Source organism: Hydra vulgaris, chromosome 09 (assembly GCF_038396675.1).
Source record: "Hydra vulgaris chromosome 09, alternate assembly HydraT2T_AEP".
Classification (NCBI taxonomy): Eukaryota; Metazoa; Cnidaria; class Hydrozoa; order Anthoathecata; family Hydridae; genus Hydra; species Hydra vulgaris.
The window spans coordinates 11,624,207-11,768,385 of record NC_088928.1 but is presented as its reverse complement, the minus strand read 5'-3'; the positions used below and the strand labels follow the sequence as shown (position 1 = coordinate 11,768,385).

At 28.3% G+C, this 144,179-nt stretch overlaps 5 protein-coding genes and 1 long non-coding RNA gene across 6 annotated transcripts in view; 1 reads left to right on the top strand and 5 right to left on the bottom strand.

Moving 5' to 3' along the window:
• LOC136084562 (uncharacterized) overlaps window positions 1-39,142 on the top strand; it is a 45,806-nt gene extending 6,664 nt beyond the window's left edge. The window contains exons 2-3 of the long non-coding RNA XR_010640639.1: window positions 12,049-12,108; window positions 37,956-39,142. This is a non-coding gene — a long non-coding RNA (uncharacterized LOC136084562). The remainder of the gene's footprint in view (window positions 1-12,048; window positions 12,109-37,955) is intronic.
• A 28,328-nt stretch (window positions 39,143-67,470) lies between these two features.
• LOC136085272 (zinc finger MYM-type protein 1-like) lies at window positions 67,471-71,409 on the bottom strand. Its single transcript, XM_065806562.1, has 5 exons — window positions 71,307-71,409; window positions 70,121-70,270; window positions 69,758-69,968; window positions 69,474-69,665; window positions 67,471-69,171 (listed from the first exon to the last, which is right to left on the bottom strand). The coding sequence occupies exons 1-5, from the start codon at window positions 71,407-71,409 to the stop codon at window positions 67,593-67,595; spliced, it is 2,235 nt and encodes a 744-aa protein (XP_065662634.1). The 3' UTR covers window positions 67,471-67,592.
• A 1,374-nt stretch (window positions 71,410-72,783) lies between these two features.
• LOC136085271 (uncharacterized) lies at window positions 72,784-82,158 on the bottom strand. Its single transcript, XM_065806561.1, has 6 exons — window positions 81,895-82,158; window positions 81,328-81,774; window positions 80,988-81,220; window positions 77,305-77,473; window positions 75,259-77,202; window positions 72,784-73,274 (listed from the first exon to the last, which is right to left on the bottom strand). The coding sequence occupies exons 1-6, from the start codon at window positions 82,136-82,138 to the stop codon at window positions 72,784-72,786; spliced, it is 3,528 nt and encodes a 1,175-aa protein (XP_065662633.1). The 5' UTR covers window positions 82,139-82,158.
• Window positions 82,159-107,382: 25,224 nt separating this feature from the next.
• Window positions 107,383-107,913, bottom strand: LOC136085269 (uncharacterized). The gene has a single exon (XM_065806560.1). It carries the CDS (start codon window positions 107,911-107,913, stop codon window positions 107,383-107,385), a length of 531 nt encoding a protein of 176 aa, XP_065662632.1.
• A 5,465-nt stretch (window positions 107,914-113,378) lies between these two features.
• Window positions 113,379-141,348, bottom strand: LOC105848543 (3-galactosyl-N-acetylglucosaminide 4-alpha-L-fucosyltransferase FUT3). The gene is made up of 2 exons (XM_065804729.1): window positions 141,156-141,348; window positions 113,379-114,505 (listed from the first exon to the last, which is right to left on the bottom strand). The coding sequence occupies exons 1-2, from the start codon at window positions 141,322-141,324 to the stop codon at window positions 113,511-113,513; spliced, it is 1,164 nt and encodes a 387-aa protein (XP_065660801.1). The 5' UTR covers window positions 141,325-141,348; the 3' UTR covers window positions 113,379-113,510.
• On the bottom strand, window positions 121,683-124,768 carry LOC136084943 (uncharacterized). The gene is made up of 3 exons (XM_065806344.1): window positions 124,636-124,768; window positions 123,488-124,042; window positions 121,683-123,369 (listed from the first exon to the last, which is right to left on the bottom strand). The coding sequence occupies exons 1-3, from the start codon at window positions 124,766-124,768 to the stop codon at window positions 123,215-123,217; spliced, it is 843 nt and encodes a 280-aa protein (XP_065662416.1). The 3' UTR covers window positions 121,683-123,214.
• Window positions 141,349-144,179: the final 2,831 nt, after the last annotated feature.

Genomic DNA, 144,179 nt, shown 5'->3' with positions numbered 1-144,179 from the left:
ATATAAGTATGGTTAATATTATAGTTATTATATTAAGAGTTTTTTGTAGGTATGTTATTTTATTATCTAAGCTACCTATGTTAAATGTATATTTTTTTTATATATAAATATAAAGTAATGAAAGTATTATTATAATTTTGTTAACTTATAAGCCTGACTATATTTATATTTTATGAACTTAAAGTCTGATTGAATAGTTATGAATTCAAAACAAGTGTTGATATTTTTTGTTATATTATACCAGATGTTATACTTAATTAATAAAGAAAAATTTAAATATTATTGTGTATTCACGAAATTACCTAACCACTATCACGAAATTAAATATCATATCACAAAATTACCTAACTTTTCTCAATGACTTTTGAGCTTTTATAAAAACTTATCAAAGGACTTAAAATCCCAAAACTGCATAGATTCTAGTAACTTTACTCTATGTACATCAAACAATTAAAGTAATTAAGTAAAATTACTGAAATTGACTTTGTAATTACAAATCTAGTTAATTTATCACGAACATACCTTCCTTTACCCTACTTATGAACTTGTCTTCATACTCGTATTGGAGCAATATTTTAAATAGTTTTCGATCAACAAGCAAATTTTTTCAGTCAGAAAAAATAGATATCAAAATATTCGCTTGGATGCCTCCATTATTAAAAAGTATAGTTGGAAAAAAGGAAGACATTTTTAATGAACTTTAAAACAAAGCAAACCTAATCTTGTCAGAAATTGATTATGCAAATGTTACAACGTGAACTCGTCTATATAGGAGTACTCCTCCTAATGGGAATGCCCTGCAAGTGATATTACGTGCTTGAGATTTTTTTTAATAATTCACTCTCAACAAGACTGCAAGCAACCAATATTATTCTGGGAGTTACTAAAATATAGAGAAGTTTTAAAGAGCAAGGTAACGGTTGACTTAAAGAGTTGTAGGTTGTATAAGTTAAAGAGTTAAGGTGGTTATCAGGTAAAAAAAATATTTTTTGATTGCCAACTTAATCATGTACCAAAATTAGTTTAAAAGAAACATACTTATTAATATAGTTAAAATCGCTTAAAATTTTTTTTTTTTTGCTGAATTAGCATTAAATGCAAAAAAATCAATGAAAAAGGAAACAACATTTTCTCAGCTTCTTTATGACATTATAAGCTAAAAATTACAACACTGCTAAATTATAGTGTAATAAACAAAAGTTTACTAGAAAAACTAAAAATATTAATTATTTTTAAAATGGCAGCTTTTTCAACATTAAACAAAATTATTGATACAAAAACCCCAGGTAAAATATTAATATATTCAAATGGAAACAAGTTTAAGATTAGTTCTAGTAAGCAATTGTAGTTCTATCTATAAAGAAACAACCCTGAAAATTTGAACTCAATTGCATATCTGGTTAAAAAGATATGAATGATTTGCTCTTCGCAGTCAGGCAATAAAATACAATTGAGAAATCAAGCTTCAAAGTTTAAAAACAATTTATTAATTAAAAATTCCCCGAAACATAAGAGTCAACTCCCTCTTTTTCTTTTTCCTTATCAATATAGCCTTTCCTGATACATCTCCTTTTCCTTCTAGTCATTTTTTGTTTAGGAGTTGAATTTTTAATCGTGTTCTTTACTCTTGATACGTCCTTCTTCCACGATCCTTGGATCATAAAACTTCCAGGGGCAAGCTGCAAATGTTTAAAAATTCTTGTGAAACCTCTTAAACCATCATTGTAATTTATTACAGCTGAACAACACCCATATCTAGTACCTTTTTTGTAACAAAAATGTTTTTTGGGCACTTTTTCCAGATTATCTGGTTGAACGCTTCATTTGGATTTTGTGTTGCACCATCCAGGCATCTTGATAACAAATCATCCGATCGTAGTGCCAAGAATGTGTCTTTAAGAATACTTTTAATAGCAAGAGGCAAATTAATTGATGACTTGTAATTTTTGTCGTTCTGCCAATACTTGCACCAGCTTTCTTTTGTACGCGGACAAAATTGGTGTCTCTCTTCGCTGTTGCTTATATTAGAGCAATGCCACAATACAGCCAAAACAGATTTTTTCATATTGTACAAGACTATAGTACTGTCTCCACTCCATGCTTCTAAGGTATTTTGCCTAATGCTCATGCCATAAAAGTTTTGCATTTTATTAATGATCTTATCTGTCAACCTTCCTTTCCCTAATATCATTTTGTTGTCTTCTAACTTTTTACCCTTTAAGTCACACCGCATTTGACGTAACCGGGTGCCAAGGCGTTTTTGGACATGACCAACACACTCTATCTTTACTGTGATAAGATCATCTCCGTATGGCTTTGCCTTTACAACATTCCTATAGGATTCAGTATCTCCATCTCCTATATAATGAGAATAGCGTTCGTTGTACTTTGCCAATGATTCTGTAAAAAATGATAAAGCACCTGCTGATTCCATGGAACCTGATGATTGTAAGTGGTTAAGGTCACAAACATGTGTCTTCAAAAATTTTAAATAACCACTTTTATTACTCTTACTTTGCCACAAAGCACAGCCACGGCAAAACTTTGAAAATACTTGGTATTCAACAACTTTACGGTTAGCTTTTGCAACAGCAGTGCATACACCATTTAGAGATGAATGACCGCGTTTCTGCCATGAACCGTCAATTCCAATTTGTATATCACAATATCATTTTCAGCAACATTTGGAAAGTCTTTTTTTTTAATCTCTGTCACAGCATCCTTCATGCTATCACAAGAAGCAGCTTCATAAAATTTTAATAGGTCAGAGTTTATTTCATTATACGAGAACAAACTCATTGGTGGGGGCAAATTCAAAATAGATGCAAATGTTTTCATTGCCTCGTGACCTTGCCCAATTTCTCTAAAGGCCATAACAGTTCTCACATTAATTTCTTGAGATTTTACTCCTTTAGTATCTCTATCAGGCATACTAAATGCTCGTGATGAATTAAAGAAGAACGTCCATTCACAAGCCGCACATTTAATACAACATTGTATTGAAAATCCCTTTGCTTTTTCATCAAGATATTCAAGAGCAATACCCTTTGAATTGCATCCACCACAGGATCCAATGCTACAAATTAAATCTTTAAACATAGGAAAATGAAAAAAAAAGAAAAAGTCGTCGTGTTTCGTTAAAGGTTGATCAGCTTTATCTAGAGAAATGTTCAACTTTGTTGAATTAGCACTTGGCAATGTATTTATTCCATCTTTGTTTGTATATTTTGCAGGCTGTTGCAAAAAATCCTCAATTGCTTTCTTAGTATATCTATTACCTTGAAAAACTCGTTTAACTTTGCTAAGTTTAAAACTTTTATTCTTTGCCATAATAAAACCTTTTTTAACAACTTCAAACTTTTTCCTCTCTGCTTAAAAAATAACATCAAAACATACTACTTTGCTTTATAACTCTAGTTCAAAAGTTTAGTTAATTATACAGACCCAAGAAAATAAATAATTATTTAAATCTAGTTCTAAGGATAATATATCTATAAAAAAAAATTGGTTGCTATGAGGTTGCTAAGTAAAGTTTTTTTACTCTTACCAACTAAAGCAATTTTTTACTTTTTTTTTATTAATAAACCTATATCATGTTATATATGGTTGAAAAGCCAATTAAATTTTACACAAAGTTGGCTTATAAACTAAAAAACACTTTTTTCCACAAAAATCGCTATTTTTTTACCTGATAACCGTAAAGAGTTGTAGGTTGTATAAGTTAAAGAGTTAAAGAGTTGTAGGTTGTATAAGTTAAGAAAACAAAGATAAGAAAAAATGAAGTAAGGAGAGAGTTCCAAAGCATTAATATTCGAGAAAAAAAACTTGATGAATGAATGCTTTTAGAGCATGAATGGACAGGTAGAGTAAAAGGCTGCAAATTTGTACGAGTGAAGCAAGAATAACGAGTCAAACAAGAATGACGAGTCTAGTGAGAATGAGTATTGGTTGATAGAAATAAAGATGACAGCTAGTTCGAACAAAGACCATGATACGTGATCAAAAAAGTTAACTTTTTGTTTAGACATGAGAAAAAAGTTGAGTTGTCAGCAGTCCTCAGCATTAGTGCTACTTTAGATATAAGATTTTCAGGAAGATCATTAATATAGATAAGAAATAACAAAGGACCAGGGATAAAACCTTGTGGGACCCAAAAAGTTACTGAAAATCATGACTATTAACAAAGATTTTCTAATTTAATTAAATTTTATTTTCAACATTGGTTTTGATGATATCATAAATAATTTTATCAAAAAAAGACATAGGAAAACATTTTTAAGGGCATATTGAATAACAATATTGATTTCTTAAATTGATATCCTTTATAAGTTTTTGTAACTGTCATAACTACAGATGTAAAAATATATAAAATATTCATAAATAATTACAATACACAACCCAGCTAACACACCAGCGTTGGGCCAACGTTGGCCCAATGCTTCTGGTAACGTTGGCATCCAGCGTTGGGCCGATTCCTTGATGGCCGCCGGGCATACATTGGCCCGATTACATTGGCCCAATGCAGTTTAGCCAGCATTTATCCGACGATATATTTTATTAGGTTCAGTGAATTATAAACGCTACTTGTAACTAGCACGCAGTTAGTTAGGTCATTGTTAACATAAAATTTCTTAAATTTGTTTATTTTTAATGTATTAAAAAGATTGCAATTGCAATCGACGTATGATTAAAGCTATTTAAATTGTTTTAATCAAATGCAAGCTGAAATGTGTTTGTTATTTCATTCAAGCTAAATTTATTTTCAAGGTGAAAAACAAAACATATTCAATAAAATGAAATGTATATCAGATAATATTAAAACTGTTATACAATAATCTAGACATTATCTTCGCCATTTGCATCACTGCCTTTGTCCCAAAGTTCCGAGTGGCATGCATAATCAATCCTCGCACCATCAGACTTTTTTCGGTCGTACAATTTACGAACCCACGACTTCATTTGATCGTTTACTTCCGCTTTTGAAACATCTTTTGCACCTTGTCGTAAAAAAAATACATTTAAATATTATTAAATAACTTTGTGTTAAAACATTTCAAAAACTTTAGTAGCACTAAAAAATAGATTAACTACAGTTTAAAAGAAATTTGTTGGGCAATCATTAAAAAGACAACAAATGAAACCAATTACATTCTATTTACATTTAAACCAAATTTTATCTATTTTTCGTAAAGCCAACTTGGGTTTCCTAAAAGTTAAAACCTTAAATAGGGTTACATTCAGTTATAACTTAAGTATAACTTAAAACTTACATGTGTATAAGTAAATTGTTTTATGTTATAACTGAATGGCCCTATACAACATAACTATTATCATGTTTAATATTTATTGATCACTAACCATAAACAATAGATTCATGTTTTTCATCCCTTGCTTTGTCCTCCTTGACCTTCACTGTTTACTTTGTTGATCCACTTCTGTAGCCATCAATTAACAGAAAATGTTGCTCACTGTTTCTTCAACAACTCGTCCATCAATCAAAACAAGATAAATAATCTGAAAAGTTTAAAAATAAACCCATAAAATCAGATAAAATATTTTATTAAAAGTACACTGAAGCTCTTTCAAGTAGAACCTGCTAAAGATGTTATAAAAATGGTATGCAATGGCAAAAATATATTGTCAGTTAATACCACAGCAACATCTGAGGAGCGCAGCGGTGGATTAATACTTTTATAGCCCTGGATCTAGTATTTTATGGAGGCTTTTTTATACTCTACAGTGTAATAATGACTACTAAAAAATATGTAATATTTAAAATTTAAAAGCAAAAAATACATTATTTACGTCGAGACATATTAATGTTGATAAACCAGGTGACATTCTTCGCATAGGCAAATTGCTATTCTGTTGTTCACTCACATTACTAACTAAAAGTAAATATAACAAACATTAAAAACTTTGAATGAGTCTTGTTTTGCAGTGACGATATATATATATATATATATATATATATATATATATATATATATATATATATATATATATATATATATATATATATATATATACTATATATATATATATATATATATATATATATATATATATATATACGCAAGTCTATATATGTAAATATTAAAGATAGTATATTTATATTATCATGTATAATTATGTATACTTTAAAGAGTGCTCAATACATAAACTAGAGCTATATAGTATATATTACTTTTACCCGCAGTATCAGGAATTAGCTAAATGCTAATAGTTATAATATTATTTGCTATATATATATAATATTATTTGGCAAATAATATTATATAAAAAATATAAATAGCAAATAATAAATATAAATATTAGCATTTAGCAAATTCATGATACTGCGGGTAACAGTAATATATACTATATAGCTCTAGTTTATGTATTGAGCACTCTTTAAAGTATACATAATTATACATGATAATATAAATATACTATCTTTAATATTTACATATATAGACTTGCGTATATATATATATATATATATATATATATATATATATATATATATATATATATATGTATATATATATATATATATATATATATATATATATATATATATATATATCTGTATCTATCTATATATTATATATATATATATATATATATATATATATATATATACATATATATTATAGTATATATTATACCTACATAATAATATATACTATATAATCTACATATATACCTATGTGTATATATATATATATATATATATATATATATATATATATATATATATATATATATATATATATATTTATTACAACAATTATAAATGTATTCTATAAAATATATATATATATATATTACATATATACCTATATAGATGCATATATATATATATATATATATATATATATATATATATATATATACATATATATATATATATATATATATATATATATATATATATATATATATATATATATATATATATTTAAATATAATATACTAAAACTTAATCTAAATAGATCATAATATTATCTAAAATTAACAATAAATTTTTTGATAAAAACAACAGAAATCTTGGTTTAAGATTTAAGATTTATGACGAAACTAACAATATTATAGATATTGTATTGAATCTTATGTAAGTGTAGCTGCACAATTCCTTGCACGCAACGCTCTAATATCTTTGCAGAACACTCAAAAATTACTTTGCTTTTTCTATTAATTTACAACGATGCCATTATAAAAAGCAAACTATTTTAAAATGGAGATTGTAATGCTATATATAAATGCTTCGCGTGAATAGCTCGATAAGCCGCAAGCGTAGGTTTTTCAAAGTAAGTTGGCCCAACGTAGAGCCAATGTGATGAAAATCTACGTCGATTTACATTGCGTTGGCACTACGTTGGGCCAACGTTAGTCATCCAATCCAACGTTAACCCAACGTTGGGCCAATTAAGCATGTGTTAGCTGGGAATATACTTCAAAACAAAAATTACCAGATTTGTCTCATTTTTAAATTAATTGAGTTAAATAAATTAAAAGAAAATATTGAAAAATATATATACACAAGCTTGTAGCAACCGGGGGGTCAGCAGGGGTATTTGCCCCTCCCCAAATAATTTTTCAAATAAATTTGAAATTAGTTAATATAAAAAAGCAAAAGATTACAAATTAAGATATAAAATAATAAAAAAAGGATAGAAAAGACCTAACTTGTTATCCGTATTTTCGGGTAAAGTTCCTTTGAGAAAAATTTATGACCTACTACAATTTGACCTAACCGGAAGTATTGCCCCCCCTTCCACCCCAAATATAATTTTTGTTCCTACGGGTCTGATAAAATATACTCAAAGAAATAATAAATACCAAATTTTATGCAACCGTCATGTAACGCTAGAGTTCTGACTTCAAAACTGAATATCCGTGGTTCAAGGCAGGGTCTACCCATATAAGCACCATTGGTTAGTAAGGAGGCGTAAACTTCTTGGTTAAATGTTAATCCGTGGTTCTATATGATAAGAGCGTAAGGACTTATCACAGATCACCTAAATAACTAATAAAATATTTATCTCATAATTTTTTATTGTGATCAAGAAAATGTGCATTGGTGAATATTTAGATTATATGTGAATATGTATATAGTAATAGTAACATATTTAAATAAGTCCTCGTAGATAAAATGACAAATAATTAAAAAACAAACAAACAAAACCAACAAATTATACAAAAACTTATGGTTTGTGAAATATAAACTTTAAGTAAAAAAAGTAATTGATATTTCATAGCAAGTAAGTTGATATCAATATTGGGAAAAAGGGAAAAAAGATTGCTTTCATTTAATTAAAGTTTACATCAATGACAAATAGTATCTAAAAAGCCAATATTTGTAGCTGCTAAAGCACGAATTAATTAATAAACGTGCAGCTCATCTTCAGTAAAAGATGTAGTGTTTGCAGCTGTAGAAAAAAAATACTTGTCAATTCTATTCTTAAATGCGTTAACTGACGCAACCATTTTGCATGCTGACGGCAAGTTATTCCAATCATTGACAATACAATTTGTAAAAAAATTGTGACGAGCATTATTATATGTGAATTCATGCATTAGGACGTTGGAAGATGATCTGCGAATTGGTGAATTAAGCCAATTGATACTTAATTGATACTTGTGTTGAATTTTTTCGATTTCTTTGATGTCACCTTTTAAGTAAGGACACCATACCGGAATAGCGAATTCCAAATGCGGCCTGTATAACGTACGTACATTAAGTTATACGTAGTGTATAATTTACTCCAAAGCTTCCTATCTCTTAATCTAAATGTTTTTTTAATAGGCCAAGTATCAAGAGTAAGTGGTGTATTTCCATCATTCATTACATATTCATGATTACTATTTCCATAACCAAGGTGCATAACTTTATATTTTGGAACATTTAACTCCATTAGCCATTCCTTTGACCATTCTGTGACAATGTTTAAATCATTTTGGAGGATCAGGCAATCAGCATCGTGAAACTCAGGTCTTATTTCTTGTAACAGTTTAGTGTCGTCAGCATAGATTTAATAACTGATTTTAACTTATCCGTTAAGTCGTTTATATAAATGATAAATAATGTTGGATCAACTACAGACCCTTGAGGAACTCCGCTTAGAACATCGGTCCAGTCGCTAGGGTGTTCACCTAAAACAGTTCGCTGTTTTCTATCAATAAAAAATGACTCAATCCATTTTAAAACATTGCCAATAATCCCATATGCTTTCAATTTATGGAATAGTCTAGGGTGAGAAACTTTATCAAACGCTTTCGCGAAGTTCAAAAATGCAATATCGACAAAATTTCTTTTACCTAACGCTTTCGTGATGTAGTCGACACTCTCCAATAAGTTAGACGTGCATCCTTTTTTGGATATAAATCCATGTTGAATATGTGAGATGCAGCTCGTTTTTTCAAGATATTTAGTTATCTGTTCCCTGATAATCTTTTCCATTACTTTACATGGAGCTGATGTGATAGACACTGGTCTGTAATTAGCGGCATCAAGACGTCTTCCTTTTTTAAACAACGGTGTGACGTGTGACTGTTTCCAAGCTGTATGTGTTGAGCCTTCGGACAGTGCTTTATTGTAAAGTAAAGTAAGAGGGTAAGTCATTTGAGCTGCGCATTCTTTAAGTACCTTTGAACTAATGTTATCAGCACTAATAGATTTATAAGGGTTCAAACCTTTCAAATACGCTAGCGTCGCTTCAAAATTAATAACTACATCGCCTAAGTCTTTTTGATAATGCCTTCTCTCAAAAATAGGTAACTGACTACTTTTACTATCATCTACAAAAACTGATTTGAAGTGTTCATTAAGTCTGTTTGCGATATGTATTCCCTCTGTTAATGTTTCACCTTTTGCATCAGATATAGCACTAATAGATACATGAACATTCTTTATGCACATTAGCATAAGCGTACACCCTTTTACGATTACTTTTATCAGATGCTAGTTGTGCTTCAAATACTCGAACACGACGTTTGCATGCTTTCTGCACTTGGCTTCTTAGTTTCCTATATTCACGAATCGTGAATATAGGAAACTAAGAAACTGCGACTAACTGTCGCTGATCGCCAGTTAGTCGCAGATAAGTAATTGCCCAGTTGTTTTTTTTGCTTTATCATAGCCAGTACCTCCTTATTCATCCACGGCGCATTACGGGTGGTATGGAATTTTTTTGACGGAACAAATTGCTTGCTGAGTTTATTATATTTATTGCAGAAAAGTTCATAGCACTCATTAGTGTTTTTATTTTCAAATAATTGCTTCCAGTTAGTTTCCATAATGTTTTTACCAAAATTTATATAGTCACTTTTATTAAATTCATATTTTTTGTTTGAGAAAGTAGTCTCATTTTTAGAAAAGACGACATAATCCCAACTCAATATGCGATGACCTTGCGACGAATTACCTAACGGCAGAGAGCTAGATAAGTTGATTACTCTTGTTGATAAGTCTGTAATAATTAAATCCAAAATGTTTTTTGCTTAACCATTAGATGCTTCGAATGTTGCAAAATCAACTAATTGTTCTAGGTTATGATTAGCCAAAGTCAAGAAAAACACTTGCCGCACTATTTTTACCACTTAGTAACTCGATCCTGTCATCATCGTGCCATTTAATATCCGAAAAGTTGAAATCACCTGCTAGTAACATACAACTATACACTTTTCTATCAACAGCTTGCATGACCAATATAATTGTTTTATTTATATCATTTATATGCGATAAAGGTGGTCTAGACACAACCAATAGGAAAAATTTCGTTACCGATTTTAATTTCAAACCATATTTGCTCGGAGTTGCTGTTGTTTAAGATCTCTCTTAGATGACGATCAGATACCTCATTCACGACTAGATCACGCTTGATGTAGATAGCAACACCTCCACCGTGACTAATTCGATTTTTCTTTACTAGTGAGTAATTGTTCAATTGAGAAGCAGATATTTCAGTAAACCATGTCTCAGAAATAAAGATTAAATCATACATGTTTATGTCACAAAGTGCAGATAATTCGTTCATTTTATCCGGATTAAGGGAAATTGCGTTAGTATAAAAACATTTTAAAAATGCATTTTTAGGGATTTTATTTTTGTATTTAATGCATTTAAATAAATATTCGCTGGTAAACATTTTGATTCATTGTGTTTTTGCAATTCTGGCTGCTTGTGCATCTCTCCATTTGGATGCTTTTTACGTCCATTGATTATATTTTATATATATATAAAATATATTTATATATTAAGTATATATATATATATAAAGTATATATATATAAGTATATAATATATATAAAGTATATAATATATATAAAGTATATAATATATATAAAGTATATATATATATATATACATATATATATATATATATATATATATATATATATATATATATATATATATATATATATATATATATATATATATATATATATATATATATATATATATATATATATATATATATATATATATATATATTTATATAAAGTATATTGCCGTAAACTGGAACCTCCAAGGGACCAAGGAAAACGGTTCGACTAAACAAATGTTAAAAATAAGCAATGTAAAAAAATTATTCTTGCTTTCAAGGGACTATAAAAAATATTTCGAAATAACAAAAGTTCGAGTTAACAGGTGTTAGACTTACCGGAAATTAACCGTATCTTTTACGTATTTATAACTACTTTAGCTATGTAAAATAGGTTTTTAAAACTAAATTGAACTTTTTTTAACAGATTAGAAAAAAAAACCTGTTTAGTTTTGCATGTTAGTCGATTAGTTTCTTCCATAAATTAGAGTTTCAAAGAGAGCGCTAATATACCAGACCAGAAAAAATTTAAAAACTTGAATAAAGTTTTTGTTTTTTTTTTTAGTATAGATTGCCTGCCCAAACCAAACTGAGACTTTTTTTTCCATAAAAGTCTCTTTCGACTACGAAAATCTTTGTTCTGAGTTAACGATTAATGTTCAATACTATATAAATTCTTATTGTAAAATTGTAAACTTCTATAAAAAAAGAAACGATAACAGACTTTTTTTTTTTTCAGATCATCCGAAGCTTGTTAGGAACTTTGCACTGTGGAAAATAGTTAATGATTGGAGTAAAGGTTAGTTTTAATCTAACTAAAATTAGTCGAATAACTTTTCAGTCTAACTAAATTAGTCGGCTAAATTTTTATTCTAACTAAAATTAGTTGACTAACTTTTTAGTCTAACTAAAGTTAGTCGGCTAACTTTTTAGTCCGACTACAATTTGACGACTAAATATTTAGCTTGCTAATGTTATTAGACTAATATTTTAGTGTAACTAAAGTTAGTCTACTAAAACAAGATGAAGTGATAAAAAAGTAAAAGAATAATATATAAAACTTTCACACTCGAGGCCGTTTAATCAAGGCGTTTGAATATTATTTTGGTACTATCCTAATAACGATTCTGATGGCCCAGTTAAATTATCATAGTAACGCATTAAACTAAATTTGATTATTTAATTTGTCGCTGTCTCAAAGACAGCTGTTTTTGCGGTTGTTGCCACTCTTTATAAGCAGTATACAAATCAGCTGTTATCCTATTAAGTTTTGCATATAAGTTGAATGCGTCAGAAAAAAGGCGGTCACTTGGTGCACTAGTAGCATAAAAAGATTGTTGAAATACAATACAATACAATATCAGATACACATGTTGATTTTTATGCCAAACTCTAAAACATTTTGTTCGTGCGCTAAAAATTTTATATATTTACTGATTTCTTTTTTTAAATCTAAACTTACCTTTTTTTCACTATCGCTTCCAAAATCGTCTTCTTCATCATCAAATGACAACCTTAATTTTTTTTTATTTGTTTGTCAGCTTTTTAATTGGAATCATTTTAAAAACCTTTATTGCCAGATAAGCATTCGCCAAAAATTCCTTAACGCTTTTTAAATTTTTTTTTTTTCTCGTACTTTTCAAAGAATTGAAAACTTTTATAACTTGGATCCAAAAAAGTTGTACACAATAAAAACGAGTTATTCTCTATTTCATGTGAATCTTTGTAAGTTTGTGAACAAATGTAACTTTAATAGCACAATTAAAGGAGGGGTTTAATTTTTTTTCTTATTCAGTTGTTTCTCCAGCTACTTTATATTAGGAATAACTAATGTTGCATATGTATCACGGATAGTAAAACACTCACTTGATTAAAGCTTACTAATGCATTAACCGTTTCTTTTAATTTAACAATTCCATCTTCATCAAGTAAATGGTTTCTCATATCATTTTATTGTTGTTTCAAATTAAAGATTTCCTTTACGTAGGAGTGAAGTTTAAGCATTCGTTTTGCCATGGAAACGTGGAGTTCAATTGAAGAAAACGTATTTTTGTTAGACATTATTTAAAATTACACTTATATCAAATAAATTTTCAATTATTGCTTACATTAACTATTTATCTAGTATAAGGACCAGCGAAGTCAACTTTTAAAGACCTAAATTTAACTGAAAGACGAATTTAGATCATATATATATACCAAATTTAACTGGAAAACGAATTTAGGCTATATTTGTACCCTAAATTTAACTGAAAGACAAATTTGTACCTTTTAACCGAATTTAACTGAGAGCCAAATTTGGATTTTAAAAGCACATTTAATTAAAAAACAAATGTGGACTTTTATGTTGAACTTTGACTAACTTTTTATAATTTTGTTGTAGTTATTAAGGTGCTCCAGAAGTCCTCACGGTTTTACCACAGAGCACCGCGGAGGAGCATTAACGAAGAAGTTTACTCCTTCTTTCTTATCATTGTCGATAGTTAGTAGAGCCGGCCTCGAACCTGGGACCTCTGGGATCTGAGCCAGAACTCTAAACACTGAGACACGGCTGAGTTATCATACGTTATCATGGATTATTTTAACTTATCATACATTAGCCAAATTAACATAATTTAAATTACTATGCTTTTGTTAATATTTAAAGAATTCTAATAGATTGAGTTTTAGCAAATGGCAGAAAATAATACGAATTAAAGCGCCAAACTTTATCTAACAGTTTATTATTTATTTTGCACTTTAGGATAGTTCTGTGTAATGTAGACAAACCTTTCTACACTATTGTTGTTAAGATTTGTTTGGGTCCAAGTAGCAACTTGCCCATCTGCAGAAAAGAAGAAGCTGATGAACCTGGAATGGGATTAATTTTTCTGACAACAGATGCCAGCTTTAAATATTGTGGTGCCATACTCTTCCACCACTGAAAAATTTTAGTTTCTTTTGCTACTAATGGTGAGGAAAGATATTTTTCTAGTAATTCTTGAATGTCAGAAGAGTTTTTGGATTTCGATTTGAAACTAAGATCATCCTGAGTTAGTGTAGCCAGAGTTTGTCCTAGCAGCAGGTGTCCACGGGGCGCCAAATAAAGAGAAGGTACTTAAAAAAAAAGTCTCTTAACTATAATATAGGAAAATTTATGATAAATAAGAGCGCCGATCACAGTTGCTGTCCCAGGCAGCGTGACGGCTCGCGGTAGCTCTGAGTTCATGAAAAATTAAATTCGAAGTTAAACAAAATGTGATAATTGAAATTTTAAATAATTACCTGTGTGTTTGTTCATTTGGATACAGATTGAGAGTGTCAATCAAGGCATCCAACTAAATGGCAATTGCTTTCCCAGTGTGTCTTTTATCCCTTAATGGTTTCATTCCATCAAGGAATGATTTAAGTTCAAATTCTTGTGAAACGTAATGGCAAGTTAATGCACTGAAAGCACCATTATTTCTGCTTGTCCACATACCAGTAGTGAATGATACACCAGTTAGTGTTGAAATATCTATAGCTATATGTATATATATATATATATGTATATAGCGATATGTATAAATATCTATTAACTTTTTCATAAAGTTCTGCCAGATAGAAATTTCTGTAATAGTTGGTTGCGTCTTTAACGGTAAGCCTAGAGTCAATCAAGTTGATGGAGACAATATTGAATGGAGTGTTGATTCTGCAAAGCATAGCTTTCAGGTTGTAGTCAAATTTGACTTGTTGTGTATCATTGTCCGCATAAGCTTTCTTTTGTACTATGAATTTTGTAATTTATGGATGAATGGAAAGACAAACACCACTTTTGGATGTTTTTGTTGTACTAGCAAGCTCTTCTGCAGCAACTCTCTTTTTTTCTCCTTAAACTGTTTGTTAATGTCATTGTGCTTACTTTTCCTGTGAACGTCGAGACATGTTGTTAAGTTTTGAGGTGTGACTAGTATATTTCCGCAAATCTTACAAGTTGATTTAAAGTTTACTGATGTGTTTCTTGATGTATTGCTCCCAGATTTAACTTTCTGGAGGCATGATTTCCGAAATTTAATTTAATTTTTTTCAAGTGTAACTGAAATATAAAATTAATCACAAATGTTGCTTTTTAAGGATGGATAAAGAAGCGGCCGTAAACACTCAGCTAAATGAAAATTTAATTAATGCTCCTTCTGATCACTTACTTTTATCGGGTATTTAACACATCACTAAATTAAAAAAAATTCTAGAAAATTTTATTTAAAAAAAAAAGGTAATTTTTGTTAAATTATCAAAATTTTGATTGATAATATCCACATTATATAAACACTAGTTATGTATACAACAGGCCTGGACACATTATATAAGCATTATTTAAGTTTGCAATCAAACTATCAATCAAAATTTTTATAAATTAACAAAAATTGAGAATTTCAAAATTCAATTTTGTTAAGAAAAAAAGATCGTGAAGAATATTGTGCTAAATATTTACCTTTTTGTTACTTTGAGGATTTTTTGAAAGCGATAAGTAAGATTTAATAAGTGATGAATAGTGATTATTATTTTTCTGAAAAAAAAAAAAGACTTAAAAAAATAACTAATATTAAAATTCAAAAAAAATTTAAAAATAACTTTCGATTTTGCCTAAAAGTTAAATGAAATTTTGCAATTGTTACCGAGTATAACTGAAAGCCGAATTTCTATTTCAAATTTCGAACATTCGCCGGTCCTTAATCTACTAGGCCGGTGAATAAAAATGAGCAATTGCTTTACTCAGTAATTAGTCACAGGTTCGAAACGAGCTCTGGACATATTTTCGCGTCACGGTAAGGAAGGAGGCGTGAACTTCCTGGTTAAATGCACTTCCGCGGTGCTTTGTGACAAGACCGTTAGGACTTCTTGGGGCACCTACAAAAAAAAAAAAAGTAAAGTCACCTTTACGTGAACAAAAACTATTTTCTTTAAAGGATTTATTCACGTAAAGCTGACCAATTACTAAGTAAAACCAATTGCTCATTTTTTATTCATGCGGCCTAGTTTATCGAAGGAAACCATTATTTTTTATTTAGAAATTAATTTAACTTAGTATAAATATGTGACAATAAAATGAATTAGGAAAAATATTTCGTTTATTTTGTCTAATATTGCTCCAAATTTTATTTTACTAAATTAAATAACAATTAGTTTGTTAATAATTAGCAGAATAACTCGGTTAAAACCAATTAAAAATTTAAATTAAATATCTGTGCTTTTAATCCGAAACAAATTCTTCATAAAACATTCCTTTAAATAATATGGCATAGCCGATTTCTAAAAAAATTGATTTCAAATAAAATGCTTTGTAATTTGTTAATCACTTTTGCTATAAATTGAAAAAACGTTAAAAGATTCTAAACCGTGTTTCGTTGAAACTTAAAATAATAAATTAATGACAGTGACATAAGTTCAGAAAATGTTTATATTTCCAAATAATTTCTAATTAAGATGGTTAATATTTTTGTTTCATAATAATTTTTATATAGTTCTTACTCAGTACAAATAATATATGCGAATTTAACACGAATGATTTATATTATATTATAATAAGTATATATTTAATAATTCAATTTTTTCAAATTAGAACGAAATTATTTTCGTTCCACATGGAACAAAAATTATGTAATAACTTTCGATTCTGTTTTCATTCCGATCGAAAAATATAAATTATTGCTTTTATTCAGTTTTTGTTAAATTTAATTCTTTTCTTTAACCTCGTTAACGAAAGTTAACAAAAGGCTATAATTTTCGTTCTCGTTTTTTTTTGTTCAGGAAACTATTACTGATTAATGACATAGGAAGACGAGAATCGGAGTATTATTAATAACTGGTTTTTGGTAATAATAATAATTATTATTATTATAAAATTGCCACTCTATAATTTGCGACTAATTTTAGCTAGACTAAAAAGTTAGTCGACTAATTTTTAATACGGTTTTTTTAGTTAAGTTAGTAACAACTTTTAGTTTTGGTCACAACACTAAAATTAGTACAAAAACCATAAATGTTTTTACTCAAATTTCAATTTCACTACTGAAATTATATTTTGATTTTTTTTAAACAATTTTAGAACAAACTCATATTTTTAATGATATGGCTTTGTTTAATTAATAATTTTACAACAAAATGAGCTAGAAAATAAAAAATGTTAAAGTTCACCGTATTTTATGGGAGTCACCCACGCTTCCCCACGATTCATTTTTATAATTGATTTGTTGCTTAGGTGTCTATAAAAATGATTTGTTAAAAATCAAATTATTTTCGTAGTTTTTTTTATTAGAATAACTATATTAATATAATAAATGCATAAATAAAGTAATAAACATGTAATTATATAATATAAAAAAATGTATTAAAAAAATTAAATTTTGGTGAAAAATACCAAATATTTTCTTAAAAAGACAACTTTTATCAGTGTAAACATTAAAAATAATACTTTTCAATGCTTGTATTTGTCATAAAAATAATTTTTTTAGATTTATATTTACAGAACTTATATGTTATAACAGTAGTAAAAGATTTTGTAGGTATTCTTTGTGTACAAAACATCTTTTTTATATGTTCAGTATTTCTCATCAACTGACCATTAACCGAAGGACAATCTTTTGTTTTGTAATAAAAAAAGTTATAACTTTTTTTATTACAAAAAGTAGCAAAATATTTATGATGCATGCTATTTACATACATTTAGCATGAGATTTACATAGTCAAATGTTCAGAGAAATAGTTTATCTGATACCTAATAGTAAAGGTTAGTAGCAAAAAAAATATCGAAAACTGTCTGTTTTTGATACATAAAAACTAATGATTACACTTACGTTAAATTGTTTTTAAAAGTCTGAGCGAAAAAAACATTGTTAATTAAAATAATATATTTGAAAATGAATAAAGCCAATAAAGTTAATTTAAAGCAATAGTAGCGTAAGAAAGTTGATAAATAAAAAATGGAAAATAGGGTTTTGGAACACATGTCAAATTAACGTGTAAATAACTGCATAAAATTACGCTTAAATGAATATTTAATGTTTTTTTAACAAGATATTTTCTCTAAAGAACATGTCTTCACCATTATGACAAATTTTCACAGTGCAATGCCGAAATATATTTTTTGATATTTTGGCACACTCTGTCCCACTGTGCTGCGGTTTCCAGAATTATAGATGAAAAAGTGGTCAAAGTCAGAAAACAGAAAACCACTTTTTATCGTGGTTTCAGGCTATTTCTATTTATAACAATAGTTATGCGTATGTTATTTGTCAATTTTTTATTTAGAATTTTTGATTGACAAGAATTCTATTATTTTTGCACTTTGTAGAGACTTGATTATCAGCAATTTTTGAAGACTGCATCATTTAAAAATATATAAAGAGTTAAAAAATTTATATCACTGCAACAAATTTACAGTAGAAATTAAATACTTCGGTTGCTTTTTAAAATGACAACTCTACGTGTTTAAAACGTAACTGTTACTTTCCTTTATTGATGGAGGAAGGTCAATTAAAACACTATCAATAATTTTAAAAGAAAATTACCAAGTTTCTCAGGAAAGCTTGTGTTTCATCGTTAGTGATACTCCGTCGTTTAATAAACAATGAGCCAAGACATCACAGAAAATGGAATCTTTTTTATCTGGCAACAGTAATTGGTTAGATTTTAACAGTTTTTTTACCGAAACCGGAAAATACAATAACAGACCCCACGCTATCTAAATCATTTAAAAAACGTGGAAGACGATGCATGTCTTATGGAGATTTGTTAGAGAACAGTAAAAAAGAAAAATTCCACATTAGTTAAAGAAATTAGATCTTGAGTTTTATGGAAAACACAAACGTTTTGCTGATGGATGACAGCGTGTTTATTGATTTAGATTTAACTAAATCACAATATTTATACTTGTCGAAGTTGACAGACAAAAAAAACTGTTCCTTATTCCCACCATATTACAAATTGAAAGATTTTAAACAGACCTGCTCTCCACCATCTTTTGCAATAGAATTTACGAACACACATGCAAAACTTATATTGCAATATCTTTTTTATTTGATGTATAAACGGAACTAAACAAGTTTTTACGTGTGAATTTTTTATAGGCACCGATTCAATCCCCATAAGTTTCCAGCCATTTATATGTAAATATATAAATTTTTGCGTGTAGAGAAATTGTGCTATTGGGGTAAAGTGGGACAAATGTAATTAGAAGTGGGATAAATAAATTTAAAACAACGTTTTAACACAAATTATTAAAAAGAAGCTGATAAAATCATAAAATCACGTTATTGACATAAAAATGTTAAAGAGCTTTCACCAATCGAAATAATCAAATGGCGGCGGGAAGAAGTGGGACATAAACATTTTTTTTGGTTCCACTTCACCTCAATGTAAACAATTTGTTAAAGCACATTTCAAAATTAGCGCTTCTAGCGCGCAGGGAAACAAAACAATTTCTGCTAAATAGTGGGGAAGAAATTTAATTGTTTACATTAAGTAACAGTATTTAGGCACCGCCTCTGATTAGAAATTTCAGGCTGTCCCACTTCTCCCCACTCTCCCCTGTGTAAATGGGGTTGTGATAGCTCCTCTGGCCTAAAAAGTAAAAGCAGAAACTTCTAAAGAAATCTGAACTTATTTCTGATGCGAAGTTATTAATAGGTTCTTTGTTACAGATCAGATTACATGGTAACTGGCGCAGTTGTTTGGCAAAATCTGGCTCCTTTGTCTGCGCGTTTTTATCAACCTATATGCATAGAATTTTGCAAAGAGACTTCTGAGAAGGTTGTTGAAGATGAAATAAAAAGCCGAATATACTCTTTACGGCCATCTATAACTAACAAAAGTCGTAAAGGAATACAAGTGTAACATTAACTTTTTTAACAATGGTAGATGGAAAAGTGGCTCAAGTATTAACGGTCACGCCTTCTGCGCCTACACGTGCAATATTTGGAGCTACTCCATGGCAAATAAACAATATGAATAAAATGTCTGCTAGGCCTAAAACTGAAAGTTCGTATCAAGACGGACTGTTGACATTACATGCCTGGAATCGGTGTATGGAAATTATATTACATATTTCCTACAATCTGTCTTTCTAAACATGGTCAGCTAACGGTGAAGAAAAAAACAACAAAAGAAAGAGAGGTCGACTTTAGTACAGAAACGTTTTTGTAAACAGCTAGGATTAATTGTCGGCAAACTAAAACAAGTAAGTGGTAATACCAATGATGGTAATTTAAGTAAGAAAACATTGGATTGTGGAAGTTTTTTTTACACTTTTTATGTTTATGCGTATTGCGTTATTCTCATTAGGTTGCATTTTTAAAACACTGCAAAGTATTTACATTTAAATCTTTTAAAATACCTTTCATGTAAAAGCTGCTATCAGAGTTTAGGAGAGAGGGGGCTCAGGTATATGTGATTATTTTTGACGGGTGGGAAGGGGTTAAGAATTGACAAATATAGGAAGACGCTCTTTATGGATGCCCCCCCCCCTCCTCCTTATTGCATTTACAAACGATTTGTTTTACTAAAACAAAAATAAAAAAAGTTCTATCTGATTTTTTTATATTAGGAGAATGGCAAACAAATCTTTTTTTTAACAAATTTTAAATATGTCAACAAAAATAAGATTCTTTTAAATAAATATGTCAACATAAACAAATAAAAAGCAGTACAAATAATTTTAAATACTATAAAAATTTTTTTTTTTTTCTAAATTCTTGAGTTAGAACCTTGTCAAACCAACGCGACGAAATAAGAATTACTTAATGGCGTAATAAAATTTATTTTGTTAACGAAAAAGAAGTATATATATATATATAACCAATAGGTTTTAGTGATATATATATATATATATATATATATATATATATTATATATATATATATATATATATATATATATATATATATATATATATATATAAATATATATATATGTATATATATATATATATATAGATATATATATAAATATATATATATATATATAAATATATATGTATATATACATATATATGTATATATATATATATATATATATATATAAATATATATATATATATATATATATATACATATATATATATATATATATATATATATATATATATATATATATATATATATATATATATATATATATATATATATATATATATATATATATATATATATATATATATATATATATATATATATATATATATATATATATATATATATATATATATATATATATATATATATATATAAAGCACTCCACTGCGAGTAAGGCTATTTGTCAGTCGATGAATGTACTGAAGCCCCTGGGAGCAAGCTATTTAAGTATGACGTCACACTGCTTACCTAAATCAGCAGTATAAGATATATTTTTAACAAATAGAAACAAATCTAAAAATGGAGTTTTATTTTAAATTATTTATAAAATTAAACTTTATTGAAGATGTCAACATTATACATAAATATATATATATATATATATATATATATATATATATATATATATATATACATATATATATATATATATTTTTATATATATATATATATATATATAAATATATATATATATATATATAATATATATATATATATATATATATATATATATATATATATATATATATATATATATATATATATATATATATATATAAATATATATATTATATATATATAATGCCAACTCCGACTTAAAACACCCCCTGCCTTGGGGCTCTTGATTGAGTAAAGGCTAGAGATGCTTTCTCAATAAAAAATAATCATCTTCGGTAGATGTTAAAGGCCGGCTGCAAGCCAGGTTTCCCGAACTCTGTGGTAGCTCTCAGAGAGACTGATTCTATCAATAGCTAAAAAATATCAAAGTATTAACAGTGCCATGTTGTGCATGGATGGTGTCCCTGTTTTCACTTTTGGTGTGCATTGTCAAGGTCACATTTGGAACACATTGCTACGGCTTAGGTTTTATTAATAGTAATGAGGCAATTGCTTGGGCTATTAAACAGTATACTGAGTACTATCCATACTGAGTACTATACATACATGCGAGTCAAGTTCTTTAACAAATTTAAAAATGAATAAAGTACCAAAATTTATAAAACACAAGAATCATCGTCATCACCAAATTCTTTAAACCTATCATTCACTTATCTTTGCGGTATTCGAAATAACTTTTCTTTTGTTGAGTCTTATCTCTTGCAAAGTTTAAAAACCTACTTGCACTTTGTGAGACTTATATCTTGATTCTGATCCTAGTCACTGCTCAGTTTTTCCACATTCACCGTTTGGTGCTTCTGATCACAGTTTGATTTCTCTGAAACTATTATCTTATTCTTCTTTATCATCTGGATCCGCCTATCTACCTCTTACAACTACCTTAAGGCTGACTGGGAATCTTTGTGATGGCCCTTGATTAAAAATCCTTCGTCTTCCTGTTGACAAATTTGCTTCTTACATAACTTCGTGGATTCAGGCTGGAATGGAATCTTTTATTCCCTCTCGACGATTCCAGGTCAAGTCTAAGTCTTCTCCATGGTTTTCCTCACAATGTGCTGCTGCAATTGCCAATCTAAACTGTTACATCGACATCTATCAGGAAACAATTCTCCAAAAAACAGACGTCTGTTTATTACTGCTGGAAACTGTTGTAAAAAAGTTTTGTCGAACGCCAAAACCCGCTATTCTCAGGTCATGAAATCTCGTATTTTATCACAAAAATTAGGTTCTCGTGACGTCTGGAGAATCTTTAGCAGTATTGACAATAAGGGTAATTTGTAATTCCATCTCTCTAGTATGGTTCAATCTTAGTCACCTCACCTAAAAACAAAGCTGAATTATTTGCTAAGAGCTTTTCATCAATATCAACTTTTAATTACTCTAGTTGCGTTCTACCTGATACAGCTGCCAAACAGGTCATGATCCATTGCTTGATATTCGTATCACTCCAGCGTCTGTATTTAAAGTGATTTCCTGCTTAAATACTTCTACAGCTTGTAGCCCTGAAAACATACCTGTTATAGTCTTGCAGAAGTGTTCTTCGGAACTGTCGTCTTTACTTTCAAAACTATTCAACAACTGCTTATCAGAATCTTTTTTTCCAGCCTGCTGGAAAGTGGCGTCTGTTATCCCTATTTTCAAAAATTCTGGAGAGCAATCTGATTCGTCTAACTACCGTCATATTAGTCTTCTTCCTACCATAAGCAAGGTTTTTGAATCTTTAATTAACAAACACTTAGTCTCTCATCTTGAATTTAATATTTTACTTTCTGATCAACAATATAGACTTTGATCTTGTCATTCTACAGGTGATTTGCTAACAGTAATAATCAATAGGTTTTAACGAGCATTAAATAAAGGTAGAGAGGTTAAGGCCATTGCTTTTCACAGTTCTAAAAGTTTTGATGAAATTTGGCATAGTGATCTTTCCATCAGCTTTCTTCTTACGGTGTATCTGGTAAAATCTTTAAGATTATTAAATCCTTCCTTTCCAAAATTGTCCTCGATAGACAGTACTCTTCTTCTTATTCGGTAACTTCAGGGGTTCTTCAAGGTTAAATTCTTCACTCTATGCTCTTTTTCATTTACATTAACAATCTTTCAAATATTCTCAAATCTAAGGTGGCATTGTTTGCTAATAATACTACCATTTACTATTGTCATGATAAAAAGGCAACACTCTCTGATTGCTTAAAGGGGGCATTTGAGCTTGAAAAAATCTTACTTTTGCTACAGTATGGCGCTCACATTGACTGGTGAACTTTAATTCAGATAAAACCTAATTTTTTTTAGCCAATTGTTCTCGCAATAATTTAGATCTTCCTATATTTATGAATGGTAATGTACTCGATGAGTCATTTACCCTTCATTTTCTTGAATTAACTCTTACTCCGATCTTTTTTTGAAACCATATATCAAATCCAATCCAAATTTAGCACCTGCTAAGATTGCGTTTCTTTATCGAGCTCGACACTTTCTTACTTCGGATTTTATTCTCTATCTCTATAAATCTCAAATCCGGCCTTGTATGGAACACTGTTGCCTTATCTGGGGCGGGTCTTCGAATGATGCGCTTTCTCTTTTAGAAAAGTTGCAAAAAAGCATTGTAAACATAGTTGGATCCACTCTCGCAGCCAACCTCCAACCATTATCACATTGTTGTAATATTGCTTCTCTTTTTTTCTTCAAGAAATACTATAATGGGCACTGCTCTAAAGAGCTAGCGTCTCTTGCATCATTTACTAGAATTCATTCTCGTGTTACTCGTCATTCAATTAGGTCTCATCATTTTTCTGTAGGTGTTCCTAAGTACTCCCAAAACTCTTATTCCTCTAGTTTTTTTCTTCAAATATCAGTTCTTTGGAATTTGTTTCCTTCGTCTTACTTTCCTGATTCATATAATTTGCAATCTTTTAAGTTGTTTGTCAGTTGTTATCTTGCTCTTCAATCTTCATCTTTTCTCTTTCAGTTACTTCCAACTCTTATAGTGGTTGCTTGCAGTCTGGTTGGAAGCAAAGGTGTTAAAAATTTTTTACATATATATATATATATATATATATATATATATATATATATATATATATATATATAATATATATATGTATATATATATATATATATATATATATATATATATGCAGTACTCAAAGTAGAGAAAAAAAAGTAACAAGGTGGTACTTTGTAAATTAAAAATGCCATTCCGTCTTATCATTTTTATATAGAGAGATTTATAAAAATTATATAAAAAAGAATATAAAAAGATGACTAGATGGTTTACACTTTATAAAAAAAAGACAAGATGGCTACGTGCCCTACTTTAAGCATTATATATGTATGTGTGTATATATATATATATATATATATATATATATATATATATATATATATATATATATATATATATATATATATATATATATTTATATTAGGGTGATGACTTTTATACAACCTCGTTTCCCTGTATCATAATTTGATGAGCTTTCATTTAAGGTTAAATAAAATATTACATTTGATAAAAAAACTCAAGCACAAAATGATTATAGGAATTTTATTTGTTAGCTTTTTGGCCATATTTTTGAAGTCAATGTAAGCAGATGCAAAATTAAACACATGTTTTAGAGTCACATGCATACAACATTATATAGGATCATCTAACGCACAAGGAAGTCAAATATTCACGATAATGTCATTAGAGAGGATGAATCTTAGTGGGAGGTTGTCCTTGTTGCGACAGGAGTCGTGCAATTCTTGCATAACTTTGATGGCACGTTCGCAGCACTGGTTGTTTTGGGCATTGTTGACAGGAGAGTCACCTGTTTTCCAGTGGGTTTTCAAGCAATTAAGAGCTTTTCGCTATTCATTCAGAGCTTCAGTTAGTTCTTCAAAATCTTCAACGCGGAACAATTGATTGCTGAAATAATGGTCAGCCCATGAGTACAATGATGTTTGGGATCTGTTTGAAATTCACGAAGGGGATCTCATTCCTCTCAGTCAAGTGATGAAAGACAAAAGTGAGATGGTAGAGAAATACTGGCTGACGGTGCACAGCGTTGTACGATGTTCTGAAAAATTCTATACATTTCTATATATTGTTAATACAATTACAAAAAATGCTAAAATGCCTACATAAATAACATTTCAAAGTGGTTTGTGAGTGACCTTTTTCAATATTTTGATAGAATAAGCGTCATTTTAGTCATTAATAGGCAAATGTTCATTCATTCATGCTACGATAATAATCTTTGAGAAAAAAAATTAAAAAGTCATCACCCTAATATATATACATATATACATATATATATAAATATATATATATATATGTATATATATATATATATATATATATATATATATATATATATATATATATATATATATATATATAAATATATATATATATATATACATATATATATATATGTATATATATATATATATATATATATATATATATATATATATATATATATATATATATATTTATAAGTTTTATATATGTATATATATGTTATATATACATGTTACATATTTGTGTGTGGGTGGGGGTGGGGGAAGAGGGTTGTGTTTGTTTATTATTGTATGTTTATATGTATGTGTGTCTGTGTGGGTATATGTATATCAGTATGTTTATATGTTTATGTGCATTTGCTCAACTGTAAAGGTTATATATAGGTAAAAGTAAGTAAAGTTACATATAGGTAAAGGTTAGATATTGTCTACAAATGGTCTCAAACTTGGCTACTTTTATTTAACATACCAAAATGTGTAGTTATGCATTATGGTTATAATAACAAAAAATATTTATATAATTTAAACAGTATTCAACTGAAAGAGTCAGATACAGAAAGAGATCTTGGAGTGCTTTTTAATGCAAATTTAAAATGGAAAAATCAAGTGATGAATGCTTCTAACAAAGCAAATCAAATGCTTGGTCGTATCAAAAAGTCATTTGCCTGTTTCGATTATAAATTACTTCGTTTGCTTTATGTTACTTTTATTCGCCCATTACTAGAGTTTGCAGTTCCGGTATGGTCTCCATTTTATAAATCTGATTGTGACTATATCGAAAAAATCCAGCACAAAGCTACTAAACTAGTATCATCAATCAGAAATCTTTCCTATACAAAAAGACTTGAAAAATTAAACCTAACTACTCTAGTGGAAAGGAGACAAAGAGGAGATCTAATACAAATGTATAAAATTATGAATAATATTGACATATTAGAAAAATGCAATCGTTTTCCAATAGTTAATAATCATACGAGAGGTCACTGCTTTAAATATTTCAAGGAAATGACAAAACATAAGCACAGAGAAAACTTCTTTTTTAATCGAGTAGCGAATGTATGGAACTCTCTGCCAGAAGAAGTTGTTAAATCGCCTTCAGTCAACAGCTTTAAAGCAGCAATTGATTGCTGGATGAGCAGCAATCGATCAATTCGGCTGTCAAAGTGTGCCTGATAACACACTCACTGGCTCTGCCAGTTACAGCGTTTCCTACTAACTAACTAACTAACATATATATAAGCAGTGCAAACAAAAGTTAAGTACTAATGTAAAGCTGATTCGACGATTCAAAAAAAAGTAGCAACTCTTTGTTTTTAAAAATTTGGAGCTGATGAGTAATAACATTTTATTAGATAATTTTTATAAAATTAACTTAATTTTATAAAAATTATTGATTAATGAGACTAGGCAAGAGTTTTTTTAAAGAAAGAGGAGAAAATAATATAAAAGAAGGAAGAAGAAATGAATACAAGAGTGGAGATGAAAAAGAAAATGAAAATACAGTGAAAAAATTGTTTTGGATGATAAAAAATCTCTGACATTAGTTAGGAATAATGTAAATATACATATATATATATATATATATATATATATATATATATATATATATATATATATATATATATATATATATATATATATATATGTATAAATATATATATATATATATATATATATATATGTTTATATATATACAAATATATTTATATACATACATACATGTATAGCTATATATACATACATATAAATATATATATAAAAATATATATATAAACATCTGTATATATATATATATATATATATATATATATATATATATATATATATATACTATATATATATATATATATATATATATATATATATATATATATATATATATATATATATATATATATATATATATATATATATATATATATATGTATATATATATATATATATATGTATATATATATATATATGTATATATATATATATATATGTATATATATATATATATGTATATATATATATATATATATATATATATATATATATATATATATATATATATATATATATATATGTACATATATATTTAACATCTTTGCTTCCAACAAGGCTGCATGCAACCACTATAAGAGTTGGAAGTTACTGGAAGAAAAAAATGTGAAGTTTGTGGAGAAAGATAACATTTGACAGACACACTTAAAAGATTGCAAATTGTATGAATTAGGAAAGCAAGATAAAGGAAGCGATTTTCAAAAAACTAATGTTTGAGGAAAAAAACCAGGCAATTAAGAGTTATCGGAGAACTTAGGAATAGTCACAAAAAAAGGATAAGACTTAATTAAATGACGAGTAACACTAGAATATACTTCACAAGAAAGGCTAGCTCTTTAGAGCAGTGCCCGTTATAGTAATTGTAGAACAGAGAAGAGAAGCAAAATGACGACAATGTGATAATGGTTGGAGGTTGACTGCAAGAGCAGGCTCAACTATGTTTACAATGCGTTTTTGCATCTTATCTAAAAGAAAAAGACATCATAGGAAGGTCCGCTCCAGATATAGCAATAGTAATCCATATAAGGACGGATTTGAAATTCATCGGTATAAATAATGGAATCCAAAATAAGAAATATTCAAGCATGATAAAGAGATGTAACCTAAACAGATGCTAATTTTGCAATGGATATGATATATAGTTTCCAAAAAAGATTGGAAGTAAGAGTAAATCCTAGAAGATGAAGAGTACATGACTCGTTGAGTACATTGCTATTCGTAAATATAGGATGATTTTATTATTTTGAAATATTTACGATAACGATTGGCTTAAAAAAAATTGAGTTTTATCTGAATTAAAGTTCACCAGTCACTGTGAGCCCAATGCTGTAGCAGAAGTAAGATTCTTTTTAAGCTCAAATGCCCCCTCCAAGCAATCAGAGAGTGTTGCCTTTTTATCATGACAAGAGTAAATGGTAGTATCATCAGCGAACAATACCTCCTTAGGTGTGAGAATATCTGGAAGGTTGTTAATGTATATTAAAAAGAGTAAAGGACCAAGGATTGAACCTTGAGGAACCCCTGAAGTTACAAAATATGAAGAAGTGCGCTGTCGGTTAAAGACAAATTTTATAATACGATTGAAAAGAAAGAATTGAATAATCTTAAAGATGTTACCTGATACACTGTGAGAAAAAAGCTGATGAAGGAGACCATTATGTTAAACTTTATCAAAAGCTTTAAAATTCTCAAGAGCAATACCTTTAACCTCTTCACCTCTATCTAATGCACGTTAAAACCTATCGGTTATTACTGTTAGCAAATCAGCTGCAGAATGAGAAGAATGAAATCCTTATTGATGTTCAGAAAGTTATTAGATTCAAGATGAGAGATTAAGTGTTTGTTAATTAAAGATTTAAAAACCTTGCTTATGAAAGAAAGAAAGCTAATGGGACGGTAGTTAAACGAGTCATATTGCTCTTCAGAAAATTTTGACAATAGGAATATTAGACGCCGCTTTGCAGAAACAAGACTCCGATAAGCACTTGTTGAATATTTTTGAAAGTTTAGACGACAGCTCCGGAGAATACCTCTGCAAGACTATAACAGGTATATTGTCCGGGCCACAAGTGTTTAAGCAGGAAATCACTTTAGATACAGGCGCTGGAGTCATACGAATGTCAAGCACTACATCAACGCAATATCTGGTAGAACACAACTAGTGGAATTGAAAGGTGATTTGATGAGAAGTTCTTAGAAAACAATTCAGCTTTGTCTTTAGGTGAGGTGATAAATTCTGAACCGTACAAAAGTGGTGAAATAATAGATTTGCCCTTATTATTGATACTGATAAAGATTCTCCAAAAATCACGTGAGCCTTATTTTTGAGATAAAATACAATATTTCATGACTTGAGAATAGCGGGCATTGGCGTTAGACAAAACCTTTTTACAATAGTTTCTAGCAATAGTGAAAGATATAAAAGTAATGGTTTCGATTGGAAATTGCAGCAGCACAATGTAAGGTAAACCATGGAGAAGAGTGAGGCTTGACATGCAATTGTCGGCAGGGAATAAAAGATTCCATGTTAGCCTGAATCCAAGAAAATATGTAGAAAACACATTTATCAGCAGGAAGACAAAAGATTTCAAAACATTTTTAATTTCAAGAGGTAATTTAAGTCGAAATTTGCTTTTCCTAGCCTTTGCCTAAAAAAGCGTATCATTCTACAAGGCAGAAGGACATGAAGCAGGTTGTACTGGGTTACATGTTATCAGTAGCAGGATAACCTGATCTGACGCATAAATATATATATATATATATATATATATATATATATATATATATATATATATATATATATATATATATATATATACATATATATATCATAATAACGGAAACACTAATAACATGAATATATCTTGTGGAGTACCACAAGGATCAATATTAGGACTGCTCTTATTTCTAGTATATATCAATGATATAAGCAAATCTTGTTATGTATTTGACACAATCTTGTTTGCAGATGATACTAATCTATTTTATGCTCACAGTGATATAAAATTGTTATTTAAAACTGTAAACACAGAACTGCAATACTTTGCTGAATGGTTTACAGCAAACAAATTATCTCTAAATTTAACTAAAACAAAGTACACTTTTTTCCATCGCTATCATGAACGGGACAAAGTTCCATTAAAACTTCCAAATCTTTGTATTAACAAAAGCGAAATAAAAAGAGAAGTATCATTAAAATTTCTAGGAGTACTCCTTGACGAAAGTATAACACGGAGAGATCTTATAAAATATATTGAAGGTAAAATATCAAGAAGCATTGGCCTACTTTATAGGGCAAAACCTTTTTTAAATTCAAGTTGTTTAAAACTCTTATATTTTTCTTTTATTCATTCCTTTTTTAATTACGCTAATAATGCATGGTGTATTACCAATAAAAATAGATCAAAAAATCTCTAATTTTATGTTCAAAATTAATAAAAGTATTATTCCAAAAACTTTTAATCTTTTATTCAAAACAAATCAGAACAAATACTCAAGTTATTTTTCGGCAACTGAGTTTTCAATTTCAATTAGAGGACCAAAGGTGTGGAATAAAATACTCACGACTGAACTTAAAACTCTTACAATCTTAAATGAGTTCAAAGCTAAACTTAGACAGTTTTCACTAAAAATTAATCAACCACAACACTATTTCTAAAAATGTAAAATATCCTTACGATTGATCTATCAATTAAATGAAAAGTATATTAATTTTAGAAACGCTTAAATTTAATGCACTTGATAACTTTTCAAATTTATTTATATATAAGACATATTAGTCTTCTCCTCGTCCCTGCTACATATATATCTTTTTATTAACATACGGTTTGTATATATTTAAACGAAAAAAAATATATATATATATGTATATAAATTTCAGTTATATGTAGATATAAATATATCAATTATCAGATATATATAAAATATATATCTGATAATATCTCATAAAAAAAATTTAAAACTAGAGTCTAAAAAGTTCTCACCAAATATTGACAAAAACCTATCTTGACTTCCTCATATAAATTATATTGAATCAAAAATAAGCAAACCTATCAGTCCGGTCTTAATGCATCAGCAAGGTAGGCTGCAGCCTAGGTCCCCTGACTTTTAGAGGCCCTTAAATGTGTCTTCTTGTGTAACTTTTATTTTTCATATTTAGGTCCTCAATAATGATGCTTATTTTGCTTTTTTTAATAAAATAGTTTTTAAAAAGTTATTACCTTTTTTAAAAATATTTTGTTCAAAAAAAATACTTAAGTTCTTGCTTACCTTCAGGTCGTCGATAGCAACAGCTTAATATAACGTTTTTTGATTGATTGTTTATTATTTTAGCAGTCAAAATTTTTTTATCGCCATCAGAAACACTCAAATCATTCCTAACGTGATAAATAATATTTTCATTCGCATATATAAATATCCTCCGCCGCGTATATTTGCTTGTCTTTTAAGCGAAATTAATTTCAAAATGAGGATTAAAAAAGGTCGAAGTAAATTAAAGATCTAATACAGTCCGATTGTTTTAGACCATACATAAACAACCAAAGTCTAAAACTTATCTAAATCAGCTTAATTCATTGCTTAACTTAAAAAAAATATTTAGCATGCAAAAACATGCTAGCTGAAACATATACAGAAAAAATTTTCGATCATGCAAACCGCAAATAGGGACATGAAAATGATGAATGTACAGGAGATAAAAATATTTCAATAGATTATATTATTATTTAAAGAATCTTACACCAAAAAATTTTGAAAACAAATTTAAAAAAAATTTGAACGATAACTATCAGGCCCGTCTTTAAGTTATTCTGGCCCCTAGTGAAATAAAGGTTGTGGCCTCTTAACCCTTTCCCCTCAAATCCACCCCTCTCCTCCTGAAAAAAAAATCTTCATTGTCATTATGAACCACCTTTTTCATTTCTTTTTTTTTTTTTATAATTTTTATTTTTGGTATCAAAAAGATCATTTTAATAGAAGTTGGCGCCTCCTTCCTTACCGATTTTATTCAATTTGACCACAGGTGGCGTTTAACCATGGTGTGCGTATTCACCAAGCTTTCGTAATACTTGCGCAGTTGAACTTAGGTTACGGAAACCTTATGTTCAGCGTTGTTTTTGTAACTTTTGAGACCTATTTGGTATTTACCAACATTTCGAAGCATTTCCGTAAAATTAGGATTGCGCACGACTTGCGCTGAACTTACGCAAAAAACTTATGCAAAAAAAAACAACAACCAAGTTGATTTTTTTAATGAACTAAGTTTTCGTAATTTTATAAAACAAACTTTCTATAATTTATATATTTTCTAAAAAATTTAAATTAGGGATAGTTAGTAATTAATTGTTAGTTAGTAATATTTGATTTAAATATTGAATTAAAATTGATAGTTAGTAATATTTTATAGCTTAATAAAATGACATAATATTTTTTTTAAACTATAAAGCTAAATTTTATAAAGCTATAAAAACTAAATATTTTTTATTCAATATTTATTTAGTAAAAAACATAATAAAAATTAGGGAAAATAATTTTAAGTAGAAAAAAGGAAGAGAGGGGTTCAGAATTGAATAATCTACAAAATGGTTATGAAGGGCAGATCAATTTTGACAATTGTTTAACATATAATTCATAAAAACCATAAAAACTTTCATTGTTTTCAATCATAAATATCACGTAAATAGTGTTTTTTTTAAATACAAATAATTAATAATTTGTACACTAATTTGACATAAGCATGAACATACTTAAGTTTGGAATTTGCATAGTGCCTAAACAAGTCATATATAGAACATGAAAAAAATCCTTGTAACATTCGCCCATGTAACATTCTACAATATATTATCGCCTTCGATTTAGAAACAAAGAGTTTTAATTAGTGTTCTTTGTACCATGCCAAGTCAAATTGGTTGACTTGTGTTAATTCAACCTGAACATCGTGTATATCATCTTCATCATTGTACTCAAAATTCATGTCATCTGGAATTTCTAACCCTAAGCGAAGGTTTTCCATTAAATTGCACGTAACATATATTTTGCAGTATATTGTTCATAAGAGCAATTGTTAGGAGTAATGGTTTTTAAGATGATCAAGGATTGCTTCACTTTACCATCAACCAGAAGATGACCTTTACAAAAATATATTTTTCCTGGTGTAGTTGGCTGATTATATGGTGCAATCATGACTGTTATCAAGTAAAAAGGAAACCTGTATTAGGATTATATTCCGATGACTTTTTAAATTTAGGATTAGAAAAAATAAAAATCTTTATCCAGGATTCTTTTTGACAACATCTCTGAAAAAGTAAAAAGCTATTTTTAAGTAAGTAGTTGATAAATCTTTTAAACTTCATTTGTAACAGTCCAATAATAACAAGATATTTAACATGTTTAACAACAAATGATCAAAAGGTTATTCTTTTTTTGTTGTTAATTTTTTTTGAATAGACTAGTCATTTTTACCAATTACTCTTTAAAAACTCCCAGTTACTTTAATAAAAGCCTCATTGATATTGGCATTATTTTTTCTGAAGAAATTGGGTTGCTTATCAACGTGATCGGTGACAAATCATTGTTAATGAGTTGATCATATCTTCTATTTATTTTTATACAAATTTTTGAACACATTCTGGCACTGTTTCAATTGCCTACCCCTATGATTTTATGATTAATTATGATAGAATATTTTAAACTGATTAAGAATCGTATAAAAAAATTAACCTGAAAATATGAGGAAAGTCTAACTTGATGTTTAAGTTTTAAAAACTCTAATTTGATGTTTAAGTTTTAAAAATTATATTAAAAGTGCTAATATCGCCATCTTTTTAAAAATTACTATTTAGTCGGTTTTTATTTAGAAATCAGTCGTTTAGAAAATATTTTTTTTAGTTATGCAATCCGGTTTTTAATTAAGTTCAGTTGAATATTTTAATAAGTACATTTTTTTGAATAAAAAATCTTTGAGACAGCTTTTTGGATGTACATACATGATGAATTAATATTTGTCAGTCGATGTATGATACATCGACTGACAAATAGGAATTGGTGCAATAAATGAACATACTACGTCTGAAAATTAGGGATATGCGTAAACAAACTACATGGTCAGGATCATGGTTAGGGTTTAGGTCAAAATCAAATAGAAATTAATGGATTTTGTTTTATATAGTTTTGCTTTAAAGTGTCAATAAAAACCGGGCTGTATTTAAGTTAATTAAGAAAAAGAAAATAATCATATTTGAGTACGAAGAAAATGGCGAATATTAGCTTTTTTTGTGTTAATTTTTTAAAAATCAACATCAAATTAGAGTGTTCTCCTCAAATTATCTGGTCAATGTTTTTATACGAATCTAAATCAGCATGAAATTTTCTATCAAAATCAATCATAAAATGATAAGGGTAGCCAACAGAAACAGTGCCACTTTTTTTGCTTAAATTAGGCTGAGTTTTTAAAAAATTTGGTGAATACCATTTCAGCTTGGTGAATACCAATTCTTTGTAGCTGAACTTACGAAAAAGCTTACGTAAATCTTGTTAAACGCAACTGCGCAAGTTTCGTTAATACGAATTTCCCAGTTTTGAATTCCGCCAAACTTCCGCCAAACTAACGCTAATAAAAAGTTTGCTGAATACGCTCCCGGATTTCTAGTTTCTGAGGCACGAGCGCTAACCACTGCGCCACGGCCGCTCAATTTTACTTGTTGTCATTCACAATAATTTTGTTTTATCATTTTGCTTAACATTTACATATACATACATTTACAATTATTTTGATTTGTTGTTGATTGATTAGTTGTTGGTATCTACAATCATTTACTTGTTGGTTTTTGATCTTATGTACTTGCATTTGTAAAGTCATTGAAAGAAAATTGTGCCGAAGTAAGATAATTCAATGAATACGCAAGGAATTGTCAGATCTTTGTACTTTACCAGTTTACATTGTTAATTAAACCGGAGAAAGGTCCTTTTTAACTTGAAAAGTTTACAAGTTAAAAAGGACTTTTCTCCGGGTCCAATTTGTCATAGCAGCAAAGAGAAACATTCTTACAACAAGACTTAAATTTTAGATTTTTAAAAAATTTTAAGCGTTCGATGTGATTACTGTTGTTATCACATTGCGCGCCCAAGAACTTTCAAAAATTTATCCACATAATGCCGGCATCACGGACATTTACTTTCCAAATCAAAATCCGTGTTAAAGTACGAATATTTTTATCCATATCTAGAAGACGAAGTAGGAATCCGAAACGAGAATTTAGTAGAGCATAAGTTTGTATTTGCCTTTCAATCATAGCCTAAAGTTGATAAACAATGACAAAACCTGAACAATAAATTTCCTACTCCCAGTAAAATCTCATGCCTCAATAGACGTCAATTTGTCATGTTGACTTTTGCGCGCTCTTAAAATACAAATATACAAACAATATATTAAAAATTGATTCTGATTAATATACCTTGTAATTAGAATAATTTAAAAAAAGTAGAACATGGTACAGACCATCTAGTCTGCGAGAAACTATTTGTAGCCTTTACTCCTAATTCAAGTTTTGATTTCACGACTTTCCGGTGATGCGCTAAACCAGAAATAAAGTTACAAAGTTGTTGAAGATAGCTAAAGATAACTGTTGCAAAAGGTTCAGCTGCTTCAATAATATCCAGATTCTAAAAATGGCCGGTTCGTGGAACATATTCAGGTAGTGTATTTAACTTCTTAATACGGTTGAAACCTTAAAAACTTGAAACCCAGTGTAGAACCCCAACATGTTGGAGGCATTGTTGCACGACAGCCCGCCGCAATCAATAATGTTAATGTTGTGCATCTCTAATGTCTTTTTGAAAAGATTAAACATATCATCTGTCCACTTGTTTTTCATCAGGTATTACATACCGAACAACAAAAGTGAGTTGATCAACGCCAAGTAGCTCACTTATTTCAACGCAAATGTAAGCTGATAGTTAGAAAGCAATTCTTTTTTATATACAAAAAGTAAATTGTGACTAAATATAAAAATATTTAACTTTCATAATTCGCTTAAAAAAAAAAAATTTCTGATTAATTAAAACAAAATTCGATCTAGCTAGCTGGCCTCTCTAAACGCCCTAGCCTCGCAGCGGCTGCCTAGGCTAGACATGGGTAAAGACATGGTTAAAGATTGATAACTATTTATTAGGAGTTAATGAATTATTCACTTAATAAGTTACACTTTAAATTCCCACGAAAATTAACAAAATATAAAAAATACAGTATGTATTGAGGGTCAATGTATTGTATTATACGTACCAACGTATTGAGGACCAATGAAATGGAACAGTTTAAAAAACAACAATTTTATTAAGGTGAAATTAGTCAAATCATTTAGGTTTCTATTAAAAATTTTTAAAAAATTTTACCAAACTATTAATTAGACAAAATGACACAATTTTAGATTTAACTCAACATTAACTCAAAGTTAAGTTTTATAAATCATGAAAATAAAAAACACTTAATTTTGCTACTAAAGAAGAAGTAACAACACATTTTATTTACTTTTTGAGCGATAGAAATTTGCGATAAAAATTTGCGATAAAAATTGCATTGAAAATTAGCTATTGAATTTTTATCTTTTTTTTTGTGTTATGTTCTGTTTTTAGACATTTAAGTAAACTGTTAAGTTAATATAACAGAAATCGTTTTAGAATAAGAAATAAGTTTAAAATTTACAAAGAATCACCAGGTTTTGCCATCAAGAATAATTTGTTTATTCTAAGTTATTAATTATTTTCCTAAAGTACATATATTAGCTATACATGTAATAGTATATCAAAGATCATATTCAAATCTTTCATCAACTATGAATTAAAAAATCCTCATTTGGCTTTTTTTACCAATTTATAAGAGGCTTTTTATCTTGCCTAAAGATTTGCAAATTAATTAGAAATAAAATTCATTTTGTGTATTAGTTTTTCTCTTTGTAGAATACCGTAAAACGATTTGGTAACAAAATTAATAGTTTCGCATAATTAACTAGTTATTATTCAATTAATACGAAAAATATGAAATCAATTAAAATCGCAACAATTTTAAACTATTTTAAAACATCAAAACTTTATTAATATATAATATATAATTTTAATAGTAATATATAATAAAGTATATAATTACAATATCATAAATATATAACTATAATATTAATATATAATAAAGGAATTAAACATGGCTATTCTACCTAGCTTGAACAAACACAAAAAGAGTCTTCATCTTGCTCTACTCTTTTCTAGGGAATATATTTTAGATTTTTGAATGTTTAGTTTATTTCAATTTTGCTTGTTTAAATTTTTTTGGTTTGTTATAAAGGTTTATTAAGCCGAAAACTTCTTGAACTGACATACGCAACTTTTTTTGGCGATCCGTTTCCTATCTGCCCTCCAGTTGAATGCGGTTTCAACACTTCTAGCTTCCAAGTAACAAATAATAAGGAACAATTTAACAGTAGTGATGTGGTAAAGTTTCACTCACGCAACATTCCATCCATCCGAGAGTTGATACACCTTAACAACTTGAGAGGAAAAAACTAGCTATGGATTTATTTTACAATGGAAATTATGTACAATAGTCTAGATGTTAATGATATAGACAAGTACTTTAATGCTTCCGCAACATATGGAGTCGATAGACCGTTTCCTTACAGATATTATTAAAAACGCTTACAAATTGATAAAAGCTATAACAAAGATCGTTTTTTAAATAAAACAAGAATGGTTGCTCTGAGTAATTGTAACGGTGATGCTAAAAACAAGCTTGCATTAAAGTTAATATTATATGGTGTCGATATAGAGGTTACAGGAGGGTGTACGGGAAGATTTCCGAAACGTTTTTCATCAAAATGTCAAGGAAGACCGTGTTATGAAGACCTACACAATCTTAAGTTTTATTTTTCTGCTGAAAATTTTTTATGTCACGAAAATATCACAGAAAAAAGTTTTTATGTCACTTTATATCACAGAAAAGTACTGGAGTACTGGACTTGATTACGCCGTAATACCTATAGTTCTAGGAGGGTTTAAGTACTCTGATCCAAGATTGACTATATATCGATGCTATGAGTTTTGATTATCCTAAAAACTTGGCTAATTATATTTTAGATGTTAGTTCAAATTCTACAAAATACAACTCATTTTTTAAGTGGAAAAAATATTGGCAGTTAGATAGCTCAAGTTTTTTTTTTAATGCTTTGTGATAAATTAAGAATTGGACAAAACTCTAGTTTAAGCTAACATAGTTTAGTAAACAAGTCAGTTGACAAGAATTTAAATGTGTAATTTAATTGTGTATCTAGTTTTGAGTAAGCTTTTTTAGTTATCGTTGTGATGTGAACTTTCCATTTCAGATTTTTACTTAAGTTGGTGTCCTTCCTGCGTTGTTTCATTTCACTTGATGATTGTTCCATCGTGGATTGTATATACAATTATTTAAATATACATGATGTATAAATTATATTATAATGTATACATGATGCATACGTATAGAGAGCCTATTTTCAAAACGCGGTATAAGCAAATTTGATTTTAAATGCCGCTTTGTATATTATTTAATTAAAAAATAGTTAACGCATAACACTTTGTAAAAATTTTTTAGTTTATTTATAATTAATTAGTTGTGTATTTTTTACATAAATATTTGTTAATATTAGCTATATCATATATACACTATATATATATATATATATATATATATATATATATATATATATATATATATATATATATATATATATATATATATATATATATATATATGTATATATATATATATATATATATATATATATATATATATATATATATATATATATATATATATATATATACATATATATATATATATATATATATATATATATATATATATATATATATATATATATATATATATATATATATATATATATATATAGATTGGCTGCTTGTTATAAGCCATCAAAAAGTGATGACCTTTTGTTGAGATTATTGAGATTATTGTCAGATCAGGTTATCCTGCTACTGGTAACATGTAACCCGGTACAATCTGCTTCATGTCCTGCTGCCTTGTAGGATACGCCTTTTTAGGCTAAGGCTAGGAGATGCCAACTCCGATTTAAAACACCCCCTGCCTTGGGGCTCTTGGTTGAGTAAAGGCTAGAGATGGTGTCTCGATAAAAATACTCATCTTGGGCAGATGTTAAATGCACCCAGCTACTGTCTTGTAGAAGGCCTCCTAGGCAAAGACTTAAGGGGTAAACAGATTCTATCTGTTGACCAGCCTCGCACCCCTTCTTCATCTATTAGGCTGGCGCAGATGTATTTTTAATACATTGTTTCCAGTTTAGGATGTTGAATGCTGGATCTTCTTGACTCAATGCATGGGTTTGCTTGTGTTACTGTTTTTGTGACTAAGCAACTCATTCTATTATCTCCTTATGAGGGTACAGCTCTAAAACTCAGTTTTATGGTTCTGAGGCCGGCTGGTAGTCAGGTTTCCCGAACTCTGTGGTAGCTCTCAGAGAGGCTGATTCCATCAACAGCTGAAAAATATCAAAGTACTAACAGTGCCATGTTGCGCATGGATGGTGTCCCTGTTTGTACTTTTGGTGTGCATTGCGGAGGCCACATTTGGAGCCCTTTGTTACGGCTTAGGGTTTATTAGTAGTAATGAGGCAACTGCTTGGGCTATTAAACAGTGTTCTGAGTACTATCTATGCTTTGAGTCAAGTTCTTCAATCTAATTTAAAATTGAATAAAGTACCAAAAACTATAAAACACAAAAAACCATGATCATCACCAAGTTCTCTAAACCTATCATTCACTATTATTCGTGGTCTTCGAAGTAACTTTTCTTCTGTTGAGTCTTATCTCTTGCAAAGTTCACCAGACCTACTTGCTCTTTGTGAGACTAATTTGAGTTCAGCTGTCTCATCTTGTGATCTTAGTGTTGATGGTTATCTTCCTCTAATTCGTAAATATTCCAATAGTCACATGCTTGGCCTGGGCATTTACATTCGTAAGAATTCACCTGTTTGTTGTGAAACTAGGTTTGAATCCACAGAATATTCTTTCATGTGCTTTCGTTTAGCACCACTTCACTCTATTGCCTTTCTCTTTGTTCTATATCGCTCTCCTTCATCTCAAGACTGCACTCTTTTTGATGTTATTTCTGATCATATTGACCAAGCCCTCTCTTTTTATCCATCAGCTAATAAAGTTGTTGTCGGTGACTTTAATGCTCACCACTCTGAATGGCTTGGCTCTAGTGTCAGTGACTCTGCAGGCATTAAAGCCCACAACTTTTGCCTTTCTCAATCCCTAACTCAAATAGTCAACTTTCCAACTCGCTTTCCTGACAACCCTAATCATTTACCTTCTCTACTCGACTTATGTCTTGTTTCTGATCCTAGTCAGTGCTCAGTTTCTCCGCATTCACCCTTAGGTTCTTCTGATCACAGTTTGATCTCTCTAAAACTAATATCTCATTCTTCTTCATCACCTGAATCCCCCTATTACCGAACCTCTTTCAACTACAGTAAAGCTGACTGGGATTCTTTCCGTGACTTTCTTCGTGATGGCCCTTGGGTAGAAATCTTTCAACTTCCTGTCGACAAATGTGCTTCTTACATAACTTCGTGGATTCAGGCTGGCATGGAATCTTTTATTCCCTCTCGACGATTCCAGGTCAAGCCTCACTCTCCTCCATGGTTTTCTTCACACTGTGCTGCTGCGATTGCCAATCGAAACCGTTACTTCCATATTTATCAGCAAAACAATTCTCCAGAAAACAGACGTCTGTTTATTACTGCTAGAAACAACTGTAAAAAGGTTTTGTCTAACGCCAAAACCCGCTATTCTCAGGTTATGAAATCTCGTATCTCATCTCAAAAATTAGCCTCTCGTGACTTCTGGAGAATCTTTAATAATATCAATAATAAGGACAAATCTATAATTCCACCTCTCTTGTATGGTTCAGACTTTGTCACCTCACCTAAAGACAAAGCCGAACTGTTTGCTAAAAACTTTTCATCAATATCATCTCTTGATTCCACTAATTGCGTTCTACCTGATATTGCCAACAAACAGGTTGATCCATTGTTTGACATTCATATCACTCCAGCATCTGTATCTAAAGTGATTTCCTGCCTAGACTCTTCTACAGCTTGTGGCCCGGACAACATACCTGTTATTGTCTTGCAGAAGTGTTCTCCGGAGCTGTCGTCTATACTCTCAAAACTATTCAACAAGTGCTTATCAGAGTCTTGTTTTCCAGCCTGCTGGAAAGCCGCATCTGTTATCCCTATCTTCAAAAATTCTGGAGAGCGATCTGATTCGTCTGACTACCGTCCCATAAGTCTTCTTCCTATCATAAGCAAGGTTTTTGAATCTTTAATTAACAAACACTTAATTTCTCATCTTGAATCTAATAACTTACTTTCTGACCATCAATATGGGTTTCGATCTTCTCGTTCTACAGCTGATTTGCTAACAGTAATAACTGACAGGTTTTATCGTGCATTAGATGAAGGTGGAGAGGTTAAGGCCATTGCTCTTGACATTTCAAAAGCGTTTGATAAAGTTTGGCATGCTGGTCTTCTCCATAAGCTTTCTTCTTATGGTGTATCCGGCAACATCTTTAAGATTTGACTTTTCAATCGTAGCATAAAAGTTGTCCTCGATGGACAACACTCTTCTTCTTATTCTGTATCTTCAGGGGTTCCTCAAGGTTCTATCCTTGGCCCTATACTCTTTTTAATTTACATTAACGATCTTCCAGATATTCTCACATTTTAGGTGGCATTGTTTGCTAATGATACTACCAATTATTCTTGTCGTGATAAGAAACCAACACCCTCTGATTGCTTGGAGGGGGCATTTGAACTTGAAAAGGATCTCACTTCTGCTACAGCATGGGGCTCACAGTGGCTGGTGAACTTTAATTCAGATAAAACTCAATTTTTTTCAGCCAATCGTTATCGCAATAATTTAGATCTTCCTATATTTATGAACGGTGATGTACTCGATGAGTCACCTACTCTTCATCTTCTAGGATTAACTCTTACTTCCAATCTTTCTTGGAAACCATATATCAAATCAGTTGCAAAATTAGCATCTGCTAAGGTTGCATCTCTTTATCGAGCTCGCCACTTTCTTACTCTGGATTCTATTCTCTATCTCTATAAATCTCAAATCCGGCCTTGTATGGAATACTGTTGCCATATCTGGGGCGGATCTTCTAATGATGCCCTTTCTCTTTTAGACAAGGTGCAAAAACGCATTGTAAACATAGTTGGACCTGCTCTTGCAGCCAACCTTCAACCATTATCACATCGTCGTAATGTTGCTTCTCTTTCTCTTTTCTACAAATACTATAATGGGCACTGCTCTAAAGAGCTAGCGTCTCTTGTGCCATCTACTAAAATTCATTCTCGTGTTACTCGTTATTCAATTAAGTGTCATCCTTTTTCTGTGACTGTTCCTAAGTGCTCCAAAAACGCTTATTCTTCTAGTTTTTTTCCTCGAACATCAGTTCTTTGGAATTCGCTTCCTTCATCTTGCTTTCCTGATTCGTATAATTTGCAATCTTTTAAATCGTCCGTCAATCGTTATCTTGCTCTACAATCTTCATCTTTTCTCTTACAGTAACTTCCAACTTTATTTAGTGGCTGCTTGCAGCCTTGTTGGAAGCGAAGATGTTTAAAAAAAAAAAAAAAAAAAGAAAAAAAAAAAAAAATATATATATATATATATATATATATATATATATATATATATATATATATATTAATAAATGTTGTATCGTGTTGGAAATACAAATCTAAAAGGGAAAAAAACTATATTGCTTTTACTATATTACTTTGATTCCGGCAAATATTGGATTATGTATATTTGGATGACTTAACATATTTGTTGTAAAGGCGCCAAGCCAGCCTATACAACAAATATGTTGAAATGAGATAATTTGACGCAAAGTTTAAAAGTCTTTAACAAAAGCCACTAAACCGAAAAAATTAAAAGTAATTGCAGTTCACTGCACTTAAAAATTTTTAATAAAGTATTTTGGTGTTTGCAAAGAAGCACTACATAAATCATTTTTTAATATAAACTAATTTTTTCAACGTTTTTGTATTGGCTGGTTTGGCGCTTAACCATCCATATGATGTCAGATGCCGTTGCAAACTTGTATTTTTTATAATGGTGTTATATTTTTTAATAATATGTCTGATAATTTCCGAATGGCAAGAAATTATAGATAGAACTGCACAGTTCTCTAATGATCTAGAAGAAAGTTATAAATAACGTAAAAGTTCAGATAAACTAAATTTTTTAAAAAGAAAAATTGCTAATGGAGATATCCAATACATCACTTTTGTATGCATGAATTTAATCTTTACAGTTTATATGTTATATATTATTACAATAATTTTTTAAAATTGTCATAAACATTTTTAATGCTTCTTTTACATTGTTTCTTTATAAGTAAAACAGTTATCAACAATTGGTCGCAAAAATCCAGCTGATAAAATCAGGATTGTTATCTGTCAAATATGTCTGAGACATATTTTCTGCTGACATAAAATATGTCGGACATATTTTGTATCGACATATTTTGACATAATTTTATGTCTGAATTGTTTTCTGCTGACATAAAATATGTCAGACACATTTTCTACGGACATATTTTGACATAAATTCATGTCTGACATATTTGCTGTTTAATATTCTTGAAGAAAAAATCTATCTTACAAATTTATTGCGCATTTCACCTTAATTTAAAGAGTAAAGTGAAAATAGTCTAACAAATTTGTTGCTTTTTCGCTTCATTAAACTTTTTTTTTCGTTATGATTACATAAAAAACTTACATCGAAATGTAATTTACTTTTTAAATGTAAAAGATTTTATTTATGAAATAAACTTACGTAAATATAAAATTTAAAGGACATAACACTTACTTTACAAAGTAAAATAAAACTACATCGTAACAACAAATTACTTTTACGTGTAAAAGTAAGTAATTAGCAAAAACAGCTTACACAAAAGTAATTTGAAAAAAAATTATTTACTTTTACAAATAAAAGTAATTTTTTTCTTTGAAATTTTATACTTTACTTGGTAAGTAAGTAAAAAGTAAGTTGTATTATTTACTTTCTCTAAGAACAGTCATTTCATATTGATTTAACATAAATTTTGAGATAGCGTATTCAAATCTATTGCCTGTTTTTTTTTTCACGTATATCGTAAAGGGTAGTTCTATTATAATTAGGGGCAAATATAGCCTATACTAGTAGTATAGAGACGGGCTCCCTGTCGCATGAGTACTAATAGGGGCTGCTAAATAATCATTGATTTTTTATTTCTTTTTGTTTGTTTGGCAGATTAGGTTAATGGCCATAATGAAAGTTTGTCGGGGGAAGATGGGGAAAAGGGGCATAATTTCTAAGCTATGGGTAATTCATGCATGTGTAAACCTTCCAGCATTTGTGTAAACTTAATAAAAGTACAAGTTGAAATTGTTTTTAGAGCACGGGAGAAAACTCCACTTTTTTGAATCTTTCTTATCTTTTTAATTTTACTTTATCATTCCGGCTTTACTTTGATTTTACTTTATTTTGAAAGCATTTGTGTAGTCGATGAACGCGCATGTTAAATTTGTTTCCTGGGCAAGGAGTTCGTTTTTTTCTCTAATATTTTATTTTTCTTTAAAGTTGGAGTTTATAACTTTTAAAAAAAAGATTTTTTGCATAAAAGCTTTGTAAACATTTTTTTGATTTATTTGTTTCAGTATTAATTTTTTTTTTCGGGAGAAAATAAGTTAGTGGCCCTAATAAAAATTTACCGTAAATGAGCCGGGCATATTTGTAGTTATGCTGCTGCTTTTCGCTTCCCTTATTCAGCGTGATTGTTGTCAGAGCCGTCCCGAACAGGTCTCTGATTGAGGAGGGGGTTCGTATGTGTTTTTTGCCAACTAGAGACACACACGCACACAAAAAAAAGGGTCCTCGATATTTGATATTTTCCAATAATACTTCAAAATTTGCCAACTAAATGTACAAATGTGCTAACTCAAATGCATATATAATATTCCTTTATTATTCTATTATCTAACAATTATTTGAGTTGGTCATTTCCAGAAATAACTTTATTGGTTAGATTGGTTTTTAACAACCACGCTGAATAAAGGGAGCCAAAATACAAAACTTAGAATAAAATTGCAAAATGTAGAGCCATTTCCAAAGCAAGAACATTAAACCAGACAGTCTTTAAAAAAAAAACTTTCAAACAACTGATGTAAATAACATCAAGATTAATTTGAAAAAAAAAATTAAAGTTAAAAAAGTATAAATGTAAAAGTATTTAACTTGAAAAAAAATTTATAACTTTTTATAACCGCAAAAACCGCTTATTTTTAATTTATTTAATATAGCGTATTTAGTAGGATGGTTCAAAAAAGCACACTTTCAAGTTTAAAATTATATGGTCGATTGTGAAGAAAATTGTCTTGATGATGTTTTATCATACAGATGAAATAACATCAAATTCTTTTTTTAAGTAAACTTTTGTTACTTTTTTTATTTTAAATTTTCAAAAAATTTGAAGTAAAAAAAATTACACACAATATTTAAACAACCAACATTTATTTATTCATGTTTATGTAAAGCTTTTCAAAAGTATTGCGATAATCGGAGTCTGCTAAAAATAAACCCTTAAAAATGTTGACTTCCCTTTTATACCACTGGTGTGAGAGTGATGAGTTTATAACATTTATAAATACATTTTTTTAACATTTTAAACTAAATTTATGTTCATTAACAAGTCTCTAATATCATGCAATAATCTCCTAATGTTCAAAAACTATGAACATATAAGTTTTGAGCAACCTCTCCAACTATTTAGGGGATTTAAATGGGATTTGATAATTATCAAATTAATTTTTTTTTCAAATATAATTTCGTCATTGAATTTTTTTTTATTATTATTATATAAAGACATTCTTTAATACAGTGATGGATTTTTAATTTTTATAATTTTTTATTTTTATTAATTTGCCGTTACAAATTATTAATTTTCTTTTGTAAAATATACGAAAGGTGGGAAATAGAAGAAGACAAAAATAGTCCTATTGCCAAGCCTCTAAATAATTGTACATAATAAAGACATTAAAAACTTGTCATTAAAAATTGATGATCATTTGTTTTTCTGAAGTTTAAATTTAACAACCTTATTTAAGTTGACAATTATAGTATTGTATTTTTTGAAAATATATCTAAAAAATTAAAATATATGTATCTGAAGTACCAAATTCTCCTGTTTTAGTATGTTATTTTAGAATAAAGGTGAATCTTTTTCTAAAATAACATACTAAAACAGAAGAAATATTGCATAAATAACAGAAATTTTGAGTATTTTTTTTTTTTAACATATAAATAAAATGGAGTTAAAAAATTTTATCCATGAAAATATAAATTAAACAAAATACATGATTTAAATTTAAATGGATTTAAATATAAGTATTGCGTGGTATTATACCACATTAAAAGCGATGTAAAAAAGTTTCATAATTTGAAAATGCGGCGTATTCTTTTATTACCAAACCTTTTAAAGTTACTTAATCAACAGCATCTTTAACTAATAGTATTATTAATAGCAACGTACAAATGAAATCTTTAAATGTGTTGTTAAAAACCATATTAAGAATTTATGGTAACCAATAATATAATGATGTCTACTTGCGTATACTCTGAGATGTAATATTATGATTCTGAAAAACCAATGATTTTGGTTAATAAATATACTTTTGGTAAATAAAACATACTTAAGTGCCAAACTCAAGTATGTTCTTGTTTATATCACATTAGAATGTTTAGGAAAATGTAAAAAAGTTTTACAATTTGTTCATGCAACGGTTCCTTTTATCAACAAACCAATTACAATTAATTAATCAATAGCCTTTCCTTTAACTAATAATATTATTATATAGTTACGTACAAATGAGGTTTTCTAAAAACCTTTTAATGTGTTGTTAAAAACCACATTAAACTCATTTAAAGACTTTATGGATAACCAAATAACTAATAACACAACGATGTCTTTAATAATTACATCAATATTACATCTCAAAATTTACGCTCGTAAATTATGAGATGTATTATTAATATAGTTATGTAAACGCAATAACTTTGGTCAAAATAGTTTTTATAAGATTTCATATTAAATTTTCTTTAAAATTGTGCAATGTTGTGATATAAACAAAAACATACTAAAGTACCAAACTTAAGTGTGTTCTTCCTTATCACATAAGAATGTTTAGAAAAAGATTGAAACAACCACTTCATTTGGCGAGGATGTAAACTTAGTGTAAGAAAACAAAAACAATAAAAATTACTAATTTGTTACCCTCACATTTGTAGTAGGGATGGTAAATGTTTAAGGGCATTTTTGTATCCAGGCTTTAATCACCACAATTTTTATTTCTTTATCTACTTATAAATGTTTTTTACGCTACAGCTAGGGATATAGGTATATTACACAACGGCCAAGCAAAGTGTATTTTCTTAGTAGACATACGTGGCCAAGGTGCCCAGTTACTGTTTCTCTGGAGCGATAACTTTTCTTAAAAAAACAAACAAAAAAACTCTTTAAATATATCTTAGTGCTTCTGAACCTTGCGGTTCTTGGTTTAGTTGCTTGTGGGATCGTAAGTTTTGCTTATACTGGCCTTGCAGTAGCTAGGCCACTGATACTACACTTAGATAAAGATATAAGACTTTTAGAGTCAAAGGATATTCTTGAGCAGGTGGACTTTTTTTGTACCAAAGTGGCGAAAAATCTTTACAAAAATAACGAGTCCTCTTAATAAAGTTCGGGGCTCCTTAATCTTCAGGCCATGGTGTTATAGCTCCCATAATTCAGGACAAGTTTAAACTTTCCTTAGTTTTTAAATAATAAATGCATTTATACAAAAAAATTGTAAAAAAAGACTAACAACTACGCCAATTATTTCTTTTCTAATAAACTACCCTTTCTGAGTCACGCATGGGTATATGCGCCTTCTGCTAAATGCCTTATTTTAGCTTTGTCTAAATTCCAGACCTTTCGAATGGTTGGCCAGATAGTGAACATTTTTGAGACAGTTTGATTCAGAGAAGGGTTATAATAGTTAAAACTATCATGGACCGGAACTAGAGAGGGTTTTAATCATGGATGGAAACCTATTATTGATATTTTCAAACTTTACAGGAAAGAAATACCTAAAACCGCGCAAATCGAATGTTGCGGCAAACTAAATGTTAGTGCCTTAAAGTTTTTCTTTTTTTCATTTCTTATATACAAGATCATGTCAAAGTTATCTTAAAATATAAGTAAGTTTATTTGCTTACTTTATATAAGTTACTTTTAATTTACTTTGCGATTTATATAAAATGTAAGCTTATCTAATTTAAATTTGTTTTTATGTACAGAGCCAGAACCAGCTTTTTTCGGTCTTTTGAGATAGTTAACTTCCAGACATGGAGAAAAAGCCAAACATTTATATATTTATACTTATGTCAAATTAGGATGCTTTGCAAAAATTTGCGATAATTGGAGGCTGGGAACATAAAAGCCCTAAATTTTGTGCCGCCCCCTCCTGCCCCAAACGTGAGAGCAACAAGTTGATGAAATATTTTTTGTACTGTTCTCAGCTAGACTTATATTCATCGATAAATTTTAAGTTTCATAGTATTATCTTTCAGCGTTCAAAAATATTGACCATATAAAATTTATAACCCTTTAAAATTGAGGGGGGTTTAAACTTTATTACAGTCATAATTTTTGAAAGCTAAAATATTTTACTATGAGATTTAAAATTTATCGATGAATATTAGAAAATATGTCTGACATATTTTCTATGGACATATTTTGACATATTTTTGTCTGAATTATTTTTGCTGACATAAAATATGTCAAGCATATTTCCTATGGACATATTTTGCCTTAATTTTATGTCTGACATATTATTTTATTTCAATCTAACAAATTTATTGCGCATTTCAGCTTAATTTAAAGAGTAATGTGAAAATAGTCTAACAAATTTGTTGCTTTTTTGCAATCAGTTATGCTTTATAAAACTTTTATTTTAATCCCTATAAGCAAACATCAGTTGTTTTATAAAGGTCTTTTTCTGCCCTATTTAGCGATGCATCATTTGATAGTAGTGACTAATATTGACTAGTATTGATGCATCATTTGATAGTAGTGACTAATATTGACTAGTATTGATGCATCATTTGATAGTAGTGACTAATATTGACTAGTATTGATGCATCATTTGATAGTAGTGACTAATATTGACTAGTATTGATGTATCATTTGATAGTAGTGACTAATATTGACTAGTATTGATGCATCATTTGATAGTAGTGACTAATATTGACTAGTATTGATGCATCATTTGATAGTAGTGACTAATATTGACTAGTATTGATGCATCATTTGATAGTAGTGACTAATATTGACTAGTATTGATGTATCATTTGATAGTATTGATTATTATCGATTAGTATCGGCGATTTCCCGTTATTAGAAACTAAAAACCATCTCAAGCTGAGTTTTTATTACTGAAAGTGGTTTTTATTAGTATGACTAAACTTAAAATTGTTCTTTTGATTAAAATAATAATAGAAAAAAGCATTATCAGTTATTTTTAATTAATAGTTGATCTTGAAAAAGGTTTCATTATGGAAAATTGAATTCAAAAGATTCTAATAATTTATAATCAGATTGGCTTAACATATAACGTTTGATGTCGTGTGACCATTAGTTTGATGTTAGACCGTAATAGGCGCTTTTCTACCAACTTACGGTACCAAAAACCATTTGTGCAAGTTAGTTAGAACAGTGTTGTTTAAGTTAATTAAAATGATATTTGAAAAAAGAATAGTTTCAAATGGAATTGAAATTATTCTTTCTAAGATTTTCAGGAGATATTATTTTTTTGTTTATGTCAGGTACCAGCATTTGAGGTGGACTCATTTAACTTTTTTTAGCTTTGCATTTTAAAATGTGCATAATCTTGTAATATTTTTTTTTAACAAACATTACGCGAAAAATTGAGGGCCCTTTCCTAATAGTGGGAGCAACCAACAGCGGTAAGATTTTCTTGACCTTGCCTGACCGTCAACAAACCACTACTAACAAATCACTATCTGCCCAATGCTTGAAAATAATAAAAAAAATCTGAACAGCAACAAAGTTCTTAGTTTTAAACTCTCTCATAAAATCTCAGTCACGTTTTTAAATAGGACTATCTTTAATTAATTAAATGTCAATAAAATTTTTTTAATTTAAAAATGTAAATCTCAATGAACGTTTTAAAACTTGAAAATGTCAATCTCAATCAACGTTTTTCAATAGTACCATTTAAGATTAATATTTTATTTATATATCAATGTTATTTTCAGAATGAATAGTTTTCTCAAGACTTCAAATTTAAAAATCGAGACAAAGAATTTTGATTTAAAGACAAAGGCTAAGACTTTAAATTCCAAAACTGAGATCACGACAGAGATTTTGAGTTTTAAAACTAAGACAAAACTTTTAAAACATCAAATAAATCTTTAAAAATACCGTGTTCATCAGAAATTATTATAAACATAGATTTTTTTTATTTTACATTTACTTTCTCCAAACAGCCTTGGAGTCGTGACTGAATTACTGAATTACAAAAAATAACTGAATAAATGTCAATATAAATGAAAAATGTATACGTTATAAATATGTAACATTTAAATACATTAAATTCAAAATAATATAGCCAAATTTGTATGACATTTGTTATCTGGGTTTTTTTCCGCCTTTTTTCCATTTTTTTTTTTTTGCAACTGGATGGAAAACAACTAGACCCTAAATTTGTAGGTACGATGGTATATACTTGCGCATTTTATCTTCGTGGTAATAAAAATTTTCTATTCATTAAGCCCGCGTAAAAGCAAATGCAGCAGCAAAATCTTTTGAATTTATAATTTGTATTTCATTTATATTTTTCTAAATAAACATCTTTCATTTCCAGAATAAGTAAAGGCGGGAGAAATCAAAGATTTAGGTTCTAAAATATTTAGTTATCCGAAAAATGTCAAAAGTGGTTTTCATTCCGCGAAATTAACTATTACTATTCACCACAAATACTTGTTATAATATTAATGGTTTCACCGTTACGAAAACTTAGTATTATATTATAATAACTTTCTGTAAGGAATGTGAAACCACTGATAGAAGCATACGCTTTAAAAAACACTTGTTAAACTCAACCAAAACTGCAAATCGACCAAATCGTGTCTAAACAGGTTTAATTTCGAAAAAGAAACCGGTTGTGCCGGTTGAGATTTAAGCCATTTTTGTTGTTTTAAATCTGTTTACCGCTGCTTCTAGCCAAGGAGCTTAGCTTGTAAATAGCTCCCTAAAAAAAATAACATGCTAAAATACTGACTTAACTAATACTAGACTTGAAATACTTAAAATACTTGAATTTTTTTTTAGAGAAGGCAATTGATTTTTTAGATGTAATTAAAATATTTTAATAGAGTAATTTTCCTCACAACACAAAAATTTCACAAATTAATAATTTACAAAAAGATCTGAAACCAATAATTTTTTATTTGACTTTAAAAAAAAGCGTTTTTGAAACAAGTTTAAACATAAAAAATAACTGAAAACTTGATGTTTCATCACATCAATAAGTTATCGACGATTTATATATTGTAAATACACATTCAAATATATTGCACTACACCTTTCAAGATGTAATTGAGAACTTGAAAGTTGCAATTAAGATAAGCAAGATGTAATAAAGAAAGTGAAAGTTGTAATTAAGAAACGTTGCATGTACTCGAGAAGATGAATTTTGTAATTAAGGAAAGTAAGATGTAATTGAGAAGATAAAAGTTGTAATTAAAAAACGTCAGATGTCTTCCATATTTAAAATCGTTACGTAATGCGTGGTCGGATGTTGATTTACGTAATGCGTGGTCGGATGTTGATTACAAGGCATGTAGATTTCCCTCTTTTGGTTTAAAACCACCTCTTCTAACAAAATTTAAGTTTCCGCTGCGGACCCAATTGTATGCAGTCTTATATTTGACACCTAAAGTTTGCGCCAGAGTCACTCAATCGTCATTTCGCTCAGCACATTCAAAAACTCTTCTTCTATCATTCGATGAAGATAAAACATAATGTTTTCTTTTAACTTGTTCATTTGTATGCATTTCATGTTTACAAATTGGACAAGGTGGTTCTGGTTGTTCCAGAAGTGGATGTAAACAAATTTGGAGAAATAAATCCTTGCACGGATTCAATTTAATAATAGGCTTTCTGATCATAGTGTATTGGCAAAAAACACCACGATCTTTCAATTCCATTACTATATTACTGTATTGCTGGTGCATACAAATGCTAAATTTGATATATTACTTATAAAAATGCATGTCCAAGAAGATCTTTTATAACGACCTCTAAACTTACATTGTGAATTCGCAATTACAAATAATGTATTCTCATTTACATATAAGGTTTCTTAATTACAACTTTTGTTTTTTTGTTTTTCGGTTTCTCAATTACATTTTAAAATTTCCTAATAATATGTTGTGTTTCTTAATTACATATTGCAACTTCTAAATTACATGTTTTATTTCTCAATTACATCTTAAATGAAGATGTAATTGAGAAATCATCTCATTGAAATGATATTGAGCATGTTTTTTTACCATTTGATAACATATAAGGAAACATCTCTAGTTTCCTATTTTCAATAGGCTTCAAAAAATGAAATCTCCTACTGTTTTGTTTTCAAAGAATTACACTTGGATCAATTCCATGCCACTAAGCTGTAGCATTTGCTATAGCATTAATCGTTTCCTTTGTCTTATTTCTGAGATTTCATGGCTTATACATTTTTGAATTTAATACCCTCATTTATCAACATTGATCGTGCAACTCTGTGAATTAGTAATGGAACATTATTTTTATTAAAACTAGTAAAAAGAGAATCAAAGTACTCAACAGAATTTGAACCATTATCAGATGTTACCTTACTAATACCCAATGTGACATTCTCTCATAAAATATCTGAAAAAACTTTCCAGAAACAAAACCACCAATGTTATTTGAGTTAAAAATACAAGAACTTTGAAATCCACCTACTTTAGGAAATTGATGCGAAAGAAAGCTTTGTGCAATATCAATTAAAATTTTATCTAGCTAATTAAATGGATTATTTAAATTATCTATGCATTATTTGACTGACTGTGCTGATAATAAAATGCATTGTTTGACTGACTGTGCTGTGTTAATAAATAAAAATTTAAAATAAAAATTTTTATCTAGAGAAATTGCAGGATAAATCAACCTTCTACGTTTTAAAATGTTTTTATCGTCAGATAAAGATGATGTGGATTTCAATTCAATAAATTTATAATTTTTATCTCTCTCATAAAATTTCTGAAATGTGCCTCTTCTTAGTTCTTCTTTTTTTTAAAACTTTTTTTTTTTATGATTGGTCATTAAAATAACAATCGTGTTCTTTTAAATGTAATTCTGCTAACATTACTTGCTTTTTAACTATATAAGACCTCATTTTGGATAAAGAAACAGCTATTTTCAAAACTTTAACATTAAAAGTTAAAGTAGCAGCAGTTTGTTTTAACTCTGAAATAACTCCAGGTCCCAGCTAACCATGTTCCATCCGATTTCCTTTACAACCAATTTTGCTGTAATTTTTAACTAAAACCCGATCGCCTGCTTTAAATGTAAATGATTCGAATTCTTTAAGTTGTTTCGAAGCATAATACATACAAAAATTTTTTACGATCTAACTGGGGCAAGCAAAATACACTACGTCTTATCATCATGCCCTATTGTATAATAAAAAATTTACAAATAAAAGTATACAAATTTTATTATTATACAAAAGCGTGAAATTAAATTTCGAAATAAAAGAAACTTATAAAGTAAAGTTAAGCTAGCAAAGCTTTTGAAAATTAAATGCGTAAATAATAATTTTTTATATCTAAAAAACGATTGAGAATTTAGGATGAAATTAGAACATTAAGAAGATTTAAAATCATTTATTTATTTTTAAATTCATTTATTTATTTACCGGCCGGTTTTAAGTGTAACATACAAGTTCACGGTCTCTATTGACGACTCTGTTTAGTCAAATTGCTTTAAAAAAGTTATTTGGTGAGCAGGTTCTCCATCACTAACCGCTGTCGTGTACTACAGGCTTGCATTAAATAAACCTATATTTAATTGGGGGCGGGCGGGGGGATGAAACGTGTGGTCGAAGATTTGCGGCTACAAGTTAATGGGAAAAGCACTTACTCGGTTTGGAAACTAAATAGCTTAAAATGGCTTTCTCTACAACCGTTTGAAGTCATCGATTAGATAACTTTTAAATTATTTAAAGCTTGTGGGCCATGCCGAAAAATGATATTTGAAACTCGTGATAGAACTTGCAGCAAATTATAGAGTAAATCAAATACATCATAATAGTTTAAACAAAGAAAAGTAAAGAAAATCGGCTCAACCCCATTCTAACAAATGCAAAAACAACGATGGAAGAGATTCAGACTCTCCCAATGCCCGAAACGCAGAAAGATGCGTACAGCTAGCGATTTTAAACAATTATAATATGGGTATAAAAAATAACAACAAACAAAACAAAACAAACAAAAAAGCTCAAACAGATATTGTATGTTTTATAAATCAGCAATTGAAACTGCTTCAAATCTTCAATATGGTATATCACAGCTAAAAGCAATGGCAAGCTATCGCCTAAAGAATTTAGGTCCCTGGAAAAAAGACATCAATTTTTGTTAGGTTGGTTTATCAAGAAATGCAAAAAATACCTTTGGACGAGATTGTCATTGTCAACAAAAATAACTATGATTAATTTCACCAATACGTATTATTTCTTCGAGTACACTTTTCATCGTTTCCTTCTAAATGTAGGCAAGCTTGCCTTCTCTAATAGATCTCGTAGAAAATACCTAAAGTTAAAATTTCAATAAACAATATATTTAGAATAGAGAGAATGACACTTATAGTAGCTTGACTCTTACATACGCGAGAGTTGCCCTACGCATTTGGACATATGTCGCCCGTTTTCACTGATAAATTGCCAATTTTCTTCAATAATAAGTTTATCGATCAGTTTTTTAGAGCAAGTAAAATGTTACATGAAAGCTGGTTTCTGATCAGCATTGGAACAGCAGTGTACTGCTAATTTCAAATCCATAGTGAAGGTTTGATGTGACTATCCAATATTGCTAATTTACTGAGAGGTAACCACCGCAAGCCATCTCTTTTTCTGTAATGCAATCGTCGACATTAGGGATGGCACTTTTACTTATTTTGATGTAAAAACGCGAATTACCTTTAAGCGTAAGTTACTTTACGTAACTCATATAAAAATATATAATTTACTTACATTTAAAAGTAATTCGTTTGTTTTTTTTACATAATTTATATAATGTGTAAAACTTAATTATTTAAGTTAAGTTTTTTTAATCAGTAACTGCTACATGAAAAAGTAACTTACTTTTACAAGTAAAAGTTATTTGCATTTTTACTTTTACTTGTAAATGTAACTTACTTTAAAAAAGTAAATAAAAGTAAATTACTTTGAAAAGTAATTTTGGTTATAATTATGTAAAAAATTTACATCGAAATGTAATTTACTTTTTAAATGAAAAAAAAATATTTATAAAGTAAACTTAATATTTTAAAAACATAACATTTATTTTACAAAGTAAAATAAAACTACATTTTAATAACAAATTACTTTTACGTGTAAAAGTAATTATCAGCAAAAACAGCTGACATTAATTTGAAAAAAATTGTTTTTTACAACTACAAATAAAAGTAATTTTTTTCTTTGAAATTTTATACATAACTTTGTAAGTAAGTAAAATGTAAGTTATATTATTTACTTTCTCAAAGAACAGTCATTTCATGTTGGTTTAACATAAATTTTAAGATAGGTAGCGTATTCAAATCCATTGTCTGTTTGGGGCACTTCTGGTTAATACTTCAGGTAATACTCTGATGTATGTGGGCAGTGCTTGTGGTGGGGCATCGGAAAAGGATTTTTTTTCACCTATATTATAAAGAATAGTTCTATTATAATTAGGGGCAAATATTGTCAACATGCGGATAAACCAGTAGTGTAGAGACGGGCTCCCTGCTGCCTGAGTGCTAATAGGGGCTACTAAATAATCATTTATTTTTTGTTGTTGAGAAGAAATAGCTTAGTGGCCAAAATAAAAATTTGGCGGAGGAAGAGGGGGGGGGGGAGGGGAAAGGGGGCATAATTTCTAAGCTATGAGTAATTCATGCATGTGTGCACTTAGACTAAGTCACTGTTCGTTAGAGCACACTTTTTTTCTAGTTTCTTTCTATGTATTTGTCATTTCAATCAAGTATTTTGTTATGGTAATTTGACGCAATATAACATTTTTGGAATCTGCAAAGACATCGACTGCTAAAACAGTTTTCAAAATATTATAATTAATTTAAACTATCTGATATAACTATATGATTAAATGAGAGTTTATCAGATACAATATTTTATTACGTTTTATCATATATAATCTATTTGAAAAAAGATGGTATGGAAAGCTGTTCAATTTTTTACTATAGGTTGTGGGCACCCTAATAACCTCCTTTTTGTTGCGTTGGCGTCCAACCCGCACAAAAATGATTAGAAAAATAAAATTTTATTCTAATAGTATAGTGCTTTAGAATGAAGTTGTATTTTTTTTTCAAACGTTAGTTTGACTTCACAAGATGTTTGTCGGTTATCGGTTGTTCCGGAATCTTGTGATTGGTTTTTTACTACCTTTCAGACTAGCTAGTGCTATGAAACTTCCAGTGTTTGTGTAAATTTAACATAAGTACACCTTAAAATTGTTTTGAGAGTCACTTGGAGAACTCCGCTTTTTTGAATCTAATTTTTTTTATTTTGCTTTATCTTTCAGACTTTACTTTGATTTTGCTTTATCTTTGACAGTATTTGTGTAGTCCCAATAAACATGCATGTTAAATTTGTTTACTGGGATAGGGGGGTCTTATTCTTATTTTTTTTCTCTAATATTTTGTTTTTCTTTAAAGTTGGGGTTTATAACTTTTTCGAAAGAAAGATATTTTGCAAAAAAGCTTCGAAAAGGCATTCTTATGATTTATTTGTTTTAGTATTAATTTTTTTGTCGGGAGGATATAGGTAAGTGGCCCTGATAAAAATTCACCGTAAAGGAGCCGGGCATATTTATAGCTATGCTGCTGCTTTTCGCTTCTCTTGTTTAACGTGGGTAATGTCAGGGCCGTCTCGAAAAGGTCTCTCATTTGGGGGTGGGGAGGGGGAGTTGTATGTGTTTTTTGCCAACAAGAGAAACACACACACACAAAAAGGCCCCTCAATATTTGACATTTGCCAACTATATTTCAAAACTTGCCAATCGAAATGCTAAATGTACGAATTCGCTAACTCAAATGCATATATAACAGCTGGGGGTGGGGGAGATACCCCTTTACCCCCCGTTCGGGATGGTGCAGGTCAGCACTGGTCGTAACAACCACTCTAACAGATATGAAAATTAATTTTTTTTTTGTTTATTTACTAATAACTATTTATAAAACTGCTGTCTGGAATGAATTAATTTCAATTAGTCTATTCCACACAACAATTATTCCTTTATTATTCTATTATCTAACAATTATTCTAGTAGTTAGTCATTTCCAGAAATAACTTTCATTTTGGTTAGATTGGTTTTTAACAACCACGCTGAATAAAAGAAGCAAAAATACAAAAGTTAAAATAAAATTGCAAAATGTAGAGCCATTTCCAAAGTAAGAACAATAAACCAGACAATCTTTTAAAAGAAATTTAAAAAAGACAGATGTAAATAATGTCAAGATTAATCTGAAAAAAGAAAATTAAAGTTAAAAAACTAAAAGTAATCAACTTAAAAAAAATTTATAACTTTTCATAAGCACAACAACCGCTTATTTTAATTTATTTAGTACAGCAAATTTAGTAGGATGGTTCAAAAAGGCACACTTTTAAATTTAAAATTATATGGTCAATTTTAAATGAAAGTGTCTTGATGTTACTTTATCATACAGATGAAAGAACATCAAGTTCTTTTTTTTTCAATAAATATTTATAACTTTTTTTACTTTAAATTTTTAAAAACTTAAAGAAAAAAAGTTAACAAAAGTGCAAATCACAATATTTAAACAACCTGATTCCAATCACATATTTAAAATCAGGCCCGTAGCAAGCATTTTGCTTTTGTTTGAGAATATAACTTTATGTAAAGACCTGGAGCAAACTCCAAACACTTATGTATTCATGTTTATGTAAAGCTTTTAAAAGTATTGCGATAATCATAGCCTGTGAACAATAAACCCCTAAAATGTTTACCTCCGGTTCATGCCATTAGCGTAAAAGCGACAAGTTTATAACATTTCTATATACATTTATTTTAGCATTTTAAACAAAATTTAAGTTCATTAACAAGTCCTTCACGTCATGCAATAATCTCTTAGTGTATAAAAACTATAGTCATATAAATTTTGAGCAGCCTTCCCAATTATTTAGGGGATTTAGGGAATGTCAGTTCGTCTGACAATCAAATTCTGTTCCTCATTCAAAAGTTCGGAGCGAAAGTTAATTTAACTCTTTTTTTGTGAATAAGTATTCAAATGACGCAGACTTAAAATTTGTCGAAGAATAACGAAGAAAATAAAGTTTTTATAAGTGACTTTATCTCTACAAGATCATTTGTATTTTTCAAACAGTATTATGATATTTTTTAAATTATTCTTATTTTTATGATTATTAATTTTACAATTATCAAATTAATTTTTTTTCAGATTTAATTTTGTTATTGATTGATACATAAACACATTCTTTATTGCAGCAGTTGATTTTAATTTTTATAATATTTTATTTTTCTAAATTTGCCGTCACAAATTATTACTTTTCTTTTGTAAAATGTACGAATGGCGGGGGCAAGAAGAAGACAAAAGTAGTCTTATTGCCAAGCCCCTAAATATTCAAAACTTTTTACTAAAAATTGATGATCATGTGTTTTTCTGAAGTTTGAGTTTAATAAGCTTATTTTAGTTGACAATTATAGTTTTTTGGGAATATATTTAAAAAGTTAATATATATGTAGCTGAAATACGAAGTTTTCCTGTTTTAGTATGCTATATTTAGAAAAAAAGAAATCTTTTTCTAAAATAACATACTAAAAAAGAAAAAATATTGCATAAATAACAGAAATTTTGAATAATTTTATTTTATTAACATATAAATAAAATGGTTTAAAAAAATATTATCCATGAAAATAAAAATTAAACAAAATGCAAGATTTAATTTTAAATTGATTTAAATACAAGTATTGAGTGCTATTATACAACGTTAAAAGCAATGTAAAAGGGTTTCATAATTTTAAAATGCGGCGATTCCTTTTATCACCAAACCGATTAGAATTACTTAATCAACAACATCTTTAAATAATAGTATTATTAATTGTTACGTACAAATGAGGGTGCGAATTCACAAAACTTTCATAAGCGTAAATTTGGCGTAAGCTCTAAACTTAATAATTTTCGTATTTACAAAACTTGCGCAGTTGCTTAGAACAAAACTTGTGATAAATGTTTCGTAAGTTCGATTCTTAAATTATGATATTCAACTAACATCCTAAGAAAATGCTCAGCTAGATTTAAGCAAGAAATGTTACGTTAAGTAGGAGCTACCTTAACTTTGGCTTAACTTTAAACGATCACATATATTGATTTTTTTTTTGTAAAAATTTGTGATAAGATTTTTTAAAATTTGTGATAAAGAAGTTATTGTGTATATGATAAACATCTATCTAGATAATGGTATATGTCCCTATAGTGTATATGTCCCTATAAAATATAGTATAAATTATAGCATAATTTATACTATAAACTTAAAGGGACATACACACTATATTTATGACAAATTTAAAAAAATCTTTTCACAAACTTTAACAAAAAAAAGTTGATCAATAGTTTGTAGGTTAAACTACTTTTTGGTATAGTTTAATAAAAAGTATTTGTTTAATATTTAACTTCTTCCCTTTGCAGTAATAACAACATACTCTGTTAAAATGTTATCAACTAATTAGTCTATAATGTCATTTTGTAGACGTTACTACATACTATGATAAAATGTTGTATACTATTTTATCTACATATTTTGACAATTTGTAAGTAATACTAGCTATTTGTTATGTGATAATTTGTTAGTAATGCTAATAGCATAAGTAACAAATTATCACATAATAAATTCACAGCATAACAAATTTTATGTTAATTATACAAATTTTCTTAAATTGTTCTATAAGAATAATATTTTTTTGTGTGTACCTACAAATAATTAAGCTGTAAATTAGCGCTACTAAACTTTCAGTCTGAAGGGAAAAAATAATATTCCAATATTAAGTTCAATAAATTTATGTTTATTAAAAGATAAAGTCAAAAAGTTTTATGTTTAATAAATATATTTATAATGTATAACTTGGAAAATTAAATTCATAAGAATTTTATTATAATTATTGTCAGATAATTAAGTTTTATATTAACTTTTTAACTTGAACATAATTCATTGTGTGTGTGTGTGTGTGTGTATATATATATATATATATTCTTGTAAATAGTGAAGTCATATTTGTTACTTGGCTAATATTAATTTACTATTATAAGCTATTTAAGTTATTAATTTTAATATTAGTTTATTTAAATTATTAATGTCAGTAAAAAAAAAAAGGATCTATAGAAAAAGAACTTCAGGTGATCAAAAATATCAAAATATAAAAGTATGGTATAAATGCTTTGATTTTTTATTTAAAATAAGGTACTATAGTGTATTGCAAAATCCTTAGCAATACACTTTTGTACATTATTTTAAATAAGGTACTAAAGTGTTATATACCTTATATACATCGTATATTGATTCTTATAATTGAGAAATAATTTTCTAAAATAAGTTTTGATAAATATAGATTGAAAGCTAATGCTATCTTTTTTTAGTTATTGATTTTAATTATTGCCAGAGTATAGTTCTTTATTATTCTTTTTTGTTTTAGTGGAGAATAAAATAAATATATGATTTCTAATTGTACAATATAAAAACTGTTTTGAGGAGAGGAATAACTTGTGCTTCTAGAGTTTCAAAAAAAAGATGAAGAAAATCAAGATTGTCAATTTTTCCTTGAAATATAGATGCTTTTGTAATGAAGAATCGTCTTTTTTTCCCCTAACTTTATAATCTCAATCAACAATCTTATTGTCATTGATGAAACAATTCCACAACCTCATGGTAATCAAAATGAGTCCAATAATCTTTTAATTGATGTTAATGTTATTATATAATCTTTTGCGTTTGTTTGAACATGCCTTGACTGTGAGATGAAGTCTAATAACATGAATTTCAGATATAAATTTTTATTTAGTGATTGCAATACCTGATATTAAAAAATTACAAAAGCTGTGGTTTTTTGAATTTGAGACATCTTAATTAGAATTAAGACATTCAATGTGTTGCAAATTCAAAGCAGACAATATTGTTGAAAAATCTCAAAACAATAAAAGTTCTTTAAATGCAAAATTTTGGGAATGGTGTCTGAAAGATAATGTGGTAAACTAAATGTTTATTTAGAACTATTAACGCTGGTAAAAATTATATAACATTTTGCAATCAAAAAGTTGAAAAATTAAAAATATAGCAAAAATATCAAGTGATAAATTAAACCAACATTGGAAACAAAATAGAACAAAATGAAAATGTTAAGTTGATTAAGATAAAGAAAAAGATGGAATAGCTTATGATGCTGAGTGTTTCTAGTGATTTTAGTTTAATTCAATCTTCCAATCGATATTTTTATTTATAATTTCATAAATGTTTAGTTTTGCTAAATATGAATATTAATTTCTGTATGGAACTTAAATAGTTAAATAAAGCTTATAAAAAACTTTTATAAGTTTAGAGTATTGCTTTTATAAAATTAGGTTACTGCTCTTAATTTGGTGAGTGATAGCAAATTTTAAGAAATGAAATAAAAATTCGTTTTTAACATTTTTTTTTTTTTAGTTTTAACTATCTTAAACTGGTTTTTTCTCAGAAAATTTTTAGCATGCTGTAATAAATTACTTAAGAACTATTCGTTATGGTGCTTTGATATTTTGTACAGTTGTAGTAAAAATAAATGATAAACTCATTGAAGCAATATGATTTTTTGGTTTTATTTTTGAGCAGAGTTATGGGGTTCTAAAGTAAGCTATTTTGAGATAAATTAATTATTGATGCTACAACCTGCTTTAAGCTAACTTCAAGACTTTACTTCTATAAGTATCTTGTTATATTATAAATAAACACTGAAAGTTAGAGCTTCTATAGGATCTACCATTGTCTTAATACCTATCAATGAATCTCTTGACTTTTTAGGGTTTGCGACGCAAAACTAAAGTCCAAATGTGAAATTTTTAATTATTTTTTAACTTTAATGCAATTTTTAATATTATCTGAAATAAAATCAATAATATTTGTTAAAAGTAAACGATTTTTGAAATTTGATCGCTTTATTTTATTGCAGTTTTTAAATATGTTATTAAATTTATTGTAGTTATTGAATATTTATTACAGGTAGTAATTAATACTCTAATAGCAGTTTTCATTCAACTAGATTGTAAATCGTTAAAAGCCCTAACTAAAATTTAATCAATTTCTAAATTTATAACTCCTTTAGAATAGTGCTTTTAATAGTTGCACAGGCCAACAACAACAAATTTTTCTGTTGCTGAACAAACAATACGATTTATTATAGCATTTCTCAGCATTTGGGGTTAAGATCATAATATTCATAAATTAGGGGTAAAGTTCATATATTCATATTGTCAAAAAAACTTTTTTGTTAAAGTATGTAAACTTGAGTCTCAAATAAAGCGTATTTTCATAGATTTTAAATGCATCTATAATCCCTTAAGATATTGTTTAAATTTAAATTTATTTTTTTAGTCATGTTTAAGTTTATTTTTACTAATTAGCCAATGTTCTTAAATTTAAACTTAAAAACTTGACTAAATGTTGCTATAGTAATTGCAAAAGTACCCAGCAAGCACACAACGTTGATCAACGTCGATCAACGTTATTTCAACGTTGTTTCAACGTTGTGTGCTTGCTGGGTAGTTAAGTATATCTAATAGTTGCTCTTTTGATACATTAATTCTTAAACATTAAATCTTGTTTATTTTAGTTAAAAATGTAAACGAATGATTTCTCATTTGTTTTTAATTTAACTCTTACTTAAGCAAAAACCTTAACTTTACGCTTACGCTGCAAAATGTAGGTGAATACCAAATAGTTACGGAAACCAAATAGTTACGGAAACCAAATAGTTACGGAAACCAAATAGTTACGGAAACCAAATAGTTACAAAAACCAAATAGTTACGGAAACCAAATAGTTACGGAAACCAAATAGTTACGGAAACCAAATAGTTACGGAAAAATAAATTTGCGTAAGTTTTCCGTAAGTTACGCAAGAGTTATGAAAGTTTTGTAAATTTGCACCCTGTTCTTACACGAATGGCTAATGAGCCAATATTCGGTCAATGTAATCGCGCGATTTATTGGTATATGTTTAAAACTTGTTGCATAACACTTTTTAAAAATGGTATTCTTTTACAAAATGGGAAGGTAGTATCAAAAGGTTTTAATACTATCTTCCCATTTTTTTTAAGTTATACAAATTAACGAAATAAGCTATATTTATTAATCTTCTAAGAATCTTTTATTATTAATCTTCTAAGAATCAACTTCAAGAGGCATTTGTAACTTAATGTTTAATTTTTTTAAATTATAAAATATTAATCAACATATAAATAAAGTGCTTATGATATTTTACTGCCATCTAAATTATCAACGTAAAAATAAAGGCATTAATCAAATTAACTTTGTGTAAGATTTTACAGTTATTATTATTTTTTTTTTCAATACTGCGTTTACTGTATTGACATTTTAAATGTTTGATTTATTTGATGAAGAAGATATTTAAAATGTCTTCTGTATTACATAAATTAAACATTTGAATTGTCAGACAGTAATGAATATTGAATAAAAAATAACTGTAAGATCTTACACAAAAATAGTTCATAAACGTATTAATAATACCTGCAAATTATACGCCACTAGTGTCATTAGATATAAAATTTTATATATGACTACTACAGTAGCATTGTGGTTGTTAAAAGCTGAAGTTTTATATTTCAAATATGTTTCTTTTATTTGATTTTTTCTGTGTTTGATTGTGAAACTCCATCTATTAACTTATTAACACAGTGTACAAAAAGTGATGTTACTAGAATCTAAATTCTACTTATTTTATTATAAGACCAATGACTAGTATATAATAATTGATTGAACTATGAGATTAAATCATTAAAAACAAATAGAATCAAAAAACTCAATATAAATCATGATTTTTATTCTTGGTATTTAAATCATAATTTAAATCGATTTAAATCAACTAATTTAAATCAATCGATTTAAAGCAAAGCAACCCTGTATATTCTGAGGGGAGGGACATTATTCTTAGCTTTATTAGTTTTTAATTAATTTTATTGGGTATCGTTCATATTTAGTTTGCCTACAACAGTTAACAACTTTAAGCTCATACATTAACTTTAGTTGTAACTAAATTATTAATGAATTAAGTTATAGATTTTTATAGCGATGCAAGATTGAACTTAGCAGACGGCGAAACTTCTGCTCTGGTGACAAAAAATAGGAGACAGACAGAAAAAATGATCAGTCAAAATAAAGATTGAAGAGACAAAAAATTATGTATATTTTGATGTAGATGAATCTTTAGATTATTTTAGTAATGATTTATCTTCAGTTTCATATTATTGTAAAAAAAATATTAATAAACTTTGAGATTTACCTGTTACTCCAAACTCTTTGCAATTCAATGTTTACTCTGAGAAGTTGAATGAACAAAATCTATTAAATGGTAAATTTTAATTCAAAATTCTTGTCTGATGATAGGAAATCTTTATTCATAGCTTTAACTTTTACAATTTTCAAAGACTTTTCATGTATTACAGTCAAAAAGTTAGATTGTCAATGAACATTTTATTGTGCAATATTTAACATATCAAAGCTTTCACCAACTTTGAAATCCATTTGAAATCAATTATTAAAAAAGAAAACATAATATTTATACAAGTTCAAAGTTTAAACAGTTACCGATGGTTCATTATTATTCTTTACATAAACGTTTATTTAGGTTTATCTAATAGACTAAGGTAATACAATATTTTTATAGATGATACTATTTTTAAAAGTTGTATTATTATTAATATTCAAATTAAAAATATTTTAAAAACTTTATTTACAAACAATGTTTTAAAATATTTTTCATTGTTTTAATATGAATTTTTTTGTTTTACAATGCTGTCTGTATCTCAAACGTTAACAAGAATTGTTTTGTGTCAGTGCCAGAAATTGAATGCACACCTGCAAATTCCATAATTCATAATTATATTATGAATTCAATAGCAAGTATATATTTTTGTCGTTAAAAATTTGCCCCTCTGTCTTAAATTTTATTTACTTTATTAGTAAATGTTGTATTTACTTTTAAAAATTCTAAATGTTATATGTAATTTGTTGTATAGTTTCTTAAGAATATTATTGACTTTATTGTATTGGGATAAAAGTGTATCCCATAAAGATATAGAGGGGGCATTCCACGTCAAGTGGAACCACTCATCTGACATCACCGACTCGGATTTTGTTGAAAATTGGCTCACATGTTGGGCATATGGACAGAAGAAAAACATGTAAATTTTTTTGACTTAGGTCAATTATTTTTTGAGATATGACCTTTCAAAGTTTTGACCTTTTCACTTGACCTTGGTTATTTAAAACGTCATAACTTTTTTGCTATTATACTTAGAAAGTTGATTTTGGTGACAAACAGAAGCTCTTGCATAGACGAACAACTTTGTGTCTATACAAAAAAGTGATAAGTTCAATAAAAAAAAGTTATTGGTCATTTGGTCATTTGACCTTTGAGCCTGGTCGATGGTAAAGGTCAAAAATCATAATTTTTTACAGATTGCTTTTTTTATTGTGGATGTCCCATGAAAAAATCTTTTTGGGATTCCCATAAACAACTTTGGGAATAATATTAAAGTATATGTAGGTTCTAAAAATTTAATATTTAAATACCTTAAAGTTATACAGTATTTTAAGGTACTTTGTTGATATATATATATATATATATATATATATATATATATATATATATATATATATATATATATATACAGAGACGTATTTGAACTTTTGGCACCCTGGGGCACTTTTTCTTTAAGCGCCCTTTTTTTAAAATAACTGTCATTCGTGACCTCAAATAAGATTTAATCCTCTTTAATGCTGAAAATGATCTCTCGGCTGAACAATTGGACGTTGGACAACATAGATATATTCTTAATGCTATATCTACGTAAGGAAACAGCTCTTGAAGTTTTTCAGTTCTGATCATTTTATAAATATCTATTATAGTTTTAGGTCTTACGCTTTCAGTTAAACTCATTAAATAACTTCTAAATTGTACACACTCGTTAGCAAATGAAGATGAAAGATCATTTTTATATATACTTTGAAGTATTTCTGCTTTTTTGTAAACTTCTGATGGCAATAGTTTTATTATTTGAAATAAAAAGTTAAATTTTTATTGGCTTCATCATAGCACAATTTTCTTCTTTCTAGCTCAGAATGAAGTTTATCAATAATAGCATAATATGTGTTAATTCTTAAAGAGTCTCGAATTTCAAAATTTTTTTCTCCTTCTCTTTTTTCATCTGCAGTTAGTTTTCTTTTTCTATTTCGTATTTTTCAATATGTATTGTGTCCCGACTTATTAATTGCTCTCTCTTCATAGATATCAAACATACTCCTTAAATCTAATACATATCGAATTAAAGATTCGTATAAACTTACAACTGTTTCTAAATCAATCTCAACTGACTGCAATTGTTTACTAGTTTTGTGAAATCTTTCTAGTATATCGCCCCATAATGTGGCCATTATAGCTGTTTCAAGACTGTCTAGTTTTAAATATAGCCCGTTAGCTTCTGATCTTATAATAGATTTTTCTGTTTTATCATCTTTGATAAAAGACAGTGCATTAATTATTTCAATCCAATTTTTGTTTAAACTAATACTTGCATCAGATCTTGCTGACCACCTGGTATCTGATAGTTTTTTAAGTGATATATTTTTTGTTTTAATCAAATTCTTCCGAAGTATTTCCCATCTATATGTAGAGGCACTGAAAAATTTGTAAATATTTTGAAGCAGAATAAAAAATTCAGAAGCATAAATACAACAGTCCACAGCGCATTCACCAACAAGATTTAAAGAGTGTGCCGAGCATGGTACAAATGTAGCTAAAGGATTAACTTCTTTAATGCGAGCCTGAAGTCCTGTATATCTACCAGACATATTAGACGCATTGTCGTAACTTTGACCACGACAATTGTTAATATCTAATCCATGCGATTCTAAAACTAAAAACACAGCATCTGCTAATTCTTCAGATTTATGCCCAGAATTGGGTAAAAATCCTAAAAATCTTTCTACTGGACAACCATTCTTTTGAACATACCGAAAAATAAATGACAGTTGATCTACATGGCTAATGTCAGAAGTAGAATCAATACTGATGGAAAAGTATTTAGCTTCCTTTATTTCTTTTACTATTTGTTGAATAACATTATCTGCCATTATACTTATGAACTGCTCATATATATTAAATGATAGGTACGATGTTGAACCTTTTCCTTTATTTCTAAACTTCTCAATGTGTTGTGCTAAAAAAGGATCAAACTGAGCAATAAGCTCTAAGCTCATCATGAAGTTCCCATTATGAACAGATCCAAAACGGTCATCATCGCCTCTAAAAGACATTCCACGAGAAGAAAGGGATTTCACAACAGCTACAACTCTTGTCAATACATTTTTCCAATAATTTATTTCCGTTTCTACTTGATTCTTTAGCTTTTGATCAACTCGATTTAATACTTCTTTTCTTTCTTTCATATTCATTACACACAATTTGTGGTGTTGTGAATTTTCATGACGCTTTATTTTTTCTTCTCCTTTTTTCCAATCTGAAAAACCAACTATGGCAAACGATGTCCAACCAAATAAATAGCAGGGTGCACAAAATATTGATCCTTTACTTTCTGAGTAAATCAAAAATGTTCGGTTAATTTTTTCACCATTAACAAAAGTAGATACAAAAATACTTTTTGACAAATATCGAAAACGAGTGCGTCTTTCCCCACCAATTATTTGAGTGTAAACTCTTTTTGACTTTTGGAAATTATTGTTCTCTAAATTTTGGTTAAATCCATTGATTGATAAATAATCTATCGTTTCTTGATTTTTTAGCCAATTGGCAGGATCATTTCTAAAGAGAAAATATGTTTATTTAATATACAAAAACCAAAAAATATTATTCACAGTTTATAACAAATTATATAAAAAAAGTTTTACAAAAAACATTCAAGCATTAGATAATAGAGATAAATGCATAATATAACTAGAGAATATAGGTATCGTTTAAAATGTACAGAGTGTAATATACTTATTAATAATTTATTTTCTTACACAATTTCACATAACAAGCGACTAAAACAAACAGACTACCTATGTACATGTTTATAATTGTAACATGCCATAAAAAAAATTAAAAAATTAAAAAAAGCTTACTCAGGAACAATACATTGTTTAGGAAGACTGTTATGTTCATCCATTGACAAACCTGGTGTATCATTTATTTCTTCCGATACTGTAGACAATAGAGTTTTACTCGTTTCTGTAATGCTGCCATTTGATAATATTAGATTGTCTGGATTTGATAGATTATCTTTATTAACAGTGAATCTGTGATCATTTTGGTTTCTATAAAGAAAAATATAATAAATTTTATATAACATGCATGTACCAAAAGATATTATTTAAAAATTATATTAAATTTTAAATAAAGATTTTACAATAAACATTCGGGTTTGTTATGTTCATGCATGGACAAACACGGTGTATCATTTAGTTCTTCAGATTCTGTAGTCAATAGAGATTTACTAGTTTTAGTACTGCTCTTACTTGATAATATTAATATTAGATCGTCTGGATTTGATAGGTTATTCTCATTAACAATAAAGCTGTAACCATTTTGATTGCTTGTATTATTTACTACATTTTCAACTGAAAACATAAATAATGGTTACTACGCATATCTACATTTTAAATATAAATTATTTACATTAAACAATAAATAACATAACAATATGTATTTATATGTATAATATATTTGCAAAATTAATGAAACGTATGGTTTTCTAGCAAAATAAACTTACTTGGCGATATGTGAGGCTCTTTATCTGTAAAGCTAAAATATGTTTCTAACTTAGCAGTCTTTAAAAGTATTTTCGCTTGAGCATCATTTTTTGCATGAGATCGTTTTCGGTTTTCTGCGCCGCTAAGCTTTTTAGTATGAACACTCATCGCTTTTTAAAATAAGAATCCTAAAAGGTATGAGTTATTATAAGTTTATACCATGATGCAATAAGCATAATTTTAAATAATATTAAAGATTATATAAAAAACTCACTAGACTCAGTAGGCAGAACACAAATTATATATGATAACAATAATGTTAATACTAAAACTAAAAAGAACAATCGAAATACAAATGTTTACCTTTTTCAAGACTGTATACTGTAATACAAGGCATTAAGCAGACAACATACTGAAGAGCAAATTACTTCGGCCAACAATGGAAAAAACTGACAAAAATCTTTGAAATTTCAATTATAATTATAATAATAAAAATATAAATTATATTGTGCACACGCGGTATATACAAGATGGTTACCAAAAGAAAGTATCCCTCAAAAGGCGATCAAAATCCAATTGCTAATTTAATATAGTTAAGGCGTAATTTATTCTGCTTATTACTTAAAAAAATAAAATTTGATTTATGTATGGCCTAAAATATATTTATATATGGTTTATGATTTGGACATAATAATAATATAAAAATTTTTTGTGAAACGATATAAAATGACTATTTTTTGATTTTCTAAAATTTTAGCATACAAAAAGCAGGCGCCTTGTCAAAACGTGGCGCCCGGGGGCCAAAGCCCCCCTGGCCCCCCTAGCCCCCCCTTAAATACGTCTCTGTATATATATATATATATATATATATATATATATATATATATATATATATATATATATATATATATATATATATATATATAGTTGAAAAGTAACAAAAATGCTTTATTTAGCAGTTTTAGCTACATAGCAGTACAGTACTGAATGCAGTATAATATTTACGCCATTACCATTGCAATACATATTTGCTAATATAAATTAAAAAAGCTATAATAATTAACGATGATGCAAGTTAAGTGCTTTGGTTGCTCCTTCAGACTCTTTAGAAGTAATGAAGTATGACCAACCAGTTGTAGTTTTGGGTTCGATCATTCAAATCAACATTAAAAATATCCGGAGGATCTCTGAAGGAGAAAAGTTGACTTGGACCATGAGGGTGAAGAAAGTTCATGGTTACTTCTCTTTTTTCTGGATTGCTTTCCAAACCACAACCTATCCACCAATGTTCATCATACTCTACAACCATGTAACCAGTAATTGAACTGAACTTGAGCTGGCAAACATTCTATGATGTAATTTTTTCAATTCTAGACACAGAACTGGAACTATAATCTTGTACTTGAAGTTCATTCGTGGATAATGGTTTAAAGCAATGAAGATTTTGGGTACCAGGAATCGTTTTAGCATTCGAAAATCTTTCCTTTAATATTGTGGATTCGATTTGCCAATCATTTGCAGTGAGGTATTCAAAGGAAATTCCATGGATATTTTCTTTAGCAAAAGTATATAGTTGATAAGTGGTCATTATTTGGTCATGGTATGGACGTTGTAAGCTTGCTTTTGCTGCTTCACGTTTAACATTTTTTCCAACACAAGGGCTCTTACCATGACTTGTGGCAAAGAAATGCCATTCGGTTGGAATACCAAAATCCTCCTTGTGATAGCACAGATTTTTGAAATTCTTGCAGTTTTTGTATTGTGCTGCACAGCCATCACTAAAATATGTTATTTTTAATACCTCAAATTTCACTTTTAAAAAATTAATTAGTTTGAAAAAGATGAACTGCAATCGTGTCATGAGTATTACATTCCAAAAGTAGCACATAACTTCCATGACATAAATTTCCTTCATATTTATAATAAAAAACAAAAGGATGTAAAGTTGCTTGATTATTTGTCCAATGATATCCTGTGCTGCATCTTGTATAATAAATGCATAATTTTCTGAAAAATCACCGATAACCAGAAATTCTCCATCTGATAAATTGTTTTTCTTCCAGTCTAAATATTTTTCCTGCCCTTGAGCAATAAAATCATGCCTAGTATGTGTTTTCAAATTCCCTAAAAATCTTTCAATAAATTCATCAGTGGACTGTATAAAGGTTCGAAGCTGGGACCTATTTGTTGTAGTCCACTGTTTATACTCAATTTCTTCAACTCCTTTAATTTCAAAGCATTGCAACAGCCTTTCCTTTAGCATAGCAACTCCAGGGCAATTTTTACACTTGCCTAGAGGACATGCTGGCAAGGAAGGATTGCATTGGATTTTTGCCAAAGCATGTTTGTAGTTCTTAATAGGGGTTTCTAGTTCATCTTCTAGTTGTAAATCATCCATATGTGATCTGACTGTCATGAGTTTAACATTTTGATGAATGGTACATACCACTTGCTCCTGTAAAGACATATTTTTTTGGACATAGCTCTGCAAACTTCGAAAACCCAATTCTGATATTTGGATACTTTTCTGAAAACAATTTATAAACTTCCTTCAAATTACTTAAAACTAATCTTTTCTGAATATGTCTTCTTTCCCCATTTTCCATAACAGAGAGAAAATCTTTTTTTCCAGGCATTACACGGCTAACAGTGTCAGAGTAATAAAACTCTTTTACCATATCTTTCACATGTACAGGTAGTGATTTCCCTTTTTTTTGGTTAGGGGTTGATAAACACCTTTGGTTATTAAAACTTCTTTTGCTTGAGATACAAGTCGATGCGAACAATTAAATTCTCTCATCACTTTTCGATTACTCCATTGAGCAACAAATATTGTCAAAATCATGATCTTTTCACTCTTACTTTGTGTTGATTTATACTTATCCTGAAGCACTTTAACAATGTCATCAGCACATGTGTTGGAAACTTTTTTTTTAGTTGCTTCATATTCATCATCCTCTAAAGTATCAATTGCATCTGAATTAGTAGATAAAAGGTCTAACTTCCTTTTTACAAGTTTTTTAAGCTTTTTCTTTTTCTCCGGAATATAACTTTTAACAGTTTGTAACTTGCGTTTATCCAAGGGTGACTCACCCAATAACGACAAGGATTTATTAAAAATAGAAATTTCTACTTCCTGGCACTGATAATTTTCATCTCCCACATCTCCCCGATCTCAAGATATTTGTCACTACAAATATCTTAAGATCGAGAACTGCCTTGAGAATCTGACTCTGTTTTACAATTTGCAGAACTTTTATCATCACATAATCCTATTTTAGAATGTAAGCCAGTGATCCTCTTTCGGCAAGTATCACATAATTTTGCTCCAGCCATAAGTTTTGAGGGATACATAGCTACTTGCCGACTTGTAGCTACCCTCAAGGTTTTATATTGTTTTTTCTTATGGTGTTGGCAAGGATCATAACAACAGTGTTGTCTCTTCTAAAACTCTTTTACTTGTGCTTGAAATGCCATTTTTAATCTAAATTTAATTCCTAAGTTGTCTTTTGATGACTAATTCAATGGAAATGAATTGATTATTTTAATATAAATATATATAGCTTTAAGCCTCATATAATTTAATACTGACTTAGTATGTATTTATAGTACTAGTAATTAAATTACAACCTAGAAAATAAAAGAAAAAAAAGGAAATAGTTATTAATATATATTTCCAATAGGCTATTTACAGAAAATGACCTCAAAATATTGCATTTGTAAGTCCGATAAATATTAAATTTTTAGAACCTACTTATACTTTAATATTATTTCCAAAGCTGTTTATGGGAATCCCAAAAAGATTTTTTCATGGGACATCCACAATAAAAAAAGCAATCCGTAAAAAATTATGATTTTTGACCTTTGTCATCGACCAGGGTCAAAGGTCAAATGACCAAATGACCAATGACTTTTTTTTTATTGAACTTATCACTTTTTTGTATAGACACAAAGTTGTTCGTCTATGCAAGAGCTTCTGTTTGTCACCAAAATCATAGCAAAATAGCAAAAAATAGCAAAAAAGTTATGACGTTTTAAATAACCAAGGTCCCCAAGTAGCAAACAATATTGGCGCAATATTGGCGCAATATTGTTAGCGATGTTGGCGCAATATTGGCAACAATATTGGACCAATATAAAATGTTTAGATTTAGCAATATTTGCCCAATATTAGATTTATATATTGGCCAAATATTGATGCCAATATTGGTTCAATATTATTTTACAATATTGGTCCAATATTATTAGCAACATCGGCGCAATGTTGGCAACAATATTGGCCCAATATAAAATGTTTACATTTAGCAATATTTACCAAATATTATATTTATATATTGGCCCAATATCGTGACAAATATTGCAAAAACATTCAGATAATATATCAGACCATATTGCCAAAATACTGATTTGATTTGTAGAAATATTCAAACTAAAATACTTAATAATGGCACTATATATAGTTTTATTTCGTAAAAATAGAACAACAGCTAATATATTAGTATTAGTTATAATTAATTAATACTATTAGCTAATATATTAGTTATAATTAACTAATACTATTGGTTATAATTAATTTGTTGGTTAATAATGTTAAAATGGAAAATACAAAATCTCAAAATTGAATCAATATATTAAATATGACACTATAGTGTGATATAAATTAAATATATTAAATATGGCACTATATATATAGTGCCATAATTTTAATCAACAAATTAATTATAATATATAAGTATTAATTTGTTGATATATTATAAATAATATATTAATACATAATTATAATCGTATTGTAATATATTCTAATATATATAATTATAATATAATATATTATAATTAGATATTATAATTAATATATATTTGCTGTTTTTCTACTTTTTACTAATTTATATGTTATATTGTAATACATAGTAATTTATATTATAATATATACTTAGTTCTTATATTCATTTTTTTGTATTTTATATATATTTCATCAAGTTTATGTACGAAATACTTAGGGTATAAAAATATATCAAATATATGAAAACTACTTATTTGTAGACAAATTAATTAATAAATTAAGTCATTTTAAAGCATAATAATTTATTATTTTTTTAAATAAATTACAACAAAATCTTTATACATAAATGTTAAAAAAAATCTTATATAAATTTTAAACAATGAAGAAAAGGAAAAGCTATAAAATAATTTTTTCTCTGCAGCAATAAGCATTTTTTAAAGATTGACGATAACGGAAAATATGAATATTGTTCTGACAACTGATCAACTTTGAAAACATTAAGTTTTGATGACTCACATGGATAGCTGTAAAAATTTTTCATCGTTTTAAAAATGCGACAAATGATAATTATTCCATCATGCTCTGAGTCAATAATATTGCAAATTACGATAACTTTTCCATCATTTAATAAAGCGCATCTGTTTGCATTCTCAGTGGAAAAAAAACAACCAGCAAAATTAAGTTGTTTATACTGTATTCCTGTAAAGGTAAGGGTTGGACCTTGGTGGTGAGTTTTACACAATGAAGGTTTTAATGATGGCGGTTCATCTGAAAAAGCAAAACTTTGCTCAGATAAACGCTGACACAATTGTCTGAGTGGAAATCGGCCAGTTCTTACCATTTTTTTCAGTGAACCAAGCATGTTTTCAAATGGGAATGCACTATAATTATCAAGAGCACCAAAAAGCCTAACATCATCACATATATGAATAAGACTATGCATAGTGTAACTTAATGAACTATCACCATACAAACTTGAGAGTTCCTTAACAAAAATTTTTAACAGTTTTTCAGCATAATTACAATAATTATTAGAAGTATCTGGATTTGCTAGTATTGAAATAGCAACATTTAAAAGCATAAAATGATGGTATATATTCGACGGTAAGTGATTTCTTAAAACAACCGGACCAACATAACATAAAAAAAGTCTAAATTCAGTGGCTTTCCATCGACTTATTTCTTTAAGAGACCGTGGTTTTCTGGAAAACTCACAAGGAATACAATTTACCAAGCTAATCATTTTATTAGATATAGTATCAGCATTTCCTACACTTATTTTAACATTTCGTGAGCCACGAAGCCAATACAATAACAATTTTCGAGTCGCGCCAAGGCATACAAGATGCATATATTCCAAAGGAAATTGAGAAACATGTCCAATATTAAGCTCCAGAAGTGATGATATAATATTCTTTTGATGATGCTGTTTTTGTTGACGATTAATAAATGAGGTATCTGTTCGCTTTTCTGCATTAAATTCTGGAAATGTAACTCTTCTTTGAACATATTCTCCAACTTGAATACACCTTTCGCATCCATAATAGCCATTGTGGCTTGTTATACCTTTAACAAATGCCCGAGCAGGTGCATCGCATATAAAAGCATTCACAGCTATGGTAAAAAAGGAACCTGCTGCTACAAATCCATGATCCTTAAGTTTTTTAACCTCCACAACGAAATCAGATAAAAAAACTTCCGCTGTAATTGGTTTACTATTTCCACAAAACAAGCTAACTACAAAAGGTTTATATGTAGTTCCATCATAATTTACTGAACAAAGTATTGGCCAAAATTGCTTTGCAGAACTTTTAAATAGTGGCAATCCATCAATGCTAAACTGAAGTTTCAAACAACAGTCTCCACAAGTTGTTACTTTATTTGCACTTTCCAATAATTTTATTAATTGTTTTTCAAGTCCTAAATAAACATATTCACCGCAATTGTTGTGGATATCATACATTGGGATTATATCAGCAAGCTTCTTAGTTTTTAAAACAGTTCTAGCATCTTTTGGTAAGGAATGATATTGACCTAATATTACTAATAGATCAGATAAAGCAGTATGTCTTATGTTATGCTTTACAGACCAAGTTGCAAGCAAATCCTGTAAACTTTTATTATGCTCGTTTGCATCACCTTCACTTGAACAAGATGGGTAATAGTTATTGCCATCATTCTCATCAGATGAACTCAATTGAGAAAAAGAACCATTAGTAAATTTAACATTATTTGTATCTCCCTCGAAACCAATAGCTTCGTTTTTGCATCGATCATCAACAATTTCAAAATCTATAACTTCGCTGTCGTCTACCAAATATTCTAAATAATTTGATATATAAAGTATAAAAATCGTTATATAATATACTAAAATAACTTTTCACTGTTAATGTAAGAATTAGCAAATATACTATGTATGCTTACTCTCAATGCTGCTAGAGCAAGGTAAACTTTCATTTTGTTGCAAGTCTTGCAATTTTATTTGCAAGCTACTATTTGGAGTTTCTAATTCTTCTAAATGCTTCTTAACATTTCTTCTGATAAAGTTTGATCGAGCTGCATATCTATTGGCTTTTTTTTGTTTAAACATTATCTAAACAATAAAAAAATAGAAAAATTTTGTGATATAATTTAGATTAGGGGCCGTCCATATAATACGTACACAGTAAAACCACTGATTTAGGACACCCCCTTTGCACGCTCTTGAATGTTTTTAACTACCCTATCTGCGTACATATGCATTATTTATACAAAATTAAGACCCCCTCCCCTCCTTCACCAACGCATGAATATTGCAAAACATTAACAATAACAACAAAACTTTTTCTCTCTTAATTATTTATAAAGAAATATAAAAAACAGTTGTGAAAAAAAAAAAAATTAGAATTTTTTTTTTTTTACACTCGTGAATTCAATGTTTTTATAAAAAATCAAGAAAAAAAAAATCAAAAGGAAGAAAAAAATCTTTAGGAGAAAGAGAGATAGTCAAACCACGTACATACTCACTCTCTTTAACACCCCTCCCTCACTTATACGCAATTGTAAGTTTTTTTTTAAAAAATTTCGTACGCATGCATACAAAACTTTTCTAAATTTTCATTTTTGAATTATGCCTCAAAAAACATTGTCAAGATGACACTACCATTTCGATCATTAAAATACCCCCTAATTATGAATATTGCTCAATTTATATGTAGTTTAAAGATCTCTAAATTTTCTTTTTGTATTTGATATCTAAATCTGCTATGCAATGGACCAAATTTCAGGTTGTTACATCATTCAGATCATTAAAGATTGCAATATATTAAAAAAAAATAGCAGAGTCAGCATAAATAACAACCGGAAGGTGTTGGGGGTTCCTAATTTAAAATTAAACTTTTATTAAAAACTGTTTTAGCTGATCTGACACCAACCTAAAACAGGCAAATTATGAACTTCAAATTAGAAAAACCAAGAATCAGCAATTATTGCCAACCTTAGTTTTTCTAATTCGCAAGGTTGTATGTATATGTGTATATTGTATATGTGTATATGTGTATATTGTATGTGTGTATATTGTATATGTGTATATTGTATATGTGTATATTGCATATGTGTATATATTGTATATATGTATACAATATATATATATATATATATATATATATATATATATATATATATATATATATATATATATATATATATATATATATATATATATATATATATATATATATATATATATATATATATATATATATATATATATATATATATATATATATATATATATATATATATATATATATACATATATATATATATATATAAATACTTATATATGTATATATACATATAAACACATATATATATGTATATATATATAAACACACATATATATGTGTGTATATATATATATATATATATATATATATATATATATATATATATATATATATATATATATATATATATATATAGATATTTATTAGAAACATCAAATACATGTTCTAAAGGACACGACGGCCCATACAAAGATGGACACTAACAGTGTGCCCATAAATAAATTTTCAAAAATGCACCACAGAACTAATAACAAAATTATAAAATTACAAATATTATAAAGAAACAAAATTATAAAGAAACAAAAAGTTGTTCCTTTTAGAAAAAATATTTTATTATTTAAAAATAAGAGTTAATCTTATTTTTAAATAATAAAATATTTTTTGCATTCACAGCATCCAAGGTCATATTGTTTCACATGTCCGGAACTCGGAAAGAAAAACTACATTTTCTTGAATCGCAGCGACAAAATTGTTTACGTATTTTATAAATATGACCCTGGGTATATATATATGTACACACATACACACACACACACACACATACACACACACACATATATATATATATTATATATATATATATATATATATATATATATATATATATATATATATATATATATATATATATACATATATATACATATATATAAAACTATTATTAAAAAACTTGTAAAAGTTTTTTAATAATAAAAGTGACTTTTTAATTTTTAGTTAGAAAAGCATAGAATTTATGAAAAAAAATTTTAATAATAGTTTTTATATGAAGCAATTATTATATAAAAAAGTTTCTAAAATAGCTTGTAAGAGAAAGAAAAAATCTGAAAGACAAATAAACAATAAACAAATAATTTTGTATTAATTCTTAAATTTCATTAGGCTGTTGAGTATCCAACACATTTGCCTCAAGTTCAACTTCATCACCACTGCTTTTGCAGATACTACGTTTTTTTCTGCCTCCATCTCGATCTACAGCTTGTGCTAGAAAACTGCTAATTTTCATTTTGATTTTGGCTTCCGTCGAATCAGGAAACTGTTTCATAACAGCAGCTACAAACAAGCATAAAGTTTTTTATTACATGATCAAAGCCAAAAATTCATGTCAACATAAAATTTATTTTAAAGTTTAATTTCAAGTACATTCTAATACAAAATAGAGATTGACATCATTTAGAATCAAAAATTTAAAGTATTTAGAAACAAGCCAATCATAATTGAAGACGGCACACTCCGCTACCAAGATATAATAGATAATATATAAATAAAAAAAGAAAAACTTCAATATTACAGCTATTACCTATTACAGCTCTGTAACATTTCAGTTTTACAAAAGATTTCTTTCCTTTTCGACCTTGTCCTGAATATAATAAACTAAGAGACTTTGAAAATAAACAATTCATAACATCTCTTGTCATTTGATTGCAACTAATGCCACCAACAGAAGCCAAACGATTTGTCTATTATATTCATTAAAAAAAATCTATAATCAGATTGAAAAAACCTGTTAAATCTTTTACTATTATAATATATATATATATATATATATATATATATATATATATATATATATATATATATATATATATATATATATATATATATATATATATATATATATATATATATAAACCGAGAATGTTTTTTGCACAATACATATATTTATTCCATAGTATGTTGTACAAAAGTAAACAATAAAATGCAAGACCAGATTAATAATATTTTTCTTTCTTTTAATTAAAAGATAGCAAGCCCAATCCCAATCCATAATCACCCTGCCACAACCCTTTGATGTGTTATTAACTCCCGCTTTTTCCCCTAAATAAGTCGATGCGTGTAATACTCCTTGCGTGTTCTCCCTATATCAATCAATATATAATGAAAACAGCATAAAACATTAAATATATAATAATAAAAACATTATGGCTTGAAAAAACAAAAAACATTTAGATCTATAAAGTTGAGTTTTTCTGGGTTTTTTAAATAACAATAAAACTTAATTAGTTTCCGCAATTATAACTTTCGTCTAACATGAAATGTTGATGTTGTGGTAAGAATCCTTTAAGAAATATTTTTTTGGCGTATATATATATAGTTACTCCTCTATCAACTGAGGGTTTGGAATAGGGCAGTGATAAGTTAGATTTATTTATTTTTCTTCTTTTTTTTTAAATAAACCGTATTTAAAATCTAAATATGCTATATCAAATGTTTTACTATTACTACTTCAAATTTTATGTTATTTAAATTCAAAATTTGAATAAAATAATGCTATAATTTTACCAGTGACTCCAACATGCCTTTGTTGCAGAGAGTTTCCTCCAGCAAAACAAGGTCATCATCTGTTAGTAGTGGTAACTGATTCCACCGATTTATATCAGGCTTAACTGTCATTCCAATTGCAGAATTGTTACTAATTGACGCAACTTGTGTTTCAATTCGCTCCAAACGATTGAGTATTTTTTTCATGTCGTATTGGATAGAAACAAACATATCCAAACACTTTTTTTCAAATGCTTTAAATATATAATAATTGTTAAGAACTTTACCAAAATTACTCTTATAACACTAATAGAAAAATATATACATACATAAGTTTAAATAAAATTTTAAATACAATTACTTAAAAATCTTCTGTCTTCCAATATATAAGATTGATTTTCGCTTTCTCGATATTCTAAATTTGACACCTTTGATTGATTTGAGCTTGTTTGTGGATGTCTAATATTAGGCAATAAAGTTGTTGCACTTAAGGATGACTTTTGTAAAAATACATTTGAGCTGATAGGATAACTATTGTGGGTATTATCAACTAAAATAGGTTTTTTGGTTAGTTTTAGTTTTGATTTAGCTTGTAAATTTATTTTATTTATTGTAACAGGTTGTTTTGGTGACAATGAAGCTAAAGAACTTCCTTCATCACTGTCATCATTACATACCCCAGCACCACAAACAACTGATTTATCAATTTTAATTTTTTTTCCCGCTGAACTTGCCTCACTATCACTGATATCTACACTTGAGGTATACAATAGTTTATCCATCATTGATGAGGCAACATTAAAATCATCTAGAATAATTTAAAGAAATATAAACAACATAAAAAAATATTATAAAATGTACATACATAATTTATTTATATTTTAAAAAAGCAATAACAAAATTATGAAAATAATCTGCTTAAATATACTTGATCCTCCAAGTATACGAACTGTATATTTCCCCCAATTGCTACTTGGTGCAACAAAGTTAATAACAGCATTTGTGCATTTTGCCACAGACTTTAAATGATGTGGATAAAATGCTTCTGTGTTGCTTAATAGCCAACTAGAACATATAACATCCATAGAGCAGCCTTTAGATTTACTTCCTTCTGTTTCAAATGCAACTACCACAAACTTCTTATTAATAAGTTCTTGCTTTGATTGTGACATAATAAAGATATTGATCTATATAATCTATATATATATATATATATATATATATATATATATATATATATATATATATATATATATATATATATATATATATATATATATATATATATATATATATATATATATATATATATATGTATATATATATATATATATATATATATATATATATATATATATATATATATATATATATGTATATATATATATATATATATATATATATATATATATATATATATATATATATATATATATTTACATGACAAACTGTATATACAGTTTGTCATGTTAGTTTGAGAAGTGTCAGTCAGTTTGAGAAGTCATGTCAGTTTGAGAAGTGCTTATGATTCAGTTATACATATAACTGAATCATAAGCACTTCTCTTTCTTTATTTAATATAACTTAAATTTCCATTTAAAATCGGTTTTTTTTTTTAAATTGAAAAACTCATAATGATGTCTGCAAACGTAAAAGGATGTTGGTACACACTATACTCTAACGTTTGTATAAAGCATTAAAATAAAATTGCTTTGTTAACATGGCTGTTGTATTTTAATGCTTTCCGTTAAAGGTTAATGATTTTTCTTTTATATGCGTTTAAAATAAATGAAAAATTAAAACCATTTAATTAAGTCTAAAAATTACTAAATAAACTACTACATCATACGCTAATCATATGTAAAACTTGCCCTTTTAATTATTATGTATTTGTCAAACTTGTTGACATTAAAATGCCATTATTGATATTCGATAAAGATACGCATGGGTACAAATATGTCAGTCAATAATAACTTTCCAATATTTTTTCGCCATTATCGGCCAAATATATATTACAACAATATTGACACAAAAATATTGGCGCATTATTGGCTAACTATATTGTATGTCAATATTAGCGCAATATGGTTTAGAAATATTGGCGATATATCGGATATCTTGGCCAATATTGGCCAACATACCCAATATTCCGCCAATATTGCGCCAATATTGTTTGCTACTTGGGTCAAGTGAAAAGGTCAAAACTTTAAAAGGTCATATCTCAAAAAATACTTGACCTAAGTCAAAAAAATTTACATGTTTTTCTTCTGTCCATATGCCCAACATGTGAGCCAATTTTCATCAAAATCCGAGTCGGTGATGTTGAATTTGACCAAAAAGTGGTTCCACTTGACGTGGAATGCCCCAGAGGTAATATTGGCACGATTGGAAAGCATTGAAGTGCAACTTAGTGAACAACAAAACACATCAAGTTTAATTTTAAGCATAATTAAAAAGAGTAACAAAGATATCCCTATTAATGATTTGCCTAACAGAGTGTCATTGCCACTAAAAGCAGTAGGAAATTTAAGTACTCTAGAAGAAATATTTAAAGACAAGAAAATACTTAAGCAAATGGTAAATATTTTTTTATGATTTGTTTATGCATTTTGTATGATATCTTTATACAATTTATATACTTTAAACAAAGTGCTCTTTGAAGGTTTTTTGTAAATGAGATTTTATATTAATTTAAGTCTAACAAAAAGTAACTTTAATTATTGAAAATTCGTATATTTTTGCAGTGTAATTATTTGGGACAAATCAAAGTTAATGACGAAGGAGATTGTATATCTTATTTACTAAGAATAGTTTTTAAAAATGGCCAAGCTGTATAATTAAACTATGCAGTGAGAGGTAAAAAAATCGGAATAGGGAAAATGTTGATTGCATATATTGCTGTTAGTAATTGGTTTAGAAAAGTTATTTTTTCAGTTTCAATTTTGCATTACACTATTACTTTCAATTTGTTATGTTTCTTTGGTGCATAATTAAACAAACAACTAATTTTTTTGCAGAAGCTGTGAATTTAAATAAGTATGGCTTATGCAGATATGTGATAGAGATGGTGGAAGAAAAGATGATTGTCATGGGCACCAAATATTATTAGCTAAACATGATTCAATTACAAGTTGCTCAGCCATTATCAAAACTGCTCCATAAATTTTATAGGGAATTTTTTTATTTAAAACTCAATGTGTCAGTTTTTGTTTTATGTTTGGCGTTTGCAATATGTAAATATAAGGGAGAAATTATGTCAATTAAAAAAATTAATTTTTATATTTGTATGATACATTTTTGTTTTTAATTCTTTATAAATTTCAATGTAGCGATGTTGCATAATACGTTAGGCCGATATAAAACATTTGTTGTTAAAAGTCATTATATAGCTAATTTATAATAACATTTGCCTAAAGCTTTATACAAGATTGGCCCAATGTTACAAACGATATTGGGCCAATGTTGCATACAACGTTAGGCCAATGTTGTATATAACGTTGGGACAACGTTGGTATTAGCCCAACGCTGTGTACAACATTGGCATAATGATGTATATAACGTTTATACGTTGTATACATCATTATGCCAATGTTGTACACAGCGTTGGGCTAATACCTAACCAATGATCAAACCTGCATTTGGCCAACATCAAGTTTCAACGTTGGGCCAATGTATCACCATGCATTGGCCCAACGTTGGGCTAATGTAAGCTTGCTTGCTGGGTATCTCAACTAACCTTGTTCTGTTTTCTCGACCCTTGTTGTATTATCTCAAAACCTGTTTGAAATAAATAATACATTATAAATTATTTTTTCTGCAGGTTAATTTTTTTAAATAATTTTAAAAATATCTGTATTTGCCATACCAACTCCAAAGCAAGGCTGAACCTGAAAAACGGAGTCTTGAAAATAACATCAACTTCCGAGGTTCCGGAGTCCGGGCAAAAACTGGTACTCCAGGACCCCGGGCTCCGTACTCTGGACTTGTAAGTTACGTTTATGCAAAAAAAGTTTTAAGTTTTACAGTTTTATACATTTTTAGGATCTATTGTATTTAGGCGAGTGAACTTTTAATAAATTTATAGACTTTGTTGTTATTTTTTGCGTTCATTAACTACATTTTATTTAAATTTCATTAAAAATTGTTGCCTTACAAGCGATATTGGTAATGAAGGCAACGTGAATCTCCAAGAGAAATGCATTTTCAAAAGTTAGTTAATAATGTGCTTAATAAGCGTTATTAGAGTTATTGCTCAGCTTTGGCTGAAAATTTGAGCAAAATTCCTCAAATTTTTATTTACGTAAAGATAAGGAATTTACTCCAAAAACGCTGAGTAATTGCTCAGTTTTACGTAAAGAAAAGTTTGAGGTGAATTGTTCAAACTTTCATTAATGTAAAGCTGAGCAATTTCTCCTAAAACTTTGAGTAAAAACAATTGTTAATTTTTTTCATACGGCCTAATGGCGCTCTGTGACAGGACCATTAAGCCTTCAAGCACTTCAAGCACTAACTTTTAAAAAAAGACGAAAATATTCGCTTATTACCGATTTAAATTAGATAACAGATTTTTAGGCAGAGATTGCGACTATTAAACCACGGTTGAGCAACCAAAATTTTAATCTAGTTGTTTATATAACCTCAAGTGAGGTTATATAAATCGAGTAACTTTTTAATTAACTAAAATTAGTCGACTAACTTTTTAGTTAACTAAAATTACCCAACTAACTTTTTAGTTTACTAAAATTAGTCGACTAACAATTTAGTCTTACGAAAATTAGTCGACTACTGTCTTAGTTTACTAAAAATAGTCGACTAACTTTTTAGCTAATTTAAATTAGTCGACTAAATTTTTAGCCTAAATAATTCTAGCATGGGTGCTGATAGCCTTTACGCCGCCTGGGACAGAAAAACCAGGTTGGCGCCTCTATTTCTCAAAATTTTTCTATATTTTCAGAGAAAGGACTTTTTTTTTTTTTTTTTTTATTTTCTTTTTCTTTGGCTCCCCTTGGATATCTGCCGCCTTGGACAAACTGTCTTTTCGCCAAATTTATTTTATATATTATTAATATATAAAATATATTATTAATATATTATTAATATATAAAATATATTATTAATATATTAATAAATGTATACTATAATTAATTTATATAATATATTTCCCAGCTAGCAAACAACGTTGAAATAACGTTGAACTTACGTTGAAACCTAACGTTGAATTTAAGTTAATTTAACGTTTAGAATGAAAGTTTTTTTCAACGTTAATTCATCGTTAGGTTCAAACGTTATATCAACGTTGATTCGACGCAAAAAAACGTTACAATAACGTTGAATTTACGTTGACACAACGTTCAGAATGACAGTTTTTTAACGTTGATTTATCAACGTTAAACCGGCTGTTAAAAAACGTTTTGAAATCACAGAAACCGTTGATAAAAACCGAGATTACCATCAAAACGTAGTATGCATAGTCTATACTTAGACCATTTAGAACTTTTTTAGTTTAGTTTAGTTAAAATAGTATTATTAAAGCAGGAGAAAAAAGTTGTTTTATTGAAAAGTATATTTAAATATTACATATATTTACATATAATTGAATACGACTACAAATAATTGAATAAAATCTACACAAATTTCTTCTCTTTTCCATCACCTTTTTGAAATGGAGTGTATTTTAGAAAATCAAACAATATTCCATTGACCCAGGTTTCATTTGCTTTATTGAATACAATAAAAGAAGCTGTAAATAAAAAAAATGTATTTAAAAAAATCAAAAAAGGCAAACTTGAAAAAAATATAATGAATGGGAAGGCGTTACAACTTATTAAGGTATTCCATTTACAAAGCCATATAAATTAGTGTTTCTAAGTACATTTTTCCAATAAAACTTTTTTTAAAAAACTCTTTAAAAAATTGAATTTTTAAAAGGTAATTTAACTGTTAGACAGGGCCGTCCCGAAATGGTCTCTCATGGGGAGGGGGGGAGGAGATTGTATGAAATTTTTGCCAACTAGAGACACACACACACACACAAGAAAAAGGTCCTCAATATTTTCAATTAGTCAACTATAGTTCAAAATATGCTAAATGTGTCAACTTAAACACTTTATATGACAGCTTTGGGGGTGGTGGGACACCTCTACACTCCCCGTTCGGGACGGCCCTGCTGTTAGATAATTATTAATAATTTTTTCAAATATTTAATTTAAATGAAACAACCTTTTTTCAAAATAAATTAATAATCAAAATATTAAATTTTTCTAACATTGAAAAGTAATTATCAGGGTAGCCAAATAAAATTTTGATAAGAAAAATAGGATTTTAGAGGAGATTTTGCACCTAATATAGAGGATTTTTTTTGTATTAATTTAGGTTTAACGTCCATGCTTTTACACTAATGGGGCTTAGACAGAGATCAATAATGTCATTTTTCATGTTAAATAGCATGCATTTGCTAAAGCAATTTTTAATAATCCCTTGCACTTTTTTTTTTTTTTTTTTTTTAAACATCTTCGCTTCCAACAAGGCTGCAAGCAGCCACTAATTAAAGTTGGAAGTTAACGAAAGAGAAAACATGAAGATGGTAGAGCAAGACAACGATTGACAGACGACTTAAAATATTGCAAATTATATGAGTCAGGAAATCAAGATGAAGGAAGCGAATTCCAAAGAGCTGATGTTCGAGGAAAAAAACTAGACGAATAAGCGTTTTTGGAGCACTTAGGAACAGTCACAGAAAAAGGATGGCACTTAATTGAATGACGAGTAACACGAGAATGAATTATAGTAGATGGCACAAGAGACGCTAGCTCTTTAGAGCAGTGCCCATTATAGTATTTGTAGAAAAGAGAAAGAGAAGCAACATTACGACGATGTGATAATGGTTGGAGGTTGGCTGCAAGAGCAGGTCCAACTATGTTTACAACGCATTTTTGCACCTTGTCTAAAAGAGAAATGGCATCATTAGAGGATCCGCCCCAGATATGGCAACAATATTCCATACAAGGCCGGATTTGAGATTTATAGAGATATAGAATAGAATCCGAAGTAAGAAAGTGACGAGCTCGATAAAGAGATGCAACCTTAGCAGATGCTAATTTTGCAACTGATTTGATATATTGCTTCCAAGAAAGGTTGGAAGTAAGAGTTAATCCTAGAAGATGAAGAGTAGGTGACTCATCGAGTACATCACCGTTCATAAATATAGGAAGATCTAAATTATTGCGATAACGATTGGCTGAAAAAAATTGAGTTTTATGTGAATTAAAGTTCATCAGCCACTGTGAGCCCCATGCTGTAGCAGAAGTAAGATCCTTTTCAAGCTCAAATGCCCCCTCCAAGCAATCAGAGGGTGTTGGTTTTTTGTCACGACAAAAATAAATGGTACTGTTATCAGCAAACAGTGCCACCTTAGATGAGAGAATATCTGGAAGATCGTTAATGTAGATTAAAAAGAGTATAGGGCCAAGGATAGAACCTTGAGGAACCCCTGAAGTTACAGAATAAGAAGAAGAGCGTTGTCCATCGAGGACAACTTTTATGCTACGATTGGAAAGGAAGGATTCGATTATCTTAAAGATGTTGCCGGATACACCATAAAAAGAAAGCTTATGGAGAAGAACAGCATGCCAAACTTTATCAAAAGCTTTTGAAATGTCGAGAGCGATTGCCTTAAACTCTCCACCTTTATCTAATGCACGATAAAACCTGTCAGTTATTATTATTAAAAAATCAGATGTAGAACGAGAAGATCGAAATCCATATTGATGTTCAGAAAGTAAGTGATTAGATTCAAGATGAGAAATTAAGTGTTTGTTAATTAAAGATTCAAAAACGTTGCTTATGATAGGAAGAAGACTTATGGGACGGTAGTTAGACGAATCAGATCGCTCTCCAGAATTTTTGAAGATAGGGATAACAGATGCCGCTTTCCAGCAGGCTGGAAAGCAAGACTCTGATAAGCACTTGTTGAATAGTTTTGAGAGTACAGGCGACAGCTCCGGAGAACACTTCTGCAAGACTATAACAGGTATGTTGTCCGGGCCACAAGCTGTAGAAGAGTCTAGGCAGGAAATCACTTTAGAAACAGATGCTGGAGTGATATGAATGTCAAGCAATGGATCAACCTGTTTGTTGGTAACATCAGGTAGAAAGCAGCTAGTGGAATCAAGAGATGATATTGATGAAAAGCTTTTAGCAAACAATTCGGCTTTGTCTTTAGGTGAGGTGACAAAGTCTGAACCATACAAGAAAGGTGGAATTAAAGATTTGCCCTTATTATTGATATTATTAAAGATTCTCCAAAAGTCACGAGAGCCTAATTTTTGAGATGAGATACGAGATTTCGAGACCTGAGATTAGCGGGTTTTGTAGTTAGACAAAACCTTTTTACAATTGTTTCTAGCAGTAATAAACAGACGCCTGTTTCCAGGAGAATTGTTTTGCTGATAAATATGGAAGTAATGGTTTCGATTGGCAATTGCAGCAGCACAGTGTGAAGAAAACCATGGATGAGAGTGAGGCTTGACCTGGAATCGTCGAGAGGGAATAAAAGATTCCATGCCAGCCTGAATCCACGAAGTTATGTAAGAAGCACATTTGTCGACAGGAAAACAAAAGACTTCTACCCAAGGGCCATCACGAAGAAAATCACGGAAAGAATCCCAGTCAGCTTTACTGTAGTTGTAAGAGGTTCGATAATAGGGGGATTCAGGTGATGAAGAAGAATGAGATATTAGTTTTAGAGAGATCAAACTGTGATCAGAAGCACCTAAGGGTGAATGTGGAGAAACTAAGCACTGATTAGGATCAGAAACAAGACATAAGTCAAATAGAGAAGGTAAATGGTTCGGGTTGTCTAGAAAGCGAGTTAGAAAGTTGACTATTTAAGTTAGGGATTGAGAAAGGCAAAAGTTGTGGGCTTTAATGCCTGCCGAATCACTGACACTAGAGCCAAGCCATTCAGAGTGGTGAGCATTAAAGTCACCAAAAACAACTATATTAGCTGTTGGATAAAGAGAGAGGGTTTGGTCAATATGATCAGAAATAACGTCAAAAAGTGTGCAGTCTTGAGATGAAGGAGAGCGATATAGAACAAAGAGAAAGGCAATAGAGTGAAGTGGTGCTAAACAAAAGAACATAAAAGAATAGTTTGTGGATTCAAACTTAGTTTCACGACAAATGAGTGAATTCCTACGAATGTAAATGCCAAGGCCAAGCATGTGACTATTGGAATCTTTACGAATTAGAGGAAGATAACCATCAACACTAAGATCACAAGATGAGACAGCTGAACTCAAATTAGTCTCACAAAGAGCAAGTAGGTCTGGTGAACTTTGCAAGAGATAAGACTCAACAGAAGAAAAGTTACTTCGAAGACCACGAATAATAGTGAATGATAGGTTTAGAGAACTTGGTGATGATGATGGTTTTTTGTGTTTTATAGTTTTTGGTACTTTATTCATTTTTAAATTAGATTGAAGAACTTGACTCAAAGCATAGATAGTACTCAGAACACTGTTTAATAGCCCAAGCAATTGTCTCATTACTACTAATAAACCCTTAGCCGTAACAAAGGGCTCCAAATGTGGCCTCCGCTATGCACACCAAAAGTACAAACAGGGACACCATCCATGCGCAACATGGCACTGTTAATACTTTTATATTTTTCAGCTGTTGATGGAATCAGCCTCTCTGAGAGCTACCACAGAGTTCGGGAAACCTGACTACCAGCCGGCCTCAGAACCATAAAACTGAGTTTTAGAGTTGTACCCTCATTATGAGATAATAGAATGAGTTGCCTAGTCATAAAAACAGAGACACAAGCAAAACCCATGCATTGAGTCAAGAAGATCCAGCATTTAACATCCTAAACTGGAAACAATGTATTAAAAATACATCTGCGCCATCCTAATAGATGAAGAAGAGGTGCGAGGCTGGTCAACAGATAGAAACTGTTTATCCCTTAAGTCTTTGCCTAGGAGGCCTTCTACAAGACAGTAGCTGGGTGCATTTAACATCTGCCCAAGATGAGTATTTTTATCGAGACACCATCTCTAGCCTTTACTCTACTTATATATATATATACTACTTATATATATATATATATATATATATATATATATATATATATATATATATATATATATATATATATATATATATATATATATATACCTATAGATTTGATCAATGAACAACTGGAGGTCAGGTGCATTGACACTTCATTTAAATCTTTGATAACTGAACCTGTAAAATATAATTACTAATTTATGGTATAAATTACAGAAACATTTTTATTTTTAGGTATAAAAATTGTAATTTCTAAAATCTAAGCACTTTAAACTAATACCTACTTGGGAAATTCTCTTTGTTTATGTTTTCTTTTTTCGTAAATAGACATTCTCATTATAACATTTTTCTTTTGTAGTTGTAAATTCAAATTTTTAACAATCCTGCTTGCTTTCTAAGGTATTGAAATAGTTATATGAATAGTTATATATTTTGTATTAACAAAATAATTCTTCCTAACAAAATTATTTAAAAAATAATAGTTGTAATATATAAATGTAATACTTGAAGAGAATTTAGTTTTAATTTGTGGAAACTTAAGCCAATTCTTCTCAGCATTTTAGTGTAGTCAATGATTTTGAAAATATTATATGAACTAATAAAAAAACGAAGAAACCGTAATATAAGTGTACTAACAGGCCTAGTTAAACTAGCTAAATCTTGACATTTTATAACCATGATACTTGCTAAACAATAATATTAGTAGACATTATTAGCAAAGATAAGATTTTCTTTATTTTATAAATTTATTATATTTTAAATTCATTTTTATGAATATATTTATTATTCTATTAATCTGCATAGTTTTGAATATATGTTTAAATAACTCAAGGCATCAAAGGAAAATAATGAATGAATCCCAGGTTGCTAAAACATAATTAACTACATAAGAGTAATACGGAATATTGAACAAAAATAGATAATATTCATTATTAATACAAAATATAATATAAAGTTCATTATAAAATATCACACAACAATAACTTAGTTTGATTGATAATATAAAAGCAACAAAAATTAAAAAAGAAAACATCTCAATAAATCATAAATTATCATTAATACCAATTTTTATTACAACATCATTAGTATTTTTGCTTTTATTAAAAATAAAAATATTATATCAGTTAAGTTTTTCTTATTTTATTTAAAACATCAACTCAATCCTACGTTTTTTCATAACTGAAATTTTTTTGGTAATGTTGAATTAACACTGAAAAAAAAATATTAGTAGACATCAAGAAAATATTTCTTTTTTGAAATATATGTAAACATTTATAACAATCAATCTAATTTCCTTTTTTTTCTGCCACCTTTTCGAAATGGAGAGTATTTTAAGAAGTCAGACAAAATGCTATCAATTAAAGTTTCAGTCGCTTCATCGTATTCAATAGAAGAAGCTGTAAATAAAAATAAAAAAGTTTTATATATCTTATAAAGGTATACCTTTCATAGCAACATATAGTTTGGTAAACTTCTGTTAGTATAACAAGAAAAAAAAAAATCAGTTTTGATCTGAATAACAAGTTAACACCAGGAATAGCATCTGATTGTAAAAATTGCCTAACCTCGCTCATAATGTATTATAATCATATTAATGAAAATGAAACTGTAGACATTTAACATTAATTGCCTTTAAACCATTGAAATTATACTACCAAATAAGAACCCATTGTTCTAATATATACAGTTATAAGTTTTAATAAGTTTTGACATAAAGCTGTAGACATAAAATTAAAAAAAGTTCTGAAACTAAATGATATAACTATTTAATAAAATACTTATTAAAACTCACTCCTGATGATTGTGTGTTTTTCGTCATCTAATATCTTGTCCGCTTCGACAAATTTAGCTACTGACAAAATAAAACTTATTTGGCTTATTAATTCACTATTACTATTTTTGGGATTTCTTATATCAGTAAGAAAATATAACACTCTCTTTTGAAACTCTATAACTTAAAATAGTTTCACAAAACAACTTTTGTTGAACATTTTTACAAACCTAATAAAATTAAACAAAAATTCACTAAAAAATAATTAATAGCATACTGCCTTCAGCCATCGAGAACTTATCAACGTTATCTAACTTTGGTACTTTGTTTCCTTTTTTCTTATCCTCACTGAAAGATAAAAGAACTTTGCTTCAGGCTCTAAAATCAGTTACTGTCGAAAGCAAGTGTGGTGGTCAATACTGTTATTTTGGTCTTGAGACTGGTATACAAAAAGCTGTTTCTGCAGATAGCATAAGGCTTCTGCTATCAGTATAGCTAACAGCTCGTTTACTTATTCACGTGAACAGCAGTGCTCTACTGCCATTTCGCCAGTTTATGATTAAAAGAAACATCTTTTTTTCAATTTTTTCTGAGAAAAACATAGTGTCATTGTCACTTTGAGACAAATAATCATAAAGAAATTCTTCACATTCATAATCGCTTTCCGAATTCTTGTCTTCTTCTACTTAACTGATATTTTGTGTAAATTTTGAATTGTTATTATTTTTTTCGACTTTCTCTTCTTCACTACTTAGTAGTGTCATCTTAGTAGAATCATCTTCTAGTAGTCTACTAGAAGATGATTCTGCCAGAGCTAGAACATTAGAGTGGCATTTTCGCCAGTTTCTTAAATTAGCCATTAATATCTTTTGTCGTAAGAACAAGTAGAAATTTGAATACTAAATAAAATGTTTTTGAAAATTCAAATTTTCAAACATAAACACCCTGTGTTTAGCATATTATACTAAAATATTGCTTTATTACTTTTTCGCTTTAACTGTTTTTACTTAAAGCACCAATTCAACGAACGGTTTTTTTATTAAGTTTTTTTGTCAACGTTGATTTAACGTTGAAAAAACGTTAAATAAACAACGTTTAAATCGTAACGTTGTTTTAACGTTGAGACCTAGTTGAACAACGTTGAAACAACGCTTCAACTAAATATCAACGTTAAAACAACGTAGAGATGCCGGCTGGGTTATTAATAACTATATTATATAAATTAATTATATTATATATAATATAATTAATTTATATAATATAGTTATTTATAACTATATTATATAAATTAAGTATATTATATATACAATTAATTTATTAATAATATATTTTTAGCTAAATAAAAAGTCGACTAGTATTCAAGGCCACCCTGAGGAGGGGGGGGGGGCTGGAGATAAAACGACAGTTTGTCGCAGACGGCAGATGTCCAATAGGCGCCAAAGAAAAAGAATTTTTTTCAAAAATTCTGATAGAAACGACACTATGAATTTTAATTAGAATTCTATAAAAATTTTCAAAAAAAATTTGTTTATACATGATCATTGTACCGCAAAATACCATCAATTAACTTTTAGTTCATTTAGTTGGCAAATGTGATTTTTTTAGATAAGTCAGTCAGGATATGTAGACCTTTCAGACCAGCCGATCAGCAAATTTTAAAAAGTGAGGACTCTCATTTTCTTTTTCAGTCAGCAACAATTTTAATGGCGCCCTTGACGTGATACTAACTTGCGCGGGCCGTGTAAGCTACAGAGGTGGTTACAACCATTTTGAAAATAAAATATCTTAAAAAATGCAATTTATTAAAAAATAAGTTATTTAAGTTGGCCTAAAAATTATATAAACTTTGAAATTATGACTATTACACAAAAATAACTTTTATAAATCTTGTTATGCGTTAGTTGTGAAGAGGTTAGATCTCCAAGTATTTATTCATTTGCCTGTACGAATTGCTGTAAGTTACAATTTACAGTTGTAATTCGCTAAAGCGCATGAATTTAAAGGTTTGCTTTTCAGAGTTTTTCAGACTTTTCAAGAGAAATAGTTTTCAATTTATAATTAAACTATTTGTAATTATAAAATAATTATGTGAAACAAATTTATAAAAAATAGATGGTGCAATATTTTTTTAAAGTTATGCTTTGTTCTGTAACTATACACGGATTTCCTTTATGTAACACCTCCAATCGTTTTTTGATGTAAAAACGTAAATTAGTTAGCTCTACATTCTTAAAGCGCCAATATATTTATTTACAACAGTTAGATTGTAAAATTCAGACAATTAAAGTTTTTTGTTAAACTTTTATTGTTTAATTAAATATCTGTTAAACTATTTACTTTTATTTTTATTTTAAAAATTGTAAAAAATAAATTAACTAATTATGTATTCGGTATAGTGGCGGTTTTTTATAAGGTAAACTTAGCAGTTGCCTTAGGCCTGCTTTAAACAAATGCTCTTAATTTTAATCTGAAACAAATATATGCTGTATTAAATTAAAAAGAAAAATAATAAATTAAATAGCATATATTAGTTAAATATTCTTGTTACTAATATTGTTTAATCTAAGTAATTTTATGGTTTAATTTAAACAGAAAAAAGGATTTATCAATCTAAAATTTACAAAAAAATTTGGTAGTGATATGCCTAAATTTATGGGTCATGACATGACATTTTAATAAAAAAAAAATTAAAATAAGCCCTTTTGAAAAGACCCTCAGTTGTCATCAAATGAGGCCCTCAAAGTTCGAAGTGTCTCTGCCTAAGGCCTGAAATGCTTTAATCCGTCATTGATTCTATATGAAATGATTTTTTATTAAAATATCAGCTGTTTTAACCAAGTTATTCTGCTAAAAAACCGATTGTTATTTAATTCAGTATAATAACATTTTGGGTAATACATGTACAGACAAAACATTTTATTTACCTATTTTTCACAAATTATATATGGTTTTTGGTATTTCTGAAATTTAAAGGAAATTTAATGAATGTCTTTAAATTGATTTGATTGTGATAACTTCATTAAATTTCTCACAGCGACAAATTTTATGGAATATCCTTATTGAAACCTCAAAGTAATGGTTTCCTGCTTTATACAAGATAAATAGCTGTTCTAAACAATACCTATAAATTTATTTAAGGAATTAAATATTAAACTATGTCAAGCAATAATACGTTTTCTCCAAATCAAAACGGTGGCGAAACCAGTTTAAGTTTTTCATCCAGTCAAAAATAAATTGAAATTGATACACAGTCTATTGAGGAAACTAATAAAACGACATACAAATATTACTCAATTGAGGAGGAAACTTCAAAATGGGTATGCAATGAATGTAGTAATAACAGATTTAAAAAGTACTCAAGTAAAACATCAAAAAGTATATTAGATTACCATCTTGAACATGATCACGAAATTATAATGCCGAAAAAGAAACGAAACATAAGTGGTTTGTCAAAAAACAATAGCGATAAGATTTATAGAATCTTTTGATATTCATTATTGCCTGTTGTCTTCCATTTATGTTGGTAGAAAGTACCCAGTGGGCACGGTACGTTTTTTAGACGTTTTTATAAGGTTTAAACCTAATAAAAACGTTTAAAGAACGTTTTAAAAACGTACTGTGCCCACTGGGTAATGCCTTTAAAGAATTTGTTTTTTGCTTAAATATAAAGTACAAAGTGCGTTGCCGAAAAAAGTTAAGATCTCTTTTAACAGATTAATATCGAGAAAAAGTTAATCTTTTGAAGTCTAAGTCGTGTTTAATTAAATCTTTATCTATTACTTCTGATGGGTGGACGTCCTGTCAAAACTATAGTTACATATCTGAAACTGCACACTTCATTTCTGACAAAACCACTTTCATCAGTTTTTGTTTGGGATTTGTATACCTTAATGGGCAACATAAAGCAGATAATTTAAAACGCGCTTTACTAAAAATTTTAGAAAAATTCAAGATAAATGATAAAATTATAAGTGCAGTATCCGACAACATCAGTAACGTACGCAACTGTTTAAATTCTTTAAAAGTTAGTTTAAACATTCAACCAATAAGATGCATGGGGCATGTTTTGCAATTAGTAGTAAAAAAGTCATAGATTTAGCTGAAGAAGGTGAAAATGATAGTTCATCTAAATTCTTTTTTATTGTAAAAACATTAACTAAGTGCAGAAAAAATGTTACATCTTTTAATCATTCATCTTAACTTAATGATTTGTTTGAAGAAAGTCAAATGCGACAAGGTGTTGAAAGAAATCACGCACTTAATTTGATTCAAAATGTGAAAACTCGTTGGCATTTCACGTTTCTTATGGCAGAAAGATTGCTTAAACTTCACTCCTACATAAAAGATATCTTTAATTCTAAACAACAATACAAAGATATGCAAAAAAATTTGCTTGATGAAGATGATATAGTTAACTTAAAAGAAATGGTTAAAGCATTAGCAAGCTTTAATCAAGTAAGTGTTTTACTTTCAGGTGATACTTAGGCAATATTTTCTTTAATTATTTCAAGTATAAAGTACCTTAAGAAGCAACTAAATAAGAAAAAAAGTGAACCCCTCCTTTAATAACGATTTTAAAATTGCATTAATTAGAATCTTTAAAAACTTACAAAGACTCATATGATTTAGAGAACAATTTGTTTTTATTATGTGCAACTTTTTTTGGACCCAAACTATAAAAGTTTTCGATTCTTTGAAAAGAGAAAAAAAAATATTTAAAATGCGTGAAGGAGATTTTTGTCGGATTTTTACCTGACAAAAAAAGTTTGTGAAATAATTCCAGTTAAAAAGGTGACAATCAAATCAAAAAAACTTAAGTTATCATTTGACGATGGAGATGATGATTCAGGAAATGATGGTGACAAAACAATAAGTTTAGATATAAAAAAAGAAATTAGTGGTTATATAAAATTGTCAGTACATGATCAAAATGTTTTACACATTTGGCATCAAAATCAACATGTGTTTCCAATACTGTATTGTATTTCAACAATAATTTTGTGTACACCTGCTACAAGTTCACCAAGTTAGCGCCTTTTTGAATGTTTTCAAATGCTAATGTTTTTGTTCGAAAATTAGGAATTTTTTAATTTAGTTTAAATTTATTAAATGTAATACGGAAGTTTTTTCTAGTAATAATAATACTTTTAGTTCATTTTATTAATATAACTCTTTTGTGTTATAAATTTTTACAGTCGCGTTGCGAGGAGAGGTGGCAAAGGGGCAATTGTCTACCCAGTAAGCACAGGACGTTAAAACGAGTAAAAAGCTTATTAAAACGAATGTTACCGTTTTTTAAACGTTTTAAAAACAATCTGTGCTTACTAGGTAGGGCATGAAGGCTTAAATGGGCGCCAAAGAAACAAGAAAAGCAAAAATTAAAAAAAACTATTTTACATAAAAACATTTTTTTAATTTATTGTAAAAAAATTTTATGTTTATTTTTACCCTGTGCGGAAAAATCCTCGCTACGCCACTGCATCTTTATATTATATCCAACAAAGAATAGGGCGATTTAAGTTGAGCAATTTTTAGTAAATCTAAGACATCTCATGAGCAGTGCGTCAGATTTACAGAATTCTTTCACTATTAGAAAGATAATTTAACCTGGGACCGATGCTATAAACGATGCAACAAATTTGTTGAAAAAATTTTTTCTCAGTTTTTTTAATTTATTCGTTTTAAATTTAAAAGTTAGTTATTTTAACGTAAAAAAATGCGTAAACACGCAATTTTCTCGCTGTTTCAGTAATAATTTGGTCATTGCTACGTTATAAACTTTGTACGTTAACGAAAGGAAAAAATACGTCACTAAAATGAGGAAATAATACATCATTAAAAATTAATTCTTGGCAACTTCTAGACATAGAGCAAACTACAAGTATTTATATGTTCATTTTGATGTCAAAAAAAGGATGTTTTCCAAAAAACAAGATATTCGGATCCTAGGAACAAAAAAAAAACCCCCTGCATGAAACGTGTAAAAATCATTATTATATAACAGGCGGACAACCGCGGATTATAAATCAAACTTATATTATTAATCTACATATTGAAAAAAATATTTTAAGACTCGAATTATTTAACCACCATGGACCGCAAAAGTATTTAACTATAGAAGTGAAATTTTAACTAAAAAAAAGTACTTTCAATATATCATTATTTGAAATCAATTTATTTGACATACGTTTGAAATAGTGTTGCAATAACTCATTTGAAAGATTACTCCCACAGTGATATTAATACACTATTTGAAACAACAAACGAACAATTATTGAAAGTTAATGAGTGGTTCAAAAGTAATAGACTTTCTCTAAATGTGGATAAAACCAAATTTATTTTGTTCCACAAAGTTAATAAATCAAAAAAGATTCCCATCAAATTGCCTAATCTAATAATCAATAACACCAACATTAAAAGAGAAAACTCAGTAAACTTTCTAGGCGTAATCTTAGACGAACATTTACGTTAGAGTATTGAAAATAAAATATCAAAAAATTTAGCAATGATATATAGGGCTAAACCATTTTTAAGCAGTAGTTCTTTGAAAAGTTTATATTTCTCTTTTATTCATTGTTATTTAACTTACTGCAATATTGCATGGGCAAGTACAAACCATACAAAATTAAAAAATTGTACTGTAAACAAAAAAACGCGTGCAGAATAATTTTTGAAGCTAATAGAACACTACCTTGTGAGCCTCTTCTGCGTATACTTGGAGCATTAAAATATATAAAATCAACTTACACCAAGTTTTAATGTTCATGTATAAAACAAATTTAGGATTATCTCCTAAAATATTTCAATCCTATTTTGACAAAATAGTTAATAAATATCCAACAAAATTTTCAAGTAACAACTTTGTTGTCCCAAAATATAATTCAAAACTAACTTCAAATTCAGTTCTTTATCGTGGACCCTACTTGTGGACCCTAAATGTTTCCCAAAATTGTAAATACACATAAAACTAGTATAGAGCAGTTTAAAAATGTATCAAAACAAGCATTCTTACTTATGGATTTTAATATATCCGATTTTAAATGTTTTTTTTAATTAAAACTCAAATACATAAAATAATTAATACAAAATTATGTCACTGAGTGTATCAACATTTTTTTTTTTTTTTTAATTATCTTAATTATGGTATTACCTCTATGACGTTTGCTAATTTATTTACGTTATTTCTATGAAGTTGACTAATTTATTTTTGTTATTTCTATGGTGTATATTAATTTATTTACTTTTTATTTTTAAATCTTACTTTAAATTTTTAATTTTTAAATAAATGATAATATCTTATTTATTTTTTCTTATTCTGAAAAATGATCTTAATCTTTCCTTAAAGTTTTATTTTTTAAGTTTTTCTTTAAATGATAAGGAATTGTTATCTATTTTACTTTTTTACTTTTATTTTTTTTTTTTTTATAAATAGTTTGTTAACTATAGATATTTAAATATTACGGTTTTTGTAAATACGTGAGAATAGGGCTCGGTGATAAGGCTAAATTAGTCTTCTTCTTGCCCTGCCAATATTTATTTTTATTTATGTGCTTCGAAACTGTATGTATTATTTAACGGCAAAACAAAAAAAAAACAAAAAAAAAAAGATAATGAATTAATGAAAATGAAAGATAATGAAATAATGAATTAATTTAACTTTGCAATAAAAGGAGAGGTTTAAAATCATTAAGTATTTTATGCTTCTTTGTAACACAAAAAATAATCTTGAGTTTTTTTGAAAAAAAAAACTTGATTTAAATCAAGGTGGTTTAGTAATGGACTTTTAACACGCGCATAAGTCATATTTTGTTCAAACGTTTGTAAACAGAAACGATCGCAATTAAAAAGGGATTTCTTACTAAAATTGTATACACCTCAAAGTTTAATTATTTGTAGATAATGCTAAATTATCTCCAAGAACTTATGTAAAAACAAAATTTTAGGTATGGTAGGTTTTACCAAAGCTATCATTTAAATAACTTTAGGAGGAGAAAAGATGTGGGACTAAAGTGAAACTTTGTTGTTTTTCTGGGAAAGTTTAACCTGTGCTTACATTATGGTCAATATTTTAGAGTTGCACATTTTTAAGTCATTACCTTAAGTTTTTTTTTGAAAATATAGTAGTGTGTGAATCATTTAAAACTAAAATTATAACTGGGTTACATTATTTTGTTATAATTTAATGCTTTTAAAAATTGATAAGTTTTCTTTTTATTTGAAGGTTTAAAAATACTGACATAAGTAATATTTACGTTAAAACACTGCCACTTATATTCTAAAAACCCATTTGAAATATGTGAAAACCATTTTCCAATGTTTCATAAAATTATTTTAAGTATCTGCAATTTTTCTCTTCTTAGGCAGAGCTTTTTGTTGGTATTGTTTTACAGGTGGGTGGTTATTTATGACGTGCTCATCCATTATACTTTTGAGTTTACGTGTTCCTTTCATGTGCCAGTTGGTACTCTTCATGCTGTTGAATTCAGTATGAATACTCTCTGCACCCTGTTCTCCATAAGTACCAAGTCTTACTCCCATTTCCTAATGAAAGATGCATGATATTCCAGCATATGAAGCTTAGGTGTAATTGAATCATTTGGCCAACTATCACGGAAGTATTTCATAAAATCTTCAATTTGATTTTCTGTGAATATATAATGATAATGTATATAATAATAATAATAATAATAATAATAATAATAATAATAATAATACATGTCATACCAAGATTTTGAATGTTTTCTTTGTTTAACTGCTTGCAGGAGTTAATAAGCTTGCGGCAAATCCCAAACTTATTAAATAGGACTTTAAATTTCTGACAAAGTTCAAAATTTTCTTTGTATCAAGTTGAACTTGATACTTTGGTATTGTGTTGCATAGTTTTGAAGATACTTTTAATAATGTTTTTTAAATAAAGTTATAGTTTTTTAAATAAAAATAAAAATTATATATGTTAAATTACACTTTCAATTTACACTTTTTTCATATATATATATTAGATATACATATACATATAAACAAATACATACTGACCATAGCTGTTTAAATATACTTTTTTTTTATTTAGAATAAACGAATACACTAATTTATATTCAAGAACTATATGATTAGTTTATCTTTAACATTTTTTTAACATGGTTACCAACAAAACTTTTCCCATAGTATGCTTGTCTTTGCACTCCTAACAATTTTAATACCTCGTCGAGTTTATTTACTAGTAGACCAAATGACATCTTTACATGGTCAGTTTCTTTATTTATTTTCAGTTTGAGTTCTATGAATATAAATATTGCGATTGATTCTCATATAAATACAAAATAAACTCATTATATAAATAAAAAAAACCAAAACATAGAATATTAGAAATCACATATCTATTGGGATCCGAACAAAAGGTATTATTTATGATTTATATTTTTAGTTTTCCTTTTTTTTTTCTTATTAAAGTGAATTATGCGTGGTTCAAATACTAACTTAATATATTCTTTATTTTCAGGGTGAGATAATATGTGAGTTTTAAGTGCTTCTGTTATGATATGTGTTTTATCTTCAAGATCCTGATTACTTATTTGAAGTTGTTTTATTTGACGTTGCTTCCAAATATAATTGTTAAACTCTTCACAGTCAAATGTTTGGTTGTTTACTGCCAAATGTTTGCAACATATTTTATTGAATAACATGAATTACAACAGCATTAATATCCTTTGTGATAACACTTTTTGAATTTAATGCAAATATATCTGAAAGACTTATTTGTGATGATGATGTTGACAAGTTTGAGGAAATTAGTATTGGAGTCTGATAAATTTTTTGATAATTCATATGTTATGACAATGGTGACTCTTTAAATAATTTACCACAATATTGCTTACATTCTTCTTGAATATTATTTATCATTTCAATAACATTGCAAGAGGTGGTTAATCCATGAATTAAAATTGATAATGAGCATTTAGGGCATTTTGTTTTAGATAATAGTTTATTATTGATAAGTGGTAATATACATGGTGCACAAAATCAATGCAGACAGTATATTAAAATAACTGGTTTATACATAATACCATTACAAACATAACAGTCACAAAGTGTACATGCGGACAAGAGCCTTCCCTTTACAGTTTTCTTTGGTTTCCTTCCTTTATTTACTTTGAAGCAGACACATTCACATTTCTTGCAATTGCTAATCCAGGTTCTTAATTTAAGATTAGAATTTGAACCTTTTTCTATGTTTCTCATTATTGAATAGCATCTGTAAAACATATATGGGTGCATCTTTGGGTCGTCCTAGTCAATTCGTATAAAAAAAAGCAATTCCATTCTATTTACATGGTTTGTTAAAAGAACACCACGATTTCCAAGATTTTTTCATAGTTTTTTTAGTTTTGTTATATGAGACTCATTTTTATATTTATCTATAGCCAAATAATAGGACTTTATGTACACTGCTTTTAAACTTAAAAAAGTAACCAAAGTCTAATTTTTTTTTAATATAAAGATAAACTCTTCTAGTATTAAAATATATAATATAAATATAATATATAAAGCCTAAAAATTTAAATAAGCGCTTAATTATCCAGTATACAGTAGTATACATAGCCATAAAATCAAATTTCCGCGTATTTAGAGATACTAAAATTTAAAGATTTAAATGTTAGATTAGATTAAAAAATACATTCTCCATGGCCATATTTAAATAAATAATGGGTTATTTATTATACATCTTTATAGTAAAGCTATAGGCTACATTTTTAGGATATGGTTAAAAAAAGTTACTAAATAAAAGCGAAATAACGATGTCTTTTTTTGAAAAAAGTTGCGCGTGCGCAATATAAAATGCCGCGATTGTTTAATATTAAACTACCGTGAAATCAACAGCTTAAAATGCAAACCCATAATTAATATAAAAATATCTATAGATTTCATAAAAGCTACATCATTATGGTACAATATAGTGTAATAAAATGTCATGTTTGAATTTTTTGTTTTACTTTGGTCCACCACATGGCCAGGGTTGCCAGATTCTTTTCGGTATGTGGTAGCCATATATACATAATAAAGTGTTTTACTAGGCTACAAGTAAAAGAGCCTTTCATCAGAAATACTAGAAGTTACGTGGATTATCTTAATTTACTATTTAATCTGTTACAGCAGCTTCGTAGAGTTTTGTGCATGCGTATAAGAGATATTGCGTTTTTATGAATTTTTTGGACCCAAAAAAAATTGTTTACGCATTAACTTAAGCATTCCAAAGAACTTTGTTCGTCTTAGAACTTTTTTCAAAGTTCGTAAAACGCATCTTTTGTTATTTATTTGTTTACCGGTTCTTTATAGAAAATGACGTAGTTTGTGTAAAAAATGGCCGGAATAGTCCGAGTATTTAAAAGAAAAGTAATATACTCCGATCACAGTTATTCGATTGGGGCTAAAAGTTGTGATCATTTAAGTGAAAACGACTTTGATAAAAACAATAACGCTACCATATTTTAACGGAAAATAACGTGATATTGTTGTTAAACTTTCTCATAGAGGTGTGGTTTTGAAAATAATAGTTTAAATTTTTAAAAAGAAATCGTTTTTATAGATATTTATTCCATTAAATAAATAGTAATTTTTTGAGATTAATGGGTGTATAAAAAAACTTATTTTTATTTATAATAATTATAATAATTTTTATTTTTATTTATAATAATTTTATTTATAATAATTTTTATTTTTATTTATAATAATTATAATAATTTTTATTTTTAATATAATCAGTAGTGTACACTGGATTTTTAGATGTTCGAGTTTTGACACTTACAGGCATTGTGCAAACTCCAAACTTTTGTATGTTTATGCTTGTTTCAAAAAAGAATGTTTTGCAAAGAATTCGGGTGATTGGAGCTTGGGAACAAAAAACCCTAATTTTTGGGCCCACCCGGCCCTTAACGTGGGAGCAAAGAGTTTATAAAATGTTTTCTTTACTATTTTTTCTAAATTTATATTCATCAACAAAGTTCAAATTTCATGCAATAATCTTTTATTTTTCAAAAACTATGACCAAATAAAGTTTTAAACCCCCTCAATTTGAAGGGGCTGTAAACATTGAAACTTAAAATTTGTTGATGAATATGAGTTTAGATAAAAAATAGTAAAGAAAATATTTTACAAACTCCGTTGCTCCCACTTTAAGGGCCGGGTGGGCCCAAAAATTAGGGTTTTTTTGTTCCCAAGCTCCAATCACCCGAATTCTTTGCAAAACATTCTTTTTTGATATAAGCATAAACATACAAAAGTTTGAAGTTTGCACAATACCTGTAAGTGTCAAAACTCAAACATCTAAAAATCCAGTGTACACCACTGATAATATTCCTTCTTTTTTTTTTCTAACAAAAAACAAACAAGTATTTAAAAATTATAGATTACACATTGCGTTTTTCAAGTAATTAAAATGTAATAAACAATTTTCTTATTTAAAAAGCAACCGCAGCTACTTAATAAAATATTTTAGTTATTCTACAGGTTTAAATTGCGGAAATTGCATTCTTAAATACGAATACCAAGTATTCTTTGTAAATTTTGCAAGTCTCGCCAACCGACAAACAACTCTACTCTGAAAGCAATAAAAATGTTCACATAATAACCTATAAACGATTTTATTCTGGGATTATGTTAATACTCTCGCCAGCCTACAGGGTCGAACCAACGAGGTGGTGGAGGTGGGTGCTGAAATTCAAAACTGAAATTTGGCATCTAAAAAAAACCCTTCATTAGTAAATTTTTTTTATTTTTTTTATTTTATTTCTATTTTGCCGTATAATACTATTTACAATGAGAAAAATCGTTTACATATGTAATAAATGGCCGGAGCAAGAAGAAGACATACTGTCTTATCACCGAGCCCCGTTAACATAGAAGCCGTCAGTTAATATTACAATTTAAAAACTTTAAACAAAAAAGTATATGTTATATATATATATATATATATATATATATATATATATATATATATATATATATATATATATATATATATATATACTATATATATATATATATATATATATATATATATATATATATATATATATATATATATATATATATTTATAAATACACATTTCTACAAAGATATTATAAAACTAATAATAAGATATTAAAATAGCATAAGTTTACAATAACAAAATATTTAAATGAAAAATTAAAGTCAGAAGATCAAAAATAAATAAGTTATGACTTTTTCACACACAAAAAAAAAAGTAGATGAACCCCTATTCAGTTTATATACTTTTTTATTATTTTATAATCAAATTTTAAAATAAATATTTTAGATCGAAATTTTTTCCTAATAAGAAACGTTTACATACTATTTTGAATTGTTCAAAAGATATGTTTTGAAGAATGTTATTTTTATTAATTTTTTGAAAAAATTCATTCCATAGAAATGCTCCACGATATTGAATTTGGAATAAACTGAGTTTGAAATAGAATCTTGGAACTACAAAATTAACATTTGAAAAATTTGTGGGGTACTTATGAGAAATTTTAGTAAAGTAAGAGTGAAATATATTAGGCGACAAACCATGTTTAGATTTAAACATGAACAGCATAACTTGATATATATTAAGTTTATAAACATTGAGTGCATTAAGTTCCATTAAGAAAGGCTCTCCATGAGCAGTTCTCTTAACGCCAAAAATAATTTTGCATGCAATTTTTTGTTTACTATAAATTTTTTTAAGCTTTCCATAGTTGCTACTTCCCCATGCAATATTGCAATAGGATAGATAACTATGGATAAATGAAAATATATAATTTTTAAAGACTTGATATTAAGAAATGGTTTAACTCTATATAGAACAGAAATATTTTTGGAAATTTTATTTTCAATAGATTTAATATGAGATTTCCATGATATATTTTGATCTAATATTATCCCCAGGAAGTTTACATTTGATTCTCTTTTAATAACTGAATTATTCATAAAGAGATTGAGTAATTTTAGAGGGAGGTGATCACTCTTACTAGGTTTATGAAACAACAAAAATTTAGTTTTCAGTACATTTAATGAAAGTTTATTACAAGTAATCCAATCATTAACTTTTATTAGTTTTTATTAAATATTTTAAAAAGATCTTTTATATTAGAGTCGTAAGCAAACAAAATAAGATTTAAAGTCTTTGAAGCTAAATATAAATCGTTAATGTACAACAAGAATAATAGTGGTCCTAGGATGGATCCCTGGGGAACATCACAAGTTATAACTTTGTTTCCTGTTTCATTTTCTTTATACACTATGTATTGTTTCCTGTTTGACAGGTAATTTTTAAACCAGAGTAGGTTATTGTTTAATACTCCATAGAGTTCTAGTTTTTCTATAAGTATGTCATGGTCAACTGTGTCAAATGCTTTTGACAGATCAATAAAAACTCCTAGTGTATAACAATCATTATTGAACCCATCGGACATATAATTTATTAAATCGATTACTGCATGATCCGTTAAATGTTTTTTTTTGAATCCAAATTGTTTATTATACAGTATTTTGTTTTTGGTTAAATATTTATAAAGCCTATCATACATAATACGTTCTAACTATTTTGAAAAGCATGGTAAGACAGAAATAGGTCTATAATTTGACATAATTGTGTTATCGCCAGTTTTAAAAATAGGTGATATTTTAGCAATTTTTAATTTCTCCGGTACAATACCGGATTGTATTGAAAGGTTAAAAATATGAAACAAAGATGGTTCTATGATATCGAAGATTGCTATAACTACGTTCACGCTAATTTGATCAATGCCAGCGGATTTATTATTTTTCAGACTATTGAACGCATTACGCACCTCTGTTATATTTAAACTAACTTCTTTCATAGATATATTGGTTAGTTTTATATAGGATTTGAAATTTGTGGTGTTTTTTGGGATTTTATCTGCTAAATTTGGGCCAACTTCAAGGAAATAGTCGTTGAGCTTTTCAACGATGGTTTCTTGATTACTGATCATTTCCCCATCAATTATAAGTTTTTGTGGCAAATTATTGTTAGAACATCTTTTTTTACCAATTATCTGGTTAATCACATTCCAGGTTTTTTGAGTGTTTCCTTGTGTTTTTTTTAGCATCTTAGCATAATAAATTCTTTTAGAGTGTTTCTTTATTTTTTCAAATAAACTTTTATAATTTTTGCAATTTATTTCATTTGTAAATGATTTATGTTTTAGATATTTTTCATAAAGTTTTTATTTTCTCTTAGATGATTTAAGTAAATCTTTGGTCATCCAAGGGCTTAAAAGTGATTTTAAATTTATAACTATTTTTTTTATTGGAAATGCCAAATCGTATAATTTAAATTTTGCTTTCTTAGTAGCACGTATTCGTCTTTCGGTACGGCCCTGCCTGCCGCATTGCAGTGTGTTGTGGTTATAATAGTCGGCGGAGAAGACACAACAATAAATATTCATAGATTGTGTACTTTAATTGTTGTGGTGGTTACGTTAAGATTTCAATAGATTAAGGGAAAGTTAATAGAGGGATAGGACTTATTGATTACTCATTTATTATTTTTAAAATTAACAGAAAAAGTTGTAAGTAAAAAGTAGTAGAATACCAAATGTGTCTACTGCATTTTTTCTGTATTTCATATTTTAGAGTATTTTTTGCCAACTATATTTTGCTTTATTTTTTCGGTTACTATTCCTTTTTTTTATGCGTGTATTTTCGGATTTTGGGGTAGTTATAAATTTGGAGGAGGGGTCAGTGTTTGGGGGTAAAAAGCGAAGATTGGGTTGAAAGCAATTAATTGAAATCGATGAAATTTTTGTTGAAAATTGGATATTTACTCCACCCTTGCAATAGGCCAGGGAAGAGAACTCATGATGTGCTATTATTATTTCACCTATAGAACGCGGAACATAAAAAAATAGATAAATTAGACTGTAAATAAACGCACCAAATTTAAATATCTAAATGGCGTCTTTTTTGCATTCCGCGCCAATTGGGTGTTTTTAAACAGTTGCAGCAATCTCATGGGCATTTATCTCCAAGCTGGGAAAAAATAAAAATATTCAAATTTTGTTTAAAACGATTTATTTTAATAACAATTTTATTTGAGCTTAAATGTTAGTCGATTAATTTTAGTTAACTAAAAAGTTATTCGGGTAATTTTAGTTAACTAAAATATTAGTCGACTAATTTTAGTTAACTAAAAAGTTAGTCGACTAATTTTAGATTAAAATTAACCTTAACTCCCACCCCTAATTATTGCATCGACTCACTTGAGGTTATATAAAAGGCCTAAAAATTGTCAAATTGTTTAGGTTTATCGTCCTTAAATTCTATATAAAATGCATAATATTTGTACAATATGTATAAATTTTACACTAAATGATGCAGAATTTACTCAGAAAACTAAAAACAAATTGACTTTTTTTCCAATAATTGACTCATCTAACATTTATTTTGCTGTTTTTCAGAAAGCGGAGAGTGGGACTTTATAATACACTTCGGTTTTCGCTTCATAACAATTCTTTAAATACGCCTTTTTTTTTGGTAATTCGTTTAACTTGTTGAATAAATTTATACCTACGAAATAAAATTTAATAGTTACCAAAATATGACAGGTTAAACTTGTGAGACTATTTAAAGTTACATTATAAATTTATATCAAGGTACCCAATGGATGGGGCACCTTTATACAAAAATCATTTAAAACGTAAATAAAGTATGAAAATTAGAGAAAAGACAGATTTTTATTGAAAGACAAACAAATTAATAGTTATAATCCAAATAATGCATCCATTAGTTCAAATTACATTTCAGAAATCCAGTTAGTATATAGTTTTAAATAGTCATTCTTAGGCATCAATAAAAAATGGCTTTGTATCGAAATTAGATCTCCTAGAACAATATTTGCATAAATCTCTTAAAAATAGACTGTAAATATTAAAGGAATGATTTTTAGAATTGTTTATGACATAATGAAGTACTATTCTGCAGCTTTAAGGTCCCACGCCACCACAAATGTTGCATCCAGTTACCCCATACCTACTAATAGAAAATACGCACCATGATATATGATATACGCAGGGGAGAGCGAGGCACTATGATACCATGAGGGCAACCCAATGGTTTTATAGTGCCTCGCTCTCCCCTGCATAAATAAATGTGGTTCTTAAAGTGCTCCCAAAAATCCTTACAATTTTATCGCAGAGCACCGCGTAAGATAATTTTTCTAGGAAGTTCATGCCTCCTACCTTAGCAATGTCACTTATAGAACTTGAACCAGCTTAAACCTCAAATTTCTTGGTTCCAAAGTGGTTCTCACAGCGCCACAGCTGCAAAAAGATTACCAAGATGTTAATAACAAAAACTGCAAATAAATTAAATAAATTCATTGTAGATGAATGCATTAAACTAATTTAATAAATTTTTTTTAAAAACTTCCTATCTTTAAGCAAGTGCTTGAGGGATTTATTCTTTTTAAAGACAATGGGAAAGACATTAGACAATTAAAAATGTTTTTAGGGGTTCCGTTTTAGTGGGAGTTTGACATTTTGCATCTAAATGAGTTATCTTTAAAATATATTTTGATGTAAATTGATAGTAATACCAAACAATCAGATAAAGTTTTTTGTAGCCATTGGTTCATAGTTTTTTTTTTATTTTTAGGTGCCCCAAGAAGTCCTAACGGTCTTGTCACAGAGCACCGCGGAAGTGCATTTAATCAGGAAGTTCACGCCTCCTTCCTTACCGTGACGCGTAAATATGTCCAACGCTCGTTTTGAACTTGGATCTCTTATACAGCTAGTGCTCTAACCACTGCGCCACGGCCGCACAAAGTTAAATGCGAATGTTTTTAAATGGAGTGTTGCCAAGTTTAAGCCGCAGTCCGCCAGCGTTTAGCAAAACGTTCAAAATGAAATATTGTATATTATCTTTTTCAGTCATTTGCAATCAATATGAATACATAAGTTGCAAAGAATGTTTGTTTTATAATGCACTTAATCTTTTTTCTATAGCCTTTAGGACGCCTCAAACCCTCAAAAAAGTATTTGTGGAAAATGTAAAATATTTTGAATATTGTGAAATGTATGAATAATCTTATGAAATTTAAATTTCTTCATATTAATTTATACTTTTATGATTTTTTTTTAATGGTTTTTTTTTTTACATTTTTAAAAGAAACTTTTTACAACTTTTCATGTAAAAAAACTTTGCGTTGATTTCAATGTTTGTTGAATCACAGTGGAAATTAACTTAAAACCATACTTTAATAATTTAACAAACACTTAATAAAAAGATTGTCTGACCCTATTAAAAATTGACTTGATAAAACAATATATGTATTTATTTTTATATTTCACATAAAAATATTTTGAGCAGTTTGTAAAGAGTTGCAATGGTCACGTTTTGAGAAAAAATTGCGGTGATTGGAGCCTTGGAACAAAAACACTCTCAAAAGTTGTTCCCTTTACTTAAATGCGATAATATTTTTGCCCTCATTTTTTTTTTTGGAGGGGGTGTTTTTGTTTTTAGGTCTTAATCGCAACTATTCTTAAAAACGAAAAAACAAACATGGTAATTTTGTGAATCTTTTTCACCAAAGTTTACGATGCCTATCCATTCCATGTTTAAATAGTGAACATAGTTTAAATTTAAGAGTTCAAATGACGAAAACTTAAACAGACTATTTTTATTGCAATAATAATTTTATTAGTGAAGTTAACATTTTTCTCGCCTACACCGAAGTATAACACGGAACAGAAATAAGTTTTTTTCCATAATTTTTTTTTCAAAACAAATTGAGTATGTGTGATTAGATAAAATACATAAATAAATCCTTAGAAATATAATGATAACAAATACTTTGATTTTATCAAAAGTTAAGGAGTTAAATTAAATAATTTAAACTAGAAATTAAGAAATTTGATTTGACGTAGTATTAAAAATAAAGTACAAAAATTAAATATTCCGCCTGATTACACAACTGCGATGCTCTATAATTTGAATTCAAAGTATGATATAGGGAATATAAAATAGAAAACCATTTTTAAAAAAATTACTGTTGTTAGTCATTCTATTTTTAGTAAACAGAACAAAAAGTCAGAAATCCATTTCCACTGACAACTGTTAAATATTAGAAAAAATAGTTGTTATTGCAATGCTATACTAAATTATACTAAATTTAACTATTTTATACTAAATTTAATTTTATTGGCAGGTTTTAACATTTATGAAATAATCTTTTAGAGATAAAAAGTTATGACCATTTAAAATTAACAACCCCCTCAACTTGGGGATGTAGGAAGCATTCATGGTCACGACTTTCGGAATCTAAAAGATTATTAGATAAAATTTAAAAGCTTTTGATGAATTTAGCGATTATTTTATTTCAAAATAATTTGTTTTTTATTAACTTATTGTCCTCACATTCGAAGCAAAGCTGCCAATATTTGGGGTATATTGTTCTCAGGCCCCAATCACCGCAGTTTTTTGCAAAATATTTTTATTTGACTTCATGATAAGCATACTTAAGTTTGGAGATTGCACAACGACATAAAGTATCAAGTCTGCAACGCTAAATTGTACAAACTGCACTCGCCGATCAGGGTAGTCAAGGCTCAATTTCGATGCTAAAAATGGACTCACTGACCTTAAAAACATAAATTTAAATGAATAATATTACAAAATGAAGTCAATTTTTGTTTTTGCTATTTTTTGGAATAATCTGACTATTTGTGCAGGATATTTTTCAAATACGATAAATAAAAGAAATTCAGATTTTGCCCAAATAGAAAGTAGCAACAGATTCTTAAACGTAATCAGTAAAAAATAAAAAACGGCATTTTAATTGTTATCTGATGTAGCACAAAGTTGTTTTAAAAACAATGTTTGTCATTAATATTTGCGAGTGCTAACGTAAAAAACCTTTTTTATTTAAGAAACCTTATCACGAAGTTTTTTACAAATAAAGAATTAGATTCTATAACTACATCCAGCTGAATTTATTTTAATAAAATTTTTTGTTCATTTTTATGTTTAATTTCTATTTTATTAAACAATTATGTTTATTGCACCTTGCTATGGAACATATTTGATTGCTCAATATTAATTAAAATAGAATTTAGCAAACCAATCAAATGCGTTTCTTCCTATAAAAGATAAAGACTTATAAAAAAATAGATTTAAAAAAATACAATGTCAATCAAATGACTTGACATTATTTTAAAATATTATTAATTATTCAAAAATATGCACATTTGCTAAATTGCTTACATAAACTTTTCCTTAACGTTAAAATTTTGTTCCTACGCAAAAAAACAATATTATTCCTACGCAAAAAAACAATTTTGTTTCGAAGCAAATTCTTAAATTTTTTCTTAACTCTGTAAATACGGGGAAAATGTAAACTTTGAAATTTTTCTTTTAAAAATATTTTAAGTGCTCCAAGATATTTAGGTGCTCCGAGAGAGAGTCTTATCAAAGAGCACTGCGCCTTTAACCAGGAAGTTCACGACTTTTTTTTACCAATGTTCAGATCTCTAACCGTTACACATCAGCTGCTGTATAATATATATAAAACATAAAGTTTCTATACATAAAACATAAAGTTTCTATAACTTTAATATAATTACACTTAACAGTAGCATCTCGTTTTCTGAACAACAAAAAAAACGAGATTTATCAATACCTTGCGTTCAAACCTAAATAAAAAATTTCATTAGCTTTTTTTAATCCAAATATTAAACTTTTTTTGAGGGTGAACACATTTACTTCTATTCATTGTCTTTAATAAAGGATTAGTTCGAAAATTTATACCATTTCTTAATTTATTGCAAAGCGTGCAGAAATAGCTAGAACCACCTAACTGCCAATGTTTTTTCCACTCAAAGAAAGAGTTGTATTTTGTAGAATTTGAACTAACGTCTAAAATATAATCAGCTAAGGTTTTAGGAGAGTCAAAACTCATAGCATCAATATAAGAACCTGGAATTGCTAATCTTGGATCAGAATAGTTAGACCCTCCTAGAACTATAGGAACTAAATCGTAATTGAGACCAGAACGCCAGTACTTTTCTGTGATGTAACCATCACATAAGGAGTTTTCTGCAGCAAAATAAAATTTAAAATCGCGTAAATCTGTAAAGCACGGTCTTCCTTGGCATTTCGAAAGAAAACGCCTTGGAAACTTTCTCGCGCACTTTCCTGAAACTTCTATATCGACACCATACGATATTAACTTCAATGCAAGTTTGTTTCTTGCATCAACTTTACAATTACTCACAGTCCATGCAACCATTCTTGTTTTGTTTAAAAAGTAATCTTTGTTAATGCTTTTATTAACTTTTAAAAGCTTCTTATGATATCTATATGGGAAAGGTATATCAGTATCTACTCCATATGTTGCGGTAGCATTAAAATACTTGTCTATATGATTAACGCCTGGATTATTAAGTATAGACTCCCTTGTAAAATAAATCCACAGTTGGTTGTTCCTTCTCATATTATTAAGGCGTTCCAACTCCTGAATGGGTGGCATGTTACGCGAATTAAATATGACCACATCACTGCGGTTTAGTTGTTTCTTATTATCTGTTATTTTGAAGTTAGAAGTTTTAAAACTGCATACAGATGAAACCTTGAATGGCTGCGACCAATCATTAGAAAAGCTTGTAAATGTCAGTATAAGAAATTTTCGGCTTTGATTTGGTACACCTTCAAAACAAACAAGAAAAAATTAAATAAGCAAAGTTATTATAAAAATAGTCGAAATTATATAATATATCGATAGTATTTATTAGGGTAAGATTAGGCTAGAAGCCTTTTGTACATTTGTTCAAGCTTAGTAGAATAGTTTATTATACATCGGATAAGTTTATTATACTACGGATGAGATTATTATACTACGGACAAGTTTATTATTCTAAGGATAAGTTTATTATTCTTCGGATAAGTTTATTATACTACAGATAAGTTTATTATACTACGGATAAGTTTATTATACTACGGATAAGTTTATTATACTACGGATAAGTTTATTATACTACTAATAAGTTTATAACACAATGGATAAGCTTGAAAAAGGCTACAGTAACAACATTTTTTTCAATATTTGTATTGACTGTGACTACAACTTTAACATTAGTTTTATTTCCAATTAGCTCATAAAACTTTGGGAAGAAAGAAGCTCAGGTACAAATGGAGCAAGACATTCAAAAAATATTTTTCCATTCATAGTTTTTAAAAAGTTTTTATGTAATAGTAAATACTTATAAAACAACATTTAGTTAAATAATTAAAGTAATTAATTTTAGATTTAACTGCTAATTTTGTAGCATATGAACAAATTTTAAGTTTGAGCAGTTTTAGGTATTGACTACGTCAATCTATAAATATGTTACTAATATACTCTTGATTCCTTGATATAAGGTTGTGGGGTGGAGGTGAGGAGGTGGGTGGAAATAAAAAGAGGATGGGGGTGAAATTTTAGTCCAGATCTAATAAACGGGGGGAGGAGGGTTTAATAAAAAGGAGGGGGAGAGTTTTTTTATTTTACAATAAATGTATTTTTTATAAAAAAAGTACAATTTATAAATTCGACATAACATTTTTTACAAAAGTATTTAATTCTAGGGTGGCTTAAGGTCAAATGCGCATTTTGGAACAGTTGTTTTAGCATAACTACAATAAGATTTAATATGCTGATATAAGTTTTATACTTTGGTGAGAAATAAACCAAAATCTCATTTTTGACGAATCGAGATATACTAGGTCAGCAATTTTTAAAGCCTATTTACTGTTTTTGTTTTTTTAAGTGACTGAATACACTGATTTTTTTTTAGTTTTGAGATATAAAGTTTTTTCTGACAACAAGTAAAAATTAATAAACGGAAAGGTAGGGAAGAGGGAGGTGGGGCTAGATCATTATTATTTTAGCGATCTAGCATCACCGAACCCACAGTACTATCCGTTATCTCAGTCTTCTTAATGTGTTTAATTTGACTTACAATGGTAGCTTTAATAGTTTCACTATCAAAGCTCTAAAAGTAATTGATAACTTGCTTAGAAGTAATAACATGCAGTTAAATGTTTTATAACTCACAAAAGCTTTTTTTCTTATATATTTATAATATTTTTTATTTGTAAACATTAGTTTTATTATTAAAAAAAAATAGATATCATTTTTATTATAAAATAATTATTGCATAATTAAAGATGATTATTGCATATTAAATGGAAAATCTTTTTAGAAAAAAAATCACATTAAATTCAGAGATTTATTTTTTCTGCTGCTGTAACAAAGCAGACTAAAACAAAACAAAACTACGCTCTTTGAACCCAAAACTAGTTCTAGACTTTATACACGACGGGTTCATATTATAAATTTATTTATTTGTTACTAGGTTTTTTTTACCTACTTTAAATTTTTGAAACTTAGGCACTTAAAAACAAGAACATTTGCTGGTCAAAAAGCTAGAAATCTTATTTTTTCAAAGATAAAAAGATGTAAGAGTAAATAACCTCAACTGCTCTGAAGTTTCTAGTTAAGGATGAAAATTTGTTGTAATTATCCACTGCGATACTTTTTTTATTTTGCTTTTTACTTGAGCTACTTGCTGCAATTTTCTATTTTACTTTTAGGAGGACCAATGTTACCTGTTGTATTAAGGCTAAAACTTCAAAAATAATAAGTAATCTCTACTGAGACAAGTTTTGATATAGAAAAAAATTATAGTTTGCCTGAAATTGTAAAGATATTCTTAGAAATTATTTTAAAAATCTTGGTCATATAAGTGTCTAGCTATTTAATAATATAACTTAAACAGCATTATGTTGATTCATTTATTTTATAAAATTTTATCCTAAAGTTAAACAAAAAAAAATAATACTTTATAAAATGTTATCCTAAAGTTATAACAAATAAAATAATATTTTATAAAATGTTAACTTAAAGTTATGACAATAAAAATAATACTTTATAAAATAGAATTATAGAACTAAGTGTTGAAAAGATCTTAATTAAGTAGCTGTCTTGTGCTCTAAAAAAGGTTGGTGGAAAGAAAAATAGATTCAATAAATCAGTGGTAAAAAATGTTGTGAAGATCTCACCAAACATTTTAAAGAAGTTTGCTCTCTACGTGTATTGAATCTTTTGAAAGCCATTTTTAAAGTTAGAGTTAATTGAGGACATTATTTACTAAATAATAAGTACATTAAACATCATACATTAACATTATGCAAATAAAAGTAATAAAATTGGATATATTAATTAATTGTGATTAGTTTTTAGATAATAATAAACACTTTTTAGAAGAAAAAAAAGTGGGGAGCAAAATAGAAACAAAAAAGTCTCAGGATTTGTAGTCCTGTCTTTAGCACATAATTTTAAGAAATGTTACCTTTTGGAGAGCTTACTAAAATGATTAACTTAAATCAGCTCAAATTTTATGTATTCTCATCTAAAGCTCATAAACTCATGCTAACAAGTATGTTTATTCACATAAACATAGTTATGCTATCAGGAAGATATTTTTCTTTACTAATTTTTTTCAAGTATTTATGAAAACATTAAGTCTTATAATACTTCCTATAGGATCAATAATTTTCTTTACCAACGGTACAAAAAAACTTGATATCCTTTTAAGAATATATTATATTAAATAATGTTATTATTTTGTGTTTGGTTATAATAAATCCATAAGTTTTTAACTTTTATACCATCCCTCTCCTTTCATTCTTGATACCATATAAATCAAAAAATTAGAAATAAGTGTCAACACATAATTAAGTTATTGAAAAAATATTCATACATTATGCAACATAATTTTTTTTTGTTATTTTTTGTAAATATATTTTTATATAGATAAATTTTAATTTAATAGAAGCATATTATATTGGATAAATTATATTATATTAATTATATTGGATAAATTATATTATATTAATTATATTGGATAAGTTATATTATATTAATTAATTCCAAAAAAAAAAAAAGAGAATCAATATATGTTTTCAAAAATATTAGGAATAAAAATAAGGTCATATCAATTAATAGATAATACAACAAATAAAAAATAAATAATGATAATAAATTAAATTATAAAGACAAAAGACAAACAAATAAATAAAATAAAAATGCGGGCAAAATATGTTTAAAGATAACAGTTATTGCTTAAAAATGTTTATAATTTTTTAAAAATTGCAGTTAATTAACTTACAGAGTAAATTAAAATGTCTAGGCTGTTTTTAGTTTTTAATTGATTTTGTTATATTGATATATATATATATATATATATATATATATATATATATATATATATATATATATATATATATTATTTTAAAAGAAACTCACAAGAACATCTCGGGGAATTGCGGAGGAGCATTAACTAAGAGGTTTACGTCTCTTGGTTGATTAATTCTCTTAGTTCGATGGCGACTCCTCTTGGGGTTACCATCGAGCCTCAAACCTCTTGGTTCTTAGCCAGATATTTTCCAATGCGGTAGTAAGATTTTATTTTATTGATTTGTTGTCAAAGAAAATTATAAAAGATTATAACAAAATAAATCAAAATCTGTGTGTAATAAACACCGTTGTGATTCTGTTTTAAACTAAGAAAAATATTCTCCTCGAAAACAATGTTTGGAAAACCTTTCCACAAAAAATGGTTCGCGATTCTGAATTGAATAATATATATATATATAAACAATGTGTGTGTGTTTGTGATATTTATCTAACATATTCTTTAAAATACGAAAATATTTTTAACATTATCTAAACTTAAACCAAATCTTCTATACTCTGTGTTTAGAAATTGCTTCTGGTTTTCTTAGTGATAAATCAGGATAGCGTTTTAAAAAACCTCGCACAAAGTCTTCTTCTGATAATGGACTACTAAGTAATTGACTTCGACTAATGGTCTACTAAGTCATTGATGAGCAAAACTCCAATGAACCGCTCAAATAGCCTATTTAGGTAAACTGCAAATCCACTAAAATAATGTTTACTGGGTACTTTAAACACAAAAAAATATGAAACTTTCAGCAAAAAAAAACAAAAAACAATTGTACCATATCAGAAATTCTGCTCAAGGCTAGAAAACTGAAACTTTTCACTTTATCCAAGTACCTTGCTTTGCTCCAGATTCCCAGCAAACATTGTTTTAGTGGCTGCCGCTGCAAACGGCAAGCCGATAACTTCCTAACATAATAAGAGTATCTAGTTATAGGCTAGTGGCTACCACTAATGGTCCACTAACTAACCGATGAGCAAAACTACAGTGGTCCGCCTAAAATGTCTAAATGGGTCCACTTAAATTGCGCAATAAAAAATTTGCTGGGTTACCCTCTCTTTGATTCTTTAGAAAACTAAAACTTGTTTGTTCAAAATTAAAAGGTAACCGTTTTTAAAGAAAAGGGTTTTAAACTTTTGTAATTTTATTTGTGAAAAGGTGTGGGTTGTAAAGTATATATATACTTTGCTTACTGTAAGTTATGTCAAAAATTTTACACCCAAATAACAGGGTGTATAAATGCAATGGTCAATTACAATGGTTTTTATAATACAATAACCATTTTAATACAATAACCAACATACCAAAAAATAAGGACTAAATGATTCCCCTGTAGTTATCAAAAATGATACCCAACTTACCATGTGGTCTGTATTATTAGCGGGATGTATCTATAATGTATTAAACATACATTATAGATATATGTGTTTCATGAGCGTGTTGAGGATGGTATGGATTCACGCCTTATGTTACAGTATGAACACAAGAAGACCTCCAGCTTTCATCGGAGACTGGTATCCCATAAGTAGATCCGCTCTGGGTGTACACCAGGCTATTTTTTTGTTAGAGTAAGCTATTGTGTTATCCCAAAAAGACTATTCTATAGATAAGATATCCATCAGGACAATTGCCATAGACTTGTGCATAGACACTGAGACTAGAGGATACTTAGGGGGGTTCAGTATAACTTGCATACAATTGTAAGTAGTTTTTTGACATGAGTGAAAGTAAGTGTAAGGCACTTTTTATTATGGAAAATTAGGAAGTTATATTTATATATGAAGTATCTATACATACTTCATATATAGCTATAACTATAACTTTATACATAACTCCCAAATTTTTTCTAACAAAAAATAATATTAAAGTTTATAAATTGCGTTTTAGCATAGTCATTGTATTTAACTGGTCTGGAAACGCGGGCCATCATCAATGGATTTTGTAAAACAACTTGAACATTTTAAAGGAACCTGTTTGAGAATGCATCAAATATTTTTAAAATGAGTTTTTCTGGCGCAGATTCTCATAATTTAGATGAATTAAATGCTGTTTTAGCAGCTATTAAGAAGTTTTGTTGGAAATCTTAATTTAAATGTTGAGTTATCTATTGGAAGAATTCCTAACACAAATGAAGTACGTGTATTTTTGTGTTTATATTGCAAGAAAAGATGTTTATCACAAGGTGGTTAAAATTGTCTCCTAAATGCCAAACACAAGAACAAGCTCATTGATAAATAGTTTAGTAGAGAGAAAGAAGAAGCATTGTTCTGCACCACAATTGTTTACATAATTATTTAATTCAGAGTGCAAAAAAGCTTTTCATAGATGAATGCTACCCATCTAAAATAAATAACTGAATTTAAAAATTTAAAATTATTTATATAGAAGAAGTCAATACAACTTGTTCTTAATTAAAACCTAAATCATTTGATGGAAATGCTTAAATTATGCAAAACCCACTTTGTAACCAAAACAATCATTATTTAATGATAAGAATCGAGTTTTAACATTAGATAAATTTATTTAAATTTCTAAACTAAAGCGTCTAAATAACTTATATTCGTTATTTCAAATAAGCTATCCATTAAAGCACAAAACATAGCAGTGTTTCTAGTTTCAGGTGGTTTATAACGCAATAAAACTTGAAAAACAGTAAAACTTAGGGCTTGACCAGTAAGTTTAACATTCATCCCAGCAAACACTGTACGTACAACAAACGTACAATGTACGTTCAGTTTACGTTCTAAACGTCCTAGACCATTTTGGAGCCAAAATATTTTTTTTTGGTAAGCGTGGAACGTTCAAAAGACGTCTGAATTAAATTCGGAAGTGTGTCTTTTCATAATAAAACACAGATCAAACAAACATGTAAACTAAAATTAAATTACTCGCTCTGTTATTATCGGATAAAAATATTTAGTTTTATGGTTAACTTTTAGTAGATTTTTTTTTTTTTTTTTTAAGTTGTCATATGCGTTCGCCATTTTTTATTTAATCTCAAAATAACATTGAAATTTAAATAATAATAACTAACGGTCTCATAAAGAGTTATTATATTGTAAGCTATTAATTTAATCATTATTACATTAATAGATTATTTCTTAGATATACAATCTATGGAACCTACGGTTGAGTTGTATTTTATGTACGTAAACTGATTAAGCGCGAAACGCAACTCGCATATTGCGTCTTAAAAAGTAAATAAAAAGTTCTCTTGTTTTTAAAGTATTTTTGAACATAAGAGTTTGCATAAATTAAGAAATTAATAAAACTATGTACGTTACATTAAAAACATTAAACCTTCAATTTAAGTAGAGTTTATCAAAATAATATTATTTATACTTTTACTCCTCATTCTTATCGCCCTTTTTTAATTAAAAAATGCCACAAACCACAAGCATTTCGTTCCGTATAGACAAGGATTACAATAAAAGAAAACAAAGCGCTATAAGACTTTATTTACAAGCTTCATTTACAAGCTATTTACATGTATTTACACGAGTTTGTTGGGAGAAATTAAGTCATACAAAAAAATGTAATTTTTACTTATCAGATTTAAATATATTAAAAAGAAAAGATAAAAGTTTTAAATATTCTTTAAAAACGGATTTTTATTTTTGACATAACAAAACATTTTTCTTTTGCTTATCATGATGTTGCATAATTATGCAATAATATTTTGTAAAGCGCTTTTTAATTTTAAATATTCTTAGTCGCGCTTTTGCTTTTTTTGTTTACGTCCATACATGCGAGATCATTTTCAATAGACAACATCATAAGATTTGAAAGCCTCTCTTATCCCATGGTGGCTCTGAAGTGGTTTTTTATAATCTTAAGTTTACTAAAAGATCTTTCACCCTCTGCAACGGATATTAGTATTGTGAGAAAGATGTGCAAAAATATGCATATCGACGGGAAAATTGGTTGTAAGCCTTTGGAAAATATTTGATTTAAAAGATTGAGAGATTTGCCTCTATTGAACAAGGAAGATATTTTCAACCGGTCAAAGTGATAAATTTCCTCAGAAAGATCATCTTCTTTAACGTCATTTGAATAGAATTTTGCAAGTTGACGAGCTTTGTCATCTTGTGAAGAAGGGTCTTCAGACTGAAGCCAGATATGGAAAAACTGAGAAGAAACCTTTTTCACCACATTAAACTTTGATTGAGTTTGTAGAATTATGTGGTCCAATGCCACGTTGAAAATATTTAGTTTAAAATTCTTTTCTGTATCGTCGAGGTAGTAGGCTGTATTTGATGGTTCCTCGTGGAATTTTTACACTCTTCTTGTGCGTTTCACTTTAAATTCTGTATCAAAGCCTAGGTTTCCAGCCACTAGCTTTGCTTCAGTCAAAATACAATTCCACGACGAACGAATGCGACCTAGGTCATCTGGAAGTTGTTGAATGAGGATGACTTCTTCTTCGATGGTGATTGACTCCGACTGGAGACATCGACTAACACCATCAATATTTTGCAGTGTCTTATACCAAATGGTCAGGAGAACTGCTGATTCAAATGATTAAGAATACTTTCCCAACGATTTAAAAACTTTTCACTAAAGGTTTACAGCTGCAATGTGGGCTGACCATCTATTATCTGAGAGCTTGTGAAGTGATAAAGCAGTTTCTTCAAGAAGGATTTTCCATCTTGCTGGGCTGCAACTAAAGAACAAGTCAAGGGCTTGGATATTGCCAAAAAACGTTTTTATCTTAGCAACATGAACTCCAGCTAAATTTAAACTATGCGCACCGCAAAGAATGTATAAAGCGAACGGATTTTTTCCAGTATATGAGTTTGGGCTCCATTATAGATTCCAGCCATATTAGAACAATTGTTGTATCCTTGGCCTCTCAATTTTTGTATATCGAGATTCACTTTCGCTAAAACATTGTAAATTAAATAAGCAATATCTGCACCTTTCTTTTTCTCCATGTCTTCAACGCAGAGTTATTTAACTTCCCAAATCATCTTACCCGAGTTGAATCGCACAAATCGAAGAATAAACGTGATTTGTTTGGTGCGAGATACATCTGGGGTCCCATCGTAAAATATACGGCATCTTTTACTTCTTTCACAACTGCTTTTTGAACTAATGTAGCGCATTCACTGATGAATTCGTTTTGTGATTGTCAGGAGAGATAGTGAGCTTGCATTCTGGTTCCCTTATTTTCATGACAAGCAACTGTTTCAAGATGATTCTTTAATGTTTCTTTGTGACGAAAAATAAGTTCAAGGCAACTTAAAAAGTTCCCTTTCTCGTTCTTCTCCATCGACAAATATTGCCCTAAAACAATAATTTCTACGTTAGTTAAAGGTATATCATAGATGTTCTGTAATAATAAAGAACTTATTCTATTTATTATTATTATTATTTATTTAGAGTTCTGGCCTAGAATATTTACCTCTAAATGATAAGTTTTGAGAAGCTAAAAATAAAGTTGCATCTAAGATACAACGAAGTATTTCACGCCATCTGGCTACTTCCTTTCCTAGTGCCTTTTGGAACTCTGAGTAAATTCCGTGCTGATTGACAAGAGCTGAGTGCAAAGTCTTCCAATTGAGATAATGACTTCGATGAACTGGGTTGCTATGATGACTTTTGATACGATCACTCAATTTTCTCCAGTCATTTCTTATTCCTCCATTCCAGCGAAGAAGTAGAGATCGATCCCCGTTGGATCCGGAATTTTCACATCCAAATAAAGAACACGGGAACCAAAGAAGAGAGTTAGACGATGGGCTCCATATCGAATAATTTCTTTGAACTTTTTCTCCATTAGGCAATGCAATGAAAAGAACTTCTTTTGGGAAGGCTCTGTTATTAGAAGCATCTCGTGGGAAATCATCAGGTAAAGTTGACGGACTTTTTTTGATTATTTCTTTTTCTTTTTGCTTAAGAATCAATGGCCAGAGTGCTGGGTCATTTTCAACGCCTGAATTAAAAAAAAGAATTAAAACTTAATATTTAATTAATTATTTAACTGTTTTGAATTATTGTTTGTGTAAAAACCTTTATTTTCTTCGAGTTTCAATTCATCATTAAAATTGTAATCTGTTTCATTTTCCACTGAACCAAGAGAATGTAGATCAACGATTTTCTCAACGCAATCATCATTATATATATATATATATATATATATATATATATATATATATATATATATATATATATATATATATATATACATATATATATATATATATATATATATATATATATATATATACATATATATATATATATATATATATATATATATATATATATATATATATATATATATATATATATGTATATATATATATATATATAATTATTTAGTAAAAAACACTTATCTAACTTTTATCTTGGACTTGAAGTTTCACCATTGCTGGATCATCATTTCACCATTGCTGGATATATATACATATATATATATATATATATATATATATATATATATATATATATATATATATATATATATATATATATATATATATATATATATATATATATATGTATATATATATGTATATATACCTATATATTTCTACTAACTCACCTTACAATCAGTATTTTGATTAGTAGTTTTGTAAAACCAACGTAATTCTTGGAGCGTTTCTTTATTGTTTTCACGTTCTTTTGCCCTTTTGGAAGCCAATGCCCTATTTTGGGCACCAGAAAGTATTTTACGATTCATTATTAGTTACTGTAAATAACAGTACTGTAAATAAGAGTTAGTGTTAATAACCGTACGCATCAATAAAATAATAGCATAGTCAACTACGCAAGCTCATCAAAAAATTATGAACTCAATCTCAAAAAGCTAATGTCATAAATCAATATTTCAATAGTTAAATAAAAATCTTAAACATAAATTACCATAAATAAGTTGATCGCAAAGAGTTGAAAAATATTTACTATTACTTTCTAAATTCTGAATAGAATTATTTCTAAATTGTATTCACAGTTTGTTATTGTTAATTATCAACGTTATCTTTTTTTTTACTTTAGTCTGATTAATGCGAAAATCTCATTTTTAATTTAATAGCGTATAGATGTAGTACGAAAGTACGATATCAATGATGAGTTCGTATTTTAAACTTTTTTCGAGGAAATAAAAATAATGATATAACGCAAGTAATATATACGTTTCAATTATGGCATTTTAAGATTAAAAAAAATATTTTTTTTTTACTTCGGCATCTGGCGCCCCATCGACATCTGCCACCCGGGACAAATTGTTCCTTTCCCCCCCCCCCCTCTCGGCGGCCCTGCGTACATAAAAAACAACTCAACCTAATCTATATTGCCATTGTATATACAATCTCCTTAATAATTTTTTAAATAAATAATTTCGGAGAAATTGACTAAAAAAATAATTAAAAAAAAAAATAAGGTCCTTAAAACTATTTTGTAGTACTGCCCCCCCTCCCCAACATAATTTTTGTTCCTACGGCCCTGTATACAATGACAATATATATTGTATACACAAAAAAATGTTATATAACTTTTATTGTTATGTTATACACTTCGACCATATAAACTTAAACACACTTAAACACAAAATTTTGAAGCCAACATCTTTTAGTGCGTGACGTCACAATTAAGCATACAATAATTTATAATATCGGTTTAGGGCGAAAATAGTTTAATGTATTTAACACTTTTAAAGTTTTAATATTTGTTATATATATTATTTTGCTTAAGTTTTGATTTTCTAATAGAATATAGGTATATAAAGATCATGATTTTATCTTGTTCTGAATATAATTGCACTCAAAGATATACTAAAGGGGTTTCTTTTCATGTGTAAGTAGCTACAAATCATTCTTTGCTAAGATCCTACCTTATATTTTTAATATAAATAGCATATTATTTTAATATGCCTATCTTTGTTGGTAGTTTTCCGAAAGATCTGGAATTGAGGAGAAAATGGATGTAAGTTATGCAGAGAGATGGTTTTACTCCTAGTAAACTGTCTAAACTTTGTGTTAAACATTTCACTGGTATGAAAGTCTTTGGAGTTCACAAAAGAAACTAAAAAAAAAAAAAAGGATTTCTTCTATATTTGATTTCCCAACACTTTTATGAAAAAGTACTTATCCAAGAAAACAACCAAAAAACAGACATAGTATTATTTCAAGTAATACCACCAATGATTCAATACAGTAAGTCTAAACGTGTTGTGTGTTCATTGATGTTTGATGAAATGGCCATTTAAAGAAAAATTGAATGGATAGGCTATAAATTTTCTGCTTATATTGATTTTGGTGCAGATATTAATAATGGTAGTTTACCCAAAATAAAAGAAGCTTTAGTTTTTATGGTAAATTCTGTAAATTGGCGTTTTAATTAATGGTTTAGGTGGTTGTGAAAAAGCTAATATTGTTAAGCGTTGTCTGCAATTTATTTATGAAGGTGGTGCAGAAATAATAAAATTATTATTGCACCACCACCACAATATTAAATATTTAAAGATAAGACTACACCACAAGGCTGACTCAATCAATGATTTATGACATGATAAATGTATACAAAGTCTATTAACAAAGTAAATTTTATTTTTGAATTGATAAAAAGTTATTGTGTATATTAATGTAATGGATAATAAAACACATAAAATTGTATTAACTGTTACATTTTCTAAGAAATCTTAGAATGCATTAAAATAATAATTAATGCAAATAATAAATTTAATAATATCTAAAAAAATAAAAATAAGGTTTACTACAAAATTTTACATTTAATAAAAAGTTTTCTATTCTTAAAGCTTTATTTCGTTTTGTTTTACCCAAACGTGACATCATGCGCTAAAAGATGTTGGCTTCAAAATATTTAGCCAATGACGAGTCTATCAGTTTATATGGTCGAAGGTTATACAAGACATTAATATTGTCATTATAAATTCTATGACAATAAAAAATGTATGACTAAATAATAAGAAATAGCATTGCAAAAGAATAATATCTAGTCAAATTCTATATCTAAAATGTATAATTTTTTAGTTGTTTAGTTAAATTTTGTTATATTTAATGACACTTTTTTTTATTTTCGGTGGTATTTGCGTTTGTTATATTTTTTACTTTTGAAAAAAAACACGCTGCCCCAACCCAAACCTGTCCCAGTAAACACAGGTTGGTTCAGAATTGGTCAATATTTGGTCGAAATCGGTCGAAAACTGGATAAAACGTTTAACGACCTATTATTGACTAAAAATTGACGCTTGATTTGAAATGTATATTTCCAACTTTTTAATATATACGCTTACTAAACGTTGGTCTAACGTTTAGAATATCGACATTAGTCAATATTGTAAACCTTTAATCGACCTTAATTAAACGTAAACATTTATAGATTTAAAATCTACGCTTTAAATCTTTTAATATATACGTTTATTAAACGTTGATCAAACGTTTACAATATTGACTAATAAAAGTCGTTATTCTAAATGTTTGATCAATGTTTAATAAGCGTTTATTATATTATAATGTATTAATATAGCCATTGGTCAGAAGACTCACTTAACAGTTTAACGCGGTTTAAATAGGCATAATTAAAACGAAATAAAAAACCTAATAAAAAATTATTTTTGATTGACTAAATAATTAAATTAGACTTAAACGCGTTTTCAAGATTCACTTCCTACAACAGCTGAAAGCAAAACGACTGATAAATAAATAATAAATAAGTGTCAGGTACGCTATTTTAATTCATGGAAGTTTAAATGCTCTTATCGCGACAATCTACCTTCCTAAATGCCAACAAATCAATGGGCTCCGATTTTTTAGAAATTATTATACCATAATGGGGCACATCATAATAGGGAACATAGTTGAATGCCATGCCTAATACACAACTGTTGATCACAGTTACTTAAACATCCCACTTTCTGCATTACGGAAGCTCCGTCAGTAGCAATACATAGTAAGTCTCCATCGTAGTTCAAATTAAACTGTCAAAATATTTTGAACTAAATTAATGCATTTTCCAGCAGGCAGCGAACCAACAACTCTAGCTAATCCAAGACTCTGACATAAAGGTTGTTCAATCTAGAAAAAACTGAGGACAACGAATTGCCGCGTTGATTTTGTAATAAATCGGTGATCAGAGGTTTGGATTTTTCGGGCGTTGATAACGGTACCAATTAAAACGAAATCGATAACGATGCTACATCTTGGGACAATTTCCTCTTCAGCCAATTGGCAGTTTCATTTTTAATTTTTAGATGTGTATTCAGTCCACTGGTACTCCACCATTTGGTTTCATCTCTTTGTTGCACTTCTTACACATTGTAACTTGATTTTCTTTATCACGCAGAAAATTAAAACGCGCAGAACTTTCATCAACTCGTACAGTGCTGAGCAGTTTGAATACTTTTTAGGACATTTTATGTTTTTCTGGATATTAAGGTAATTTTATCTATTAGACATAAAATCTTGATTTTTAGTTCTTAATTCAAAATGCATAAATTTTTTTTAGTAAGCGTATCTATAATTGCTGTTAATTCTATAACTTTATATGGTATACCATTGGCAAGTTACACCATGAAAAAACGATTAATAATCTATCATCTTGACATTTTTACAAAATTAAAAATGTTCTCAACTGTAGTGACTTCAAACTTTTCATATTTACGTTAGTGCAAACCTCAAACATGCGTTCTACATTAAAGTGAGTGACGTAACGATAATATTTTAAATCAGTGCTTTATTATTAGAAGGAAGACAAAATTTTACTTTTAAATCAATCAAGTTTTATTTTTAACTAAATAGTTTTAACAATAACTTTTTTTATAAAAATTCAATTAAACAACTTATTATTTTCTCCATCGCTAACTCTTTAGCGAGCCTGATTTTATACTCTTATTATAAGATGAACAAGCCCGGTGGTAAACGAGCTAGTGACTAGCCATTGAATATCTAGCTAGTCGCTACGTATGGATAAAAGACGAGTTTAAGAAGTAATATAGGTAATAATACGTGTTTTACACGTTTTAAACACGTTTTTTGTCATCTAGCTATCTTTATCCGTTCTTTATCTCGAACGTTTAACTGGAAATTTTAAATATATCATTTAATATTGTGTTTCACATTAAAAGGGTTTTCCCATCTGCTTTATTACAAGCCTTCTACATATATTTTTGATACCGGTATTGAGCCAAACCTATACTGTTATTTCGGTACTTGAAAAAGTCCGGTATTGGAAGCACTAATATATTTACAAGCATCGGCGTTTCCAAACCATCGGTAAAAATGCGTAAATTTGCGTGAAATGCGTAAAAACGCGTAAATTTGCGTAAAAATGCGTAATTACCGTGGTAATTTTGCGTAAAAATACGCAATACGATAATTTACCGCATTTATCACTTTTTACCGTATTTATCACTTTTTACCTGTTTTTATCACTTTTTACTGCTTTTTATCACAATTCACTGCTTTTATTGCTGGTTACCAAAAAACTAAACAAGGATTTTTTAAATTACTTTTTCTATTTCTGTTACTAAATTTTACATTTACAGTTTAAACAAAGTTATTAATAAAAGGTAAATCATCAGATATTTTATCATCTGTCTCTAATAAAATATTTGCAAGCTCAGATGTTCTCTACTTTTTTTTCTCATTCCCCTTCCTGTTTGACTTCATCATATTACTTGATTTTGCTTTTTTTAATTTTGATGGAGTGTCATTGGAATAAACAAAGAGACATTTTGAGTTTGGTTTTCACCTTGAGTCCCTTCATACCCTTCTTGTTGAGCTAGAGTCCTTTGACTCTCTTGAGTATCTAACTATAGCTGTTATTGCTCTTTAGGTTCAGGACCAGTTTGAGTATCTGGTAGAGTTGAAGAAGCCTTTCAGGTGCACCTCTTTTTTTTAGTTTAAGTTTGGCTATGTGATTTTGCGCAATTTTGACTCACAAAGAATAACATGCTATTGTTTTCTGGTTATTTCTTTCTGATGAAGCAGAAGTCACAGGTTTAAATAACTTCTAGCCAGACCAGTTAGTAAAGGAAACTCATTTTTAATTTTCTTCCATCATTCCAAAGCAACCACATTCCTTTCGTGCATTTTACCACATTTACGCAAAGTTACTGGAGTATTAAATCACTGATTTCAAAATGTAACTGGATAGGGTATACAGAAAATTTTGAAGCCAGTTTTGGCCTCCCAAGATGATATAAAGAATGGCTATAAGAAAATTAAGAAACTGATGATAATCAAGTTTTATATCTTAAGCTCAAATATTGATATGTTTCATATAAAAATCTATTTTTTTGTTTAGCATAAGATTTTTTTCATAAAAATAACGGAATATTACATACTTACGTAAATTTTAAATATAAATATTTTTTCATTTAACAAAGCATATTCTTACAATAACTTGTTGTATATTAATTTTCTGTTTTTTAGAACAAATATAATAAAATAAAAAACAAATTCTTAGTAAAACTAAGTTTTAGTTTACTAAATTTTAGTTTCTTTAATTGAATCAATGTATACAAAAACGTTCTATGTCATTTTTTTTAATATTTGACTTTTTGATGAAAATTTTTTCTTTGAAGACAGTTCCACCATTGTATAGTAAAACATTCTAAGTCCGTACACGTTGAATAGAGAGCTGAAATATTGTCTGTAAACTAAAAGGTTCTAGGTCAGTGACTTAGAAGGTTTTTGTTGGCAGCACTGAGAAAACCAGCTGTGTTCTGCTGATAGCTTTCAGATGTTTTTAATCCAATTTTTGTTTTGTTTTGGTTACGAGTTTGAGGTTATTAGGGCTTAATTTATCATTCATGCAGTTTTCTCGCAGTGAACACAATGTTTCGATTTCAGATCTTTTTTGTTCATTAAAAAAACCGCCTCTACAAAAATTCCTCGATCAACTTATACTTTAAAAAATACCTCAAATATGCTCATAAAAAAACCGTTTAGACTATATTTATATTTCCACAAGGAAACTACATCAGTCAAAACCGCCGTACAGGGTTTCTCCCACGCAATTTAAAAATTAAATTGCATTATGAATTGTAATTATTACAATTCATCTCGTTATTTTAATGAAAAAGACTTATAATGGATGAAGAACCTAGTACTAGCAGTGGAAGAAAGGTTAAAAATGAGGCTATGTGGAAAAGGAATGTTGTTAAAGAAGCTAGAGTGAAAGGTAAAGAGTACATTGACTACAAAGGAAGAACTGTACCTGCTACTACTGTTGGAACTGATTGCAGGTGAGATTTGTATTGCAATTTCGATACCCAATTAGCCTTTTAAGAATTTGTTTATTACAAACCATGCAACATGTTTTCATAAAAACGTCTTAGACAAAACTAATCCAAGACGTTCCATATCGTTCCATTTAGGCTAGTGAATTGACCTTAAACAGTACCCAAATGTTATAGCCGAATTACTCAAGCATCATTTTTTAGAGTTTGGCTATGGCATTTAGGCCTACCTCGAAAATTTATATCAGCATAATCTAATGAGATATTTTTCTTTCAGATGCTCGAAGAAATTTAATAAGATTTGGCCGTCCCCAGATAGCCTCTTGTTGCACCTGTGAGGAGCTTAATTTAAAATTACGAAGCCCTCATCTCAGTGATGGAGCAAATAGAAATGCTGCTGCTGAACTGATGCTGCACAAATGTCGATCAAAAAAGTTTTACAACAAACTCCAAAATGAAAGCAACCCGGAAACAAAACAAAATGAACCGGATGTCTAAGCGATTGCATTTGACTACATGCAGAATATCCCTTTACCGATGATACCAGTCCAGGAAACCTTTTACCTCAGACAACTATTTGTTAACCTCTTCTCTATTCACGATGTGAAATGCAATAAAGGTCATGTTTATGTGTACCTTAAAGGCGCAGCCAGAAAAAGCCCTGATGAGGTGTGCTCTTTTGGATACAACTACCTAATGTCTGCTCCTCCACAGTTTACTGAAGTCCATGTCTAGTCAGATAACTGTGGAGGCCAAAATAAAAACCATGCACTAAACAGAGTCTTTTTGGCTCTCACAGATACTGGCCGATTTGATCGAATTGAGCAGTACTACCCGATAAGAGGTCACTCGTACCTACCTTGTGACCGGGACTTCGCTGTAATAAAGAGAAAACTGAAAAAGTATGACAGGGCGTACACTGTTCACCAGATAACTGAACTTATCATTACTTCTAGTATTACTGGTAAGTTTACTGTTGAAGAAGTTGCAACAGAAGATATCATAGATTTTCAAAAGTGGTGGCCAACATTCTGCAAAAAATCTTGCATTTCGGAAGAAACACGGGGAACGAAAGTTCCCCGTGTTTCTTCCGAAAGATAAGATAAGTTTTGGAATAAGTTCTCTAATGCATTTCACTTACGGGACTTCTCCAGGTGTAATTATCTGCAGGCTACTCATTGATGGGCTGATGGTCCAAACTTACAAGATGTCTCAATCGCATCGTCGAATTTCCGCAAAATGTGTGCTACCCATTGGGTAATGTTCCGATAAAAAGAGTGAAACTGCAGGATATTAGGAAGCAAATGCAGTATGTTCCGGATGAGTTCAGTGGTTTTTATGATGAACTCATGAACTGGCCAACAACCAACGAGGCGAATGGCGGGTAAGAGGAACACGATATCTAGTGAGGTGTCTGACAAAGGCTTTGTAATAAGTCCTTTTATACATTATGTGATTTAACATGTGTAATAGTTTGAACTTTGATTTTTAATAGTTTTTGGTACAAAAAATGAATAAATATATAAAAGACAAGCTTTTTGTTATTATCCTTAACAAATGTAAACAAAAAGGTTCTAAGTCAGACAACTTTAACTATGTATAACACATATATATATCACAAATTTTGATATATATTTTAACAAATCTAATAGTTAAAGATGTCAAAAAGCACCCAGATTTTTTTTGAATTTATTAAAGTAATAATTTTGGGTTTAATAAGTTTTTTCTCTTTCCCCGAAAAAATAGTTTTTACGATTTAGAACGTTTTTGTATACATCGATTCAATTGCAGTGAAGAAAAAGTATTTGTTAGCTTGTGCGGAAATCTCAAATTTAAAATAATTAACATTTGTTACATTATTTATATACCTTTTAGTTCTTAACTACTCAATGCTTGAGCAAGAAGGTTAGTAACACAACTGCATGTTGTGCTATTGAAAATATAAAATTTGTCAAAATTGTAGATAGGCACCACTGCCGCTTACCATGCAATTATGTTATCAACCTTCTAGCAAACTGTATTGGGTAACTAAGAACTAAAAGATACATAAATTATACATAAATATTAATTTAATCGTAAATTGCCCTTATAAAGTATATGGAATACTTTGAACTTTATTATTTAAATTATTAATTTCTATAATTGTCTAATTATTTTTTAAATCATATCATTTCTTTAGTCTTTTTAAAAAATTATTTCATTGTCTTGTTTTTCTTTCAAAACTCTGTTTATTTATCTTCTTTCATATTATTGTAAAGTCTTATAAGATGTACATCGTTCACCGCTAAAAGCTTTGATCGCCGCCATCTTGGGGGGCCAATTTTGGCTTTAAGTTTTATTTTCCAAAAAAGCAGTAGAATACGCTATCCAGTTATATTTTGAGATCAGTGGTTTAAAATATATTAAACTATAGTAAAAGTAAAACACTTTAAGTGAGCTTTAACAAAACTGGTGCTACTTTGAGACAGCTTAATCACTTTTTTGCACTTATTGCACTCATCAAATCCTGATTTTCTGCCAGAGCCAGAGCCAGAGATGAGTTTTTTTAAGATGGTTTGATGTGGTAGTGGTTTTAGTAAACTAATCAGATCACTGAAGTTAGAACTTTGAGACTGTTAGTCATTCTTGACTTTTGTTTAATTTTAGGAGGTAATTAATTATTTAACAACTATCGGACTTGATAAAAACAAAGTAATTTCTTACGCTACTTTACCATAATAATTACCGCTTTTACTTTTATCACAAAAATACCGGAATTACATTAAAATTAAATTAAATTAAAAATGAGAAAGCGTAAAAAATGCGGTCGGTTTACCGCCGGTGTGGCAACGCCGGTGTTTAATATATATATATATATATTATATATATATATATATATATATATATATATATATATATATATATATATATATATATATATATATATTGTAAATTTATATACAAGCATGGTAACTACGAAAAAATCTACAAAGAATTTAATAATGTTGACTGGTCGTCTATTTTTAAAGACTTAAATGTAGAACAATGTTACCAACTTTGGCTCAACAAATACAATGAATGTTGTCTTCAATTCATCCCTCATATGCCAAACAAACCTTCCCCCAAAAAACAACCATGGATGACAAAAGAACTATTATCTCTTATTCGTCTTAAAAAATCGCTATGGGCTCGTAACGTCAGTTCAAAATGGAAAATCACATCACTGGTTGGGGAATATAGGGAAACTAGAAAGTTTGTTAAAAAATTAAGTCATTCTTCTCTGAAATCTTTCGAAATTTCCCTTGCCAATGATAAGCGTAATCCTAAAAGACTGTTTTTATACATAAATAGTAAACGCTCTGTAATAAATCAGATCTCATCTATGCGAATCACCAGTTCCAGTGAGATCATTACCTCTGACAAAATTACAATAGCTAACTCACTTAACAATCAATTTCAATCAGTTTTCAGCAAAGAGCCATCCAATGACAATCTTCCCCGTTTTGATCGTAGAACTAACACAATTCTCATTAGCATATCTTTTGATACTCTGGCCACTCTAATGGAACTCTCAGCACTAGATATATCTAAATCACTTGGTGTAGATAGTGTCAGTCCTCACGTTTTACGCTTTTGTTCTACCTCAATGTCTTCTCCACTTACTCTCATCTTTCAAAAATCATTTGACAATGGTGAAATTCCAAGCTCATGGTCCATAGCAAATGTAACATCTTTATTTAAGAAGGGCTCCAGAATCGACCCATCAAACTACAGACCAATATCCCTCACCTCGATTCCGTGTAAAATAATGGAGAAATTAGTTAAGAAGGCAATCATGCAGCATTTAAAATCAAACAATCTTTTATCAAATAGTCAACACGGATTTTTAGAGAAAAAAGCATGCATTACAAATCTCCTTGAAACAATGGACTTCTTGACTGGAAATATAGCCAGAAAGCTACCAGTTGACGTCGTATTTCTGGATTTTGCTAAAGCTTTTGACAAAGTCCCACATCAACGAATGCTTTACAAATTAAATTGTACGGAATCGAAGGCAATCTTCTCAATTGGATAAAAGCTTTTCTACTCAACAGGTCTCAACGAGTCATCCTTGGCGACACTCAATCGAATTGGTTACCTGTGACAAGTGGAGATCCGCAAGGATCAGTCTTGGGTCCAATTTTATTTGTTATTTTCATCAATGATCTGCCAGATGTAATAAGCAAAGAAAACAGTTGTAAGATTTACGCTGATGACACTAAAATCCTAAGCATTGTCAACTCACTTGCTGCTCAACTTTAACTCCAATCAGATATTGACCAAATTGTCCAGTGGACTAAATCTTGGCTCATGGAGCTAAATGAAAAGAAATGCAAGGTCATGCACTTTGGCCAAAAAAAGTTAACACCTTTCAAGTACTCAATGGAGGAATTAGGCCCTTGTTCAATAACGAATCGAACTACATTGGAAGTAACTACCTCTGAGCGTGACTTGGGAATTCAAATTACCAATGATCTTAAAGTAGAAACCCAATCCATCATTGCCTCATGTAAAGCAAATCAAATGCTAGGCATCCTAAACACACTTTCCAATCTCGTGATGCTTCTTTATGGAAACAACTCTACTCCACCCACATCCGTCCTTTACTTGAGTTTGCAATTCCAGCTTGGAACTCTCATTTGGTGAAGGATGAACAAACAATTGAATCCATACAGCGCAGAGCCACAATAATACCAGACAAACTAAAAAAGTTAGACTACAAGTCCAGATGTTTACAACTTTGCTTATCTTCCCTTGTTGAACGTCGTAAACAAGGTGGCCTCATCCAAAAATATAAAATTAATAATAACATCGACATAGTCAACTGGCACTTTCCTCTCATCACAATTCCACCAAGAGCAAATCACAGTGAAAGAATTCACCGTGAAAAAAACAGCAATAATTTAACTTGTTTCCACTTTTTCAACAATCGCATCGCCAACGCATGGAATATGTCACCAGATAAAGTAATCGGTTCTCCAACTGTCAACAGTTTTAAAGCGAGCCTCGATAAGCTCTAATGTTACTACGGCTCGCAGCTATCCTTAGTGATAGTTGCAATATGAGCTTCACAAAAACTAACTATAATCTGACGTTCTATGATTTGTATTTTGTCAATTATTTTTACTTTTGTTGTAACAAATATATACTACTACTACTACTACTACTAAACATATATATATATATATATATATATATATATATATATATATTTTTATATATATATATATATCTATATATATATATATATATATATATATATTATATTGCTTGCAAGAAAAATTTGAAATAATTACTCATTTAAATCAGGAAAATTTATTAAATAAAAAATCTGAATTAATTTCTAAATGTAGGCACGAAAATAAAAACTTCTTAAAAAATTATAAAAACAAATGACCAAATTAAAACTATCCCCATTCCAAAGAAATTAATTTAATAATTACTTTTTGTAACTTCCCGTTAACCAAAAAAATGTAGTATCTAAACTTTTTTTATAATATTTTATAACTTCCTGTAAAATATTTTTTCTATAAATTGAATTTTTTTTTGAGATTTAGTAACTCTTCCTGATGATCCGGCAATGGTGAAACTTCAAGTTGAAGAAAAAAGTTAGATAAGTGTTTTTTACTAACTTATATATATATATATATATATATATATATATATATATATATATATATATATATATATATATATATATATATATATATATATATATATATATATATATATATATATATATATATATATATATATATATATATATATATATATATATATATATATATATATATATATATATTAATTTATTTGTCTGTGAGTGTGTTTGTGTATACTGTTAAAAAAGAGCAGTCAAGTTTTTTGAATTTATAATAAAAATTTTAAGAAACATTCACCCCGATATCCTCTAATTTTTTTTTAACATTTCTCATTTACTCTTTGTTTTAACAATATCCTACTCTTTAATAACAATATATCTGAAATTTCTCTTTTAGATGAAAACTTTCCTTTTAATAAATTTACCAATTCGTTGTCCGCAAAATTGTGAATAGTTTCTGTTTTTGCGACGCGTTTCGACAAATTTGGGTGGGGTAATTTTTTCAAAGACAAAACCATAAACCTTTTGAAACTTAAAAAAAAATACATAAAAGTATACTTTCAAGTTAAATACATAAAGCATATTCCGTTTACTCTATCACTTAAATTAGAACACAATTAAATAAAACCTTTCAAAAAGTTTTTCATTCATTTGAATTTTATCATAGGTACGAAAAATAATAAATTATAAAATGAATAATAATGATAAATTAATAAATAAATAATAATCATAATAAATTAGTCTAAATGGTAGAATGAGCATTTAAATTTCTTTTGAAACCAATAATATACACTATAACCTACTATCTATGTTGTATTATTATATCTATACTATATAACAAATAGTTGACTAAAAAATATTTTTATTTGTGTAAAGATAAGTTTAAGATTTATCTTTATTTTCTGCGTATTTTGACATTTTTGGCCTGTTTTATTTATATCTACGTTTTTCGCTTAAGGATTTATTAAAAAATGTTTGAATAAAATCTATTTTAAATTAATATTTTTTCCTCAAAGTCTTGTTACGCCTAAAATATTAAAAAATGTTAAACTTATTTTAAACATATTTTACTGTTAAATGACCATTTAATGTTCCGTGTTCGTTATCCTCCCAATAAGTTTTAATTATGAACTGTTCAAATTATTTCCATTTACGATTTAATTTTGATTAACTTTTATAAATTTGTCAACGCAACAAAAGCAAAAAAGATATATTTTTTATTTTTTAATTTTCGGTGCCAAAAATTTAACGTGACATTAAAAGAAAATATTTCATAAAAAGTTGATGTATTAAAAGTCGATATAACTAAATAAGCTATAGAGGTGGTTGAAACCATTTTGGAACCAATCAAATCAAAAATCTTAAGGAACCCAATGGATTTAAAATTAAAAATTACAATTGCTGTAAATATAGTCTACAAAAACATGCCTGCAGAATCATTTACTCAAAAAATAGGCGTGAACACGCTAAGCCCTTAATGAAAGATATGAAAATGATGAATGTGTTTGAAATAAATATCTACCAGCATTTAATTTTCATGTATCGTTATAATCACAATATCTCTCCTATAAGCTTTAATACCAAGTTTAAAATAAATAAAAATGATAGCTATAATCTTAGAGCGAATATGTCCAACACATATAAACTGCCTCGGATAATAAACAAATATTCAGAGTACAGCATATCGAGGTCCAAAAGTATGGAATACTTTTCAAAAAGGATTCAAAGGTACGGTTAATTCGTTAAGTTCATTCAAGTTTTTAACAAAAACAGAAATTTTTAAAATATAAGAAACGTTTTTGGTTAATGATACTTTGAATAATTTCTCATAAATCTGTTTTTGTTTTATTTCTACTTTTGTTGGTTGCTTATCAATTTTATTAGCGAATTACGCGTTTTATTACGATATTTTATTGAAATTTTATTACGCATATTGTAACATATTACGATATTTTTTTGAAATCTTGTTATAGGGGCTCTATGAAAAGATTGCGATAACGTACTGTCATTCTCATCTTCTTTGAGCCCCTATCTGTTTTACTTATTTTATTTATTGAAATTTTATATTACGAAGTTGTAAAATCTTATATTATATTAAAACAGAGAAAGAAAAAAAAAAAAAAAAATGTATGTTTTTGTGAATTCCTTTTTTTTCAAAAACATTCACATGGGAATCATTATTATTTATCTTGTAATTAGAAGAAATATTAAGATGTATTGTACGCTTAGTAGATTTTTTTTATCGTTTTGTAGCATTACTAGTAGCATTCTATCGTTTTGTAGCATTACTATTTTTTTATCGTTTTGTAGCATTACTACATCAATCTAGGAAATAATATATATAAATAAAATGAGAAATCCGATGTAAATTCACAACCAAACTCGAATTTGGTTACATCGGATTTCTTATTAACTATGACTTCAGCAGATTTACAAGATTATGTGCTGTAAGTTATTCAAGTAATTTGTTCACAAATGAATCGGTGAATGTTAAAAGGGCGGAAGTCCAATAATGAAAACTTTCGCAAAATTAAAAAAAACAGCATTTTCTCCCGTAATAAATTTTTGTTAATGGTTCAAAAATTTTTACAAGAAGCCATTTACAAAAAATTACTAGGGGGAAAAATGCAGTTTTTTTTAGTTTCCCGAAAGTTTACATAGTTGGACTTCCGCCCTTTTAACATTCACCGATTCAAATATACAACAAGGCATTCAAAAAAAAGTGTTCAAGCTTTTGAGTTTTTGTTTGGTAGTTATACATTGGTAGCTTTATATATATATTTTTAAATTTTGTTACTTTCTGAAATAATTTTGTCACCTTAAAACAGAAAAAAAAAATGCCGTAAATTTATTGCAGGTATTGATCTAGCAATGTGCTGTTTTAAAATTAAAAAAATATACCTAAATTTTCTTGTTTCCAGTAAAGATATATCTTTAACAAATATAACAAATATCTTTAACAAATAATATATCAGTATTAACATTGTGCTAGTGACCAACATAATGTAAATACTGATATATTATTTGTTAGCCAATCCATCTAACTAAACTTTATATTTTAGTTAGATGGAGTTTATTAAGTTCTGTTATCTGAAATTCAAATAAAAATGTTTTAAACATATGAAAAAGTCTATTTATATCCGAAGTCATCCATCTAAATATACAGTTGATAAAAGCTTGTATATATGACATATTCTCATATGGCATATACGAACCAACTTCTTGAAGCAGATTTATTGAATATGTAAAATATTGCAATTTAATTATGACAAAAAAGCTAATCCTTTGTGTAATAAAGTTCAAATATAAAGATTTCTTATTTAACTTAAAATTTTAATCCTTTATCAATCACTTTATCGTGTGTTTTTTAATACACTTAATAACTTTTGTCTCCAGTTTACGCTATATTCGTAATTTTTAGTTAGATTACGAAATTACTTGCATTTTTAACATTAATTACAGAGCAAATGTAATTAAATTACAGCGGAGTAATATGTTTAATATTTAATGTACTCTAAATTAGGTTGAACCCTAGTATAGAAAAGAACACTCTATAGCTCAGAATATCACTAAGGCCTCTAAACATTGATTTTATACAATCTCGCACAGCAGCAGGAATAAAATTATTTTCTTTTTACGTTTTTTTGCCCAATTACTTTATCAGCCTATAATCTGCAACAATAATCCTAGTTGCGCGACAACTAATGCCTTGTTTTATAGTTATAACTTTTAGAAAACTAAAAAATAAAAATTGCTGCATTCTTTTTCAATATGCGTATAAGTTACTAATGTTCTGTCTTTTTGCTTTGTCATTGCAAAAAAAAACAGAATGTTTTGGCCGTATTCAAAATCGGGTTGGTATACATTTAAGAAATTTTTAAAAAGCAACTAAGAAAAATTTTAAATAATTGTAAAAAATCAAATTTATAATAATATTTATTATATACTTGAAATATATTTTTTAAATAAACACATTTTTCTATTCGTTTCAAATAAAGAAAAAAGGAGCAGAAATAATTTAACATAAAAATCATAAATATTATTTAAAATCATGAAAATCATAAATATTATTTAAAATCACGAAAATCATAAATATTATTTAAAATCACGAAAATCATAAATATTATTTAAAATCACGAAAATCATAAATATTATTTAAAATCATGAAAATCATAAATATTATTTAAAATCACGAAAATCATAAATTTGATAAAAGTCATAATATAATAAAAAAACGATAATTTTATTCACCTGGTTTTTTGATGTTCTGATCTAAATAGAATTTATTATTGAAACCCTGGTTAAAGCTTCGGTAATAACTTGGAAATATATAAGTATTTTTTAATGATATACCATGTATAACAAACAAATACACAATCAAAATGCTCAAAAAAAAATAAAAAATTATCCATTTAAACATTTTTACAAGTTTTTCTGCTCATAAATGCTTATTTAAATCACTTATGTCACTTTTAATAATTCTTTTAATTCAATAAAAAATTGATAAACGCAGAATCAAAGCAGGATTTAATTGTAGAAACTATAGATTTTTATTTTTTGTATAAGAAAAAAAAACTGTTTCTAATGATTTTTAGTAAAAATTATTTTCTGAAAAGTAAAAAAAAAATTAAAGGTATAATTTTTTAAATTGCTCTGTTTTTTGAGTAGTTTTTTCTTGTAATTTAAAACTTTTTTTATTTTTTTAAAACTTTTATTTAAATTTTTTTAAATATCGTCACGATCATTTCACAATTGCCGTAATCATTTTTTTATGTTATGAGAGATTAAAAAAGAAGAAGGAAAAAAAAGTCGCCATTTTTTCTTATAGATCAAATTATAAAAAAAAAATAATTTTAAAAAATTTTCTGAATAATTAAAGATATTTTCTTAAATTAATTAGATGATAGTTTTTATTGTTTGTTTTATTGTGATGAAAGAGAAAGTATAGTGATTTTTATTTTAAATATCTCACGACATCAAAAATGATTAAGGCAATTATGAAATGATCATGACGATTTAATTACCGTAAACCAGGGGTAAACTCGGGGGGAACATTTTTTAGATAACTTTACTTGCTCTTCCTTGACAATTGACAATATTTTAAATTAACAAAATGAATATTGGGGCTAAGGTTGAGTCTTACATAACTCAAAATCAAAACAATATTTATATATAAGGATTTTATATAACATTAATTTAATTGGTCATTTAAAATTACCCCAAAAATGGGGAAACTTTGAATACGTATTCTGTAGAGGTAAAACTTATTCAAAAAGGCATTCTTTTATTTGAAAATATAATAAAAACAACAGTCTAGTTTCACATGAATTTATTATCGCTAAAATAATATAATATTATTTCATAAAAAACACCCATTTCATTTTTTTTGTTTTGTTTTAATGAGTATGTTTTAAGACGACTAGCGTTAAAAGAATCTCATTTACATTAGTTTGACTTAAAGACAATGCAAATGGAACAACTTTACATTTTAGCAAAAATCCTCAAAAGAACTTTTTTTTCCATTTAAGTCTCCTTTTTTCTTGACATCAACACGACACAGTTGTTTAAGTACATTAACTACTACTTGGCGAACTAAAACTACAACTTCCGTTTGGCAAAAGATCGAGGATGATACTTACATCTAGTAAGTAAATCCTATATTTTTTTCAAAGCCACTAAGCTACTAAATTGCTGATTACTTATTGATCCAACGAATATAATGTTTATAAGTAAATAAAGTTAGAAAAAAGGAGATTTATTTTTTGTAATTGTCTGTGCTTCTTTTGAACCAGAGGTTTTCAATTTATCAAATATTTTCCTCCAATGTTTTTTAAAAGGTCCATAAAATCCGACATTAGGAGGTTGCAGTAAATGGATAGTGTTACCAATTATAGAACAAGATACTATTTTCTTTGATAAATTCAAGTACCTTTTTACTAGAGGTTTCCCGGATAACATTTTTTAATATCCGACCAGATTTCGACTACGTGGGTATTTAAAAACTATCCGGCTGGATAATGTAATTAAAATCCTAAAATATATATTATTATGACAAAATAATGCCATTTTTAAATTAATTTAATGGCGAGTTTTGTTTGAAAGCTTTTTAAAACTAAAGATAGCTGTGAGAGTTTGCATGAGGAAAGCGGATAAGTAGAGGATGTTATCTGGTCAGAAGTCATTTTCCACAACTCCACTGCATATTCATCCAAAAAAAATTTATTATAAACTATATGAAGAGAAAGAAAAAATGAATTAATATTGCATTTTCCCCCAGCTGCACAAGAAAGTTCAAAATGTATTGAATTCTGATAAAGTCTTTATTGTAAAAGCTGCTCAAGAAGTTAATGTTTTCTTTAATCACTTGGTAATAGAAAAAAAAAAATAACCTTTTAAATTATTGGAAACACGAAGAGTAGTTTCCACTGCTAAAAGAGTTTGCATTTAAGTTACTAGCTTCACCTGCAGCCTTTGTATTTTTGGAAAGATTGTTTTTAGAATATGGATATATTTATAAGAAAAAGCGATCAAAACTGAAAATTCAACATGCAGAAATGTTATTATTTATGCATCATAATGCAAATAATTTTATAAATGAGTGATAAACTAATATATTTTTTGCCCATATATAATTTTAATACTATTTTAATAATAATATCAATATTAAAAAAAAAAACCATTAATATTAGATTATCTAAAAGTATAACGTTTCTAGAGTTTTCAAATCTTTCAATTTTCAAATGACATTAACATGAAATATCCGGTTTATCAAAAACCGGACAAAGTTGATATCCGGCTAAATGCCGGGTATTGACCAAAGGCACAATACATGATTGACATAACATAACATGTTGTACAATTGCTAATTTTTGCATATTTGTAAAAACTATTGCTTTTCCGTGTGTTTTTAGATTAAGTTTTTAAACCTTATTATACAAAGTGGCAACTTGCACCCAGTGAACATCTAATAATTTTTTGTATGGTAAACCACTATTGTTACCATAAAGTTGAAAACTGGCTCTCATTAAATTTATATACTGCCTTGTATCAACTTTTTTTGTATAAACGTGTCATATTACTGGTATGAAATGCTAAAGAAAAACAAATTTAAAGATGAACAAAAGTACTTTCAACAAATTTAATTCAACACAATATTGAATGTAGACACATATCATATGAAATATTTTTTATATAAGATTTAAAATTTATTGTGTTCTGTATATGTGTTCTGCAAAAAAAAGTATATATAAACAGACACACAAATGTTATTTCAGC

What these genes read in the sequence shown, in the direction of transcription:
- LOC136085272 (XM_065806562.1), bottom strand. Translation starts at nt 71,409, where the DNA reads ATGGTTGTAGAGTATGATGAACATTGGTGGATAGGTTGTGGTTTGGAA. An exon ending in AGAGCCTCACATATCGCCAA is followed by an intron (nt 69,969 to 70,120) that starts GTAAGTTTATTT and finishes TTATGTTTTCAG; the next exon opens with TTGAAAATGTAGTAAATAAT. An exon ending in AAACAATGTATTGTTCCTGA is followed by an intron (nt 69,172 to 69,473) that starts GTAAGCTTTTTT and finishes TTTTCTCTTTAG; the next exon opens with AAATGATCCTGCCAATTGGC.
- LOC136085271 (XM_065806561.1), bottom strand. Translation starts at nt 82,138, where the DNA reads ATGTCACAATCAAAGCAAGAACTTATTAATAAGAAGTTTGTGGTAGTT. An exon ending in AAGGCATGTTGGAGTCACTG is followed by an intron (nt 77,474 to 80,987) that starts GTAAAATTATAG and finishes TTTATTGTTTAG; the next exon opens with ATAATGTTTAAACAAAAAAA. An exon ending in TTGCTCTAGCAGCATTGAGA is followed by an intron (nt 77,203 to 77,304) that starts GTAAGCATACAT and finishes CAAATTATTTAG; the next exon opens with AATATTTGGTAGACGACAGC.
- LOC136085269 (XM_065806560.1), bottom strand. Translation starts at nt 107,913, where the DNA reads ATGCTAAAAAAAACACAAGGAAACACTCAAAAAACCTGGAATGTGATT.
- LOC136084943 (XM_065806344.1), bottom strand. Translation starts at nt 124,768, where the DNA reads ATGAATCGTAAAATACTTTCTGGTGCCCAAAATAGGGCATTGGCTTCC. An exon ending in TACTAATCAAAATACTGATT is followed by an intron (nt 124,043 to 124,635) that starts GTAAGGTGAGTT and finishes TTAAATATTAAG; the next exon opens with TTTTAATTCTTTTTTTTAAT. An exon ending in TCAAAACTTATCATTTAGAG is followed by an intron (nt 123,370 to 123,487) that starts GTAAATATTCTA and finishes TTATTGTTTTAG; the next exon opens with GGCAATATTTGTCGATGGAG.
- LOC105848543 (XM_065804729.1), bottom strand. Translation starts at nt 141,324, where the DNA reads ATGTTTAAATGGATAATTTTTTATTTTTTTTTGAGCATTTTGATTGTG. An exon ending in TCAGAACATCAAAAAACCAG is followed by an intron (nt 114,506 to 141,155) that starts GTGAATAAAATT and finishes TTTGTTTTGAAG; the next exon opens with GTGTACCAAATCAAAGCCGA.